Source organism: Monodelphis domestica, chromosome 3 (genome assembly GCF_027887165.1).
Source record: "Monodelphis domestica isolate mMonDom1 chromosome 3, mMonDom1.pri, whole genome shotgun sequence".
NCBI lineage: Eukaryota > Metazoa > Chordata > Mammalia > Didelphimorphia > Didelphidae > Monodelphis > Monodelphis domestica.
The window spans coordinates 100,472,536-100,595,762 of NC_077229.1; the positions used below are offsets into that span (position 1 = coordinate 100,472,536).

A 123,227-nucleotide genomic window follows, 5' to 3' on the forward strand; every position below is an offset into this window, starting at 1 on the left:
AACTATATTACAAAGCAGCAGTCATCAAAACAATTTGGTACTGGCTCAGAGACAGAAAGAAGGATCAGTGGAATAGACTTGGGGCAAGTGACCTCAGCAAGACAGTATATGATAAACCTAATGATCCCAGCTTTGGGGACAAAAATCCACTCTTCGATAAAAACTGCTGGGAAAATTTGAAGACAGTATGGGAGAGATTAGGAATTGATCAACACCTCACACCCTACACCAAGATAAATTCAAAATGGGTGAATGACTTAAACATAAAGAAGGAAACCACAAGTAAATTGGGTAAACACAGAATAGTATACATGTCAGACCTTTGGGAAGGGAAAGACTTTAAAACCAAGCAAGGCATAGAAAGAATCACAAAATGTAAAATAAATAATTTTGACTACATCAAATTAAAAAGCTTTTGTACAAACAAAACCAATGTAACTAAAATCAGAAGGGAAACAACAAATTGGGAAAAAATCTTCATAGAGACCTCTGACAAAGGTTTAATTACTCAAATTTCTAAAGAGCTAAATCAATTGTACAAAAAATCAAGCCATTCTCCAATTGATGAATGGGCAAGGGGCATGAATAGACAGTTCTCAGATAAAGAAATCAAAAGTATTAATAAGCACATGAAGAAGTGTTCTAAATCTCTTATGATTAGAGAGATGCAAATCAAAACAACTCTGAGGTATCACCTCACACCAAGCAGATTGGCTAACATGATAGCAAAGGAAAGTAATGAATGCTGGAGGAGATGTGGCAAAGTAGGGACTTTAATTTATTTCTGGTGGAGTTGTGAACTGATCCAACCATTCTGGAGGGCAATTTGGAACTATGCCCAAAGGGTGACAAAAGAATGTCTACCCTTTGATCCAGCCATAGCACTGCTGGGTTTGTACCCCAAAGAGATAATGGAGAAAAAGACTCATAAAAGAATATTCATAGCTGCGCTCTTTGTGGTAGCCAAAAATTGGAAAATGAGGGGATGCCCATCAATTGGGGAATGGCTGAACAAATTGTGGTATATGTTGGTGATGGAATAATATTGTGCCAATAGGAATAATAAAGTGGATGAATTCCATGGAGACTGGAACTACCTCCAGGAAGTGATGCAGAGCGAAAGGAGCAGAACCAGGAGAGCATTGTACACAGAGACTGAGACACTGTGGTATAATCGAAAGTAATGGACTTCTCCATTAGTGGAGGTGAAATGTCCCTGAACAAACTGCAGGGATCTAGGAGAAAAAACACTATTCATAAGCAGAGGACAAACTGTGGGAATAGAAACACTGAGGAAAAGCAACTGCCTTAACACAGCGTTTGAGGGGACATGAAAGAGGAGAGACTCTAAACGCACACTCTAGTGCAAATACTAACAACAAGGCAATGGGTTCGAATCAAGAACATATGTGATACCCAGTGGATTCACACGTTGGCTTAGGTGGGTGAGAGTCAGGAAAAGAAAATGATCTATGTCTTTAATGAATAATGCTTGGAAATGATCAAATAAAGTAGTATATTAAAAAAAGAAAAAAAAGAAATTCAACAGGCCATCAAAGAACTCTCTAAGAAAAAAATCCCCAGGGCCTGATGGATTCACAAGTGAATTCTATCAAACATTCATAGAACAGCTAATCCCAATACTATACAAACTATTTGACATAATAAGCAAAGAGGGAGTTCTACCAAACTCCTTTTGTGACACAAACATGGTACTGATTCCAAAACCACGCAGGTCAAAAACTGAGAAAGAAAACTATAGACCAATATCCCTAATGAATATAGATGCAAAAATCTTAAATAGGATATTAGCAAAAAGACTCCAGCAAGTTATCAGAAGGGTCATCCACCATGATCAAGTAGGATTTATACCAGGGATGTAGGGCTGGTTCAATATTAGGAAAACCATCCACATAATTGACCATATCAACAAGCAAACCAACAAAAATCACATGATTATCTCAATAGACGCAGAAAAAGTCTTTGATAAAATACAACACCCATTCCTATTAAAAACACTAGAAAGCATAGGAATAGAAGGGTCATTCCTAAAAGTAATAAACAGTATATATCTAAAACCATCAGCTAATATCATCTGCAATGGGGATAAACTAGATGCATGCCCAATAAGATCAGGAGTGAAACAAGGATGCCCATTATTATCTCTATTATTTGACATTGTACTAGAAACACTAGAAGAAGCAATTAGAGAAGATAAAGGAATTGAAGGCATTAAAATAGGCAAGGAGGAGACCAAGTTATCGCTCTTTGTGGATGATATGATGGTCTACTTAAGGAATCCTAGAGATTCAACCAAAAAGCTAATTGAAATAATCAACAACTTTAGCAAAGTTGCAGGATACAAAATAAACCCGCATAAGTCATAAGCATTTCTATATATTTCCAACACAGCTCAGCAGCAAAAATTAGAAAGAGAAATCCCATTGAAAATTACCTTAGACAAAATAAAATACCTAGAAATTTATCTCCAGATACAAAAACAGGAACTATATGAACACAACTACAAAACACTCTCCATACAACTAAAACTAGACTTGAGCAAATGGAAAAACATTAACTACTCATGGGTAGGATGAGCCAATATAATAAAAATGACCATCCTACCCAAACTTATTTATCTATTTAGTGTCATACCCATTGAATTTCCAAAAAATGTCTTTACTGATTTAGAAAAAAAAAACATAACAAAGTTCATTTGGAAGAACAAAGGATCAAGGTTATCCAGGGAAATAATGAAAAAAAAAAATACAAAGTAAAGTGTCCTTGCAGTCCCAGATCTCAAATTATATTACAAAGCAGCAGTCATCAAAACAATTTGGTACTGGCTAAGAGACAGAAAAGAGGATGAGTAGAATAGACTTGGGGCAAGTGACCTCAGCAAGACAGTATATGATAAACCCAAAGTTCCCAGCTTTTGGGACAAAAATCCACTCTTCGATAAAAACTGCTGGGAAAATTGGAAGACAGTATGGGAGAGATTAGGAATTGATCAATACCTCACACCCTACACCAAGATAAATTCAAAATGGGTGAATGACTTAAATATAAAAAGGAAACCACAAGTAAATTGGGTAAACACAGAATAGTATACATGTCAGACCTTTGGGAAGGGAAAGACTTTAAAACCAAGCAAGACATAGAAAGAATCACAAAATGTAAAATAAATAATTTTGACTACATCAAATTAAAAAGCTTTTGTACAAACAAAACCAATGTAACTAAAATCAGAAGGGAAACAACAAATTGGGAAAAAATCTTCATAGAAACCTCTGACAAAGGTTTAATTACTCAAATTTACAAATAGCTAAATCAATTGTACAAAAAATCAAGCCATTCTCCAATTGATAAATAGACAAGGGACATGAATAGGCAGTTTTCAGATAAAGAAATCAAGACTATTAATAAGCACATGAAAAATCGTTCTAAATCTCTTTTAATCAGAGAGATGCAAATCAAAACAACTCTGAGGTATCACCTCACACCTAGGAGATTGGCTAACATGACAGCAGAGGAAAGTAGTGAATGCTAGAGGGGATGTGGCAAAGAAGGGACATTAATTCATTGCTGGTGAAGTTGTGAATTGGTCCATCCATTCTGGAGGGCAATTTGGAACTAGGCCCAAAGGGCGATAAAAGACTGTCTGCATTTTGATCCAGCCATAGCATTGCTGGGTTTGTACCCCAAAGAGATAATAAGGAAAAAAGCCTTGTACAAGAATATTCATATCTGCGCTCTTTGTGGTGGCCAAAAATTGGAAAACGAGGGGATGCCCATCAATTGGGGAACGGCTGAAAAAATTTTGGTATATGTTGGTGATGGAATACTATTGTGCTAAAAGGAATAATAAAGTGGAGGAATTCCATGGAGACTGGAACAACCTTCAGGAAGTGATGCAGAGCGAGAGGAGCAGAACCAGGAGAACATTGTACACAGAGACTAATACACTGTGGTATAATTGAACGTAATGGACTTCTCCATTAGTGGCAGTGCAATCAACGTCCCTGAACAATCTGCAGGAATCTAGGAGAAAAACACTATCCACAAGCAGAGGACAAACTGTAGGAATAAAAACACTGAGGAAAAGCAACTACTTGGCTACAGGGTTTGAGGAGACATGTCTGAGGAGAGACTCTAAATGAACACTCTAATGCAAATACCAACAACATGGAAATGGGTTCGAATCAAGAACACATGTGATACCCAGTGGATTCGCACGTCGGCTATGGGAGAGGGGGTGGGGGAGGAAAAGAAAATGATTTTTGTCTCTAATGAATAATGTTTGGAAATGATCAAATAAAATATTGTTAAAAAAAAAAACAGTCAGATAATCTCAATCAGCCACAAGCAGCTAAAACTTAGTCCACAACAGAAACTCCAGCTGCTTCTTCACCACTCTGTCCGAAGTCCCCCAAGTCTCTCTTCCTAGGACAGAAGTGAAAAGGGTCTCTCTTCAGAAACTTCTCCCCCATTCAGCCTGGCTTGAGTCCAACTGTCTTTCCTGGGAACATTCCAAAAAGAATGTTCCTTGTGATTGACAGCTCTTCTGTCCTCAGCTTTCTGTTGCATGCTTGCCTTGCAAATTTCCTCTTACACAGAAGCAAATAACCCAAGGTAAGAATCTTGCCCTTGGAATGTAATCATATGGAGCATAGCCCTCATAATTGGAGTATTTGGAGGGAAAGGAAAGCGTGCGAAGAAGAGAAGGAAGGATGGTAGAGAGAAATAAAAAAGACTGAAGGAAGTCATAGAAAAAGAGGTAGAGAGAGAAATAATCAGCTAAGTGCCATAGTGCTTAGAACACTGAACCTGAAGTCAGGTAGACTAGAGTTCAAATCTTGACTCAAACACTTGCTAGTTACAACGCACATGCACCCACATACATGTTTTTATATGACCATAAATGATTTATTTAACTTTTCTGTCTCAATTTTCTCATCTGAAAAATGGAGATAATAGCACATACTACCTCATAGAGTCAGTGAGAGGTCAAATGAAGTAACATTTAACACACTTTGCAAACTTTAGTTAAATAGATGCTAGCTATCATTTTTATTATCGTTGTTTTAGTCCTTAATCACCTTCCTCCTCAGCTCATCCCTTCTCCCTGACTTCCTACTGACTTCAGTCTCATGAAACTGTTGATCCTCAATTCTCTCCCCAGGACAGCCTGTTGATTCTCTTATGAATCAGTCATTTTACTCCTAGATAAGCTTCAATTTCCAGAGTCAATCCAGTTGGAAGCCAAGAGTTAGGAAACAAAGATCCTCAGTATTAGAAGCAAAAAAATAAACAGTGAACATATTCATTGAAATATTGAAAATTCTCATATAATAAAAAAGTTGTGAAAATGCCTGGGTAGATCCTTTCCAGCCACCATAATTAATATCAAGACAAAGATCAAAACGAGGCCTGAAATAAGTCATAAGAATAATCCCTGTAGAGTAGATCAAAACCTATCACTGTCACATTTTAGAGATTGGCCCAAAGCAGACTATGGACTCCAAGATGGTTGGGATAATTTGTTTCTTCCTCCATGATGGCCCTACTCATCCACCCTCCACTCATAGCCATAGCTGGCCTTCTTTATTATCTCTGGCATTTCCTGACATACTTCATTATATTCATTTATCCCAACAAGTGCTTTTCTTCAGCATCCCTTGTGGGAGCTCTCCATTGCACAAGTAGAGAAGAGAGATCCACATGTTCTTATAGGGACAAAGAAGAAGTCACAATTTTTATAGGAAAAGGGTGATAGAAAAAGTTAGGCCATTCCAAAGGCTGAGGGACCATTGAAGTCAGAGTAGAATGGGGACAATGGATAGATACTCAGGGAATCAGAATTTAATGGGGACTTCCCTTTAACTTTATCCATTTACCCTTTCCCTACAATTCCATGCTCCCAGATCCCCATCATCTGGGCAATGGTGTCACATCCACAATTAAAAAATAGCAACTTCAGTTTCCATTGTAAAAAGCATTGTCAGGATCCTACTCAGCTCTCTAAACTGGGCATATTCCTAAAGATAATCTGAAAGAGTTCCCTAGTGCCAGGGGCTCACTATAAACACTCAGACTTCTCTTCTCCTATCCATGTTAGAATTGATACAGTAACGGAAGTACTAAAGTAGAGAGATGTGAATCTCTTGCAATCCCTAAAAATACTCTATTAGCACCTTTGTGTGCCCATAGTTTTCCCATCTTTGGAACATTGCAAAAGAAAATATGGACACACAAAGGTGCTAATAGATAAGATATAGCAATAAGAATAGAATAAGTTAAGCATAATGTTAAGACTATTTGGGGAAGAATATAATAATAATAAGGTTAGGTATAACTTTAGAATCGTATAAAATAGTGAGCATATGGTAGAGATTTTTTCTCTCTCCATATGCTCAAAGGGGAGATTATAATGATAATATTAGAAATTAGGTCTTGTTATATTAATTTAGATTTAAGAAGTAGAGAATCTGGCTTGAGAAAGAATTGGAATTTCAAACATAGCTAAGACAGAATGTCAGTTACAAGTCTAACGGTTTTTTAGTGTGGCAGTTGGTCTCTGGCAATTGGCAGAGTCAGACACTCTCTCTCCTATCTGAGGTAGAAAGAAAGGAAATTTGAAGGAGTTAAATATTTTATTTTTCCAACTTTGGAAACACTATTGACTGTTTATTTTTGTCTTTATAAATTGGTTTATATCTGAGAATACCAAAGAAAGATCTGGTCTTTCTTTTGGGACTCTGTGTCTGCTAAGGCTCAGAGTCCTAACTTGATTCTTGTTGAGATTCAACCAGATAGCCTTTGTTATTTTTATAACTTGAAGGTGAAGTTAAGAATTATAAGGATAATAGTGATAGTTTATTTAGAATAGTAAAAATTTGGGTTAGTCAGATCAGGAAGGATTAGTGTAGCCTGAGAAAACAGGAGAAGAGATTCCTTGCATAACCAGGGAGTTTTATTTGGGTGGAGTTAGAATCCCTTTCATCCTTATGTTTTCAATAAGTAGTTTATTTTTCTATAACAAGTCTCTATAGCATCCTTGCACCTGGCCCTGAAGAGAAGTTCATTTATGAGCTTCATTTCACTGATATAAACTGAAGATATCAGAACAGTTTTGAACCTTTATTTGCATAATTTTCATCATTTATTTTTACAGTCACTTTTTATTTTTACAGTTACCATGCCCTTTTCAAATGGAGTGCTAAATTTTTTTTTCAGCTAGGAAAATGACCTTTAGTTTATGATTGGCAAAAACTTATTTCCTTTGACTGATTCAAAACCTCAGCTCTGAAGTTCTTTGTTATGTCCTGTCTTTCCTATTCTTTCTCCAGGCTAAAACACCACTTCCCTCCAGAAGCTATTCAGTATTACCTTAGGATAATTAGTTTAACTTCAATCACTTTCACTCCCCAAACTCCTTTGGGATTCTTATGTAGATGAAAAGGGTAAAATTATGGTTGTACTTAATTTATCAGTGTGGTCACCAGGAACTAATCTATTCCAAATTATTTTTTAGCAATTTATTTATAAAATAGAAGGAAAGAGTGAAAGAAGCAAGAAGCCCCAGCCAGAGAGCCTAAGGGTCAATTAACAAAGTTTTTAGGCACAAGGCCTCCTTTCAGACAAGGGGCCCCTCGAGAGGCTAGTACCTCCAGGAAAACCAGGGAAGGTAGTCAGTCTTTTTCATTCACCCATGTGATAGTTCTAAGGGAAAATAGAAGCAGTCCAACGTCCTCAGCCAGCTCCTACAGAGTCAAGTTCAAGACAAAAGACCTCCCTCACAGGAAGTTCTTGGCATTTTTAAAGACCATTCCTTTTCGTCACTTCCTGTGACTTTCTTCCATTTTACATGTACCAATTACAGCTAAAGCTTTGCTTAGGACTGCCCAGGGGGCAATCAGTCAATTCTGATTCGTCACCCACTCATCACACATGGGTCACAGACCTCCCCATTCTTAAGGATAAGTGGGGTTTAGATTTAATCAAGTGATTAAATCTAAAAATGGGCAGGGGAGAGTTAATACCATCTTCACAGAGATGATAGCTGGGGCAAAAGTATGAGTATAGTCTCCTTATCTTGGTAGTACTTTACTGTCTTGAGGCCTCTCCTTACATAATTGGGGGAAGTTAGGTAGCATAATACAAAGAAACCAGGCCTGGAGTCAGGAGGATCTGACAATGGCTGGTTTCTTTCCAGCGTGAATTTTATGAAGTTGAACAAAAGATGAGTGTGTACTGAAGGGCTTCTCACAATCCCTGCATTCAAATGGTTTCTTTCCTGTGTGAATTCTCTGATGACAAATAAGGATAGAGCTATAACTGAAAAATTGTCCATATTCACTGTACTCATAAGGTCTTTCTATAGTATGAATCCTTTTGATGTTTAATGATGTTAGAAATTTTTTAAATTTCCCCCATTGGTTACATTCATAGGGTTTTTCTCCAGTGTTAATTCTTTGAAAATCGATAAGATTATAGTTCTGACTGAGGCTTTCTCACACTCATTACATTGATAGATTTTCACACAAGGGTGAAGTATTTTGATAGTTAATGAGAATTAATTTTTGTCCATGTTTGAGGTCACATGAATCATAACAATGCAGTTTTTTTTCTTGCAGAAATTCCCTTGTCTTAAATAGATATCAAAATGAAGCTTCTCCTAAAGTTATTATATTCCTGGCCAAACTCATCTGCAGTTTTTCTTGTGTTCCATTGCCAGTAATTTGAAATTTTTCTTCTAGGAAAAAGACTTCCTTAGTCTTTCTATTAGGATGTTGTCTTGAAACCTCTCTAACTTGCTCTTATAGTCCCAGATTTCTTTAAGCCTTGGTCTCTGGGCATAATCTTCTTGAAGTTTTGCTTCTATATCTAGTATTCTAATTAAATCATCAGTATTGGTTTCACTGTCAGCTAAATTCAACCTTTATTCTCTTTTCATCCTCCTTGGTTTCTTTGCAGTTTTTTCACCAGCCATTCCTGCCAGGATCTTTCTTTTCCTTTGGTTTTGGAGACAGTATTCATGATTTTCCTCATACCACTCCAACAGCTTCTTCCCAGGATGCTCATCTTCCCAATCCCTGAACATGAATTTGCCCCTTATTTCTCTGTTCAGTCCATTTTTCTTCTCTCTGTTATTATCTCACTTAGAACCTGACTTGTCCCCAAAGCTTTAGCTACTGCCTCCAGCTATGCTTATGACTTCTGAATCTACATAGCCAAACCTGAGTCCCGAAGGGTATCTTTCTTCTGAACTTGACTCATTTTCCCAAAAGTCTTTAGGATATGAGGGTGTTGCTGCAGCTCAAGAAACTCAAGATGTCCAAGCCAGAGCATATTATCTTTCCCCCAAATTTATTCCTTTTGATTTTACTATTTCTATCTACAGCCTAACTAATCATCTATTATCTTATGTTTGGAAACTTAGTTATTGCTTCCTTTTCCTTCAATTTCTGCATATAGTTACCAAGCTCTACTAATTTTACCTCTGTTAAGTAGTGGAATTTCACAGCTGACCCCATCTTACTATTCTTACTGCCACTACCACACTCACTGTATAGACCTCCAATACTGTCTGGACTAATTATTAATGGTCAAGGAATCCTAGGAAATCCCCAAGATCCTTTCAAGGGATCCACAAGTCCAAAACTATTCTCAAAATAATACTAAGACATTTTCATTTCTAATACAGTGAATGTTGATAGGTATAACTGACATTAAAAAAAAAAAACTCTTTAGGGTCCTCAATAATTTTTAAAAATGTAAATTTGTCCTAAGACTAAAAGGTTTGAGAACAACTATCCTACACTATTGTGACAGACTCTAAACAGGCTCAATCTAGCTCTTCTCTGCCTCCAATTCCATCTTTAACACTGCAGCTAGATTGATATACTTTATATAAGCATCTTCTGGTATTACTACTCTGTTCATAAAACTGCATTGTCCCCAAACTATCCAAAAAATGAAGTTGAAATTTCTTTGGCTAGCATTCAAGACCTTCTACAATATGGCAATTGCTCTGCTTTTTTCAAGCTTAGCTCATACTATTTTTGTTCCTGTATCTTAGTTAGTTAGTGGTAGTCTCTTGGTGTCCTAGAATGACTATTGTCTTTGTGCATTATCATCTATTGATGTACCCTCATGTGGCTTTGAAGTCCAAAGACTGAGGCACAGAGTTTGTGGCACATGGGGCATGGGACACCAGTTGTTACGGGAGGTGCGGTTGTGGCCTGGTGTCGGCGTTCACGCGCAGTGGCAAGACATCGACGTCGTTCATCTTCAAAAGTGGTGGTTGCATGGTTAATGTGGGTTCACCAGCTGCTTCTGTCAGAGGCAGCGAGTTCTAGTTGCTTTGGTGTAATGCCAGTCCACTTCAAGTTTGACTTTAGCTGATCCTTGAATCTTTTCTTTGGTCGACCTTGTTTCCCGAGTCCAGCTGACAGTTCACCATAGAATACTGTATCTTACTGTTTAGTAAAAGAAGTGTAAAAATGGCTATAGTCGATGTTATAATGAAGGGATCACTTCACTGATAATGGTGGTGTATCAGTGAGCAAGGAGAGGCTTTCAAGGACAGGAACAGTATAAGGGGGAAAGAGCCTAAACTTGAGTGGGGATATTGGCTCTCTCTCTCTCTCCCTTTCCCCAGTGATAACAGATTGTCAGTTACCACACTGTATTCCCAGAAGGAATAGCTAAAGGGAATTTGAAGGCAAGCTGGCCCCTGTCAGATACACTTAGGGGTGACTTCTCCCACAGAAAGAATGGTCCCAGACAGGGGCCCTGCCTCAGAGGGAATGATCTCAGGTTCTCTTCTGAGATCTGTTCCTAGTGTCTTGAAGCAATCTTTTGTTGTATTGAGGGGCTGGAACTAATATCTAACTCCTTTGAAGGATTTAATAAAGATTTACAGATAGACTGGATAAAGGGATTAGCCTTTTATATAAATCTATATGGTTGTTAATCTGTAAGGCAAGTAATATTGCTCAAACAGACGTCTCCACCCCTTCCCAACTATAATAGTCCCTCTAATAACTTAATTAACTATATGGTCTAAGGGAATTGTGAAGGAATCAGTTGGGGAGAGACAGGGAAAGACCAAGGGAGCTGTGCTCTCCTCCTAAGAGTCCAACAGCCCCTCTTAGGGATCTGAGATGTCTTTCTTCAGGTTGAAGGAGATAGAAGATGTAAGTTTGCAGGGGGATCAGTTATAAGATTTTAGGAAAAAGCAGGATCTTCTCTGGTGGCTTTGGTGATTCCTCAGTCCCCCCAAAACTGGTCCCAACCAGTCCAAGTCCAGGTCAGAACTCTAGAGGCTCCCCAGAACTCTCCTCAGGTAAGTTTTTCTCCCAGAAGTCTCTTCTCTTCCAACTGCCACTGGTCCTCTTTCAGTCCTCATCTCAAGGTTCCAAATTTTCCCTGCCCTCCCATTCTTACAGAAGTCTACTCTTTGCCCTTTAAACAGGTACTGCACCTTTGCTCATGATGTTCCCTCTGTCTGGGATATTCTTCCTCTCCCTCTTTTGCCTGCTGAGAGATGAGGTAAGGGACTAGATTTCTTGACATCCACACAGCTCAGAGGAAAGTCTAGTCCCTTACTTCATCATCCTTTCTCAGCCCTTGTTACTCAAACTAGGATGAGCCTAAATTCAGTCTTTTAAAAAAAGAAGGAAAGAAAGGAAGGCGAAGGGAGGGGAAATTCAGTGCTTTACACAAAGTAGGCCTTTATTAAAGGTTTGAGGCAGCTGATAGGGAATAGGAGCTAGGAAAGGGAAAAAATCTGTTTACCAAAGGTCAGTCCTAGTGATGGTAGGGAAGTCAGATATAGAGAAAGTAGGATACTTCATTTCCTGCCTTAATTCTTGGGCTGCATTATGAGCTTTTAACATTCTTCTTATTTTAAAAAACCCTTACCTTCTGTCTTAAAATTGATACTAAATATTGGTTCTAAAGCAAAAGATCAGTAAGGGCTGGGCAGTTAGGGTTAAGTGACTGGTCTAGGTTCACACAGCTAGGATGTGTCTCCTAGGTCCTCCCAATTCCAAGCCCAGCTCTCTATCCACTGAGCCATCTAGTTGTCCCTTAAAAATATTATTAATTCTTCTTGAAGTTGGGAGGAATAGCAATGAATTTTATGTAAAGCATAGTATATGACAGGTCTTTGTTATTGAATTTACTCTATCAAACATCTCCAGAAAGATAAGCGCTTGCTCAGCTGTATCAAGTATAAATAGGTTAGAAAGCTGGACTATATCATTGGCTCTTGAAGGGTGACAATCCATCTAACATATAAAGTTACATTTGACTAAACTGCATGTGCATGTTGTTGAGATAGTGATTTGCTCAATTAATCAAGTAGAGCTAGCATTTGAATAAAATCTAGTGTTGTTCTATTATATTTCACTGCCTTTGAATAGGTCCTGAAAGTTGAGTAAGATTTCTGAGTGGATCCTGGGGAATGAATTTTTTAAACATTTATTAAGTACCTACTATGTACCAGGCAGGGAAACTTGGTGGCACAGTGGACGGAGTGCCAAGCCTGGAGTCAGGAAGATTTATATTCCTGAGTTCAAATCTAGCTTCAAGCACTTACCTAAATCACTTAACCTTGTTTGCCTCAGTTTCTTCATCTGTGAGATGGAAAAGAAAATGGCAAGCCACTCCAGTAGTTTTGCCAAGAAAACTCTAAATAGGGTCAAGAGTCATCAGACACAATTGAAAAATAAACTGAACAACATGTGCCAGTCACTGAGCTAAGGAAGAATGACATACACAAAGACATAGGAGTTAGAAAGCCTGTGTTTGTTCAGTGAGCACTGACATTTGGTTGAAATAAAGGGTTCAAAAGGATTATCAAGCTGGTTTAAGATAACACCGGGGGCAGCTAGGTAGTTCAGTGGATAGAGCACTAGGCCTGGAATTAGAAGGACCTATATTCAAATCAGATCTCAGATATGTCCTAGCTGTGTGACCCTGGCCAAGTTACTTAACTCCATTTCCCTAACCCTTGTCATTCTATCTTAGCTGTTATTAAGACAGAAAGTAAGGGTTAAAAAAAAAGGAAGAAAGAGAGAAAAAGATAAGTGCTACCAATTAACTGAGAGCCCTGGATGCTAGGCTTTAGAATTTGTTTCTGAAAGTACTAGGACGTCATTGAAGACTTTACGCCTGGGGAGAGAGACTAGAAGCCAAGAAACCGCTAAAGTTCCTAGTCACTTGGGGTTAATCTCAGGTTTCCACCACTGCCTTGGCTGTTCCAGAGGCCCTCCTGTCTCGGCAAACCGACCAGAGGCTTCCGATCCAGTCGGTCCAGAAAAACGTACCCAAGGGAAGCCTGGGGAGGTGAATGATCGGTTAAGTTAGACCCCAAGGTGGCGGGCCCCTTGTAACGGAGGTCCGGAGGGAGCAATTCTGCCGCCCAGAGAAGATAACAAACCTGGTAAGGGGAGAAGGGAAGAGGAACTCCCACAAATAGACACCGCCCCTGGTAGGAAGGCCGGTGACACAGACAGGAAGTACCGCCCACAAGGCGGCTTCCGCCGCTCCAGGTGGCCTGGATGACTCCAGTCTTGATGATTCGGCTCTGCGTTGCCTCCTTCTCGGAGGGCTGGGCGGCAAGAATAGACCCAGGATTGAGACTTCTATTCTCTCTCACTAGCTGAATAGCCCTGAACTAGCCGCTTCTCTACAGCCCGAGCTTGCTTTTTTTTGTAAAATGGGACCGGTAATAATGGCATAGAAAGACTGAGGGTTCACTTGTCTCCTCCCGGCCTGCGATGCTCAGGGATGACAGTGCTCCCTCCCCCCTCCTATCTTCCCGGTTTCAGAGTGGGAATTCTTTTGATTCGACTGACTATAACTGGTTGTTGCGGGAGTTTTTCTTTTCAGCTGACAAGGCCTAAAGAATAGAGCTAAAAAATAAAATAATAGTAGAAAGGTAAGAAGGAATCACGGACAACTTTGAAAGTTAGCCTAATTTGTTACATTGTTGCTGAGTCTTTTCAAGCGTGTTTGACTTGGTGACCCTATTTGAGGTTTTCTCGGCAGTGATACTAGAATATTTTGCCATTTCTTTTGCCAGCTAATTCTACACACGAGGAAACTGAGCAAGACACAGTTAAGGGACTTATTCGACACAGCTAGGAAGTGTCTGAGTACACATTGGACTCCAGGATTGGCACTGTATCCACTGAACCATCTAGCTGCCCCCCATTTGTTATATATTTAAAAATAAAAAAAATTAGTTCTACATGATATTTCAGTTTCACATAATTCTCTCCTCTTCTGTGATGTATATGTAAATAGTGGCAGTTGTCCTTCATTCTCCAAGAATCCCAAAGCGGTATCACTGCTGATGTTTTTTGACTAGAGCATAAATAGGATTTAATTAAAGCAGAATTGCACAAAGTCAGGCGCCACACCACTTCTTCTGGAGTCTTCAAAGACCAGTGGCTAAGACAAAAATCAAAATGACTTAGTGATAGCTCAGGATGCATTGAATGACCTTGGCTTCTTTGATATCTGACCAAGCTCTAAGCACTCCACAAAGGCTGCTTCATTCACCTCTGTGGTCCTTGGAACAAATTGTTCTCATCCCCCCTCTTCCTCTGAGGGAAGTCTTTGGAATGCTTGGGTAGACATCCCCTAATTCCTGGAAAAGTTTGAGGCTCTATCAGTTACCTTCAACCATGTTTAGCCTGCCTGCCAAAACAGTTTACTAGGGTTTGACCACTATGCATGCTATGAGTTCTTGGAGCCAGAGGTGAGAACTGGTGGACACCAAACACCAAAGCAGCCCTGAAAAGAGCTTGGCAAACCCTCACACCAGAGGTACTAGTCTTCTCTGAACACCTAGTACACCTCAGTTCAAATAAAGAAATACTTATTTGAAGTTTAATAAATTCAGAATACTTGTGTAAATGAAATATGAGAAGTTTCTCTTTTAAAAATAAAGATAAGGGGGACAGCTGGGTGGCTCAGTGGGTTGAGTCAGGCCTAGAGATGGGAGGTCCTAGGTTCAAATCTGGCCTCAGACACTTCCTAGCTGTGTGACCCTGGGCAAGTCTCTTAACTGCCATTGCTTAGCCCTTACCATTCTTCTGTCTTGAAACCTATATGTAGTATTGATTGTAAGGCAGAAGGTAGGGGTTTAAAAAAATAAAGAGAAGGGTGCTATTTATCCTGTGGGATTAGCATGATGTATGTTTGAAGAAACACCACCAAAGAAAAGCAACTGCCTGACTACAGGAGTTGAGGGGACATGACTGAGGAGAGACTCTTAAATGAACACCATAATGCAAATACCAACAACATGAAAATGGGTTCAAATCAAGGACACATGTATTGTGTGTCATCTATGGGGAGGGTGGTGGAAGGGGGGAGGAAAAGAAAATTATCTTTGTTTCCAATGAATAATGTGTAAAAATGACCAAATAAAATAATATTTTAAAAAAAATAAAGTGTTTGGATTGATGGGTTGGATTTAAACCTATTGTTCACACAAACAAGTACCTGGAGATAGTGAGAGGAGGCACGGTGCCTGTCACCATATCAGTTGGGCAGAGGGTGATCATACTTTGTGCTTTAGGAAGTTCTAGGTAAGATTTTTTAATTCTGGAGGAAACCTCATAATATAGAAATTTTTATCTTCCACCTATGGATAGAAATCTATACTTTTTCTTAAGTGTACTTGATACCATTAATGTGAAGACGTCTATAAAGTCACTTGTACTATAAAAGAACATTTTGTGACTTTTTCTGGCTTTAAAATTTTTAAAGGTTTTATAAAAATCTTTTGCTCCAATATAACAGGAAACACTACAAATAGAACTGTAAACCTTAAAATTTCTTAGACTTATAAATGTTGGAAATTTCACCATTGGGAAATTTCATACTTGAAAAATTTCCTATTGATAGTGGGAACTCTATTGGAATGTGAACCCCATTGGCATGGGAGGTTCCTCCTCCTCCCTTCTTAAGATTACTTTAGGACAGAAACCTTTTGCTGAACAATGGAAAGGACTTTGACCTATGCTTAAGCATAGAACAGGAAGTTCTTTGAGTCATGATTGATTTTAGAATTGATACAATAGAGATACTTGGAATGATAGAACCAGGTCTTGGAAAATACAATTTCCACCCCACTCAGTCCTAACAGGATTTAGGAAGGGCTGCAGCAAAGGATCAAGATTTAATTATTTGAGAATATGACCTCCAACAGACATGTGCAAAGCCACAGACCTCTGAGCGGTCCTGGGTTAAGCTAGAGCCACCATTGGCACAGGGAAGACATGGACAGTGATTGGTAGATGTGAGAACTGAGGGGAGGGAACTTGGATGGTTTCCTTAAAGATAGAGGGGTCTGAGGACTGAGGGGTGGTTGGTTGGAGAGGTTTTTGCTCTGAGAGGTGGTGCTTTGAGAAGTTTGCTCTGAAAGAAGCTGGAGGTGGAGGCCCCTGAGACTGTTTCTCCATTTGGTCACGTGAGTGATAGGGACTGATCTCTTTTCTTTGCCTCAGCTATCTAAGGGCTTATGAGAAAGAATGCTATCCACATCCAGAGAAAGAACTGTGGGAGTAGAAACACAGAAGAAAAACAACTGCTTGATCACATGGTTCAAGGGGGATATGATTGGGGATGTAGATTAAACGATCATCGTAGTGCAAATATTAATAATATGGAAATAGGTCTTGATCAATGACACATGTAAAACGCAGTAGATTTACTCGTTGGCTATGGGAGGTGGATAGGAGAAGGGGAGGGAAACAACACAAATCATGTAAATATGGGAAAATAATCTAAATTAATTAATTAAATAAAAATGTCAAATAAAAGATTAAAAAATGAGCCATCATCATAGGTAATAGAGATACACAAGAGGTATTTCCATTAAGATCAACAGAGCAAAGATGTTCATTATTACATACTATTAAACCAAAAATGTACTTAGAAATGCTAATTATAGCAATAAGACAAGAAAATGAAATTAAAGGAATAAACATAGGCAAAGTGGATTGTTTTGTATAGATCATATTAGGTAACCTAAGGAGTCAACTAAAAATTAATTGAAACAACAACTTCAGCAAAATTGAAGGATATAAATCCATACAAATCACCAGAATTTCTGAATATTAACTCCCTACTCTCTCCTACCCCAAGTAGGAAAAGATAGAGACATTCCATTTGAAATAACTATAGAATGCATAAGAATATTTGGGAATCTGTCAAGAGAAAGAATTTTGGTGTCACTGTGAGACATAGGAGATACTGGCACACGACTGTCTAGCATGGTATGCCCATACCAAAGAAGGTGCTGTGCTTTATGGGTAAAGCAGAATTGCAATAGCTCAAAAGAAATGGGAGATGTGCAAATTTAGAGACATCTCCACCCCAAATGTTCACATGGACTTATTTGTGCCTGACTTGTAGTAGAGACTTCTGAGCATAAATAAGTCTCATCAGCCACAGACACCCCAAAATTGACCCCAATGTTGTGACATTTTAGTCCTCTCTGAATCTGAAAGATTACAACCAACTAATCAACTGAAACAGAAACTATATAAATATAATTACAAACCCTCTTTACAGAAATTTATACCCACATAATTGGAGAAAGATTAATTGATCTTGGGCATCCTGTACCAACATAATAAAAATGAAAATAGTACATAAATTAATTTACTTATTCAGTGTTATACCAAACTACCAAACTTTCACTTTAGAGAGCTAGAAAAAATAATGAAATTCATTGGCTCAGGGGGCAGCTGGGTAGCTCAGTGGATTGAGAACCAGGCCTAGAGATGGGAGGTCCTGAGTTCAAATTTGACCTCAGATACTTCCCAGCTGTGTGACCCTGGGTAAATCACTTAATCCCCATTGCCTAGCCCTTACCACTCTTCTGTCTTGGAACCAATACACAGAATAGTGTTCAATAAACTCAGTGACCCCACAGAGTAGGACTCATTTATTTAACAAAAAACTGATAGGAAAACTAGAAAGCAGTCTAACATAACTTTGTATAGATTGATATCTCACCTCACAAACCAAGAAAATATCCAAATAGCTTCATGACTTAGATATTAAAGGAATTAGAACAAACATATTAGAAAAGAAAGGAAGAAATTACCTTCCACTTAAACAGATAAAGTTCAAAACAAGGGATAAAGATGATCAAATAAAATAAAATAATATAGATTACATAAAACTAAAATGGTTTTGGACCAACAAAACTAATCTAATTAAAATTATAAGTTAAACAGTTGGAGGAAAGGTACCTTCCATCTTAGAACCAATATTGTATATTAATTTCAAGGCAGAAGAACAATAAGGCCTAGGTAATAGGATGACATTCCCAAGGTCACACAACTAAGATGTGGCTCAGGGCAGAGTTGAACCCAGGACCTCCATCTCTAGGCCTGGTTCTCAATCCACTGAATCATCTAGCTTCCCTTGGGGGAAATGTCTTACAGGAAGTTTCTTTGAAAAAAAGATCTCATATCCAAAATATATAAATAGTTGATTCAAACAAATAAGAACAGGAGCTATATCACAACTATCAGATAATTTTAGGGTTGTGACTTTAAATCTAGATTTAAATGGTCGCCAAATAAAATTCCCAAGTCATCCTGGACATTTATGGTAATTTAATTAATATAGAGGGAAGGAATTTAAAGAGGAGGAAAGAGGATATAGGATTTCTCCTACCTGGCCTATGTCATAGGATTTCTCCTACCTGGCCTATGTCAGGGGGAGTTTTAAACTCCCCGCCTCTAGGTCTCTGAAGAAGATTAAAGGCTTCTGAGAGGAAAAAGTTGGAAAGTAAAGGAGGAAAATTCAGCCAGAAACTCACCACCAAACTGGACAATAGCTTGTAGCCATGCTAAGATGCCAAAAGGCTCAACATGCAGCTCTCAGCTAATTCTCCACTGCCAGTCAGGGAAAGAGAGAGAGAGTCCTTGAGGGATGAAAAACCTCAAATATATATATAGACCTTGCATCCTTGTGTCTCCTCCTCTAAATTTTCACATCTACCAATCACATTAAAGGCTTTTTTCTAGGACTGCCCATACTTTTAGATTTCACCTTCTTTGATTTGATTATCTCTTTAGAGTTACTTCACACTTCTTTGTTAAGTCCACCTTTTGTGAGTTACTTGACCTTTTTGTGATTAATTTAACCATAATAATTACTTAACACCTTTTTGTATTAGATCTAAAAATACACAGCTTAAAGTTCTAGCTTCATTATAAGTTGAGAACTAAGTACCATCATTGTTCAATCAGATTACAACTTTTTCTTTCCCTAAAGTATAGTCTAAGTAGGGTGGGGTAATTTAGAGTTCCCAAGAGGTCCTGATTTTTGTTAAATTAAGTATCTTAATTGTTACAAACAGGAAATAGCTAGATCCAATCTTCACACCATAGATAAATGGTCAAAGGAAAATGAATTTGTAGTACTCAAGGAAAGAAATCTAAGCTATCAACAAAATCTTTTTTAAAGGCTACAAATCACTAATAATGAGAGAAATACAAATTAAAGTGTTTCTGAGATTCTATTTCATTCCAAACTGGAAAAGGTGACAAAACCTGGAAAAATAACAATTTCTGGAAGGGCTATAAGAAAACAGGCACACTAATGCACTATTGGTAGGGCTTTTAATTGGTCTAGTCATTGGAAAAAAATAAAATTTAAAATTATGCTCCAAAGTCACTAAATTGTGCAAACTCTTTGAATCATCAATATCACAACTAGATATATTCCCTAAAGAAATCAAAGAAATTAGAAAAGGACCCATATATACAAAAATATCTTAGCAGGTCTTTTTGTTATAGCAAAAATCTAGATAGTGAGGATATGCCCATTGATTGGGGAACATCTGAATACATTATGATATATGAATGGAATGAAATACCAGTGTGCCATGAGAAATGATGAAAGGAATGTTTTCTGAGAAACCAGGTAATACAAGTATGAACTAACATAGAATGAAGTGAACAGAACCAGAACAATTTATACAATAACAATGTAAAGAAAAATAACTTTGAAACACTTAAGAACTCTTATAATGTAATAAACAATTATAATCCCAGAAGGCTGATAAGTATGTTCCCACTTCCCAAAAGTGATACAGAACAAGATACACATTTTCAGACATAGTCAATGTAGGGGTTTGTTTATTGACTATGTATATTTGTTACAAGGGTTCTGTGATAGGGGTAGAGCATTAGGGATGGAAGAAAGGAAAGGATGGATAGAGGGAGGCAAGAAAAAATAGAGAAAAAGAAAGAAACAAGGAAGAAGAGGATCACTACAACTAGTTAAAAATATTCTCATGAAAAGATGGAATGCAAGAATCACAGACAAGCTGGAAAGCTGTGAAAGTTATATACCTAATTTATTATTTATTTTTTTAAACTATTACATAACAAATTTGCAATTTCACATACAATCTTTTTAATGTTCTACTATGTATATGGAAATGTCTGTTTTATTTGGTGTTGAAACAAACATATTTTAAAAATACAGTGCTATAAAACTTCAACTACCCTTTCTATGCAGATAACTTCCAAATATCCTGCCTTGAACTCTCTTCTCAACTTGAAACACTTAGCATGGTTTACTGAGTGAAAGAAAATGAAAAACATACTTGATTTGGAATCAGAGGGTCAATTTGAATCCCAGTTCTACAATATACTACTTGTGTGACCTTTACCTTTCTGGGCTTGTTTCCGTATCAGTAAAATTGGAGGGTGGAACTGGATCAGGGGTTCTTAACCTTTTTTTGTACGATGGACCCCTTAGTCTGGTGAAACCTGTGGACTTTTTCTTAGAATAATGTTTTATATGCATAAAATAAAATACATGATTACAAAATAAATTGGTTATATTAAAACACAATGATCAAAATATTAAAAGAAAGCAATAGACTTTTGAAGTCCTCCAATTGCTTCTGCTTGGCTCTTCTGACGTTACTTCTGGTTTCATTAAACCTACTTATCTTTCTGACTTTATTTCTATATGCAACAGCTCTATTGTTTACTCATTCTATCATGTTTGAAATCTTAGTGCTAGTTTTTCTCACCAATTTCTCATATTTAATCTAGTTGTAATTCATGTCCAGTTCAGATCTGCACGTCTTTTGCATCAATCTTGGTAGGAATGGGACTGATGCTGTTATTTCAGGTCCAACATTGGAATGAGGTACTCTTAAGTCATTGAACAATTAACCAAAGGGGCTTACTTAGATATAGTATAGAAACAATATTAGCAATTACAGTAGCACTTTGCTTCAGTTCTTGTGAGCACAGCCTCTGAGTATAGTCCAGTGATGGTGAAACTTTTAGAGACCAGGCCCCACACCACCCCCAGACTGAGCACTGTGCTCGCTCACCCAGACTGAGTGCCATGCCCTTCCTCCCACAAGTGCCCGGCACACCCTTCCCCCCTTTACTCAATGCAAAGGAAGGAAGAAGCACTCCCATTGGGCTGTTAGGCAGAGTGGCAGGTGAAGTGAGGAATGTCCTCAGTGAGTATAGAGAAAGGGAGGGGAGTGGCCTGAGTGCTCCATTCCCCTCCAGCTCTGCTGCTTGTGAGTTGCTCACCTTACCCACTGTGTGCTCCCAATGGGCTGCTGGGCAGAGGGGCAAGGGATGGGAAAAATGTCAGGCACAGCAGAGAGGGAGAGGGGAGCAGCTATGCCTGAGTCTCCTCAAGCCTTTCTAGTAACAAACTTGGGAGGGTGGGGAAGCAGCCATGAGCTCACAGAAAGCACTCTGTGTGCCATCTTTGGCACCTGTCATAAGTTCCCCATCCCTGATCTTAGTCACTAGAGCAAATGACTAGTGTCAGAGGCTACCAAGAAACCATGTCACAAAAGACAGGAACCAATGAGGTCCCAGGGACAGTTTTGTGAGTTTTTAGGGAAAACTAATTCCTTATTAGGGGTTCAGAATAGGCATGGGCCTAACTCATCTTGGGAGGAGAGGGGAGAGAAGAAAAAGCCTGCAGCTATTAGTCCTATAATATAAGCCCTCTTTTCCATTCCCAATGGGTCCTCATTACCAGTTCCCAGGACCATTTTATTGACTTAATAGTCTTCCAGCTTCTAATATCTCTCTCTGCTTTACAGTGAAACCAGAACAATTTTCCTGAGGTACAGGAAAGCATGGCATATGGTTAAATCATTCTCCTCAAAACCTTTCTATGGTTTCCGACTTACACATTCTAACTTTACATTTCTTTGCCTGGCATTTAAAACCCTCCATATTTTTGTGTTACTCCTACTTTCCTGCTTTATCTCATTACTCCTAACCATATTCTCTATTCTCCATATTGGACAACTTGCCTTCTTCCTTAATAGCATCTTTGCTCTCCTGTCAGTACCTCATGAACACTTCATTCCTAGAATGTTCTCCTCTCCCATCCTCATGACTAGCTAAATTCAACCCTCTACCTTTCCCTATCCCCAGACATCACATATGAATACATACTAATTATGCATTTATGTGTAACTATGTGTACCACATTAGACTGAAGAGAATCTTTGAAATAGCAAAGTGGGCATAGCTAAATTTTCTATATTCCCCAGTTTAGCACAGTGTTCTGTGAATACAATAGGAATTTCATAAATGCTTTTTAAATTGAAAACAATTCCCTAGAGTTTCTGAAGGTCACCTGATTGAATTCCTATTAAAGAATAACATAGTAATTATAAGCAGTATTTGCATTTTAAAAGGAGAGCTATTTAACATAAATATTAGTCTACAATTATCTATAGACATTTAAACTCCATCAGTGATTTGCTCCTGGGCACTGCAAGTCAGATCAGGGATTGAAACTTAGGTCTTCTGACTCCAAATCCAGTGCTTTTCCCACTATACCATTCTGTGCAGAAGCAGCAATGGCATATTGGTGGAAAGTTGACCTGGGAGCAAGGAACATCTCAAGTTCTGTCTCTAACATAGTGTCTGTGCCACTACAAGTTACTTGACCAATGAGTTCTAGATAAGACATTAAGTTATAGAAAGGGGACCAACCTGCATTCCTGCCAGCAGTTCCTTCTACCAATGAAATTACAGGTCTAGTACCTGTCTTTCCCATGTGCAGAACTCTATATTGGGCACTGGGAGAGATAATGGATAATTAAGATAAACATCCCAGAACTCTTAGAGCATAAAGCGGCTCAAATTTGCCAAGATCAGTAAATACAAAGAGCTACTGAGTGGGAATCCCCCAACCATAAATTGGGAGGACTCATGAATTATAATAAGCCTTTAGGAGGGAAGGGCTATTCAGCTACACTACAGTGGTCTTAGACTCAGATCCTCCAAACCTCAACACCTAGGGTACTGGAGTTGACTACTGGAGTGTAAACTAAAGAGTACAGAAAGGCATTCCTAAGGCACCTGAGTGGGAAAATAGGACTGACAGGCACCAGCTTTTATGTCATTTTCAAATGACAAGAGCTTCAGTGGGGTCTCTGGACACCAGAGTTGCTTCCTATGAAAGCTAACATTGAAGTCCCTCAGTTGCAATCAGTTATATATGGTGGGGGTATATAAATCAGGCTCTGCCTGTATAATGGTTATAGAAACTTATGGTTAAGTCTATCATGGTTTGCACAGTGATTCAGTCTCTATGTTTCGGGGATGGTACATGATTCAGAAATTGAGTCATGTGATTGATACAGTCCACCCCACATACTTAAAAGATGATATAAATTAGATAGGTTGCTTCTTTAGTTATGGCTAAGTCATGAAGTGATAATTCTTTCACAGGGTCTTTCTCCAATGTGAACTCTCTGATGTTGAATGAGGGATATTCTGTGACAAAAAGATTTCTTACATTCTTTACACTCATAAGGTTTCTCTCCAGTATGAATTCTCTGATGTGTAAGAAGGTGAGAGCTCTGGCGGAAGGCTTTCCCACATTCATTACATTTATAAGGTTTCTCACCAGTGTGAATTCTCTGGTGTCTGATAAAGCAAGAGTGTACACTGAAGGATTTTTCACACTGATTACACACATATGGTTTTTCCCCAGTATGTACCCTCTGATGCCGGATAAATTCTGAGCGTCTACGGAAGGCTTTCTCACATTCATTGCACTCATAGGGCTTTTCTCCAGTATGAATTCTCTGGTGCTGAATAAGGGATGCACGAGCACTGAAATCTTTCCCACATACATTACATTGAAATGGTTTCTCACCATTGTGAGTTCTCTGATGAAACAGAAGCTGAGAGTCCTGACGGAAAGATTTTCCACATTCATTGCATAAATAGGGTTTCTCTCCATTATGTGTTCTCTCATGTTTAATAAGGGTTGACAATTGGCTAAAGGTCTGTCCACATTCATTACATTTAAAAGGTTTCTCCCCAGTGTGAATTCTATGATGCAGGATAAGAGATGAACTCTGACTGAAAGCTTTGCCACATTCATTACACTCATAGGGTTTCTCTCCAGTATGGATTCTGTAATGTAGAATAAGGGATGAGCAGGTAGTAAAGGCTTTCCCACATTCATTACACTCATAGGGTTTCTCACCAGTGTGTATTCTCTGGTGCCGAATAAAAACTGAATGTTGGCGGAAGGCTTTTCCACATTCTGTACACTCATAGGGTTTCTCTCCAGTGTGAATTCTCTGGTGTGTACTAAGGTTAGAAAGCTGGCTAAAGGTTTGCCCACACTCATTGCACTCATAGGGTTTCTCACCAGTATGAATTCTGTGATGAAGATTAAGGGCTGAGCTTTGACGGAAGGTTTTTCCACATTCGTTACACTCGTAGGGTTTCTCTCGATAGTTAATTTGATGACGTCCAGATTGGCTTGAATTTTGCATGAAACCTTTCTGATATACATTAGGTTTACAAATTTTCTTTTCTACTTGGACTTTCATTTGGTCTAAATTCTGCTTGAAGCTTTGGCTCATTTTATCAAATGATTGGATTTTCCTTCCAGAAGAAATTCTTTGATGCCCAATAGGATTTATCTCCTTTCTGAAGCTTTTCCCAAATTTATTACATTCCTGACTTCTCTCCCTTGTGGGAGATTTCTGGTGGATTATTGTCATTGGCTTGAAAACCTTTTTCTGTGAAAGAAGTTTTCTCAGTCCCTCTGTTAGATACTCCTTTGACTTGTCTTTAGGTTCACAACTTTCTTTACATTTGGATTTGTGGGGAAGATGCCCTACAAATCTTTCCAAAGTTTCTGGTTGTAATTCCATCGCTTCAGGAATTTTCTGCTTTTGAGACAACTTCTTATTCTCAGGTCTGGCCTCACAATCTGCAGTAAGAAATTTAAAACATATATATATATATTACCTGCTCTTTATCCTGGCAACAAGGAAATTGCTGGGATGAACAAGACAAACCTAATAAAACAAATACATGTCTTTGGGGACATAGTTTTAAAAGATTTTAAATGTCAGCCTCATAATCTCAGTAGAAGATGAAAAGGAGGAGAAAAATGAAGAAAATGACAATAGATACCAAAGTGGAGGAGTCCAGAAAACAAGAAGAGCCCAAGGAAGAAAGGGGAAAGTGTGAGGAGAGAAACAAAAGAATTGAAAGATGAACAGCAACATTAGAGAGGTGAACTGAAAATCAAGGAAAAGCAGCTCTTAGGAACCATGGGCAAAAAGACTGAGGAGGAAATGAACTAAAGGTATAAAAAACAAGTATTACAAGAGAGTTGCCTTACTAGTGCATTGTTGCAAAGCTATGAACCAGTATAAACATTTTGGAATGCCATTTGGAATCATACAAATAAAGTGACAAATAAATCATACAAAAAAAATGCCATAACCTTAGATCCAGTTTCCATTACGAGGCTTATATCTTAAGTAGACCATTAATAAGGAAGTTCTTATACACATGAAAATATTTACAGAAGCATATTTTTGACAACAAGGAATAAGAAACAAAAGTAGATGTCTATTGACTAGGGAATGGACAAATAAGTATCTCTATGAATATAATGGAATATTACATGCTATAAGAAATGATGAATGTGATAGATATGGAAAAAACATGGAAAGATCTACATAAACTGAAGCAATGATGGGAGTGGAGACCAAAAAAACCCATGCATAATGACTACAATAATGTAAATGTAAAGAACTACTACCAATAAAGGAAATGAATGTGGCAAAATTATAAAGAACAAACATGGTTTGAAAGGAGAAGTATAAGGAGACACACTTGCCTCATTCCTTTATTGAGATGGGAGGTCCACAACATATTTTCTGACTTTGCCATATATATTTTCAGACTTTAATATATTCACCAGTTATGTTGATTTTTTTCTCTTCTTGTCTTAAAAATATTATTTACTATATGGGGATGACTCTCTGGGATGGATAATTTTATATTTATCTGACATGTATTGGAATAATATTAAGATATGTATTGATAAGTTAGCTAATTTTTACACATGGATAATAATATAGTCAAGAGGGATTATGAAGCATAAGTCAAGAAGCTCCTAGAATTATTGGAAAACTAATGTATGTGAAGGATATTAGAGAAAACTGGAATATTAAAAAAAGACATTAAAATTATTATTTTTAAGTACATAATGTAAAATTATAAAGATTTGTATAAGGGGCAACTAGGTAGCATAGTGGATAGAGAGCCAGGCCTGCAATTGGGGGGATGTGGGTTCAAATCTGGCCTCAGACACTTCCTAGCTGTGTGATCCTGGGCAAGTCGCTTAACCCTAAATGCCTAGCATTTATCATTCTACTGCCTGAGAATCAACATTAATTCTAAGAGGGAAAGTTAAGGGTTTAAAAAAATAGCTTAAAAACAATATGAGAAATCACCTATCCCTCTTCTTTGCAGAAGTGGAAAGATACACAAATATTATACAGTATACATATTTCAGACTTTTTCAATATATTGATCACTTATACTGATTTTTTTTTCTCTTTTTTTGTCTTAAAATATAACTACATTATATGGGGTAGCTCTATATAAGGATGCTGTAGGGAATTATGGTAATGGTAAAAAAAGGCATCATTAAAAATGTACTTAATAGAAAACAAAACAAAAAAGAATGTTGCATATGCCCTTCCTTAAAACCGTGTTTAAATCAGTGTTATGTCTATATATTCTTGAAAAGTATAAGCATAGAGCTATGATTTCAGTAATATAGAGAATTCTTGGATAAGAAAACTCCCTCTGCCAATGTAGATCAGTAGCTTCTCTGAATTACTGTCAGAGGTTGATAACTCAGAGTCTAAGACAAAGATTTGAGTGCCCTCATCAAATGGTCAATAACTCAGAGTCTGTCTGAGAATGGGTCCAAGCGCCCTCTCCTTCACCTTCTTTAGGCTTATCATAACAAGATCCATGAAGATAAAGATATAAGAAGATGAAGATAAAGTTTCATCAATCCTGCCTGTCATGTTTACCCACACTACCTAGTCCATCTCTTATTGCCATTAACCCCAAGGGCCTCCTTCCTAACCATCTATGGCAGTTGGATGTAACCCATTATTCCCCATTTGTACATTTCTCTTTCATTCACATATCCATAGATACTTTTTCTAATCTAATTTTTGCTCCTCTCCATGTAAAACATGTAATTAATTTCTCATTTACTTTCTGCATTTCAGTTTATGGATATTCCCCCAAACTTTCAAAACAGATAATGGCTCAGCATATATGTCCAAAGCTCTCACTAACTTCACTTCACAATTCAAAATACTTCTAAAGACAGGAATTCCATGTAACTCCACCCCCCAAAAATCTCTTTCATTCTTTTTTAACACTTTAAGTTACAATATTTATAAAATTTGCATGTTTTTTAAATCTAAATAATAAATCACTCCCTATGGATATTAATTAAAAACTTCAGAACTTACAAATTGACTTTGATTAAAGTCCCATAACAATGTTTCCTTAATATTCCAATTTTCCTTTCATACCTCTGCTCAAAGCAGAATAAAACCTCTAGTCTTTACTCTTTATAACTCAAAACATTTTCATAACTGATTAAATATTTCTTTCATATTCTGAACTAGCATTCTTTATACCTTTTTCCACTCACTATTTCTCTCACCTCATCTGGCTTCTCCTTTTTACTATAAATAGAGGAGAGGTGACTACCTCTTTAATTACCTATATTTAATAACCTAATACCGAGTCTTGCTTGATTTTTGGACTTCTCAAATTTCCCTTGTCAATTAATTATACATGATTTGCATTAAAATTAATTTTCTTCACAGTACAAATTCATACATATTTTGTATACACCCAATATTATAACAAATTACATTTGAATACATGTTAAATTATAGTATTAGAAAGTTGTTTAGAAGCAATGAAAAGTTCAGTAACTTCTTTAGGGTCACAATGGCCCTACATGCCATAGTCAAGATTTGAACTTGAATGTTCCTGATCTCTCAACGCCAGCTCTCTATATGTTACACTATGTTGATTCAAGCCTTATGTTTAATAAATACTTGGATTTATTAAATACTAAGTATTGGGAGGTCAATAGGGAAAAACCAATGTGGAGGGGACAAAATTTCTCCAAACTAACACACACTATCCAGGGCAACAAGGAAAATAACGTAGATGAATATATAATTTGTTTAACTAATAGAAAACTGGGCAAGTAAGTAGCAGCATTAGATTCATAAAAATATTCTAATGTTAGAATGCTAAAATATAAAATAGGTGAAGCAGAATACTGAAAATTAGTAATGGCCATGTATAGTCAGTACATCTGAGACTTAGTGGAAGAAAATCCAAACCACAGACTTTGTACACAAAATGTATAAAGATGGGTTCTCTATGTGACAGAATATAGAGACAGCAATAGTTCTCAAAACTTGGTCCAGATATTCCTGGGCGTTTCCAAGATCCATTTAAGGGGTCTACAAGGTCAAAACATTTTCATATTTACATTAAGGCATTTTAATTTTAATTCAATAAATATAGATAACCCATATAAACAAAAGCTCATTTTGGGAAGAGGATCCTCAATAATTCTTCAGATTGTTAAAAAATTGTAAAATCAAAAAGTCTGAGAACTGACTGGTTAAAGTACTATATAGGATAAATATCTAGGAAATGCTAGAGGAAGAAATTATACACTTAAACAAAACTGACAGCAAAGCAACCCCAGAGTTCTCTATCATACAGTCTCACTAATCCAGGAAAAGATGAGATGAGTATGTAAAGGAAAGCTAAGTAAACTGCCAAATTCAAACAATTAGGCAAAAGAAGGGCCTTTGGTTATCTAAGAATTTGTTTTTGCCCAGACCTGCAGTCTCAGTGACTTGCTCTACACCAAGAGTGTAGTCTCTGCCTGTCTGTCTCTCTCTCTCTCCACACTTCCTTCCCCCTCAGCATAAGAATAGTAACTCACATTTCTCTGGAGCTTTAAGGTTTGTAGAGCATTTTCCTCCCAAAAAACTGTGAGTTAGGCAGCGCAAGTATTGTAAACCGTAAAATTCCTTAGATTTATAAATGTTGGAAATTTCACCATTGGGAAATTTCATACTTGGAAAATTTCTTACTGATAGTCTATTGGAATGTGAACCCCATTGGCATGGGAGGTTCCTCCTCCTCCCTTCTTAAGATTACTTTAGGACAGAAACCTTTTGCTGAACAATGGAAAGGACTTTGACCTATGCTTAAGCATAGAACAGGAATTTCTTTGAGTCATGATTGATTTTAGAATTGATACAATAGAGATACTTGGAATGACAGAATCAGGTCTTGGAAAATACAATTTCCACCCCACTCAGTCCTAACAGGATTTAGGAAGGGCTGCAGCATAGATCAAAATTTAATTATTCCAATCTCTACCCTACTCAGGGTAACAGGATTTAGGAAGGGCTGTAGCAAAGGATCAAAGATTTAATTATTTGAGAATATGACCTTCAACAGACATGTGCAAAGCCAGAGACCTCTGGGCGGTCCTGGGTTAAGCTAGAGCCTCCATTGGCACAGGGAAATTGATGGACAGTGATTGACAGATGTCAGAACTGAGGGGAGGGAACTTGGATGGTTTCCTTAAAGATAGAGGGGTCTGAAGACTCAGGGTGGTGGTTGAGGAGTTTGTCTGAGTGGTTGGAGTGTGCTCTGAGAAGCTTGCTCTGAAGGAAGCTGAAGGTGGGGGCCTTTGAGACTGTTTCTCCATTTTGGTCATGTGAGTAATAGGGACTGATCTATTTTCTTTGCCCCAGCTATCTAAGGGCTTGGGCCTTTTGGCCCAGCCTAAACAGAGGGGGTATTTAAGCCCTATTCCCTTCTCTCCCCTTTCTCTCTCTCTCTCTCTCTATCTCTAATTCCTTTCTTCCTCCTGTTTGTAATTAAACTCTATAAAAGGCTGACGGCTGACTTGAGTTTTCATTTAGGAATTACATAGCTGAATTCCTTGGCAACCTTAAATTAATATATATCAGTCTTTTAAAGTGATTTCCTTGTCACATTGTGGCTACCACAAAGGGACTCTGGCGACCTTAAATTAATATATATCAGTCTTTTAAAGTGATTTCCTTGTCACATTGTGGCTGACCACACGGGAGTCTAAAGAATCCTCTCAATAAACTTCTGAAATTCCTTGCCTTTTTACTATAATGTCTCACCACTTAGTCCCTTTTTTTTAACAAAAAACTTGGCTTAAAGACACAGCTGCTAGAACATGTGAGTATAAAAAACTTTTTCTCTCTTCTCTTTTCTCCTTAAGTTAAATTGGAACCAGCAGTTTTTCTTTTTCTTCCCTTTAATCTTAAGGGACAGCTGGGTAGCTCAGCGGATTGAGAGCCAGGCCTAGAGACAGAAGGTCCTGGGTTCAAATTGGACCTCGGATACTTCTCAGCTGTGTGACTCTGATAGACAGAAAACAGCTGTTTTAAATCTCAACAACAGGACTCTAAAGTCCTGGCTGGAAGAGCTGATTCCAAATATCCTTTCCCTTAAGGAACAACTTCCTGGATTAAAAAAAAAAACCTGTGGAAAGTTTGTTGCTTTGCCCTGCTCCCCACGTGTTTTGTGAAATTACAAAATATATATATATATAAATGAGTACTACATTCTTTGACAATTATATGGCAGCTGAAGAATTAGGGGCATTGAGGAATGAAGGATACCTCCAAATTTTTATATTAATAGGTACTCTCATTTTTGTACTCCTCAATACTATATTTAGAGATGCTAAAATAAAAAATATTGAGGATAAAATAGAAAATATTGAGGATAAAATAGAAAAAATTGAGGATAAAATGCAAGCCCAATTAGAAGATCTAAAAAGTTTCTTACAGGATCAATTGGCAAACACCCACTCTACCAGAAACAGACCTGTTTCTGAACCTTTGAATGAGGAAATTTCCTTCCCTGAAATAGAGATGGAAAACACCTTCCCTATAGCCCAGTTAACAGACTGCTTCTCTCGTGTAGTGCAAATCTTGTCTGAATTTAATCCCCAAAACCCTTCCCCTGCAATCCCAGTTTCTCATGTTCCTTCTCCTACAGAAAACCAAATTCCAATGCAAGGGAGATCTTGTCCTCCTAGAGAAACCTGTCCTTGTCAAACTGACCCACAGGTACAAAATTCAACTAGAGGCCTGTTTCCTCTAAGAGAAGTACCTGAAATAGGACGGAATAGGGATGTGGTGACTTTAAGACATAGGATACCGTTTACTCCCCAAGAAATAAATGAATTTACACGAAATATCCCCACATATGAACAAGATCCTTTTCTAGTAACAAAAAAGATGGGAGACATATTTTTTCAGTATAATCCATCTTACAAGGACGTTGAGAACTTACTACAGGCTTTTTTAAGTGAACGTGAAAAAAATAAAATAATTGCTCATGTCAACAAAACCCAGGGGCGTAATGCAGCACATTGGCCATCTCAGGATCCCGAATGGGACTATAACAATCCTGAGGATTATCTACAACTATACAGTTGTAGAGAGGCCATCCTCACGGCAATGAAGGAATGTGCAGACAGTACAGATAAGTGGATGGAACTGGAAAAAATTAAGCAAAAGGAAGAAGAAACACCCTCCAGATTTATGGATAGAATTATCGAGTTTGGGGACAGATACTTAGATTGGGACTTAACTAAAGAGAGTAGTTTAAGACAAGTTAGAAGAATCTTTGTAAATAATTCTTGCAAAGCAATTAAGAATTATTTTAGAACACAATGCCCAAGATGGTCAGATATGGACCTTGAAGAATTGCGAAAAACAGCTATATATGTTTTAAAGGGAAACAAGGAAAAGGAGGAAGAAAATAATGATGACATGGAGGAAATGAAGAAAAAAATGAGATATTTAATAGATAGGATGACTAAATTAGAAAGTGGGCATGATAATGAACCAACGACAATTGCCCCTCTCCAGAAATCCAATTATCAATCCATTACTTGCCACTTCTGTGAGAAGAAGGGCCACAAAATGATGGAATGTAGAACCTTTCTTAAGATGATTGGAAGGAATACACAGTTTAATAATAGCTTTAGAAATAATAACTATAGAAATGATGATAATGGTTAGAGAAACCAGAATTCTAGAAATTATAATAATGACTATGGAAATAACTATAATGAATATAGAAATAAGAACTTTAGAAACCAGAATTATAGAAATAGGAATTGGGAAAATAATGACAATTCTCCAAATGAAGAAAATGATAATACTCAACAACAATATATGAGAAATGGCGCTCGTCCAAAACATGCTCGAGGTGCTAATGAACCTCAGAGAGGTGCCCTTCAGGAGGGTGCCTAGGGAACGTCCTAATATAATGAAGATGATTCTTCTTAGATTGTATTGATTTTGTTGATATTAATTAATCTTTTTCACTTTTTTTTTCTCCTCTCCAAATAGTAGGAAAGAATGAATAAAGAATTTAAGACTATGATTGGCAAATTATGCACTGAGACCCATTTAAAATGGCCTGAAATTCTCCCTCTGGCCCTATTTTATCTTAGAAGCAGGCCTAGAGGAGACTTACATATTTCACCATTTGAGATGCTTTTTGGACATCCGCCTATACAGGCTAAGCCTTTCTCCCCGGCTTATACATCGCTATTAGGGGGAGATATTACTATTGCTTCCTATATACAGGAGTTACAGCACAAACTACGTGAACTTCATGAATCCGGAGCTGCAGTACAAGCCGGACCATTAGACTTTTCTCTGCATGACCTGAACCCAGGAGATAAAGTTTATATCAAGAATTTCAAGCGAACTGGAGCAACTCAACCTTCATGGGAAGGACCATTCCAAATATTATTAACTACTCCAACATCTATAAAGATTGGAGAAAGAGACTCTTGGATTCACTGCTCACATGTGAAGAAAGCATCTTCTGCTGAGACTGATTGACTCTATCCTATCATATGAATTGTGACTCTATCTTATCATATGAATTGGAGATAATAATCATAGACAAATGGATGCTCTTTTTTTTTCAAGAATATATTGAATTACTGATTTTTTTCTTATTTTTCTTATTTCTTTTCTGATCAGAATATTTGATTTTTTTCTCATTTTTTGTACTGAAGGTACACATAATTAATATTAATATTATTTTCCCTGCAGTAATACAAGTTAATATATATACTCTTGCTATAATATCAATATATGCCTAAAAGCTTTAAACTATGGGAACCTGCCATTTATTGATAAAATATTATAGGACTGTGATTAATGTTTGTGTCTGATTCCAGGAAAAGGGATAAAAACAAGGAGCACAGACTAAACCTGAATAGTGCCAATAGAGCACACAAGAAATATTAAAGTGAGACTCGAGGTTGCGACGCTTAACTTATGTTTAAGTCGTAGGACTTCCTTGTATCGATACTCTTTGTGAAGTACTCAAACAAGTACAAAGCTTGACTATCATGCTGGCTCCCTATATCCCTGAGGAAAAAAATCAGACAAGGGAATGACATTTCCCCATCAAAATAGAATTCTAATTCTTTCCTTATTATATTATGGCAACTTCCTGTAGTCTTGGCTACAAATGGCTAAGTGAAATATTACTGCATTCTGTCCTACATACTTGTGGGATAGAAATTACTTTAAACTGGACCTATACAAGGTCTATTTTGAATTTTTCTTATGTTTTTGATTATTTTTCTATTCTTTTGATAATTGACACATACACCCCTATAACTGAACATTGCATTCTGAGCTAAACTTGATATTTTTTTTAAATACTTACTTCAGGGGGCATTGTATTTTAATTTAAAATCTAAGAATTTTTGATTTTTTTTTGTCTGAGATTGTATTTTTATAAAAATCCAAGAATTTTGTTTAAGATTTTACTTTTATAAAAAAATTCAAAGATTTTGATTCTGTTTGAGAAAAGATCTTCAAGAAAGAAGCTTGAAACTTTTATATCCAGAGAATGAACTGTTACAGAAAGATGCTGAAAACCTACACTTCATCAAGAAGATCAAGAATGAACTTTGGATGTGATTGATTGAACTGAACTTTTGAATGAACATTTATTGTAACTGTACACATTTATGCCAAAAGGGACTGCCCCTAATTTGGCTTTCTGTTAATGCGCCTAGCAAACATTGGTTTTGCTCTCTTTTCTTTTCTATTTCCTCTCTCACTATTCTAATTTCTCTTAGAAAATTGAATATTGTGTATATCTTTAGTTAGAAGTGAATTTAGAACTACAAAATGATTATGTTAAATGATCAATGGGGAGACTAGTCTCCCAATGATCATCAGGGGGGATTGTAAACCTTAAAATTCCTTAGACTTATAAATGTTGGAAATTTCACCATTGGGAAATTTCATACTTGGAAAATTTCTTACTGATAGTCTATTGGAATGTGAACCCCATTGGCATGTGAGGTTCCTCCTCCTCCCTTCTTAAGATTACTTTAAGACAGAAACCTTTTGCTGAACAATGGAAAGGACTTTGACCTATGCTTAAGTATAGAACAGGAATTTCTTTGAGTCATGATTGATTTTAGAATTGATACAACAGAGATACTTTGAATGACAGAATCAGGTCTTGGAAAATACAATTTCCACCCCACTCAGTCCTAACAGGATTTAGGAAGGGCTGTAGCAAAGGATCAAAGATTTAATTATTTGAGAATATGACCTTCAACAGACATGTGCAAAGCCAGAGACCTCTGGGCAGTCCTGGGTTAAGCTAGAGCCTCCATTGGCACAGGGAAATTGATGGACAGTGATTGGTAGATGTGAGAACTGAGGGGAGGGAACTTGGATGGTTTCCTTAAAAATAGAGGGGTCTGAAGACTCAGGGTGGTGATTGAGGAGTTTGTCTGAGTGGTTGGAGTGTGCTCTGAGAAGCTTGCTCTGAAGGAAGCTGAAGGTGGGGGCCTTTGAGACTGTTTCTCCATTTTGGTCATGTGAGTAATAGGGACTGATCTATTTTCTTTGCCCCAGCTATCTAAGGGCTTGGGCCTTTTGGCCCAGCCTAAACAGAGGGGGTATTTAAGCCCTATTCCCTTCTCTCCCCTTTCTCTCTCTCTCTCTCTCTATCTCTAATTCCTTTCTTCCTCCTGTTTGTAATTAAACTCTATAAAAGGCTGACGGCTGACTTGAGTTTTCATTTAGGAATTACATAGCTGAATTCCTTGGTGACCTTAAATTAATATATATCAGTCTTTTAAAGTGATTTCCTTGTCACAGTATTGTTAGCTCTCTTTTGCAGATGAAGAAATTGAAGCTCTGAGAGATGGAGTAATTTGTCCATGATCACACAGGCAGTAATTTTAAGAGATAAGATTCAAATCTAGGTCTCGTAACTTGATAAACCCCTCATGGAAATAAGACGTGAAAGAAGCCCAACAATCCCAGTGGTCTACAGGCAACAGTGAAGAAAGCCCTGGACAAAGAGTTGAGTCAGAGAGACAAGACCAGGGCCTAAGCCCCTGCTGTGCCCCCTCAATGCTGTGTGGATCTATAACTTCAATTTAAATATTAGTTCTAAGGTTAGGTCAGTTGTAGTAGTGTATGAAACAGGTTAGGCATAATCCAAGGTTGGTTGAAATGCTATCTCCTACATGGTGGTGTACCCTTTATTTTCTCATTTAGTGCTGGTGCCACTCCACCATCCCCTCTCCCTGCCCCTCTGGGGAGCAGATTCACATCTCAGGTTCACTCTGGGGCATATGATTAACTAAGTGTTATTATTTCACCAAGTATGTACAGTTTAAATTGAGCAAAATAAATATGAATATAATTTACTCCATTGTACTCAGTCTTTAGGGAGAAACATAAAGTCAAATGCCAAAAGTGAGGGATAAGAAGATAATTACAGGATCTTGGCTCTAAACCTAGAAGAGACCTAAGGGTACAACTAGTCCAACTTCTTCATTATAAGGATTAGGAAACTGAGATCCAATGAGGTTAAATTACTTGTCTAACAATTCACATAGGTTGTGTTTTTGTGGAGACAAGAATTCAGAGTAAAAAGGCAATAGGTAAGACAGACCAGTGCTATAGGTGTTTTGGGACATCTAAATTTATAGTACAATAAAAACCTTATCAGGTAAGACTTCAGACAAAGTTTTCTGTGAAGATTCTTAAACAAAGGTCTCAAAGGTTCCAGCCTGGTCTTCAGGGTCACTGGGGTTGACTGAGGGCAATGCTGGTTATCTGGAAGATCATTACTTAAAAAGCCACCCACCACTTGGAAGCCAGGGTATGGTCTGACACCACCACCTGATGATGTCTAGTATTCCTATTGGCTCATATATACTGGGCATTTTAAGTTTACATAAAGTTTACATAACCCTTTCCTCTCAAAAACCTCATGAGATAGATTGTAGGGATATTATTAATTATCCCTATTTTACATTATGAGGAAACCAAGGATGAGAAGGGCTCTAGGGATCAGTAAATGACTTAAGGTTTACATATCTGGCAAATCTCAGAGCCTGGACTCAAACACAGTAGGTAGTACCTTCAAGCTCCGTGCACGCGAAGTATCAGATGCCAGAATGCAACAGAGCCATAATATGGCAATCTAACAATGGAAGCAGGCTCTTAAAAGTGTGAAGCCCACAGAGAAAGGCATGGAAGACGCAAATAACATAATTCAGTTTGAGGCAACATTTATTAAACACCTGCCTCTTAGCACCGTATAGGCAAGACTATAAATTGAAGAGAAGGTATCTATCTGCATTGATGGAAGGAGTCACTCATTCAGAAGTTCCATGTATCAGTGAAGCCACAGGTTGAGGCCCTATTCCTATCCTTATGGGTCAGGCCTATGGTTACAAAAATAAAAATTAAACAGTCTCTGCCCGCTAATGAAATTTTATTCTCCTGAGGGACAAGACATATACATAACTGCACTGAACCTCTTACCTAACTTTGATTCCTATACAATGAAGAGGATAGGCAAGATAGCTTCTAAGGTTCCTCCTACTTTAAATCCTATGATCTTTGACTATTTTAATCAATATCACGTCCCTCAATGAGCCTACTGTGCATGAGCCTCCTTTGTCTGACCACTCTAACTCTTCATCTACTCAACACTTATGGACATAGGCAGCCCTTGCATGGCTTCATATACTCGTTGACTTTTACCTGTTCTCTGAAAAGTTCATTTTTCCCTCTTCTGCTTTCCCAAACAGTGACCTCCTTGTAAGGCACAACCTCTATCTCCTAGTTATAGTAAATCTGATTCAAGGCATGTTCAATAACTGAATGAAGGAAAGGTTCTCACACACTCACCTGAACAGTCTCCTTTCAGGGTCACTTTCTCCTGTGTGTGCACAATCCATGGTTCTTCCCCTCGCTCCAGTTGGGAGATCACATCGGGTTTGGACACTGGAAATCCTACTCATAGGGAAGGAAATGGTGTCTGGAATTTTGTCTTATATACACTGAGATGCCCCTAGCTTAGTCCCAGACCTTGGATCTCTAACAGAACAGGTAAGAGAGAATCCATGAATGGCAGGCCCAGGGAAAGTCTGCTAAGACTTTAGTTATATGCTGCATGCCCTCTGAGGGCTATACTTCCAAGTGGAAAGTCTTGGGGAACAAAGGAAGGAAGGGAAGAGAAGTTAGGTCACAGGAGACAAACACTGTGCTTTTTAGGATGAGAAATTCTTACCTCTAGGTACATCAATTCAACAGACATTTATTAAGATATTAAGACATTTATTATAACAGACTATGTTGTCAAGAACTATGCTAGGTGTTGGAGATACAAAGACAAAAACAAGAAGCCCTTGTCCTCAATGGTCTTGCAATTTATCAGGGTGAGGGAATATATACACAGAAAAGTAGACAAATTACACATACAAGGCAGATATGATGTCATAAGGAAAGGTAGAGGGAGGCCTTAGCAACTGGAGAGGATCAGCTTTCTATAGGAAGTAAAACCTGAGCTGAGCCCTGTAGCTAGGGACAAATTCTATAATACTGAAGCTAGAAGGGAATGAATGCATTCTAGCTATGGAGGAAAGACTATGCACAGTTACAGAGATGGAATGTCAGGTATAGGGAATTGACTAATAGGCCACTCTGCCTACAAAGCCATGTACTCTGAAATAAACCTGGAAGGCCAGGCTGAAGCCAGACTATGATGCCAAGAGAGATATTTGTATTTTTTCTTGGATAACAGGAAGTCACTGGAACAGAGAAGTGACAGGATCCACATACCTGTTTTAGAAAGATCAATTTGGAAGCTGTGTAGAGGATAGATTCAAGAGGAGAAAGGATAGAGGGAAAACAATTAGGAAGCCAAGTAATGGAGACCTGGACTAAGTGACTTTGGTATAAAAGGAGAAAGAAGACAAATAGAAATGATTGAGTGAAGGTTAAAACCCATTAGCATTTATTAAGTACCTACTATGTACCAGGTACTGAGGAGACAAAATGAAGCAATCTTTGCCCTCAAGGAGCTTATATTCAGATGGCAGGGTTCTCAGTGGCTTCTAGACATGGGATTTCAGATAGATTTGAAGTACTAGAAGTAAATGGAGGTGTTTTGTATCCCATGATGGCAATTAAGATAGGCAGGCCTCAGAAAAGCTGGGCAAAGGGTAAGGAAGAGGAACAATAATCATATCTGATGCTTTACATAATAATATCTGATGATGTGCTTTAAATTCTTCAAAGCATGGTATATACATTATCTCAGTTGATCATCTTATAAGACAGGTACTACAGACCTTATCTCCATTTCAAGGTTCAGAAGATCTAAAGGATCTCACCATGCTTATACAGCTACTGAGAATTAGAGGCAGGAGTTAAACCTGAGTCTTCTAATTAAACTATGTCCCACAGCCTCTCAGAGCCCCAAAGGTGCTAGGTGAGGTGTGCCCAGGCAGCTTCCAGAGCAGGAAATGTGAAAAGGGATCACAGGACTGAGGGGCACATGGGTCAAAGGAGCCTTCCAGAGACTCAGGGCAGCAAGCCTTGGTACTGATTGGATATAAGGTGAAAGAGAGAGGAAACAGTCAAGGACATCTCTAAGGTTGTAAATCTAAGTAAGTGACTAGATAGATGGTGGTGCCTTCAACATTTTCAATGGATACTAAGAATTAGTGTTTTAATAGTGATTTCTAATTCCAGAACTTTTCAGACAAATAAGTCATCAGATCCCATTGCTATCCACTAAGCAGGAAGTAAAATAACTTAGAACTTGGAACCAGAGGATAGAACTTACCCAAAGAGATCATGTTCTCATAATTCTCCAGCATCACATCTCTGTAGAGGCTCTTCTGAGCAGGGTCCAGACAGTCCCACTCACCTCGGGTGAGGTATACAGCCACATCTTCAAATATCACAGGTGTCTGGAATAACATGTTCCTATTGTAGGCCCAGCATAGTCCCACTGCTCTGCCCTAAGGTGAGAGAAGAGAAAGTATAAAAACTGAACATGTGCATCTATTTAGGTATATCTAAGAATATGAATACTGTCCAATTTATGCATGTTTGTTTTGAGTTAGAAAGAATATCTAAGTCCCTTCCTCAGCAGCGGTCTGGGGATGATGGAGTGAGGATAGTTATACTTTGGGAGGGGCCTTCCAAGGCTTCCAAGAATCTTTTCCAAATTATAACAAAGAATGCTATCCACCTCCAGAGAAAGAACTGTTATAGTTGACAGATCAAAGCATACTGTTTTTTACTTTCGTTTATTTAGGTTTTTATTTTGGGGTTTTGGTTTTATATAATTGTTTATTTTGCATGATGGTATGTGTAGTCCATATCAGATTGCTTGCCAACACTGGAAGCTGAGAGAAAAGGGAGGGAAGGGAAGGAGACAACTGGGACCATATAACTTCAGAAAATTGTTATTACATGTGATTGATAAAATACCTTTATTAAACTCGTTAAAAAAGAATCCTTTCTAACTCCCCAAACAAGCAAAATCTCTTACTCTTAACTACAATGATTCAAAAAAAAGGCCAGAAGACCAGTGATTCCAAACTCTGTAGCTATATGGTGAAATATTATACTGAAATGATAGTCTATTTTAAGATAAGGGGAGGAAGGGAAGGAAATTGGGATGATCTATCTAAATAAACTTCCCACCAAATCTTGTTGGTAATTGTAGAGAGATGGTGGCTACACTGCCAGTTAGCTCTCTACCTAAAAGTCCCAGTTCCTACAATAAACTACACTTCTCTAACCCAAATTCCCCCCCTTGGATGGTGATGGAGGTGGTAGGGTAGGAAGGTAAGCAGGACCAGGGCTCAAAGGGATAGTTTCACTGACAAATAGCAGCTCTGTAGGAATATCTCAAGTCAGTCCACAGGATACACGGGTACAAGTTGGATCAAAAGGAAAGTTACAGGAGAGAGAATATCTAGCTCTCTAGGTCCACTCTAAAAGACTAGACAGAAACTCAACCTCCTGCCTACTCAGCTGTCTCTCTGAGAAAAAGCAACAGCCCTGCCACTTCTCTAGAGTTCTGGAACCTTCCCTGATTCTGCCCTGCAGGATCTCCTGCTCCTTCCTTTCCCTATAAAAATGGGAAAGAGAGCATATACATGTGCACATGTGCGTGTGTGTATATATATATATATATATATATATATATATATATATATATATATATATATATATATATATGTACTGGGCACAGTCTAGGCATCTGGGATATAAGCCCCAATGACAGTACAGTGTCTCTCACACCCAGACCTGAAACAAGTCCCCAAAGGGTATTGATGGCTCAGGTACCTGAAGAGGAAAGATACCAAGCAGATAAATTCCTGGTCAATGAAAGAAACCTAGGCAACATTGAATCTGGAACAATTAGGTAAAAGACTGCTCACCTGGGGCCTGGCTGATAGGCACTCAGCCTCCATCTTCAGTTTTCCTTGTCTTCTTATAGTATGATGGACAGGAACATAGGCAGCTTTAAGGGGAAAAAAGAGCTTTGGAGAGACCAGGACAGTTTCTAAATTTAAATCTCTTACAGAGGTCACCCCCCCTACATGAAAAGTCCTCTCTTCACTGCCTAAACCACTCTCTCAGCTACTTCTAAGCCAATTCTTAAAACATATTTACTCCAGAAAGCCTTCAAAGTTCTGAGCTAGAACATCTTCAAATGTCTCAAAAAATACTGCTCTGGGTCACAGCCCACAAAGAAAGTCATGGTGTCTTGCCAGGGTGGGTGTTCTTGAGGCAGAAAAGGGAAATAGTTGGGAAACCCTATCTCAATCTTATAGCATCTTTAAAGTTATTTTGAGTGCTACATTCTACAGAAAATCTATCCTAATTTCCAGTTGATAATGTTCTCCTTTGCAAATTACATATATTTTGTATTTAGTTTTCTATATATGTAGTATTCTCTTCAATAAAAAATAAGCTCATTGCAAGAAGGACTTTGTTTATACTCCCTGTGTTTAGAATGGTCCCCAGTAGATAGTAGATACTTAATGAATACTTCTTGTATTGAATCCATTAGTAGGAGAGGTCTCCTATGGTAAGCCTGTAAAGACTTACTCCTTAATGCACTGGTCTTTCAAAGCTCACTATAGAAGCTGTATCAAAATCATCCATGTCAAAATCTCTAAAGTCCAATATAACTCTGACACTCTGACAATCTACAGTCACTAGGCCTGCAATTGTTAAGAGCTATCATAATAACCATAGACCTAAAGGTGAAGAAGAAAACTTGATGGGGGGAATCCATTCAACTTAGACCAGAATAAAAATGTCCTCTACAATATGGGAGGCACCATGGTACACAATGGGGTCAGAGCCCAGGACTTGGAGGCAGAATATCTGGACTTGAATCACACCTCTACTAACCAGTACCACTGTGTAAACCTCAAAATTTCTTAGACTTATAAATGTTGGGAATTTCACCATTGGGAAATTCAACTGTGACATTGACCAAATCACTTATCTTCCTAAGCCTCAGTTTTCTCATATGTTGGTGAATTCCATGGCTATAACATACCCCCCAGCTCTAAATCCATCAATAGTCATCAGCCTCTTTCTGATGTTACTGCTATGATCTTGGTCAAATTATTTAGCTTCCAACTTCCTCATCTGTAAAATGAGGGGTTCTAGTTTGAGGTCTCTGATAGCTCTAATGATAGCAAACTGAATCCCTCTGAGGGCAGCCTTCTCCATTTGGGAACAGTTGTAATTGTTAGAAAGTCTTCCTTCTATTAAAATGAAATGTATGCCTCTGCAAGTCTACTGTTCCTATTTCAATACTCTGGGATTAAGGAAAATAGGTCTAATTCTCTACATTACAGTCATTAAAACAATAAATGACAACTCACATTTATATAGTTCTGTATATAGACAAGAATCACATAGGATGAGAAAGCTTGGGTGAGTTGTGATATGACCCAGTAGATGGCAAATCTATTATCAGTGAGATCCATTAAAATGTCACAATATATAGCACTTAAATTTATGATAGTTAAAGTAAGTGACAATGAGGACCAGTATCAGGGGACAGAGCGAAGGCTATGTATACAAGATTTCGTGAAAATAGTTTGGACAGAATCTGACAATTAAATGGATGTGAAGAAGAGAGAGAAGAACCATGGTAGAATAGGTAAAAGAATGGTAAACTCTCAGACAAATAATCAAATCAGAAGAATAATTTAAAGGAGAAAAAATAGGTTTGAATTTGGAAAAGCATGGAAAAGGGTGTCAGCGGAAAGACAGAGACAGCAGGAGCGAAATAGGCTGACATCCAGAGAAGAGTTAGAACTGAAAAGACCCAATTCCTGGTCACTACACAATTCACTGGGGGCCCTTTGAAGTCCTTAGGCTCAGTGGTGCTGCCTGTCCTCTTATATACTATACCCACATGTTCCCTACATGTCTCCTTTCCCCACTGATAGTATATTTGAAAAAATTAGCCACAGATTTGAGGGAAATGTTTCATGGATACTTTTCTAATTATACTATTTCAACAAATGCCTTTGCCTTGAACTAATTATATCTTCTAACTGATGAGTAAATATAAACATTAATATTGGTTCATAAGTTATGATTTTCTGGTGGATATGAACTCAAAGAACCAGGAACTGGGCACAGACAGCCTGGTGTGAAAGGACTTTCTTTTTTTTTTAAACCTTACCTTCCGTCTTGGAATCAATACAGTGTATTAGTTCCAAGGGAGAAGAGTGGTAAGGGCTGGGCAATGGTGGTCAAGTGACTTGCCCAGAATCACACAGCTGGGAAGTGTCAGAGGCCAGATTTGAAAGGACTTTTTAAAGGGTTGGGGGTGCCCCAGGCGGCAATGACAATACTGAGTCATCTTTTCTCTACAATTCGAGCTTAGCACAAATTCACAACCTATTTGCCATTTACCAAGTAAAACTCTGTATTACAATTACTTCTCATTGTCTCTTATCCCCAGGCTAAACCAAGAGTTCTAAGAGAACCTGACAAGTGTGATCTAAGCTTTGTATCTCCTCTGGCACTCAGCAGCTGTCCATTACAAACAGCTGCCATTCCTTCTCTCCCACTCCCTCTTGGAACCCCCAAACTCCTTTCGAAGCACAGCTCAAAAGCCATAGCTAAGAAGCCTCCCTTAGTTCTCCCAGCAGTCAATGACCCAAACAATGATTTTGTGTTTTGTGACAACCCTTTGCTTTTCTTTGTATTTCTAGTCCTAGGCAGGGTGCCAGACGCGTAGTAGACGCTTAATACATTTTAAATGAAAGCGTCTATATGGAGATATATATATATATATATATATATATATATATATATATATATATATATATATATATATATATACACACAAAATATATACATATATAGTATTATTAAATGCTAGCTTGCCAAATTGCTCCGAGCATTACCCAGAAGGGCGGGGCGCGCGTACCCGCGCCCGCGGGAGAGCGGAGGCTGTGCCGGCCTCAGCTCCTCAGAACTTAGAGCCGCTTCCCGACGGGGCCGCCCCGGAGTCCAAAGCCCCACCTCGTGGCCCGCCCCACGCCGGGCACGCCGGGCCAGGTCTGGCCGCTAGGGATGGACCCGCCCTGCTCTCCCAGGGGGCTGGGCGAGGGGCAGGACTGGGGAATCCCAACCGTGTGCGAGCACGCGGAAGCAGTCCTGGGGCGCTCATCTTCTCCCCCTCCCCCCGACTTCCCTGGTTTCGACCACCCCACAACTCACCCGCCGTTCCAGAGACGCCCCCCGAGATACAGAAACCTCTGACCGGAAGCGAGGGTTTGAGTGCTTTCCTAGGCCGGGAGGACCTGCGCGGCCGCTCTAGGCAACTTGGAAGATTCGACATCTCGGTGGCGGGCCTCTGCTCCTCCTACAGTTTCAGAGTCCTATGTGAGGCTTTTCTAGGCATTTTGTAGTCAGGCTCCCGTTATGTACCCCGTTTCTGTCTTCTCGCCTGGCTGTTTAAGAAATTGAGGTTGACTGAGTCTTTCTAGACAGCCCCTCCCCCTTCCTGCTCATCAGAATTGATTCTTTCTCTGTATTTTTAATCTTTTAGGAGTTTATCCCCCCCCCCCCCATAATTTTTCTCTCAACTCACTTTCCCTTCTCCCTTCTCCCTTCTCCATTGATTCTTTCCTGCTGTCTTTAAACATGCCCAGTTTTCTCCAATTCCCCCATCCTTAAAAAAAGTCTTCATTTGCATCCCATTCCATCAAGTTTTTATGCCATAGCTGTCCCCACTCCTCCATCGCCCACCCCCCTTTCATAACCAAATTTATTTAAAGGGATGTCTACTGACAGCCAGGGGAGTCACAGAATCCACTGTCTTACCTGCTACTTCTTACAATCTTATCTCAAGATGTCATTACTCAGGCTTGAACTGGTCTCTCCAAAGCTATCAATGATTTTAAGTACTAACTCATAGGATCATACATTCAGATCTCTAAGATCATCTATTCTGACCCTTTTATTTTATGGATAAGGAAGTCCCACCCAGGGTATGCAGTTTAGTGTCTGAGAAAAGTCTTGAACTCATCTAGGTCTTCCTATGGGACTATGCCTTACTATCTTTTAATCAGACAATACCACCCTCCACCCTCATCCTCCCACCCCAGTTCTCATCTTTCTGGAATTCTCTGCAGCTTTTCACACAACCAGCTTTCCTCCTAGATACTCATTCCTTTTTCCCTTGACTTCTGTGAGCTTACTCTTTCCTGATTTTCCTCCTATCTGACTGCTTCTTTTTAGAGTCTGTTGTTTGTCACAAATAATATCTCCTGTCTTTTAAATGTGGGTGGTATTCTAGGGTGATGATGATAGATTCTTCTCTATCAGTTCTCCCTGGTGATCCCATCAGAACATTTGCCACTGCTATACAGATGACTATTCAATTTGTATATTACATGTGTTCTGAACTCAAAATCCCACATCAGTAACTTTATGCTAGATAGCTCCACCTGGATGCCTCATCAACATCTCAAACTCAACATGTCCAAAATGGAATTCATCATTCACTCTACACTCACCTTTCTTCCAAACTTCTCCATTTTTGTCAAAAGACGGACCATTCTCCCAAACACCCAGGTTTATAACCCCAACACCATCCTTTATTCTTTTTTCCTTCCTCCTTCCCTACCATTCAGTAAGGTACTAAATCTTGCTGATTTGACCACCACATCATCTCTCCAATCTGTCCTGCCTTTGTTTACTCATGTCAGCCTAGTACAAGCCCTTATCATCTCTCAATTAGACTATTCTAGAACACTAATTAAGCTCCCTGTTAACAAGTGCCCTTTCTATTCTCTTTCTGATTTGTCACAGGTTGATAACTGTGGGTTCATCTAAGATTAAGATCTAGATTAAGATCTTAAGAACCTCATCTGAGGTTGAGATCTCACAGTCTGTCTAAGAGCCCTCACCTCCACCTTCTTTTAGTTTCCCATAACAAGATTGCTGACCATTCCATGAACCCTGGATGAATCCCGAGACTATTATCTTACCCCAACCATTATCTTACCAGCTGCCCTATCTACATTCTTGTTACACTTTCCCATGGACTTTTCTCATGGGTGATTGTTTTTAATTCCTGTGGTTTTTACCTTTAAAAGTTGTTACCAACTTACAATACACCTTATTCACTTGCAACCAGCATGGTGGGACCCTTCTGTCCCTAAACTGTGTCTGTTATGTTTTAATTCTTATCTTTTCCTTACCTATAAGTGAGATCCTTCTAATTTCAACCTTTGTATTTCCTGTTATTATTTTCCCTAACCTTACCTGTGGAACTGTGGTCCCAGTTCGGCTCCCCTCCAGGACTTTTACACTAATTCATCCTCTATAGAATAATACAAATAATCTTCCTAATAAAGCATAGGTCTAACCATGCCACTCACCTCTTCAAAAGACTTCAGCAGCTCCCCCCCCCCCCTTTTTAGATTTTGGTCTGGATCTATGACGTCATTGGTGTGAGATACTCCCTCCATAGTCAGTGTTAGAGAATTACCTAGGGACCATTAAAGGATTAAGTGACTTGCCTGTGGTCACTCACATAGTAATGTAGTATCAGAAACAAGACTTAGACCCAGGTTTTCTTTATTCTAAAGTAAACCTTTTAGACTATCTATAAGAAAAATGCAAACTCAGCCTTGCATTTAAGACTTTCCTTAGCCAGGCTCCAGATGCCATTTCTAAGTTTATTTCATATTATCCCTTCATATGCTCTAAAGTTTAGCCAAATGGGCCTACCAGCTTACTAGGTTGGTAGATGACAGTGGATAGAGGGCTAAGGCCTGAAGAACAGAGCTCAAATCTAGTATTAGACATTTACTTGCCATGTGGCCCTGGGCAATTCACTTAATCTGGGTTTGTCTCAGTTTTATCAACTGTAAAATGGGGATTATAATAGCACCTACATCCCCAGGTTGTTTAGAAGATCAAATAAGATAATATTTGTAAAAGTGCTTTAACACAATGCCAAGTATCATATCATCCTTCTTCTCCTTGAATTCCATGTAGGAATGCTTTTTACTTGCCACTTACACATATATTATGGGAAAGAATGTTTCAGCCTTGAGGAAAACAATGGCCTTGACTTTGCCTCCTCATCTGTTTTGTTCTAGAGCCTTTCCCTAACCCCATTCATTTGAATGGGAGACAAAAGAATTTGAGGTTTAGAAAACTGGCGTGGGGAGAAGGAACAGTTTGATCCAGAGAGCCCTCAGCAGTTTGTTGGAAGGACTATCCTCTAAAACTCTTGGTAACTGGGTACAGTTTAGCAAGTGGACATTAAGAAGAAAGTAACTAGTAATTTTTAATGCTAAAGCAGATTAAAGCTTTTGACTTTGTCTTTAGTGACCAGGAAGCTGAGATTTAAGATGGAAAAAAAACAAAAATTTTAAATTTTAATGCACTTAATAATTCATTTCTGCGTTCCAAAGAATTAGCTTCCTAGAGTAAGGAAAGAGTATCATAACCAAGACTGTGACTGAGGGATATTTGCTATGGGAGGAAGAGGAAGAGCACCAGAGGGATTTTTCCTCTAGTGTGAAGTCTCCTGACTTTCTAAGAGACCTAAAGCAAAAAGGACCTGGACTTTAAATTGGAAATGAGAATGACAAAATCTATTCTTCTTCCTTAGCAATGAGATAGCACCTCTGTTGAGAGTTCATTTGAAAACAGAAGCAGAGCAAAGTTGTCCACAACATTATGACCAGTGGAGATGCAGCTGGTAGTGACCAACAGAGCAGTAATTCTGTGAGAATAGCATGGCCTCAGATACTTACTAGCTGGCCAGATACTCAGATACTTACTAGCTGTATAAGTATCCCAAAGTAAGTCATTTAACCCTGTTTGACTCAGTTTCCTCATCTGTAAGTGAGCTGGCAAGGAAAATGGCAAACCACTCTAGTACCTTTGCCAAGAAAACTCCAAATAAGGTCATGAAGTATAGGACACTCCAACAGAACTGAATAACTAGCTCACAGATATGTATGTAAAATGTTAGAATGTGGGCTGTGGATGACCTTGTCTCCTTAGCTAACCTTTTGTTCTTACTCAAATTCATTTATATGGGTCTGGATTCTGGAAGTAACTGACCCTAAATTAAATTATCTAAAACTAAGGATTTAGATATATCTTCTTCACCCCACTCCCCACCTGGGACTTGGGCAAGGACGTGCTTCTGAGAGACCTTCTGAACCATGTATGTGTAAGAAACCTCTTCACTGGCTGTGACAGTAATACTACAAGATTGGGACAGTTTTACTCTTTCTAGTAGTTAAGGTTCAGTACACCCGCAGTTTGGGTGAACTGAGTTGAGTGTCTGTTAGGAAATGTCAGAATAGCCAAGGGGAGTTACACAGTAGAGTGACACTCAACTAAGGCAGAGTTGAGTAACACTGAGCTGAGACTTTCAGGAGTGGAAGAGGAATGTGTCCAAGATGCTACCAGATGATCAGGGCAACATCAGCTGCCTAGTAATAACTATGAGGCCACCAGAGATGAGGGGAGCCCATGAGTTCTATTAGCTCACCTGAGACAAAACACCATCATGCATAGGATCTAGTGAGAGCCGCACAATGACATCATTAGAAGACATCAGTAATGTTGCACCACCAGAGAAATGTTCTCCTTCCATATATATTGTCTGTGTGGGCCCCTTTGTGTGTTCACTCTTGTATTTGTGACAGAGTATACACTGCACTTATGAGGGCAGTGCTTTATTGCAGATCTTACTATTTATTTCCTTAGATGCCTTTGCTTTGAAATAATTGCATTCTCTGGCTAACTAGGCAAACAGTGAACAATTTTGGAAAGGCTTGTGAGCTGTCATTTTAAATGGATGTAGACCTGCAGATTCCCTTGAAACTGTGAGAGCCATTTATGTGAGGATGGTGACCCAGATGTAATATACACCAGTCATCTTCCATGCCTGGAATATATTCCTTTCTCATTCTAGCCTTTCAGAAAAATTCTTTTCCTTCAGGTTAGGTATTACTTCCTCTGAGAAGTGTTATGAGAGTGTCCCAATTATGAGTACTCTCTCCCACTTCCAACTGCCTCTTATTTATAAGTGAATGAAAAATACATTTATTAGTGTAGCAGTCCACCCCTAGCTATGGGCAAGGGAAACAGTTAGCATGTACAGATTGTCTTAGAAGAGAGCATGCTCAGTCTTGAGCCTCTGGCCAAGCTCCATCTTTAATTCCATTCCTTCTCTATCTCTCTCACCTGGGACCTGGCCTTCGGCCAGGCACTTTCCTTTCTCTATCATCTCTCCAACCTGTGTGGTATTAAATTTGGATCACTGGACGGGTACAAGCCTTCTGAGTAGTCCACTGATTGGAGTTTTGCTGAGGCTCATTGATAATTAGTAAGGCCTGCATTTCTGACTCATTCCTGCCACCTCATATCTCTAATTTGGCTCTGCCACCCCCCTTGCGGTATCCAAAACTTCTATCCTTCCTCTATCTTCCTACCTTAAAGCTTATCTCGCCTCGGGAAGCTTTAATTAGGCACTTACTACGTGCCAATCATTGAACTGAGAGAGGTTAAAGAAAAATAGAAAAAAAAATTGCCTATTTCTGCTTTCAAGGAACACACTCTAGAAATGTAGAAGACAACACAAATGGAACAATAATGGAGAATTCTGCCTTGGTGTGGCTGGAAAGGTCCCTCTCTAAACCTAAGGGTATAAAGGAAGGGTGGGTGGCAATGCTCTGGGTAAATTAGGGTATACCATCAAGTTAAATGATAGTGCCCATACATCTGAAGGGAACAATGTCATGAAAAATAAAGCCTGGAGGACTTGAAGCATGGTGAAATTAGTTTAACTCTATACTCAGATCCTTTGGCCCTTTGTTCTATCACCAATTGTGCCTTGGACTCCAACCTTGGACTACTACATATGTTACCTTTGATCTCATTAGAATACTGCTGAATGAAGATGACAAAAGTCATGAAATTCTGATGACCAAGAGCTCTACAAATGTGTCACAGTAAAAAAAAAGAAAATTTAAATAAAAAATAAATGTTAAATTAAATAAACATTAAAATAAAAAAATAAAAGCAGAAAAGGTCTTCATAGGTGGAGTAGCCTGTAAACAAGTTCAAGAAAGAATGCATTAAGATTCTCCATGTAAACCTTAAAATTTCTTAGACTTATAAATGTTGGAAATTTCATCATTGGGAAATTTCATACTTGGAAAATTTCTTACTGATAGTCTATTGCAATGTGAACCCCATTGGCATGGGAGGTTCCTCCTCCTCCCTTCTTAAGATTACTTTAGGACAGAAACCTTTTGCTGAACAATGGAAAGGACTTTGACCTATGCTTAAGCATAGAACAGGAATTTCTTTGAGTCATGATTGATTTTAGAATTGATACAATAGAGATACTTGGAATGACAGAATCAGGTCTTGGAAAATACAATTTCCACCCCACTCAGTCCTAACAGGATTTAGGAAGGGCTGCAGCATAGATCAAAATTTAATTATTCCAATCTCTACCCTACTCAGGGTAACAGGATTTAGGAAGGGCTGTAGCAAAGGATCAAAGATTTAATTATTTGAGAATATGACCTTCAACAGACATGTGCAAAGCCAGAGACCTCTGGGAGGTCCTGGGTTAAGCTAGAGCCTCCATTGGCACAGGGAAATTGATGGACAGTGATTGATAGATGTCAGAACTGAGGGGAGGGAACTTGGATGGTTTCCTTAAAGATAGAGGGGTCTGAAGACTCAGGGTGGTGGTTGAGGAGTTTGTCTGAGTGGTTGGAGTGTGCTCTGAGAAGCTTGCTCTGAAGGAAGCTGAAGGTGGGGGCCTTTGACACTGTTTCGCCATTTTGGTCACGTGACTAATAGGGACTGATCTCCTTTCTTTGCCCCAGCTATCTAAGGGCTTGGGCCTTTTGGCCCAGCCTAAACAGAAGGGGTATTTAAGCCCTATTCCCTTCTCTCCCCTTTCCATCTCTCTCTCTCTCTCTCTCTCTCTCTCTCTCTCTCTCTCTCTCTCTCATCTCTAATTCCTTTCTTCCTCCTGTTTGTAATTAAACTCTATAAAAGACTGACGGCTGACTTGCTGAATTCCTTGGCGACCTTAAATTAATATATATCAGTCTTTTAAGTGATTTCCTTGTCACATTGTGGCTGACCACACGGGAGTCTAAAGAATCCTCTCAATAAACTTCTGAAATTCCTTGCCTTTTTACTATACCGTCTCATCACTTAGTCCCTTTTTTTTAACAAAAAACTTGGCTTAAAGACACAGCTGCTAGAACACGTGAGTATAAAAAACTTTTTCTCTCTTCTCTTTTCTCCTTAAGTTAAATTGGAATCAGCAGTTTTTCTTTTTCTTCCCTTTAATCTTAAGGGACAGCTGGGTAGCTCAGCGGATTGAGAGCCAGGCCTAGAGACAGAAGGTCCTGGGTTCAAATTGGACCTCGGATACTTCTCAGCTGTGTGACTCTGATAGACAGAAAACAGCTGTTTTAAATCTCAGCAACAGGACTCTAAAGTCCTGGCTGGAAGAGCTGTTTCTAAATATCCTTTCCCTTAAGGAACAACTTCCTGGATTAAAAAAAAAAAACCTTGTGGAAAGTTTGTGGCTTTGCCCTGCTCCCCACGTGTTTTGTGAAATTACAAAATATATATAAAAAAATGAGTACTACATTCTTTGACAATTATATGGCAGCTGAAGAAGTAGGGGCATTGAGGAATGCAGGATACCTCCAAATTTTTATATTAATAGGTACTGTCATTTTTGTACTCCTCAATACTATATTTAGAGATGCTAAAATAAAAAAAATTGAGGATAAAATAGGAAATATTGAGGATAAAATAGGAAATATTGAGGATAAAATGGGAAATATGGAAGATCAAATAGGAAAAATTGAGGATAAAATGCAAGCCCAATTAGAAGATCTAAAAAGTTTCTTATAGGATCAATTGGCAAACAACCACTCTACCAGAAATAGACCTGTTTCTGAACCTTTGAATGAGGAAATTTCCTTCCCTGAAATAGAGATGGAAAACACCTTCCCTATAGCCCAGTTAACAGACTGCTTCTCTCGTGCAGTGCAAATCTTGACTGAATTTAATCCCCAAAACCCTTCCCCTGCAATCCCAGTTTCTCATGTTCCCTCTCCTACAGAAAACCAAATTTCAACGCAAAGGAGATCTTGTCCTCCTAGAGAAACCTGTCCTTGTCAAACTGACCCACAGGTACAAAATTCAACTAGAGGCCTGTTTCCCCTAAGAGAAGTACCTGAAATAGGACAGAATGGGGATGTGGTGACTTTAAGACATAGGATACCGTTTACTCCCCAAGAAATAAATGAATTTACATGAAATATCCCCACATATGAACAAGATCCTTTTCTAGTAACAAAAAAGATGGGAGACATATTTTTTCAGTATAATCCGTCTTACAAGGACGTTGAGAGCTTACTCCAGGCTTTTTTAAGTGAACGTGAAAAAAATAAAATAATTGCTCATGTCAACAAAACCCGGGGGCTTAATGCAGCACATTGGCCATCTCAGGATCCCGAATGGGACTATAACAATCCTGAGGATTATCTACAACTATACAGTTGTAGAGAGGCCATCCTCACGGCAATGAAGGAATGTGCAGACAGTACAGATAAGTGGATGGAACTGGAAAAAATTAAGCAAAAGGAAGAAGAATCACCGTCCAAATTTATGGATAGAATTATCGAGTTTGGGGACAGATACTTAGATTGGGACTTAACTAAAGAGAGTAGTTTAAGACAAGTTAGAAGAATCTTTGTAAATAATTCTTGCAAAGCAATTAAGAATTATTTTAGAACACAATGCCCAAGATGGTCAGATATGAACCTTGAAGAATTGCAAAAAACAGCTATATATGTTTTAAAGGGAAACAAGGAAAAGGAGGAAGAAAATAATGATGACATGGAGGAAATGAAGAAAAAAATGAGATATTTAATAGATAGGATGACTAAATTAGAAAGAGGGCATGATAATGAACCAACGACAATTGCCCCTCTCCAGAAATCCAATTATCAATCCATTACTTGCCACTTCTGTGAGAAGAAGGGCCACAAAATGATGGAATGTAGAACCTTTCTTAAGATGATTGGAAGGAATACACAGTTTAATAATAGCTTTAGAAATAATAACTATAGAAATGATGATAACGGTTATAGAAACCAGAATTCTAGAAATTATAATAATGACTATGGAAATAACTATAATGAATATAGAAATAAGAACTTTAGAAACCAGAATTATAGAAATAGGAATTGGGAAAATAATGACAATGTTCCAATTGAAGAAAATTATAATGATAATGAACAACAACAATATATGAGAAATGGAGGTCGTCCAAAAAATACTCGAGGTACTAATGACCCTCAGAGAGGTGCCCTTCAGGAGGGTGCCCAGGGAACTTCCTAATATAATGAAGATGATTCTTCTTAGATTGTATTGATTTTGTTGATATTAATTAACCTTTTTCAGTTTTTTTTTCTCCTCTCCAAATAGTAGGAAAGAATGAATAAAGAACTTAAGACTATGATTGGAAAATTATGCACTGAGACCCATTTAAAATGGCCTGAAATTCTCCCTCTGGCCCTATTTTATCTTAGAAGCAGGCCTAGAGGAGACTTACATATTTCACCATTTGAGATGCTTTTTGGACATCCACCTATACAGGCTAAGCCTTTCTCCCCAGCTTATACATCGCTATTAGGGGGAGATATTACTATTGCTTCCTATATACAGGAGTTACAGCACAAACTACGTGAACTTCATGAATCCGGAGCTGCAGTACAAGCCGAACCATTAGACTTTTCTCTGCATGACCAGAACCCAGGATATAAAGTTTATATCAAGAATTTCAAGCGAACTGGAGCAACTCAACCTTCATGGGAAGGACCATTCCAAATATTATTAACTACTCCAACATCTATAAAGACTGGAGAAAGAGACTCTTGGATTCACTGCTCACATGTGAAGAAAGCATCTTCTGCTGAGACTGATTGACTCTATCCTATCATATGAATTGTGACTCTATCTTATCATATGAATTGGAGATAATAATCATAGACAAATGGATGCTGTTTTTTTTTCAAGAATATATTGAATTACTGAATTTTTTCTTATTTTTTCTTATTTCTTTTCTTTTATTTTTTGATCAGAATATTTGATTTTTTTCTCATTTTTTGTACTGAAGGTACACATAATTAATATTAATATTATTGTTCCCTGCAGTAATATAAGTTAATATATATACTCTTGCTATAATATCAATATATGCCTAAAAGCTTTAAACTATGGGAACCTGCCATTTATTGATAAAATATTATAGGACTGTGATTAATGTTTGTGTCTGATTCCAGGAAAAGGAATAAAAACAAGGAGCACAGACTAAACCTGAATAGTGCCAATAGAACACACAAGAAATATTAAAGTGAGACTCGAGGTTGCGACGCTTAACTTATGTTTAAGTCGTAGGACTTCCTTGTATCTACACTCTTTACGAAGTACTCAAACAAGTACAAAGATTGACTATCATGCTGGCTCCCTATATCCCTGAATGGAAAAAAAAATCAGACAAGGGAATGACATTTCCCCATTAAAATAGAATTCTAATTCTTTTCTTCTTATATTATGGCAACTTCCTGTAGTCTTGGCTACAAATGGCTAAGTGAAGTATTATTGCATCCTGTCCTACATACTTGTGGGATAGAAATTACTTTAAACTGGACCTATACAAGGCGTATTTTGAATTTTTCTTATGTTTTTAAATTATTTTTCTATTCTTTTGATAATTGACACATACACCCCCATAACTGAACATTGCATTCTGAGCTAAACTTGATATTTTTTTTAATACTTACTTCAGGGGGGATTGTATTTTAATTTAAAATCTAAGAATTTTATTTTTGAATTTTTTTTGTCTGAGATTGTATTTTTATAAAAATCCAAGAATTTTGTTTAAGATTTTACTGTTATAAAAAATTCAAAGATTTTGATTCTGTTTGAGAAAAGACCTTCAAGAAAGAAGCTTGAAACTTTTATATCCAGAGAATGAACTGTTGCAGAAAGATGCCAAAAACCTACACTTCATCAAGAAGATCAAGAATGAACTTTGGATGTGATTGATTGGACTGAACTTTTGACTGAACATTTATTGTAACTGTACACATTTATGCCAAAAGGGACTGCCCCTAATTTGGCTTTCTGTCGATGCGCCTAGCAAACATTGGTTTTGCTTTCTTTTCTTTTCTATTTCCTCTCTCACTATTCTAATTTCTCTTAGAAAATTGAATATTGTGTATATCTTTAGTTAGAAGTGAATTTAGAACTACAAAATGATTATGTTAAATGATCAATGGGGAGACTAGTCTCCCAATGATCATCAGGGGGGATTGTAAACCTTAAAATTTCTTAGACTTATAAATGTTGGAAATTTCACCATTGGGAAATTTCATACTTGGAAAATTTCTTACTGATAGTCTATTGCAATGTGAACCCCATTGGCATGGGAGGTTCCTCCTCCTCCCTTCTTAAGATTACTTTAGGACAGAAACCTTTTGCTGAACAATGGAAAGGACTTTGACCTATGCTTAAGCATAGAACAGGAATTTCTTTGAGTCATGATTGATTTTAGAATTGATACAATAGAGATACTTGGAATGACAGAATCAGGTCTTGGAAAATACAATTTCCACCCCACTCAGTCCTAACAGGATTTAGGAAGGGCTGCAGCATAGATCAAAATTTAATTATTCCAATCTCTACCCTACTCAGGGTAACAGGATTTAGGAAGGGCTGTAGCAAAGGATCAAAGATTTAATTATTTGAGAATATGACCTTCAACAGACATGTGCAAAGCCAGAGACCTCTGGGAGGTCCTGGGTTAAGCTAGAGCCTCCATTGGCACAGGGAAATTGATGGACAGTGATTGGTAGATGTGAGAACTGAGGGGAGGGAACTTGGATGGTTTCCTTAAAGATAGAGGGGTCTGAAGACTCAGGGGGGTGGTTGAGGAGTTTGTCTGAGTGGTTGGAGTGTACTCTGAGAAGCTTGCTCTGAAGGAAGCTGAAGGTGGGGGCCTTTGAGACTTTCTCCATTTTGGTCACGTGAGTAATAGGGACTGATCTCTTTTCGTTGCCCCAGCTATCTAAGGTCTTGGGCCTTTTGGCCCAGCCTAAACAGAGGGGGTATTTAAGCCCTATTCCCTTCTCTCCCCTTTCTCTCTCCCTCTCTCTCTCTATCTCTAATTCCTTTCTTCCTCCTGTTTGTAATTAAACTCTATAAAAGGTTGACGGCTGACTTGAGTTTTCATTTAGGAATTACATAGCTGAATTCCTTGGCGACCTTAAATTAATATATATCTGTCTTTTAAAGTGATTTCCTCCCTGAACAACTTGCAGGGACCCAGGAGAAAAAAACACCATTCATAAGCAAAGGATAAACTATGGGAGTGGAAACACCGAGAAAAAGCAACTGCCTGAATACAGAGGTTGAGGGGACATGACAGAGGATAGACTCTAAATGAACACTCTAATGCAAATACTATCAACAAAGCAATGGGTTCAAATCAAGAAAACATCTAATGCCCAGTGGACTTACGCGTCGGCTATGGGGGGTGGGGGGGGGGGAGGAAAAGAAAATGATCTATGTCTTTAACGAATAATGCTTGGAAATGATCAAATAAAATATATTTTAAAAAAAATAAAGTGATTTCCTTGTCACATCCAAATTAAATCAATATATACTTTAATCTCAGTGACTTTAATACAAAGGCAGAAATATGGGAGAACAGCAAAAATACATCAGAAAATGTGGCTCAAAATTATGAAATAAAAGAGGTTTGTGTGGCACACAGAAATTTCATATCTATATTTCATAAATACTTTCTTTGAGAAGTGTGCAGAAGTACTAAACCTGGAAAGCACCAAATATCACCGAGAGAGAGAGAGAGAGAGAGAGAGAGAGAGAGAGAGAGAGAGAGAGAGAGAGAGAGAGAGAGAGAGAGATTGACCAAATCTTAATCATGGATATTACTACCAAAAAAAGACAAGAAAATATCAATAACTTCTGACCCATGTGCCTTCTTTCCCATCTTAAAATCTATGTGAGAATAATTTACATACATATCAAAGGCTTCTTTGATGAAAGTTAAGAAGGCAATATATGGGCAAATGGTACTCTAAATCAGACCACATCTTTATAGTCACATGACTGACTATAAGGAATAGAGAATACAAAATCCTACTATTATGTGTGTTGTCTATACAATATCACTTTATTTCATAGGGCAAAATGCCATCTCAAAGGGTCTCCTTCAGTGAGGTGTCTCCCATGCATATTTCAACAAGTCAAGTCACTTTTCTATTACTGTCCATGGTACCACCATTCTTTTGGTCATTCACGCTCACAACCTCGGTGTTACCCTTCTCTTCACTTGTACTACATGTACAATCTTTTGCCAGTCTTGTCACCCCTATTTTCACATCAGTAATATATGTACCTTCCTCTCTGACACAGCTACCACTCTGGTACAGGTTCTCATCACCTCAGTTTTAGATGATGGCAATAGCCTTCTAGCAAGTCTATGGACCACATCTCTTTCCACTCAAGTCCAACTTCCTCTCTGCTGCCAAAATAATCTTCCTAAAGGTCTCACCATGCCACTGCCCTACCCAGTAAACTCTAGTTACTTCCTAGTACCAACAAATCCTATTTGGTTTTTAATGCCTTTTACACTCTGACATGCTACAGTCAGCACTGGCCTTCCTGTTCTTCACAAAGGCCATTTTATCTACCAATTTTGTGCCTTTAAACTGGTTGACTTTTGTGCCTGGAATGCTCTCCCTTCTTATCACTGTTTCCTAGTTTCCTTCAAATCTCAGCTCAAACCATTTCCTACATGAATACTGATAAATATAACCTACATAAACAAAACTGCTTTGGGAGGATTCCTCAATAATTATTGAGTACAAAGGAGTCCTTAGGTCAAAGAGTTCTCAAACTGCCAAATCCTACTTCTTAATTTAACAGAAGAAAATGAAGTTTAGAGAAATAATTTGTGCGATGCCATACAAAGTAAAAATTACAGAACTGGGATTTGAACCATCCTCCAATTACAAATGAGGTACTCTTTTCACTCAACAATATTGCCCTTTTTCATAGCACACAGAGAAGATTGAGTTGTTTTTTACAAGAAGAGGACTTTTACTTACAAAAAACAAAACTCCTCAATCTTGAAAGAGGACTATGATAAAGCACTATAGGAAGGGAGTTATAGGGGAAACAGCTATTCTGTTCATCTTGTTCCTATTTTGGCAATGTGCATGAGGTTTCAGTAACCTAAGTCATATCACAATGATTTCTAGAACAATTCCTCTAACAACCAATTTGTACTAAAAAAGTGAAATAAAAAACAAGTGGTAATTTGATCTTGATGGCATTTTGATTACTAAGAATTATTCCATCCTTAAATGTTGAAGACGAGACTTGATGGCAGGTGTAGGCAACAGCTGCTTGTCCACTCCCTGCCTGAATTCTGTAACTCCAGGCATGTGACCATCATGACCACTGTGGTGGAGTTAGCAAATAGCTCTAGGAGCCAATAGCAGTGGTAATAAGGCACCACCCAAACCCTTGGACAATTTTCAGGAAACAAAACTGTTTAGAGAACAAATGGGGGGAAAAGGGACATTAGCAGGATTCTGATTCTGAAATAAAGTTTGGGGTTGGATGTTAAAGGAACAGAATTATATGTTGCAGAGCAGGTGGATTGGGGCAGTTGTCTTCCACTGCCAAGGAGCCAATAGAGATCCATGAAAAGTTTCTGGTGACTCCCACTGACTCTCACTCTTTCTCTGATTTTGTGGGGGGTTTTTCACTGTCAAAGAAAAGAAGGTTTTAGGACTACACAGCTATCCTTGATTTCCTAAGCCAATTTAAGGGTATTAAGATGAAAGCAATATTAGAGGCTAATAATCAGATTTGATTTTATATCTCTTGTTAAAACCATTTCATTGGCTGTTTGGGGAATAGCAAGGTCCACAAGGGAATTTAGAGCATCAGGCAAGAGTACAAGCACAAGTGACCAGATTGTTCAGATCACAAGGGATCCAGCTTGATCTGCCTATTAACTGGAGGAAGTGGGGATGGTGGCACAGAACATGGGGGAAAGGGGGTGGTACCACATACTTGGCACTAAACTCTTAGAGCAACAAGATGATCCAGCCCAGGTCACTAGAATGCTTTAGCACACATGCTACAAAAGTCTGGAATTCACATCCTCACATATTTTCCAGGGAAACAAGAGACCCCGTCATTTCAGGGACAGCATCATTAATCCCTTAAGTGATGCTCAACATTTTTACAATTGAAGTCTAGGTAGCTTCTGTCATAGATAACACAAATGTTGCATTATCTTGGGCAGTACAGGGCAGCCAGTATTATCACTGTGCAGCATCAGACAAAGGTGAGGCTACTCCTGGCACAAGTTCAGGCATTTTGAAGACAGTCTGGGCTCGGGAGGTAAGGAAAGTCCTGGAAGGCAGGGACTGAGTGTACTCCAAAACACTATGGAGGGTACTCTATCTATCCCTGGTAACTAGATAGGTCTGATGGATGTGTTTATCCTACTGGACAAGGTCGCAACATTAGAGAAGAGGGCAAGAATGTAACCCAAAGGTCTTGATAAGAACTAATGGATCCAAGGATCAGCAACCTAAATCTCAAGCCCATATACCTGGAAACCACCTGAAACTGGCAATCATCTTTGTGTTGGCAGAATGCACAAGATACATCGTGTACTTTAAGCACATCCTAGAGACCCAGGATAAGAAAGAAGAGTTTGTGGAGATGTAGTAGTGAAAATAACTACTATGGATACTAGTGAACAGTAACTACTGTCTGACTCTGGGTCAGTATCCAAGGTACATAAAATGTGCTACATTTGGGCTGTCTTGGAGCCCATCTTTTCCACCTAGGGCCCAGACATTTGGTTTGTGGATACAAGTAGACCTTCCTTAATGAAAGAGCTAAGTAATTACCCTCCATCAAACTGGACTTGAGGCTAGAATCTACTCCATGTTATCAGAGAAGTTTTGAGTGCTCAGCACAAGGCACGGAACATGAAAAGGGGAGAATATTATACTTTTTCCCTCAAGAAGAGTCCAGGGTGTGTGTGAGAGAGTGGGGCTTTATATACAAGTTTAAGAAAGGAACTATGGGCCTATCTTCTGACTTCAAATCACTCTGAAGAACAGATCTGACAAAGAAGTATAGTCCTCTAGGTTACAGAAAGGATTGGGCTTCTACTCAGCAACACAAGTCCTCAGAAGAAAAGCAGTATTAATCAAGTATTTTATTAAGCACTTTGTGCTAGGCACATAGTAGATGATTGACAGATGCAAGTTGACTGGCTACAGATACAAATACAAAACAAAACATGCCCTGCTCCACAGGCTTACATTCTATCAATATAAGAAATCAAAGGAAGAAGCTAAGTAAAATCTAAGGCCAGTAAATGCTTCAGATTTTATACACCTCTCCCTATGTAACACTGCAGTCTAGTGATAGCTCTCTCTCTCTCTAAAGCCACTGAGGCAGAATTTTGTGGAAGATCTAAGAAGGAGCGAAATTCCCCATGAACTAGAGAATTGTGGTTGGTCATTCTGGATAGAAAACTACGTTGAGTGTGGTAAAGGAAGGATTTTGGACAAAGAACTAGTCTGTGGCTGAACAAGTTTAATGAGAGAATACATTGAGTACTTGGAAGCTTCTGTAGAGCTAGAAAAGTGATTCTCTGACTGGTACAGGGCAAGTACAGAATGGGACAAGCTTGGGTATGTGAGATCTGACCAGAGGGGCTATCAACAGAAACCTGGGATCTACTGGCTAAAGCAAGAAAATACTTAGACCATTCAACTCAATTTGACAAACAATAATTAACCACCTGACACATATTACAAAAGAATTTCAACAGAAAGGCAACTAAAAAATAAAGTCAGAAATCTTATGCAAAAAATTGGCACCTGAATTGTGCTCTAAGAGAGTTAGGTGATTCTGAGGACATGCAGAAAATATCTAAACAAAGATCACAGCGATAGGAGGTGGGAATAGCATTTGTAGGTAAAAGATTAGTTTGCCTTAAGTAAAATACATGGAAAGGAACAAATACAGGATGTCAGGGTCAGATGATATCTTATCTGAGTAGTAATGGGTGGTCCCTGAAATTTAAGAATGGGAGTAGGGTGGTTAGACTTATGTTTTAGGATTATCAACTAGACAGCTATGTCAAAGATGGAGTTGAGTGATTCTAATTGGAAGGCTATTTTAATAGTCTAGAAGAGAAGTAAAAAGAGCCTGAAAGAGAGTAAAGGTTGCCTGAAATGAGAGACAGAATGGAATGAAAAAGGAAGGCAGAATTGACAAAGCTTAACAACTGGTTGAGTCTAGAAGGTGAGAAAAGGATGAGATGTAGATGACTTTATGGTTGTAAAATTTGGAAAGAAGGTTTTTGGGGAAAATATGAGTTCTGTTTTGAACATGTTGAATTTAAAATGGCTATAGGATATTGGAAGAAAAAAGGCAGCAGGTTAGGAAGATTTAAGGAAGACTAAAGATGAGAAGATTTAGGTATCATCTCCTTAGAACTGATGGCTAAAACCATGGGAGCTGTCATAAGTGTAAGTATAAGAGACCACTAGAATGAAGTATTAGCATATGTGCCCAGCTGGCAAGGGGTAGCTGCTCCATTTCCCCTCTTCCCAGCACCCAAGGACATTTTTGCATGCCCCACTCCTCTGTCCAGATGTCCAAAGTGAGCACTTCCTTCCTTCACTCTCTGGGGCTCTCTGGGGTATTTTGGGGGGCTCACAGGCAGCTTGATGTCACAGTTTCAGCACATGAACTTGAAAACCTTTGACAACACTGCTTTAGGGGATGTACACATTTAGTGAGAGGATGACCCAGCTGCAAAGCATCCTGAAGAGAGATCAGGCAGGTAGAAAGACCAAACGAGGGAACAATGTAAGAAGAATCAAGGAAGGATGGTATCCAAAGTGAGTGCTCCAAAGTGTTAAAGCTGCAGAAGGGCCAAATTGAATGAGGACTGAGAAAAGATCATTGGACTTAGAGGAAAGAGATTGTTAATTACCTTGGAAAAGGCAATTATAGTTAGATGATTGAGTAGGAAGCCAGAAAGCAATTAGTTGACACATGAATAGGTGAGGAAATGGAGGTAGCAAGTGTAGATAACTCTTTTGGAGGAATCTGGCTATAAAAAGGAGAAAACAATTCAGAGCATGAGGAGATGAGGCTTTTTTTTGGTCAACATTTTAATGCAATAAAGTTACTGAATTGACATTAGTTAAAACATTCCCCACCCCACAAAAATCACTTCCCCTTCCTATAATGACCAGTCATGAAATTAATGTCTTTTCCACAGTAAAAATATGTTAAGTATGTTTGTAACAGTGTTATCTCAACCAATGAAGGCATAAACATGCCCACATCTCCTATGTCAATAACAATGTCTAATGAGCTATATAGTTTAATTGTGAGATAAAATTTGCCCTCTACAGAGAATAAAACACAAAATCCCCAACATTATTTGGCATTATAGCAACTTAACATTCCCCTAAGGCTTCTATTTACGTGGAAAATGAAGAAAGGATTTCTTACAAAAATCAGACATCCCTCTGGTGAATGCAATCATGTTAGACAGATTTTTCAGCCTGAATATATCCACAAATCAAGTGCAGGATATTTAAGGATGGGGAAAACTCAGGCATGTTTTCAGGCAATGGCAAAGAGAATCAGGAGAGTTTGAAGAGAAAGGGCTTAATGAAGGGAACAATTTCCCAAAAGAAATGAATTGAGATCAAAGGCCAAAAATAAAGAGATCCAATCAGATACTCATTTTACAGAGAGAGAAGTTGAAGCCTCAAAAGCATGAAGGGACAGAACCTAGACCAGAACAGAAGACTTCTTACTTGCAGTCCAAAAAATTAAAGGCTTGTAAGATTTAAATTAATATCCAATAACTCCAAATATTATATTTTATAAGATTTATTAATAATCACTTGAAGTAGAAGAAATAGGACAAAAGTAAAAGCCTGAGTTAAGAAAAGTGGGGTCACACAAACTTTATCTCTAAAATGTAAGGACATAATGTGAAAAGGAAAGTGGGATGCTGGAATTTAGAGTCCTGGGGCGCAGATTCTTATTATACAGGGAAGAAAAGGGATGGGGGTAGGGCACAATCGAGAAACTAAGCTGGAAAACTCACCTAGGTTCAACTTCTCTTGTTCCTCTCTTATGGTCTCATATGAGATTGTTAGTTAAATGATTGGTTGCCTGTCTTACAAACTGAGATTACTTAAACTCTGTATTAATTAAATCCTGCCTCTAGTGGACTGAAAGGGGATTCAATAAGGATTCCTTTAGATTCTTTTGACTGTATGAGTTCCCCTAGATAGTCTATGAGATCCCTATCAATCCTGAGATTCTGTGGGCATTTAAAAAGCCAATTCTGTGTGCATGGTACTGATGAGAGACAACTCTGTCCTCAAATTTACATTAAACTAAGTATACAGGTAACTCAAAACAAGGCAATTTGAAGGGTAGTTCTAATCACTGATAGGATCCGAGAAGGCTTCATGGAGTTGGAACCTGAGCTGAGCCTTGAAGAAATTCTAGATAAGACTTAGAAGTCTATACAAATGCAGAGAGGCAGGAGATTGCACATCAAATTCCTGGTACACCAGTTTGGCTGAAATTAGTGCAACAAGAAGGGTACTATGAAATGACAATAAAGAAATTATGGAAGGTCTTAAAGATCAGAATAAGGAATCTGAATTTTATCCTGAAGGCAATAGGGAGCTACTTAAAATTTTTGAATAGGGGAGTGACATAGCCAGACCTGTTTTAGTAATAGTTTTGGTAGCTGTATATAAGATAAATTGGAAATAGGAAAAAAACAATTAGGAGGCCATTGCAATAGTCCAAGGTTACAGGTGATGAGATCCTAAATTAGAGTAGTGGCAATTAGAGTGAAGGAGATTGATATGAAGGGCATTACAGTGAAGAAGTAAAATAGATTTAACTGGTAGGTGAAAAAAAGGAAGAGTCAAAAGAAGAGGACAAACCTGAGTGATTGGAAGGATGGACAGGTCTTTGAAGAAATGTCGCTTCTGCTTTCAATTTGAGTTTTAGATCACTATGGGACATACATGTAGGATAATATAAAAGGCAGTTAGTTTCAGTACTGCCCAATGCCTCTAAGATAATGTTTCTGGCATTTAATGCACTTTCCAATCTAGCCCCAACCTCTCTGATCTCATATTATTCTTCCTCCTACATTGAACATTCCAGCCCAAAAGGCTATACTATTCCTCCAGCATATCCCAACTCCATCTCTTTGCAGAGATTATGTCCTCTCACCTGGAAGCCCTTTTTCCCCTTATCTCTAATAAAATACCCCTGCAAGCTCAGCTCAAGGGCTACTTCCCACAGGAAACCTTTCCCAATTGAATGCTGGAGTTGCTGGTGCTATTCTTTCCCTTCCATAATCACTTTGTATGTATTGTGCAAAGGCTTATCTGAATATATGTTGTTTTCCACAAATAGAAGAAGAGCTCTTTCAGGACAGAGACCATCTATCTTCAGTGCCCGGAGTACAGTAGACCTTCAAGAAGGGTTTGCTGAATTGGACTGAATGTGGGACAGAAATTCAGGAGTGATTATGATTGTATTTATAAACCTGGAAGCCAATGACACTTAAACTTTCTGAGATCTGATGTGCAGTCACCAAGGCAGAAGAGAGCTGAACCAAGTGACCTTCTTGCTGTTCCTTATACTCAGTCCTGCCTTTGTTCTGGCTATTTCTTCCAAGCCTGAAATGTACTACTGTTCATCTCTGCCTCTTAGAATCCTTCATTTCTTTCAAAGCTCAGTTTAAGCAACGTCTACAAATTAAAGCCTTTCTTTGCTCCCTAGTTACTAGTCCCTTCTCTCAAATCACTTATATCTATTTTATAAATATTTATATATTCATGTAGTCTACCCCAGCTAGATTAGAAGCCTCTTGGGGACAGGGATTGTTTCACTTTTGTCTTTGTGTTTGTAATACCTAACAAAGTGCCTGGTACACAAAAGGTGATTAATAAATGCTTGTTGATTGACTGAAGAACTATGGCAAAGCTATAACGGACATCTACATTTGTGGAAAGAGATGAATGATGATCTAGTAAAGAAGACTAAGAACTTGTTAGACTAGAGAATCTTGGGAGAACAACAAATTGAGCCAAGAGAGTATCTAGAAGGGGATGACCGACAGCAAAGAGGGAAAGCATGAAAAATGAAAAAAAGTCATCACATTGAACAGTTAAAGAGATCATTGTTAACCTTGGAAAGAGCAGTTTGAGTTTCGGAATGAGATCCAAAATCATACTGTTTGGAATTGGGGAGTAGGAGTGAGGAAATATATGCATGTGGCTGCTCATTTCATTTTTCCTCACTAAACCTGACCCATACATTCACTGGTTCTCTCAGCTTCTCACACAGAGACCCTCTTCAGCTCCTCCAGGAGTGGGTCAATTCTAACTGGAGTATGCTGGCCTATTCTCACATTTTCCTCTGTAGTTTAGAAAAGTAAACCCTTAGCCTGTTTTCCACCAGCTTAGAACAAAGCTCAGACATGCTCATACATTTTAACATTATAGATGAGAAAACTAAGGCCCACAAAAGATGTGAGAATCACCCAAAGTTAGATAGTAAACAATAGAGCCAGGATTTTAACCCAGATCTTCTGACTCCAAATCAGTGTTTCGGATATTACGTATACAAATTGTTTTACATGGAGTCACAATTCTATTAGGTATCCCCATAAACAGCATTCTGGAGTTGGAAAAGTAAGAGATAGTCTAGTAGTGTATAGAAGATAATAGGATCAATAATTATAACTGGAAAGATCTTTGTAGGTGATCTTCCCATTTTTTCTAGCTCAAGAGGGGGCTTCCAAGGCCTTCTCATAGATATGAGATCAGATTCACTAGCTACTCCTAAGTCTGGGAGAAAGCTAGGGCCATACCTGGGCTACCTGAATCCTGAAGAAGTATTTAAAAGGCAGGTACAACATAGAGCAGGAGTAAGGAGTGGTAGTGCACTATTTCCTATAACCACTTCTGCTTTTTTTAGGGTACCTGTTCTAGTAGGGTTTAGGGGCCTCTTGCTGGGTAAACCTCAGAGGCACTTCTTAGTTTTAGGTTGATTTCCCAATCACCCCTCTTTCTTTCCTGCCAGCTTCCTTCCTAAGTGCCATTACTGTATCTAGACCTTCAAAAAGCAGAACCCAATTTTCTAGTATTTCCCTGCCCTCTTGTCCCTGAGGCAGGTACATGGGGGTTTCTGAAGGTTTCTGCTGTTTTAACTACAGGAAGATAGATTGGGAGCTTGAGAGGTGAGGAAGGGCAATGAAAAGAACAAATGAGAAAGTTACAAGCATCACAAAACAAGTTTTCTCTGGTATTCACTGGAATGTCGGAGGGCTTTGGTCTCTTGACTCAGCTTCCACAGTATCTTTTTGTTTTAAGAGCCTCATCCAAGCCCTCTTTCCTTTTTGTACTCAAGACAGGTGCTTTTGCATTCTCCCTCTATTCAGTAAGGAAGTCTCCTTCCAGGGCACCCTTGATCTCCAATTTCTCTTTTGCTCTAGGTCTTATAAGTAAGACACTGGTACACAGAGGAACTAACATAGGTCTTTGTTGGGCAGAAAGGCTACAAGTAAGATTAATGTTTCAGGATTATCCCAGATGAATGTCTATTTGATCCAATATAGCCTCTTTCACAAAGGAAGGCTGCTACTCTGGATGGTTGCTCACTGCCTAGAATGACTCCTCTGGTGTTCCACAAGCCCTGAACTCCGCAGAAAGGCTTTCCCACATTCCTCACATTCAAAGGGCTTCTCTCCAGTGTGAATTCTCTGATGTTGAATGAGGGTGGAGATCAGCCTGAAACCTTTCCCACATTCACTACATTCATAGGGTTTCTCCCCAGTATGAATTCTCTGGTGCTTCCTAAGGCCCGAGCTCTGGCTGAAGTTTTTCCCACACTCACTACATTCATAGGGTTTCTCTCCAGTGTGAATTTTCTGGTGTCTGATAAGGACAGAGTTCCGACTAAAGGCTTTCCAACATTCAGTACATACATAGGGTTTCTCTCCTGTGTGAATCTTCTGATGTCTAACAAGGTGTGAACTCTGATTGAAGGCTTTCCCACATTCATTACATTCATAGGGTTTCTCTCCAGTGTGAATTCTCTGATGCTGAATAAGGTGTGAGCTTCGACCAAAGGCCTTTCCACAATCATCACATTTATAAGGTTTCTCTCCAATGTGAATTTTCTCATGTTCAATAAGTTCTGAGGTCTCTTGAAAGATTTCACCACAGGTATCACAATGAGCATCTTCTTCTATAGGAAATCTCTGATCTGTTACATGGTTTGAATTAAGACTGAAGGTTCTCTCAAATTCATCATATTCTTGGCTCTGCTCCCCAATGGTGATTGTCTGGTGGATTGCTGCCACTGGTCTGAAACTCCTTTCTAAGGAAAGAGATCTGTTCAGGCTCTCCTCTCCATGTTTTCCCTGCTGCCTTTCTAACCTGATCTCTTGTTCAAGGGCTTCTCCAAATACTGATCCCTGGGAAACTTCCTCTGTAGGTCTTTCTGAAACCATCCATTGGGATTCCACTTCTTCAGAAATTTCCTGCTTTAGAATTAATTCTTCATTCACAGTCCTGGTTTCATGATCTAAAATAAAGAAAAATGCAAATGTTTCACAATACTTAATTTGACACAGTATAAGCTCAATGAAACAAAGGCCTTTTTTTCTTCTTTAAATTTAATTTATCCTTGCCCAATTTATTTCCCCTGTAGCTGAGGCAATAAAAAACCCCCAATAAAAAGGTAATGACCCATTTTAATACTGATCTTATTGTGGTGAAACAATGAGAAAGAACAAAAGGGGTACAGTGGACCAAAATGGAATGAGAGATGATGGTAAAAGAATCAAGGTATAAGGGTGTCCAGGGCAATAGAAAAAGCAAGAAGTGGGAGTGCAATAGGAACATCAAGAATGAGCAAAGACTGATTCTTTCATACTCAGTCTTTCTCCTGAAGCCTCCAAATTACACTTCCTCCCTTCTCACACTTAAATGATGACCTTAAGCTTTTGAGCAGATTAAGGCCATTTAATAAGAGCTCCACTTGTCTTCTACTCTTCTCAAAACACTTTTTCTTTCCTTTTCCCCAGTCTCATAAATAGAACTCCTCTTTGATCACCTATTTTCCTGGATCCTTAATCCTAATCAATTTCAATAAACATTTTTTCAATGTTGATAAAAAGGAATCAATAAACATTTACTAAGATAACAAGTGACAATTGCTATCCTCAAAGAGCTTAGATTCTACTGTGGGGTGGGGTATACAAGGTTGGATTTGAAGGGAGCATAAGAGAGATCCCAGCAACATGGTCAAGGAAACTTAGGAAAGCAGAGAACATTTTTTCACTGTAGGAATTAGGAAAAGTTTAGGTGGCAACTGAGTTTAGCCTTAGTTGAGGAAAAAGTACACCACAGAGATGGGAGCCAGTCTGCTCAAACACACAGTTGGAGAATAAACATCAGTCATGCTGGAACAAAATGTGTATGAAAGTCATCCTGAATTCCTCATTATCTATCACTACCCCTCACTCTCTCATCCCCCCAAACCCAATCTCTTGTCAAGGCATTTTGATTTCACCTTTGCAACATTTCTCAAATATTTCCCCTTCTTTACTCTGACATTATAACCACTCTAGAGCAGGCCAAGGGTCTGTCTGCCTCTAATCTCTCCCTACTCCATTCCCTCCTCTATTCAGCCACTACAGTGGTTTTCCTAAAACACAGGTCCAACCATGTCACCCCACCCCTCATTCAATAAACTTCAGTGGATTCTTATTGGCTCCAGAAGCAGATACAAAATGCTCTAGTTGGCATTCAAAGCCTTTTACATCACTCCCCAACATGTACTCTTCAAATAAGTGGACATTGACTTCCTGGCTGTTCCACAAATAAGTTCATCTCTTGGCTCCCAGAATTCTCTATGTCCCCTATGCCTGGAACATTCTCCTTCCTTCATTCCAACCACTGACCTCCCTGGTTTCCTATAAGTCCCAACTAAAATCCCACCTTCTACAAGAAGCCTTCTCCAACCTCTCTTAATTCTAGTGCCTCCCCTTCTGTTAATTATATCCTATGTAATCTTGTATATGGGTGCTTGCTTTGTATATATTTATTTATATATTGTCTCCTATTGTAAGGGTATACTAACCCTTACTAGATTATTGGTATAGTGTGTTTTTACCAATAATTTATCCTATATGGATAGACTGTTAAGTTATGACTGTTGAGACAAGATGGTTCTCAGAGCAGTCTCAAGAATTCTGGCTTAGCCAGAAGTATAAAAAAATATAGATTCATGATGATAAAAAAGGACTAAAGAAAAGGGATAAGAAAAGGAAATAAGTGGAGAAGAAATACTTATAACATATTAATCCTAAAACGATAAATCTTATCTAACCATCCTAATAAATCTGACTTGCAAGAGTCTCTTCAGTCCCCAACAAGGTTGGGGCTACACTTTCTTCCTATCTATTTTCTTTATCTATCCTAAACTAGACTCTTATCTTATACACAAAAAAAGTAAGTGGGGATTTTCTTCTTAGCTGTATAGTTGGAAAAAACAGTTCAGAATCTCTAATCTTCCTCCACACTCACAACAAACCAGCTGGGCTTGAAATGATAATTCACTCAGTGATCTCCTTCGCTGATTTTGGTCTGTTAGATGAATTTTTTATGTAGGAAGCAACTGAGATTTTTCCCACACTAGCTGAGCCTCTCTCAGGATCTCCTCTCCACACAGGATCAACCCCAAGAGTGCAAAGACAGTTGGGTAACTGTAACTCAAGGCATTCTGGGAAAAATTCTCTTATCCACAATCCATCTCTGAGATTCCATTTAAAGAAACTTAACTTATATCTTACCTATGCATTTATCTATAAATTATGCTATGTAACTATTTCCTCACATACTCTTACTTAATTAACTCTTAATTAACAAATATCCTACTATACTTCCTTAGTAAATTATAAGCTCCTTGAGGGCAGGGATAGTTTTTTGTCTCTTTTTTGTATCTCTGGCATTTAGCATAATAAATGTTTATTAACTGATTGACTGATGAAAGGGAATAATGTGAAACCAAGCTACAAAGGTAGGTTAAAGCTAGATGTTGACACTAAAGTGTCTACATTTTATACTATCTCTCTCCAGCTTCCTAGCCCTTAACTTACAAGGTATTTTAGTTTACCCTGTCCTATAAAAACTTTCCCTTGATTATGCCATTCTTCAAGTTATCTTCACTTTTATATCTCTACTATCAAACTTTCTGGGTCTATTCCTTCATAATCTATTTAGTGCTTAGATTCCTTCAACTTTCCTGTCCTACTACTTCTCTGAAACACTGATTATCAAGGTCACCTTATTACTAAATGCAGTGACTTCTTTTTTGCCTTCATCCTCTTTAGCCTCTCTCTGGCATATGACATTGTGGACCACCCCCTGCTTGCTGATATTTCTCCTCCTCTGGCTTTTAAGACACACTATCATGATTCTTCTCCCATTGTCTATCTACTTCTTTGTCTCTTACTGTTTACTTTTACACCCACCCCCTGTAAAAAATAGACTCGAATACAGGACTACAATCCCCACAAGCCTTTGCTTAATTTCCCCAAAATGCTTTGTAATCTCATGGGAATTCTAAAGTGGGCCGAGATCGAGGAAGGATTTAAGCTGGTGACAAAGGTTTCTGGGGCTCTCTGGCTCTTTTTGGACTTCTGTTTTAGAGCAGAGGCGTCTCTTCCATGATGTGAGGTTATTTTGTCTAGGCCTCTGGCCTAGACACATGTTTCTTACTTGTATATTCTTTAATCCTTAATCCTTAATAAACCTCTAAAAAATATAATACTCCTTGCAGAGAGAAACTAATTTCTACCTGCGCCAGTCTCCCCTAAATTTTAACTGTTACAGATGGTGACCACTAGATTGGATGAGAACTTCTCAAATTTTTTAGCCTAGATAATGATTTTTTAAAGCCACATTTTTCCAAGATGCTCTTTAGAAAACCATCTTGATCAGCTCCTGCCTGCGGCCCTCTCCTGCTCCTGCTTCTGCAGCCTCTCACCTGGTGCCCGAGCTCCTGGCCCTGCTTGTCTTTTTTTTTTTTTACCCCTGCAAAGCTGTTGATCAGCTCCTGCCTGCCTGCTGCCACCATCAGCTTCAGACAGCCACTTCTCCCGGCCCCACCCAGGCTGCCTGCTCTGCTCAGCCCTGCTTGTCTGCGCTCTGGCTCTGGCCCCCGCCCAGCGGACTTTCTCGCTCACCTGGCCCACCTGATTCAACCAAGATTATAATCACCTGATGACCTGCCTGCCCAATAAACCCAGAAAAAAAGGGGGTGGGGGTGGGGGTGAGGGTGAGGGTGGGGGTGGGGGGGTGTATTGGCTCCACCTGGACTGGGGCAGGAGGAGGTATCAGAGCAGGGGAGAGAGAAAAGGGAGAGGAGAAGAAACAGATTTTTTCAAACAGAAACTTAAAAAGCAATGGGCTGTTTAAAAGGATACCTTTTGACTCTTCTGGTAATTTCATTGATTTTACCTGTCTGTCAGGGAGCAAATTCAGCTCAAAGATTCAACTTTAACTTTGAAGGGGCAAATGGGTGGCTCAACGAACTGGGAGCCAGACCTGAGGACAATCGGTCCTGGGTTAAAATCTGGCCTCAGATACTTCCCAGCTGTGGGGCCCTAAGCAGACCCCTTAGACCCCATTGCTTAGCCCTTACCACTCTGCCTTCTGACAATAGACATTTAAATGGATAAGAACCCAAGGAACTTTGAAGAGACTAAAGGCTATATTCTAAGGCATTTCAGACTCCAGTGGTTTATAAAAATCTCGGTATTCTATTGCATTTTTTGTTATGGTTTAACTTTGTGATTTTAAGTTACAAGGGAATCACTTTAAAAGACTGATATATATTAATTTAAGGTCCCAAAAAAAAAACTCCCCCTCTCCCAGTCTCCAGACCCTCCTATCTTTAAGGACACCATCCAAGTTGCCTCCCCTCAGTCCTCACATCTACCAATCACTCTTCATCAATTTCCCTGTCAATGGAGGCTCTCGCTTAACCCAGGACCGCCCAGAGGTTTCTGGCTTTTGCACATGTCTGTTGAAGGTCATATTTTCAAATGATTAAATCTATACTCCTTTGCTACAGCCCTTTCTAAATCCTATTAACTTGAGTATGGTAGAGATTGGAATAATTAAATTTTGATCTAGGCTGCAGCCCTTACTCAATCCTATTAGGACTGAATAGGGTGGAGATTTATTCCAAGTATCTCCATTGTATCAATTCTAAATCAATCAAGACTCAAAGAAATTCCTGTTCTATGCTTAAGCATAGGTCAAAGTCCTTTCCATTGTTCAGCAAAGGGTTTCTGTCCTAAAGTAATCTTAAGAAGGGAAGAGAAGGAACCTCCCATGCCAATGGAGTTCCCATTCCAATAGACTATCAGTAAGAAATTTTCCAAGTATGAAATATCCCCATGGTGAAATTTTCAACAATTATAAGTCTAAGGAAATTTGAGGTTTACAATCCCCCCTGATGATCATTGGGAGACTAGTCTCCCCATTGATCATTTAACATAATCATTTTGTAGTTCTAAATTCACTTCTAACTAAAGATATACACAATATTCAATTTTCTAGGAGAAATTAGAATAGTGAGAGAGGAAATAGAAAAGAAAAGAAAGCAAAACCAATGTTTGCTAGGCGCATTGACAGAAAGCCAAATTAGGGGCAGTCCCTTTTGGCATAAATGTTACAATAAATGTTCAATCAAAAGTTCAGTCCAATCAATCACATCGAAAGTTCATTCTTAATCTTCTTGATGAAGTGTAGGTTTTTGGCATCTTTCTGCAACAGTTCATTCTCTGGATATAAAAGTTTCAAGCTTCTTTCTTGAAGATCTTTTCTTGAACAAAATCAAAATCTTTGAATTTTTTATAAAAGTAAAATCTTAAACAAAAGTCTTGGATTTTTATAAAAATAAAATCTCAAACAAAAAAAATTCAAAAATTCTTAGATTTTAAATTAAAATACAATCCCCCCTGAAGTAAGTATTAAAAAAAAAAATATCAAGTTAAGCTCAGAATGCAATGTTCAGGTATGGGGTTGTATGTGTCAATTATCAAAAAAATAGAAAAATAATCAAAAACATAAGAAAATTTCAAAATAGACCTTGTATAGGTCCAGTTTAAAGTAATTTCTATCCCACAAGTATGTAGGACAGAATGCAGTAATATTTCACTTAGCCATTTGTAGCCAAGACTACAGGAAGTTGCCATAATATAAGAAGAAAAGAATTAGAATTCTATTTTGATGGGGAAATGTCATTCCCTTGTCTGATTTTTTTCCTTCAGAGATATAGGGAGCCAGCATGATAGTCAAGCTTTGTACTTGTTTGAGTACTTCAAAAGGAGTGTAGATACAAGGAAGTCCTACGACTTAAACATAAGTTAAGCGTCGCAACCTTGAGTCTCACTTTAATATTTCATGTGTGCTCTATTGGCACTATTCAGGTTTAGTCTGTGCTCCTTGTTTTTATCCCTTTTCCTGGAATCAGACACAAACATTAATCACAGTCCTATATTATTTTATCAATAAATGGCAGGTTCCCATAGTTTAAAGCTTTTAGGCATATATTGATATTATAGCAAGAGTATATATATTAACTTGTATTACTGCAGGGAAAAAATATTAATATTAATTATGTGTACCTTCAGTACAAAAAATGAGAAAAAATCAAATATTCTGATAAAAAAATAAAAGAAAAGAAATAAGAAAAAATAAGAAAAAAATCAGTAATTCAATATATTCTTGAGAAAAAAAAAAGCATCCATTTGTCTATGGATTATTATCTCCAATTCATATGATAAGATAGAGTCACAATTCATATGATAGGATAGAGTCAATCAGTCTCAGCAGAAGATGCTTTCTTCACATGTGAGCAGTGAATCCAAGAGTCTCTTTCTCCAATCTTTATAGATGTTGGAGTAGTTAATAATATTTGGAATGGTCCTTCCCATGAAGGTTCAGTTGCTCCAGTTCGCTTGAAATTCTTGATATAAACTTTATCTCCTGGGTTCAGGTCATGCAGAGAAAAGTCTAATGGTCCAGCTTGTACTGCAGCTCCAGATTCATGAAGTTCACGTAGTTTGTGCTGTAACTCCTGTATATAGGAAGCAATAGTAATATCTCCCCCTAATAGCGATGTATAAGCCGGGGAGAAAGGCTTAGCCTGTATAGGCGGATGTCCAAAAAGCATCTCAAATGGTGAAATATGTAAGTCTCCTCTAGGCCTGCTTCTAAGATAAAATAGGGCCAGAGGGAGAATTTCAGGCCATTTTAAATGGGTCTCAGTGCATAATTTGCCAATCATAGTCTTAAGTTCTTTATTCATCCTCTCCACTTGGCCTGAGCTCTGGGGGTGATATGGAACATGGAATTTTGGAGTTATCCCCAAGCAAGAATATATTTGATTTAAGACAGAATCGGTAAAATGACTCCCTCTATCGGAGTCAATACGTGCTGGTAGGCCAAAACGAGGAATAATTTCTTTTAAAAGTATCTTTGCAACAAAATCTGCTGTGGCTCGGGTCGTAGGAAATGCTTCCGGCCATCTGGTTAGTTGATCTACAATTACTAGACAAAATTTATAACGTCCAGCTTTTGGCATTGTAATGAAATCTATCTGTAGATGTTCAAAAGGTGTGTAAGCCAGAGGACGTCCCCCAAAGGCTTTTCCACGATATGCATGTTGGTTATATGCCTGGCAAATAGGGCAGGCTGAACATACTTTAGAGGCTACAGTAGTTATACCAGGGGCTATCCATACTCTCTTGACAGAGTCCACGATGCCCTGGGTGCCAAAATGACCATTTTTATGAATAGATTGGCAAATTTGGTTATAGAAACTTCTAGGGAGCAGGGGTTTTCCTTCAGGTGACACCCATACTCCATTAATTTGTTTTGCTTTAAATTTTTGTTTCCATTTTTCCACTTCCTTTTCATTATAGGAGAGTGATAAATTTAAATTATCAGTGGTTGTTAATGTTAAAATTAATCCAGGTCCTTCTATGGCTGCTAGTTTTGCAGCGGCATCTGCTCGGTCATTTCCTCTAGAGACAGGGTCAGAGCCACCTGTATGGGCAGAGCAATGAACTACAGCTAGGGCTTTAGGCAGTTTGAGAGCAGAAAGAACTTCATTAATAATTTCTGCATTAGCTATGGATTTTCCAGCTGAGGTTAAAAATCCTCTTTGGAGCCATAGCATCCCGACTGAGTGACAAATGCCGAAAGCATATCTAGAATCCGTATAAATTGTTGCCTTTTTATCCTTGGCAATTATACAAGCTTGTTTTAGAGCTATGAGTTCTGCTCCTTGAGCGCTAATGTTAGAAGGTAGTGAAGCTGACCATTCAGTGGCAAATTCTGAGACTACGGCAGCTCCAGTGTAATGTATGCCATCCCTCATAAAAGAGGAACCATCGGTAAATAAAATCAGATCTGCATTGTCTAAGGGAGTGTCCAAGAGATTATCTCGAGGCTTTTCTGCCATGGACACTAATGTTTCACAGTTATGTAGTGGTTCTCCTGAAGTAGGTAAATCTGGAAGCAAGGTGGCAGGGTTAAGAGTTGAACAGCGTTTCAAGGTAATATTTTCACTATTTAATAAGGTTATTTCATACCTTGTAATTCTCTGATCCGAGAATGCCTGTGTTCTATGTTTTACCAATAATGCTTCAATCTCATGTGGGCACATTATTGTTAATGGACATCCCAATACTAAATCAACGGTTTTTGTTACTAGTAAGGCTGTAGCAGCTACTCCTCTAAGGCATGGTGGTGCTCCTGCTGCTACTGGGTCTAGTTGGGCAGAATAATAAGCAATTGGGCGCTGAGAAGGTCCCAAAGTCTGAGTTAACACACCAGAGGCTACTCCTCTTCGCTCATGCACATATAAAGTAAATGGCTTGTTGTAATCTGGGATGCCTAGAGCAGGGGCAGACATGATAGCCTTTTTCAGATCTGTTAGAGCTGACAAGTGTTCAGGCTCTAATTTGAGGGGTTCAGGAACCGAATCCTTTGTTAATGCTATAAGGGGTTTAGTGATTTCCCCATAGCAAGGAATCCATTGTCTACAAAACCCTGTTGCTCCTAAAATTGCTCTCAGCTGTTTCTTAGTGGTAGGAGCACTCAATTTTTGAATGTTCTCAATTCGTTTTGGAGAAATATAACGAGCACCCGCAGTCAAGATGAATCCCAAATATTCTACTTTTTGGAGACACCATTGAACTTTATCCTTAGAGATTTTATGTCCTCTTTTGTGCAATTCCAAAAGAAGGTGTTTGCTATCTTCTTGACATGTTTCTGCATCTGTTGAAGCCAAGAGTAGATCATCTACATATTTGATTAATTTGCTATTTTTAAATGTTATATTGTCTGTGTCTTGGCTCAAAATTTGCTCAAATAAGCTCGGACTTTCGACATAACCCTGTGGCAGCCGACACCAGGTATATTGTGAGCCCTTCCAGGTGAAAGCAAAAATATGCCTGGAGTTTTCATGTATTGGTATGGAAAAGAAAGCTGAACACAAGTCTACTACTGTAAAGTATGTAGCCGTGCTAGGAATAGATGAAATAATAGTATGTATGTTAGAAACTACAGAGTGTCTCTTTATAACGTGATTATTCACTGCCCTTAGATCCTGTACGAATCTATAGATGTGTTTGCCATCGGGTCCTTTTTTTGGTTTTTTAATTGGCAGGATGGGCGTGTTGTATTCAGATTTGCAAGGGATTATTATTCCCTGTTCTATTAATGAGTTAATAACTGGTGTAATACCCTCAATTGCCTCCTTTGAGAGGGGATACTGAGGGATAGAAGGAGGTGGGCTAGATTTAGTTTTTATCTGCACAGGAACAGCAGATTTAAGTAAGCCTACATCAGAAGAAGATGTGGCCCAAAGGGACTCCGGTATATCTTTAGGTATTTCAAAAATGGAAGGTTCTTTTGCCTCCTGGTTTTCCGAGAGAAGTACAGGGAGTAAATTTAAAGATTCCTCTGGTACTTCTAATGATAATGAGCCATCTGGGGAGCAGGTTATTGTGGCTCTGAGTTTGCATAGAAGGTCCCTCCCCAGCAAATTTAAAGGGGAGTCAGGCATCAAAAGGAAGGAGTGTTGTACCTCTAGGGGTCCTACAGACACCATTCTAGGAGGAAGTCTTTTAACTCTTTGGGTTATTCCTGATACTCCCATTACATTCTCTGAGCCAATAGAATAACATTGTAAATCAGGTGTTCTCTTTAATACAGACCAGGAAGCTCCGGTGTCTAATAGACAATCATAATAAGTGTTACCCACTTTTAAGGTAACATGGGGTTCATTAGTATGGGGAGGGCAGTGGATAGGGACAACGGGTAGTAGGACATCAGGGTCTGGGAAATCAAAGGTTGTATCCTCTGATTCCTGTGCCCCAGCCCCCCCCGGGCACCATCATTGTGTTTGGGATATTCCCTGAAGGGCACCTCTCTGAGGGTCATTAGTACCTCGAGTAATTTTTGGACGAGCGCCATTTCTCATATATTGTTGAGTATTATCATTAAAATTTTCTTCAATTTGAGCATTGTCATTAAATTCCCAATTCCTATTTCTATAATTCTGGTTTCTAAAGTTCTTATTTCTATATTCATTATAGTAATTTCCATAGTCATTATTATAATTTCTAGAATTCTGGTTTCTATAACCATTATCATAATTTCTATAGTTATTATTTCTAAAACCATTATTAAACTGTGTATTCCTTCCAAACATCTTAAGAAAGGTTCTACATTCCATCATTTTGTGGCCCTTCTTCTCACAGAAGTGGCAAGTAATGGATTGATAATTGGATTTCTGGAGAGGGGCAATTGTCGTTGGTTCATTATCATGCCCACTTTCTAATTTAGTTATCCTATCTATTACACATCTCATTTTTTTCTTCATTTCCTCCATGTCATCATTATTCTCTTTCTCCTTTTCTTCGTTTCCCTTAAAAACATATATAGCTGTTTTTCGCAATTCTTCAAGGTCCATATCTGACCATCTTGGGCATTGTGTTTTAAAATAATTTTTAATTACTTTGCAAGAATTGTTTACAAATATTCTTCTAACTTGTCTTATACTACTCTCTTTATTTAAGTCCCAATCTAAGTATCTGTCCCCAAACTCGATAATTCTGTCCATAAATCTGGAGGGTGTTTCGTTTTCCTTTTGCTTAATTTTTTCCAGTTCCATCCACTTATCTGTACTGTCCGCACATTCCTTCATGGCCGTGAGGATGGCCTCTCTACAACGGTATAGTTGTAGATAGTCCTCAGGATTATTATAGTCCCATTCGGGATCCTGAGATGGCCAATGTGCTGCATTACGCCCCCGGGTTTTGTTGACATGAGCAATTATTTTATTTTTTTCACGTTCACTTAAAAAAGCCTGTAGTAAGCTCTCAACATCCTTGTAAGACGGATTATATTGAAAAAATATGTCTCCCATCTTTTTTGTTACTAGAAAAGGATCTTGTTCATATGTGGGGATATTTCGTGTAAATTCATTTATTTCTTGGGGAGTAAACGGTATCCTATGTCTTAAAGTCACCACATCCCCATTTCGTCCTATTTCAGGTACTTCTCTTAGAGGAAACAGGCCTCTAGTTGAATTTTGCACCTGTGGGTCAGTTTGACAAGGACAGGTTTCTCTAGGAGGACAAGATCTCCCTTGCATTGGAATTTGGTTTTCTGTAGGAGAAGGAACATGAGAAGCTGGGATTGCAGGGGAAGGGTTTTGGGGATTAAATTCAGACAAGATTTGCACTACACGAGAGAAGCAGTCTGTTAACTGGGCTATAGGGAAGGTGTTTTCCATCTCTATTTCAGGGAAGGAAATTTCCTCAAAGGTTCAGAAACAGGTCTGTTTCTGGTAGAGTGGTTTTTTGCCAATTGATCCTGTAAGAAACTTTTTAGATCTTCTAATTGGGCTTGCATTTTATCCTCAATTTTTCCTATTTTATCTTCCATATTTCCCATTTTATCCTCAATATTTCCTATTTTATTCTCAATATTTCCTATTTTATCCTCAAGTTTTTCTATTTTATTCTCAATATTTCCTATTTTATCCTCAATTTTTTCTATTGTATCCTCAATTTTTTCTATTTTATCCTCAATTTTTTCTATTTTATCCTCAATATTTTCTATTTTATCCTCATTTTTTTCTATTTTATCCTCAACATTTTCTATTTTATCCTCAATATTTTCTATTTTATCCTCATTTTGTTTTATTTTATCCTCATTTTGTTTTATTTTATCCTCATTTTGTTTTATTTTATCCTCAATATTTTTTATTTTTTCATCTCTAAATATAGTATTGAGGAGTACAAAAATGACAGTACCTATTAATATAAAAATTTGGAGGTATCCTTCATTCCTCAATGCCCCTACTTCTTCAGCTGCCATATAATTGTCAAAGAATGTAGTACTCATTTTTATATGTATATTTTGTAATTTCACAAAACACGTGGGGAGCAGGGCAAAGCAACAAACTTTCCACAGGGTTTTTTTTTTTTTCTAATCCAGGAAGTTGTTCCTTAAGGGAAAGGATATTTAGAAACAGTTCTTCCAGCCAGGACTTTAGAGTCCTGTTGCTGAGATTTAAAAACAGCTGTTTTCTGTCTATCAGAGTCACACAGCTGGGAAGTATCTGAGGTCCGATTTGAACCCAGGACCTTCTGCCTCTAGGGCTGGCTCTCAATCCGCTGAGCTACCCAGCTGTCCCTTAAGATTAAAGGGAAGAAAAAGAAAAAACTGCTGATTCCAATTTAACTTAAGGAGAAAAGAGAAAAAGTTTTTTATACTCACGTGTTCTAGCAGCTGTGTCTTTAAGCCAAGTTTTTTTGTTAAAAAAAAAAGAACTAAGTGGTGAAACAGTATAGTAAAAAGGCAAGGAAAAAGTTTTATTGAGAGGATTCTTTAGACTCCCGTGTGGTCAGCCACAATGTTACAAGGGAATCACTTTAAAAGACTGATATATATTAATTTAAGGTCGCCAAGGAATCAGCTATGTAATTCCTAAATGAAAAACTCAAGTCAGCCGTCAGCCTTTTTTGGAGTTTAATTACAATAGCAGCAAGAAAGGAATTAGAGATATATATAGAGAGAGAGAAAGGGGAGAGAAGGGAATAGGGCTTAAATACCCCTTCTGTTTAGGCTGGGCCAAAAGGCCCAAGCCCTTAGATAGCTGGGGCAAAGAAAAGAGATCAGTCCCTATTACTCACGTGACCAAAATGGAGAAACAGTCTAAGAGGCCCCCACCTTCAGCTTCCTTCAGAGCAAGCTTCCTCAGAGCCCAGGAACAACCCCGACCCAAAAAAAAAACTCCCCCTCTCCCAGTCTCCAGACCCTCCTATCTTTAAGGACACCATCCAAGTTGCCTCCCCTCAGTCCTCACATCTACCAATCACTCTTCATCAATTTCCCTGTCAATGGAGGCTCTCGCTTAACCCAGGACCGCCCAGAGGTTTCTGGCTTTTGCACATGTCTGTTGAAGGTCATATTTTCAAATGATTAAATCTATACTCCTTTGCTACAGCCCTTTCTAAATCCTGTTAACTTGAGTATGGTAGAGATTGGAATAATTAAATTTTGATCTAGGCTGCAGCCCTTACTCAATCCTATTAGGACTGAATAGGGTGGAGATTTATTCCAAGTATCTCCATTGTATCAATTCTAAATCAATCAAGACTCAAAGAAATTCCTGTTCTATGCTTAAGCATAGGTCAAAGTCCTTTCCATTGTTCAGCAAAGGGTTTCTGTCCTAAAGTAATCTTAAGAAGGGAAGAGAAGGAACCTCCCATGCCAATGGAGTTCCCATTCCAATAGACTATCAGTAAGAAATTTTCCAAGTATGAAATATCCCCATGGTGAAATTTTCAACAATTATAAGTCTAAGGAAATTTGAGGTTTACATATATTACTGGATTCAATATTCTCTTACACTGAAGGTTGATTGAATTTATTTTGAATGTACTGAGTTTTGAAATTCTGTTGTTTTTCCCCTATAACTGTGCTGAACAAATATTATTGTAATTAAGCCCATATGAAAAAAAAAACAACCTTTCTATTTTGACTTTTTAAATTATCACATAGATGGACTTCAGGACTGGTTATAATTGTATAACAACCTTGGAAAAATTTAATGTGCTAAATACCTCAAATGATTTTAAGGGTTTTTTAAATATGATTTTTGGATTTTTTTTTTTTAACAATCTCTGGTTATTTTGCCTGCCCCTACCACGAGGTAAGGTCCATTCTAGTAGCTGAAGTGAAATGTATTTTATAAACCCCAACCTTCCCACATGTGAATGGAAATTGGGCAGTTAATCTCAGGGCATTTGTACCCCTAAAAAGCCTCCAAGAAAAAGGAGCACCCCTTTATTTATACTCTTCAGCTCTCTACTTTACTTGCACCAGAATGATATCTAGATTTCTTGATTATGTTCTTAACCCAAGATGAGTTTTACTTTGTTTAAAAATATATGTTTAAATACCAAGGTTGAAAGATTGCTACGTTTGTAAAAATTGTGACAAATGTCCATCAATTCATAGGTTTTAAAAATGTCATACAGGAACTTATGTGAAATATGAAAGTGTGTTTGTTTGCTATTGTAATTAATTGGGCTATTGAGAATTTTGGGGATTTTGGTAACTACATATTTGTACTACTGTATTTTTTAAAATGAAAAAATTGTTAACCTTGTTCAATTCATTTGCCTTCTACTCACAGTGATCATGGCCAGATATTATGAGGAAATGGATCTCATTTTTGGTGAGAAAGACTTGTATTTTATATTTTCTTAGCTGACACAGAGTGTCAATGATTATAAGCTACATTTTTGAATTTTTTAAAGCTCTTTTATTATTATATTTTTCTTGCATGTGCAATATACTTTTCCAGTTTTTTTTATTATTTTTTCTCTCCTTTTTATATTTGAAGCACATGTCATCAGCATTAAGATTTTCTTTAACTTTTTGACTTTTCAGTGCTACAAGTTTGAAATACATTTGCTAATGCATGCCCTAAAAAGCTTGTGACTATAAAAACGATGCCACTAATTATTTAAATAAACTATGGGACTTTGCTTAATGATTCTGTCTGATTCCAGGACAAGATATACACACAAGAGCCATTTCATAGGGCCAAAGAAAGGCCAATCCAGGATGGATTGATGCACGTCTAGGCCAATACAAAGGTCTTGAACCAAGTGTGAAGACTCAAGGTTACTATGTTTATCATTGCTCGACATAGGCTTTCCTTGTATCCACACTCACTCTGAAAATACTCACAGATGAGTATCCCTGAAACCTTGGCTCATATAATCTGGTCCCCTTTTCTGCCTTCCATAGTGTGGTACCTTTCTGTAGTCCTGGCTATTGACTGCATAAATGCTTCATTGCTTAGATCATTTTGATTGGGCCCTGATTCAAGGGCCTGTTATAGATTTATTTTTCTTTTTACTTGGAATTTTTACACATAAGACTTTGATAGTCTATATTTTCATCCAGAATTTTTTTTCTTTTCTTTTGGATTTTTCTGATATCTTTTTAATATCTCTTGCCAATTGATTCATATACCTCAGCCATGCATCCCTAAGTGATCCCGGTTTTTTAATCACCTTCTTAATGGGGGGGAATGTAGAAAAATATTATTATTTAAATTGCAAAGTTTAAATTCCTTTTGAGAAGAATTTTAGATAAAGAAGATGCTACCTCTCTATATCCAGAGAATGAACTGTTGCAGAAAGATGCCGGAAAACCTACACTTCATCAAGAAGATCAAAAATGAACTTTGGATATGATTGATTGAACTGAACTTTGATTGAACATTTATTGTAAATGTACACATTTATGTCAAAAGGGACTGCCCCTAATTTGGCTTTCTGTCAATACGCCTAGCAAAACATTGGTTTTGCTTTATTTTCTTTTCTATTTCCTCTCTCACTATTCTAATTTCTCTTAGAAAATTGAATATTGTGTATATCTTTAGTTAGAAGTGCATTTAGGATTACAAATTGATTATGTTAAATGATCAATGGGGAGACTAGTCTCCCAATGATCATCAGGGGGGGTTGTAAACCTTAAAATTTCACAGACTTATGAATGTTAAAAATTTTACTCCACATTGAGGAATCTTCCAATTCCCTACTTGAAATAATTCCCTACCAGATAGTGAGAACTCTACTTGAATGTGAAAACTCCTTGCTATGGGAGGATCTCTACCCCATCCCTACTTGGGACTGCTTTAGGGGAGAAAACTCCTTGCTAAACAATGAAAGTACTTGAAAACCATACTTATAAAGGAAAGGAGTTCTTTGAGCCATGCCTATTTTTGGAATTGATACAATGGGATGCTAAGTGCCTATAAAGGTGGGGCAACTTGTAAACTACTTAGACCTAAAAGGTAAAAACTTACTCAGAGGTTTTCTCTTAATGAAATTAGTCGACACAGCAGCATTTTTTTTCTGACTTACTAAAGAGATTAATCTACTCAGCTGTGAATTCAAAATGGGTTGTCTTTTGGGAAACATCTACAGTGATTGGTAGATGTAAGGACTTAGGGGAGGTGACACAGGAGAAAAACCCCTATATATGAAAAAGCAGAATCTCTTGAGAGAAGAATTCCTTTTGGAGGATCTCTGATGAGGACCACTTGGGAAGAATCTCTTGAGAGAGGCTCTGGAGAAGGGAAGCTCTTGGAGGACAATCTCTAAGGAGGTCTCGCTGGAGCTCCTCTAAGGGGACTCTGTCCCTCTGGAGGCTCTGGAGAGAGGTCCTTTGGAACAGTCTCTGGCTGGAAGGCTCTCTGGTGAAGTCAGCTGAGATGGAGCTGGCCTGGTGTCACTAGAATCCCTTTTTAGGCAGACCTTGTGGTGAGTGTTAAAAGACTGACTGACTGATCTCTCTCTCTTAAGACTCAGGTCTAGGCCATGTTGACTTAAGGCCCTTCATACTTATTTCCTTTTTCTCTCTTCCTCTCTTTTCTTTAATTCCACATTTGTATTAATTAAAATCTCTATAAAACCCAGTTGACTTGGGTATTTGAATAATTGGGAATATTTCCCTGGCAACCACCTTATATTTGATTTAAAAACCAAGACACTGTAGTGAAACATATTTTCTGAGGTCAAATTTACTCACCCTCTCTTATATCTATCACAACTTATATCTTCCACCATTTTAACTCACTACAGTTTAAGACCTCAACCATTTTAAATCTCACACCCCTAAATGTGGGTGGTTCTCTAGGATCTCCTATTCAATCATAGTTTCAATTATTCCCTCTATTCAGAAGATGTCACTCAAACATCTGCTCCAAATTCCAGTGTTGCACTTCCAATCACCTGATGAATATTTCTGCCATTATATTCTGCCAGCAACTCAAATACAACATGCTCCAATCCAAACTTATTATTTTACCTCAAAAACCTGACCCTTCCCCTAAACTCTATTTCTTTTAATTGTACCAATATTCCTCCAGCATCCTAGGCTCATAAGCACCAGAAATCATTTGACTCTTCTTTCTTACAGGAACTTCTAGATCCAAGCAATTACTAAATGCCTATTTACTAAATCTGGTTTAGGCTACCTCCATACAAATACTTAAATTAATTCTCTTCCCTTTGCTCACAGCAACCACCTTAATTTGGGCCCTTAACACTTCTCATCATCAAATCCTGTAACAACCCTCCAATCTAACCCTTATATCCCCTGTTCCCAACAGTTCAAGTCTTTGCTTCTTCTTACTAGCACCTACGGTAACTACTTCCAGGTGTACCTTCTAGACTCTGACCTCCACGATGATGTACCAGTAATCTAAAAGTAAGACCAAGTCCATTCTCTACTAAAAAACCTTCAGGAGAGGCAGCTAGATTGCTCAGTAGATAGGCCTGGAGACAGGAGGTCCTGGGTTCAAATCTGACCTCAGACACTTCTAGCTGTGTGACCCTGGGCAAGTCACTTAACTCCAACTGCCTAGCCCTCACTTACCATTCTGCTTCCTTGAAACTAATATTCAGTACTGATTTTAAACAGAAGATAAGAGTTATTTAAAAACAAATCAAAACAAGCTCCAGACCCTGGCATTCTAAGCCCAATACAAAGTGGCTCCACTAAACCAGTCCAATCTTATCTTCTACTACTCCCTTTTGTGATTTTTAAATCTCCATCTTGCTTGGTCTAGCACCCAAAATTGTGCAAACCCATACTACACAGGCATGTGCTAGTCAATGGCAAATCAGAAATAACTAACTGCCCACCTAGGCTGTCCTGAGCCAAGCTTGAGCCACCATTGGTACATGTGAGGTGCAGGAAGTGAGGTAGAGAACAGCCTCTGGAGTCCGTTCATTTCCTGGGGACAGGGTTAGGCGCCAGTGCGTTCTAGGAGCTCCAGCAGGGAGGAGGCCCACAGGCAGCTTTCCTTCAGATCGGTCACGTGAGTGAAGGACTGATTCCCTTCTCTACCTTGGCCTTCCAGGCCTAAACTCCCTCTGGCTCTGCAGAAGGTTGAGCTAACCTCTTTCCTTTTCTCCCTCTCCTTCTTTCTTACTCCAGTTGTAATTAAACCACCATAAAACTCCATTCTGACCTGAGTGTTTCATTTAGGAATTTCATGAGTGAATTCCTTGGTGACCTTAAATTAATATACACCAGTCTTTAAAAGTGATTTCACTATCACACTTTCAAGTACTTTATATTCCAAACAAACTGGGCTAATCTCAGGCTGGTCTCCAGTTTGTCCTCTCCTTAATCTCCTTGACTTTGCTTGCATTAATCTCCAACCTTGGAAAAGATACTCCCCAACTCCCATTTATTGAAGTATATCCTATTCCTTCCAAGGCCAACTCAAAAGTCATCCACTCTATGAAGACTTCCCTGGCTATCCCTCTCTCCTTTATCCCCATGATAGGTGTAAGTGATCTTTCCCTTTATTTCTCATAACATAATTCTGTACCACTTCTTTGAATTTATGCCCCTCTTCTCTGTATCCCAGTCAATGTATACTTGTCAGAGTTATCAATAGGATTTGTGCCTTATCTATCCTTGGCATTCTTAGAATATGGCAGCATTATTTTTTTGTCAAAAAAGAGGAAAATGAGTTGAAGAATGGAGAGGGATGAAGAGGCCGAAAGGAATACTGGGGGTGCAGCCATGAGGAAGGGCTAGGGTAATTCTATTTCTCCACTAGCCAACTTATTGTTTATATCTTGGCACCTCCTCTCACACTGAATGGTTTAAAGGAAAGATCACTGGACTATGAGAAAAAGTCCTAACTTAGACATGACCGTGGGCTAATCCCTTTTCTGTCTCTAGGTTTTAGTTTAATTCTCTATTAAGTGAAGATATCATTACTTTACTACCTCTCTCATGGGGTTGTGGTGAGACAGAGACCAAGTTATTCCTATGAAAGCTTTTTGAAAGTGAAGGGCTTAATAGATGTCTGCAATACCACTGTGGCATGCTATATCTAATCTCCATTGAAGTCCTATTACTGTGGCATAGAGGTGACTGGGCTTTCAAAGTCTATGGAAGCAGAATACCAGTTCTACCAAGTTAGGAAGGCTTTATGCCCAGTGATGGAATGTATATCTCTTGTCAAAAGACTTGCTTAGCCAAGTTGAACAAAACTCAATCCTAGTTTGGCTGAAAAATGATATTTTGGCTACAGAAACTCATGGAGCACAGAGAGGCTATGACTTGCATTCAATGGCTAGAAACCTTGCACTAAGGAAATCATAGATTTTTTATGTCTTTAAGTCCCATTTGTGGGAAGGAAGGACTACCTTGTTGGGGATCCTGGAGGGACACCAGGTTTCCATGATGAAGAGATTCAGGCTTTGTTCTTGAAGAATCACTGGTCGAAGGCAAAGAAGATGACTCTGGTACTGCTCCCAAGAGTGTCATTTCTGTCACTTTCTCCTCTGACAGCACTTCTGTTTGCTGGGCAAAACTTGGAACCTGGAGAGCAATTAGAAATATGGCAGATGAGAATGGATCTGTGAGGAAAGGGGAAGCTCACTCTTAGCAGTGATAGAAACCATCCCCTGGGTTCAGGGTAGTTTCCAATTCCCAGGGAACCTGGAGCCAAGACTATGTCTAGAGCTTTTGCCTCTAGATCTGCTCCCTAGAGAAAGGGACAGGCATGTACAAAAGACAACAAACACTAGTGAAGCATGAAGGCTTCTGAGGAGGTCCAGCAGGGCTTGTGAAACAATCAGGAGTGTAGGACTGCAGGCAATGGAAAGGTGTGAATGAAAATTATTTGGGCAAAGAAAAAATTGATTTGCAAAGCAAATGAGCTCAGAACTTTTGGAACAGAAATCAATGGAAGAGGGGAGACTATTCCAATGGAACCTTGAAGGAAACAGGAGGCTCCAGCTGCCTGAGACTTCATTCTTCTTGGCTGTTTCTACATGAAAGCGCAAGACAGACCCCTTCCTCTCCTCTCTGGCCATTGCCTTCTACCTATTCAGTGAGCTGAAGAAAGATTTGTTTTGCCCAGAAGAGACATCAGCAGTGTTGTTAATATCTACCCTTAGGGGAAGATAATTTTGTTTTCTGAATTGACTTTATCTCAAAATCTTCAATCAACAAGATGACTTAGAAATTAGGGAGACCCTAATTTCCCTCTTTCCCCCAACCTCTTCTTACCCCCTCTCCCCAAAGAATAAAAGATCTTTATATTAAAGGACTAGTGAAATTTGGTTATCAGTGGGAAAATCTTCAGCTTACCACCTGTGAGAAAATCTTTATCCAGACAGTTGGGAAAAGAAACAGTACGTGATGTAGAGGAGGGGCTCAAGATTCAGTCTCTTCCTTGGCTTACTTCCTGGTATAACTGCTCTAAAATATTCCCCCCTCCCCCAACTATAATTCACCAAGTTTCTATATCTACTACAAAGGATCTGAGCTATTAACAGATAAGGTACATGGGATAGGTACAGATCATTGATTCAGAATTAGAAGGGACTTCAGACACTGAGTTCAATTTTCTGATTTTATAGAGAAGGAAAGCAAGGTCCAGGTTATGTGACTTGTCCAGAAAATTATAGCTAGTGTCTGAGGTAGAATTTGAATTCAAAATCTTCCTGACTCTAAATCTACTGCTCTATCCACTGCCCCATGGAAATGGCATAGAATAAGTTCATTGTACTCAAGAGAGTACAACAATTAGAAGAGATTCCAAACACAGGAGATTTAAGTGAACAACTATGGCATTAATATAAATGGCATTTTAAACTTTCTTACAATTTACCATAAAAATGGAGATTTGAACCCAAGGACTTCAACCACTCACATCTTGCCTGCTAGGTAGAGAGCGCTGCATGTGCTCAGAAGCTGAAGTAGGAAGTGGACCCAGTAGGTGGAGAGTTCCTTTAAATAATAATTTGTGATCCCAGCCCAGGTGAGAAATCAGGTGAGGTTACAAAGCATTCTGGGAAGTGGCCAAGGACTTCTGGGGATTGAAGTCCAGGGTTCAAATCTCCATTTTTACATTGCTCTACAAAATTTTGAGGAAAAACTACATTCCTATAAAATCTGCCTGGCCTTAATTAAAACATGCCTTGTATCATTCCTCCTTTGAAAGAGCTTTTGTTGGCAGAGATGAATCTGAAACTTGGCTATACTGCATTTGTTTTATAAGAAAGGGTAAATTGATCCATGAGAACTTATCTATAGGAATTTGTCCCAACCTTTCTATCAGCATTCATATTTTTACCTCTTCTCAGGGCAAGGAGTCCCTGAGCTCATAAGAGAAAACAACTTCTGGTTTGTTGGAAACAACATAAAAAAATTCATCACAGAACCTCAGAGTTGGAAGGTACTAGAGATACTCTTGACCCCTTCATTTTATGAAGAAGTAGAGTTTTGGAGAGGAAAAGTCAGCTTGCTGAAGGTTAGAGACATTCAAGGATTCAAGCTCAGTTTTATTTATTTCAAATCCAGTTTTCTTTCTAAAGTAATAAGAGGCAAGAGAGAGGCTTAGGGAGCTAGAAGCTTGCTTCTAGGCTCCATTCTGTGCTGAGGACAAATCTCGGGAATGGAAATATATTGTATACTACTCCCCCCACCAAAAATTTTCGGTACTCTTGCTCCTATGCCTTTTTACCCTGGTCCTCATGCCTTGGAAGATCTCCTTCCCACTTCTTCATCCCATTGCTTTCCTGAGATACATACCTGTGGTACAGTAGAAAGTCTGAATTTGGAGTCCAACAATGTAGGTTTAAATACTGGCTCAACCCCTTCTTAGCTGACAATTAACTCTACTGTATTGGGGAATCCATCCAACCCCTCTTGGGTTGGTTTCCTTACCTGAAAATGATGACATAGGAGGGCCTTTCCAGCTCAGAATCCATGAACCTTTACAACTCAACTCAAATGCCATTTTGTCCAGAGATTTTTTTTTTTTGTAATCTACTGGTAACAACCAAGATGTAATATCACACTGTGCTTTGTAATTCTGAAATTCATCATGAATTTTTGCATATTAGAACCATCTGTTTATAGCTTATCTCTCTACTAGACTATGAGCTTATCTAAACTGTGTATCTCACAACCTCTTCAGACTTTTTACTCCAAAAATCTAGAATGGTGTTCTGCACTGAGCAAATGCACAAAATGAATCAAACTGTGTAACCTTGGACAAGTACCCTACCTTCTTTGGGTCTCAGTTTCTCTTACCTGTAAAAGGAGGGAGCTGGACTAAATGCTCTCTAATGTCTCTACAGAACAAGGTTTCAATGATTTCCTGTCTTCCCTGAGTACTTCCTCAGTGTGTAACCCTGTACAAGATGCCAGAGGACATTGAAGACAATCTTTGCTCTTAAGGAACTTATAAACTCACTGGGGAGATAAGAGGCACATGCTTCAAAGGATAAATCCTACATTTCCAGCTCTGCTATTAAAGAAGAGCTGTAGTATATGTGGATCTCTTTACTCATCTTGAAATTACTAAGAAATTCACAAGTACTGATTAGACTCTAACATGTGCTAGATAGTATATTGGACAGTAGGAACACAATGATAAAAGGGGAAAAGTCCTTGCCCTTGAGGATTTATCAGGGGATATTATCTACACATAAGTATCTAGAGGTAGACAAAATATCTACAAGGTGATGGGGTGGGGCAAGTGGGAAGAAAGATCAATAAAGACTTCATGTGGGGGTGGCACTGGAGCAGAGCTCCCAAATGAGCTATTTTGAGAAAAGAAAAGGAAAAAGGAGTGCATTCCAGGCCTGAGAGACAGCTAAAACAAGACTTGGCTCTTGATCTCCAAAGAAGTGAAATAAGGAGCCAGATTTAATATGCTGACATTGACCAAGGTAACCTTCCTGGGCTGTGGAACCAATTGTACTGTGCAAAGGTTAGAAGGGATTCAATCACAAAGAGTTTTATTTAATAGTCTCTAAGCATTATGGTTTGCACCTCTGTAATGTATATCTGAATGGTCATACATATAATCTATAACATTACATATTTCTGTTTAAATAGAAAATTTAACAACATGCAGTAGGTGAGTGTTGGTAGCTTAAAATATTTCATATAGGCCTAGACCGTTTGGGGAAAAAAAAAAAGAGTGAATCCAGGAGTGCCAACTTATGAATTCTAAAGTTAACAAAAGGCCATCAAACTTCTGTTTTAGAATATTAACCCTGTAATTCTTTGCTGTTGTTGTTCCATTGTTTTCAGTCATGTCTGACTCTTTGTGACTCCCATTTGGGGCTTTCTTGGCAAAGATACTGAAGTGGTTTTTCATTTCCTTCTCCAGCCCATTTTACAGGAGATGAAGGCAAATGGGGTTAAATGACTTGGCCAGGGTTGTACAGTGTCTGAAGCCAGCTTCAGACTCAGTTAGATGACTCATCCTGGCACCAGACCTGGCACTCTATCCATTGTACCATCTGGCTGCCCCCATATCTTATCATTATTTCTTTTTCTTTTCTTTTTTTTTTTAACTTCTGTTCTGTCTTAGTGTCCATACTAAGTATTCAGACCTGGTGCCTTGCAATGCTAAGTATCAACTCTAATAGAGAAAAGTAGAGAGCAATAAGGGCTAGGCAATTAGGGTTAAGTGAGTTGCCCAGAGTCACACAGTTAGGAAGTGTTTGAGGACAAATTTGAACCCAGGACCTTCCATCTCCAGGCCTGGTGCTCTAGCCATTGAGCTTTCCAGATGGCCCTTATTAATTCCTGGCAGCTGAAATTCCCTTCTGTCCATCAGAGCCAAGATCTCCAGGATCTAACTAGGAAATTACTCCAATGTCTGTGTACACACACATACACACAAGTGTATACACATACAATACATACTTATATGTATATGTGGGTAACGTTGTCCTTGGGCCATGGTACTCTGTGTGTATGTAACATATACACATATGTATATATACACATATTCAAACACACATGCAAATATGTTCAAACACATCCTATAATAGGTGATTGTTGTATTTAATTTGATTTGAAAAATCCACTCCAGGAGTAGTTGAATGAATTTCTTTCCTATCTACTCTGAGCAATCTTTACCAGCCTTTTTCTCATTTTCTTGGCATAGATTACAAATATTTCTGGGTCCAGTGATTTGGCAGACCTTGTGATGACATTAAAAAAAATGTTCTTGTCTTGCTGGTGTTACAAGCCTTGTTTGAAATAAGTATACAGATGACCTCCAAAGAATGTAAAGCCTCCGAGTACCTCTAGCAGAGGATTATTCAAAGGGAAAACACTAACTTTGATGTACCTAAGAACAAGTAGAGTTGTGTGAATTAGTATGACAGTTTCAAGGCCAGCAAATTTTAGGCTCCAACATTTTCACTTGGCCCTGAGAATGCTGATGAAAAAGAACTTTAAAATTTTCAAGTACCTACTTGTATATCTGCATGGCAATCTTGATTATAATGGTAAGATACTGGAAAAATGTAAAATATCTATGTAACTAAAACAATGAAAATGATAGTTATAAGGCTGAAATTTTATTAAAAAATGTCTGAAGTACATTCTCTGAAGTACATTACTACTAACATCTACTGAGTTTAAGGTCTGGATGGATTGTTCTCAATCTATTTGATGATGGTCCCTTCCAAATCCCCTAGTAGTTTCCACTTCTACCTGTGGCAGTAAAGGGACTCAAGTCACAGAGTCTAGATAGAACTTCTTAAATCCTCTGGCCCTGCCATGTTTAATGGCAGTGTCAAAAATTTCTTGTATCTTCTCTGTTGTCAAATACCATTCCAGAAGTATGTACATGTTATTTCCAAAGGCAAAAGCTGTCCCCAGTTCTCAAATTCCTTAAAGAGATATTTGGATTGCCTTTTGGATTTTTCCCTTAGTAATTCAGTGTCTTCTTGGTTTAGTTTGCAGATTATAGGTCCTCCAGGAAAATTCCAAAACAGATTTTTAAGTTGTATACAAGATGTACTTTAAGAAGAAGACATGCACACTATGGAAACTGTAACCCACACTCAAAAAGTGAACAAGAAAACATCAAAGAGATCAAATTTAGGAAGTAAAACTTCAGAAGGAAGCAGGCTCCCTTCATTCTAAGAAGGGCAGGATAAGTATTTGTTAGAGATATTGCAGAAGGGATTCCTGGATTGTGTGACCACAAAGGTCACAATGAGATTCTGTAGGATGCTGAGCCAGGATAAGACTGAAGGGGAGGGGAAATTTTGGAAAGAGAGATGGACCACTTGTTGGAGATGATGCAGAAAGGATTTTTGAGTTAGATGAGATGGTCTTAGAATCTATAAAGACTGGCCTCTACTGAGAAACCTTAAATCCACATCATTTTCAAATTCCTAGAAATTCCACAGTGGAATTTAGAATCTCTTAAGAGAGCCTCAGTACAGGAAAAGTGTCACTTTTCAAGGGGAAACTGGTCATATTTCAGTGTAAAGAAATCATTCATAGGTCTTCAAAGCCTCTCACCTTTCTGGGTACAGACTGAGCAGCACACTGGGGCAAAACACTCAGAAATAAGTTTGCTTTGTCTAGGACAGTTGTCTAGTTGTCCTTCTGTGATAATTTTACAGGGTCACTCACTATTTCATATGCTTCTAGCAACAGCCAGAAGGTTTAGGAAGAGCTACACACAGTTTGAATTCATTTTAAGGCTTGAATCCTGAAAGGCTTGTAGACTATAGCTTGGGGGGGAGGGGAGGGGAAGGGAGGCAGCCAGTTTACGCACCCCCACCCAAGAAAATTTCAGCTCAAATTAAAAGCCTGTGCACCTGTCCACAGGCCAAAGAGATCTATCTTAGGAATGGGAAAACATCTGCTGAACCAAATGCAAGGCTCTAATTTCAGTAATGATTTGTTCTGATTGAAAAAGCACCTGTTCTCATGTGGAGACAAATGGGTAGACCCACATAGTGAGAACCTACTGTTAAAACCAGAGTCCACATACAGGACCCTTCAAAACTTATTAGCATTTAAAAATCTCTACAATATGGCCCACACCAATTCTTAGCTTCTCAAAGTTGGTCATGGTCATAGATGATCAACACTGGAAGAGACCTAAGAAGTCATCTAGTTGAAGACTCACTCAAAATCACACAATTAGTGAGCAGCAGAACAAGCATTCAGTTACCTCCACTGTACGCCCAGTGCTCTTTCCAACATCACCCACTGTTCCATGAACCCTTTATTCCTGGCAAACAAGACTATTCTCTGGCCTCGAAAACACATCCACTCTTCTTTTGCCAAGACCAACCCCTTGACTTGTGTCTCCTTGATTCTATTCTCTCCCAGTAAACACAATTATTCTCCCCTTCCTCTAATCTTCAGTCTCTTCCTCTCTCCTAACTCCTGAGCCCTACAAACATGGTCAGACCTCATTTACCTCTTTTCCCTTTCACAGACTCCTGGGTAGGGATTGTAAAATTTTGTTTCTTTGCACATGGTAGGCCTTTAACAAATGCTTTTTGATTGATTCTCCATTCCGTACTTTTTCTCAGGCAGGCCAGTCCTACTTGGAATGCTCCCTCCCTTCCAAATTCAACCTGACCTTCAAGTTTCTCAATGAAGTGTCCTGGGATCCTCCCCAGTTAGGAATGAGTTTTTCACACAGATCTCTTAGTCTGGTTTATACTTCTCTAAAGTACTTGTGGTACTGAATTGTTTGTTTTCCTGAGATTTCATCAAAGTGGGGAAGCTCTACCAATGCAGACTGACACCTTCTTTACAATTTGTAGCCTCTACAGCTCCCCAGGAAGCATTTTAACTAACTTGCCCAAGGCCACACAGTAGGAGATGGGACAGAATTGGCCAGGTCTCTATCCATGGTCAAAAAGGGTGGCATCGAGGTGGTCAGGGGGAATGAGAAGAGCACAGTTCAAATCCAGCCTCAGACACTTATTAACTGGGTAATCCCATACAAGTCCCTTCATCTCTGCCTGCCTCAGTTGCAGCACCTGTGAAATGTATGTACAAGGCACTTGACATATTTTAACCTCCTTTTATTCTTTCAATAATCCTGAAAAGTTCTTTTCTAACATCTGAAGAAAATGAGGCAGATGGAAGTTAAGTGACATGCCCAGGGACACCTAGCTAGTGTCTGTAGGCTGGATTTGAACTTCAGTCCATCACTCTTATCCACTACCCAAGCTTCCTCATAGTATAAGGTCTGCTATATATGTCATATGATGGAACAGAATAGAATAATATAATGATGTCATTCCATATGATGATAGATGTAACAATGTTTAAGATATGACATATAATGTTATGTAAGATAGGACATATGCCAAGTGTATAATAAAATATATTAGTGCTGACTCTTGGAATTACTGTAAGGAGCCCCAACAAGGAGGCCGTCACGGTGGCGACAAGAAGGGGGTTCCCCATTGGGGGTGGGGACCTGCAGACATTGTCACCTCCCTCCCCGCTCCCCCCTCCCCCTTCCCTCAGCCCGTCCCGTCGGGGCGCTGACCTGCGGCTCGGCCCCCTGCTCCTGCTGCAGCCGCAGCCGCAGCAGCAGCTCTACGCCTGCGGCCGCCTCATCTCCGGAGCGCGGGCTGCGGCCCCGCACCCAGGCCTGCACGTCAGCCGGCAGAATGGTGAGGAACTGCTCCAGCACCAGCAGCTCCAGGATCTGCTCCTTGCTGTGCCGCTCGGGCCGCAGCCACTGGCGGCACAGCTCCCGGAGCCTCCTCAGTGCCTGCCGCGGCCCGGCCGCCTCCTGGTAGCGGTACCAGCGGAAGCGGGGGCCCGACGCCGCCCACGGCTGCGGCTGCACAGGCAGGAGAGACGGCTGCAGGGGCTGGGGAGGAGGTGGTGGCAGAGACTGCAGAGGCTGAGGAAGGGGAGGCGGCTCCACCCGAGCCCCGAAGGCCGCCATGGCCCAGCGCGCGCGCTCGATGCCTCGGTTGCTCCTTCTCTCGCTGCGCCTGGGACGTTCCTGACGCACGGAGCCCGAAGGTCAGGTTTGAGGACCCAACGCACACACCACCCAGAGCCCGCGGGGTGACGTGGGACCAGTGCCTGAGTCTAGCTTGGACTCAGTATTCCCCATGTGTAAAATGGGCGGGTCAGACTCCGGGTCGTCGGGGCCACGCCTGTTCGGCCACCCTAAAACTCCGCCTCTCGGCTTCAGGGGCCGGGGTGGAACCAGAGGAGACCGGAAGTTCCGTTCTCGGCACACTGGGGCCGCTCTACGCTTATAGGAGGACTGGAGATCTTTGTAGTATATCCTACTGTTCTTGCCCCTCCTTTAGAAGCCAGTCGGAGAGGAGAGAATTGTCTTCAGCAGTGATTCGTCCCCGCCTCGATCTGGACCGGACCCAGTCGACAACTCCTCTGTCCCAGAGGCTGTAGCCTCTTGCCCTTCATGCTACTCCTTTGTAGGGGTGCCTTTATAAATGTTTAACAAGAATTTTTTTTTTATAAGTTCACAAGACACACTTTGAAAAGTTTGATCTGTATTATCCCATTTCCCCCATCATTTTCTTCTGTCTAGACAATAAAAAAAAACGATTAATCGAGCTTTGGTTTGTAGTTCGACGATTTCTGAGGTGTAAACGCTCCCATTGAAAATGGAGACAATAAGCTCTTTTGAGCTAGGAGGAGCTGGTCATAACACATTTCTGCTTCTGTCCCCAAGAGCTCTGTACTGCACTCTCCTCTCTGCACCTAACTGCGATCACTTCCTTGCTTTCAGCTAGCTAGGATACTGGTGATTCAAGTCTCTTTCCTGCATTCTGCGGAGGTCCAGCACCACATCTCCAGCCCCCTACAGGAAGGGACGGTATCCTTTAGGCCATTTGGACATCCGAACCTCATTCATGCCCCTCACTAATTAGACAGGTAGTGCAGTAGAAAGAACCTTGGACTTGGAGTCAGGAAGATCTGCCTCAGATACTTATTCAACTTGGTTTAACCTTCCTCAGTCTCAGTTTTCTAATATGTAAACTGGGAATAATAATAATAGCACCTATCTCCAATGGTTGTTATGAGGATAAAATGAGGCAATTGTAAAAGAGCTATATAAATGTTACCTATTATTAATAATTAAATCCATCCTTAGGCACTTAACTGTCTGTGTGACCCTGAGCAAGTGACTTAACTCTGTTTCTGTTTCCTCATTTGTAAAAAAAAAAATGAGCTGGAGTAGGAAATGGCAAACCAATTCAGTATCTTTGCTAAGAAACCCCCAAATGAGGTTGAGGAGCTGGACGCAAAGGAAATACTGAATTACATTATATACTACAGTATTCTACAATATAATTCTAAGTCACAAAACATAGATTTAGAAATTGGAACTTTTTTACTTTTTACAAAAGTCCCAAATTTCCTATAGTAGTTCTAACAAAGTCTTTAGGTTCCCTCTAAATTTGACTTTAGTTTAAAATTATTTCAATTTTAAAGTTCCACTTAGTTTGGAAATATGTGAGGTAGCAATTTATTAAAGCAAATTATTTTGATCTCTGAAATTTCATTATGAATTATTTGCTTCCCCTTTAGGGTATAGTTACTTTTCCCCATAAATATAGAATTCAGGGAGATCATTTAATGAACTTAACATCACTGATGAAGATAGTATTAGAAAACTAGAAATGGGGTGTCAGTCTTCTGTCTAACAAAGTGGCAGACCTAGAATTTAAACACTGGTCCTTTGATTCCAGATCCAGTATACTTTCCACAGTATCTTCCTCAATAGATTTAAAATCAAACTTCATTTCCCTTTAAAACTACCCATTCCCCAGACTTTTCTGTATTGAAGAAATCACCCTATTTTTTGTTGTTTTTTTTTGGGGGGGGGGTAAAATTTATTTTATTTGTTTTTATTTTTTAATTTAGATTATTTTTCCATGGTTACATGATTCATGATCCCCTCACACCCATTTTTTCCTCTCCCTCCCAAATCTGACAAGCAGTTCCACTGGGTTATACATGTTCAAAACCTACTTCCGTGTAATTCATATCTACAGTAAAGCAATCCTTTAACATCAAAACCCCAATCATATCCATATCATATTATGTGATTGATCACATATTTTTCTAATGCATTTCCATTTCCACAGTTCTTTCTCTAGATGTGGATGGTGTTCTTTCTCACAAGTTCCTTTGAATTGTCCTGGGTCATTGAATTGTTTCTAGTAGAGAAGTCTATTACATTCGATTGTCATCATGTATCAGTCTCTGGGTACAACGTTCTTCTGGTTCTGCTCCTTTAACTCTGCATCACTTCTCAGAGGTCATTCCAGTTCACATGGAATTCCTCCAGTTCTTTATTCCTTTCAGCACAATAATATTCCATCACCACAATTTATTGAGCCATTCCCCAGTCGATGGACACTCCCCCATTTTCCAATTTTTTGCTGCCACAAAGAGAACGGCTATAAATATTTTTGTACAAGTTATTTTTCCTTATCTCTTTGGGGTATAAACCCAGCAGTGGTATGGTTGGGTCAAAGGGTAGGCATTCCTTTAAAGCCCTTTGAAATCATTCTCTTTCAAGGCATCCAGGTTCATGTAACAGTTAAAATTTAGGGGAGATGGGGAGACTGAGGCAGGTAGAAATGAGTTTCTCTCTGCAAGGAGTATTATATTTTTTAGAGGTTTATTAAAGGTTAAAGATTAAAGAATATACAAGTAAGAAACATGTGCCTAGGCCAGAGGCCTAGACAAAATAACCTCATATCACGCAAGAGACCTCCTGCTCCAAAACGGAAGTCCAAAAAGAGCCAAGACCCCCTCAAAAGCCTTTGAATCAGTTTAAATCCCTTCTCGATCTCGGCCCAGGTGAGATTACAAGGCATTCTGGGGAAGTGAAGCAAAGGCTCATGGGGATTGTAGTCCTGTATTCGAGTCTATTTTTTACATTCCCCCGTGTGATCATTTTGGAAAAATTAATTTTTCCCCAAAAGGATCATAAAAACATAATAAACTTAAAAGATTGCAATAGTGTGAGGATAAGAGAAAAAAGAATAAAACCAATAATTGCTGAACACATTGACAAAAAGCCATTAGGGGGCAGTCCCCTTTGGCATAAAAGTATACATACAAATAAATGTTCAATCAACCACACCCAAAGTTCAATTTTGTGCAACTTGTGGTCTGGATGCTTCTTCATGGTGGCTTCTCCAACAGTTCAGTTCTGGATTCAGAGAGGTAGCATCTTCTTTACCTAAAATTCTTCTCAAAAGGAATTTAAACTTTGCAATTTAAATAATGATTTTTTTTACATTCCCCCGTGTTGTGGGTGATTGAAAGATTCAGAATCAGTTAGGGATGCATGGCTGAGGTATGAGGTATATGAATCAATTGGCAAGAGATATTAAAAAGACATCAGGAAATCCAAAAGAAAAGAAAAATTTCTGGATGAAAATATAGACTATCAAAGTCTTATGTGTAAAAATTCCAAGTAGAAGAAAAATAAATCTATAACAGGTCCTTCAATCAGGGCCCAATCAAAATGATCTAAGTAATGATGCATTTACCCAGTCAGTGCCAGGACTACAGAAAGGTACCACACTATGAGAGGCAGAAAAGAAAGGGACCAGATTATAGAAGCCAAGTAGGAGCCAAGGTTTTGGGGATACTCATCTGTGAGTATCTTCAGAGTGAGTGTAGATACAAGGAAAGCCTATGTCTTAATACATGTTAAACATAGTAACCTCGAGTCTTCACACTAGGTTCAAGACCTTTGTATTGGCCTAGAAGTGCATCAATCCATCCTAGATTGACCTTTCTTTGGCCCTATGAAATGGCTCTTGTGTGTATCTCTTGTCCTGGAATCAGACAGAATCATTAAGCAAAGTCCCATAATTTATTTAAATAATTAGTGGCATCAGTTTTATAGTCACAAGCTTTTTAGGGCATGCATTAGCAAATGTATCTTAAACTTGTAGCACTGAAAATCTAAAGGTTAAAGAAAATCTTAATACTGGTGGCATGTGCTTCAAATATAAAAAGGAGAGAAAAAATAATAAAAAAACTGAAAAAGTATATTGCACATGCAAGAAAAATATAATAATAAAAGAGCTTTAAGAAATTCAAAAATATAGCTTATAACCATTGACACTCTGTGTCAGCTAAGAAAATATAAAATGCAAGGCTTTCTCACCAAAAAATGAGATCCATTTCCTCTTTGTATCTGGCCATGATCACTGTGAGTAGAAGGCAAATGAATTGAACAAGGTTAACAATTTTTTCATCTTTAAAAATACAGTAGTACAAATATGTAGGTATCAATATCCCCAAAATTCTCAATAGCCCAATTAATTACAATAGCAAACAAACACACTTTCACATTTCACATAAGTTTCTGTATGACATTTTTAAAACCTATGAATTGATGGACATTTGTCACAATTTTTACAAATGTAGCAATCTTTCAACCTTGGTATTTAAACATATTTTTTAAACAAAGTAAAACTCATCTTGGGTTAAGAACATAATCAAGAAATCTAGATATCATTCTGGTGCAAGTAAAGTAGTGAGCTGAAGAGTATAAATAAAGGGGTGCTCCTTTTTCTTGGAGGCTTTTTAGGGGTACAAATGCCCTGAGATTAACTGCCCAATTTCCATTCACATGTGGGAAGGTTGGGGTTTATAAAATACATTTCACTTCAGCTACTAGAATGGACCTTACCTCGTGGTAGGGGCAGGCAAAAATAACTAGATTGTTAAAAAAAAATTCCAAAAATCATATTTAAAAAACCCTTAAAATCAAATCATGTGAGGTATTTAGCACATTAAATTTCCAAAGGTTGTTAGTACAATTATAACCAGTTCTGAAGTCCATCTATCCTCGGCAAAAAAAAATAAAAAAAAGCTGTTTTTTCACATATGGGCTTATTCACAACACTATTTGTTCAACACAGTTATAGGGGAAAAACAACAGAATTTCAAAACTCAGTACATTCAAAATAAATTCAATCAACCTTCAGTTCACAGAATAGTATTCAATCCAGTAATATACGAACTTAAAATCACAAAGTTATATCTTAAACAAAACAATGTAATAGAATACAGAGATTTTTTTATAAACCATTGGAGTTTGAAATGCCTTAGAATATAGCCTTTAGTCTCTTCAAAGTTCCTTGGGGTTTTTTGTTTGTTTGTTTGTTTGTTTTTAATTATCCATTTAAATGTCTATTGTCCGAAGGTAGAGTAGTAAAGGCTAGGCTATGGGGTTCAAGGGATCTGTCCAGGGCCCCATAGCTGGGAAGCATCTGAGGCCAGATTTTAACTAGAGACCTCCCTTCTCTGGGCCTGGCTTTCAGTTCGCTGGGCCACCCATTTTCCCCTTCAAAGTTAGTTGAATCTTCTCCCTGACACACAGGTGAAGTCAATGCTATTACCAGAACAGTAAAAAAGTATCTTTTTACACAGCCCATTGCTTTTTTAACTTTTTGTTTGAAAAAATCTGTTTTTTCTCTCTAGTCTCTCTTTTCTCTCTCGTCTCTTCCCTCCGCCCACATGGCCAATACTGTTACCAGCTGGTCGCAATGAGTCCTCAGCAATCTGCTCCAAGGATCTGGGTGATGAGTCGGCTGGGGTCACACTCCTGGGTCTGGGGCTGGGGTGATGAGCCGTCTGGGTCGGAGGCCAGATGGGTGAGAGACAGACCGCCGGGTGGGTCGGGCCGGGAGCCGGAGTGCAGCTCCGGCATCAGGTGAGAGGCCAGGAGCAGAAGCAGGAGCTGGAGAGGGCTGCAGGCAGGAGCTGATCAAGATGGTTTTCTAAAGAGCATCTCGGAGAACCTTGGCTTTAAAAAAAAAATTCTCTAGGCTAAAAAAATTTTGAGAAGTTCTCATCCAATCTAGTGGTTGCCATCTGTAACAGTTAAAATTTAGGGGAGATGGGGAGACTGAGGCAGGTAGAAATGAGTTTCTCTCTGCAAGGAGTATTATATTTTTTAGAGGTTTATTAAAGGTTAAAGATTAAAGAATATACAAGTAAGAAACATGTGCCTAGGCCAGAGGCCTCATATCACGCAAGAGACCTCCTGCTCCAAAACAGAAGTCCAAAAAGAGCCAAGACCCCCTCAAAAGCCTTTGAATCAGTTTAAATCCCTTCTCGATCTCGGCCCAGGTGAGATTACAAGGCATTCTGGGGAAGTGAAGCAAAGGCTCATGGGGATTGTAGTCCTGTATTCGAGTCTATTTTTTACATTCATGACCTCAAAGACATCTTCTGGACTTATGATTTAGTCACTGTAATGTACCACCATACTTCTAGTCATCTTTAATTCTTTTTTTCTTTGTCTCTCATAGTTAATCAATTGCCAAATCTTCTGGATTCTACCTCCATATAATATCTCTTACATCTGTTCCCTTCCATCTACTCATAGCTAACAACCTAGTTCAAACTCTTTATCATTTTTTCAAATTGACTATCCTCCTTTAAAAACTTTTTTGTTGATTTTTAAAATCTCACATTTTCTTTCAGATCAATATCTATGTCAATATATATATATATATATATATATATATATATATATATGTTCTTCCTTAAACAAAGAAATATCTGTTGTAATAAAGATTTTTAAAGAAAGAAAGAGGGAAAGCAACTCAGAAAAAAACAATAAAAAATCAATCTTATAATATACACAATATCCTGTATTCTTTTTTCTTCTCTGCAAAGAAGGGAGGGAGGGAGATTTTCTTGTCTCTTCTCCAAGGCCAAGTTTGTCCATTATAAATACAAAACATTTAATTTCTTAAAAAAATTTTTTTTATTGTTGTTATATCCATTTACATTGTTGTGGTTATTGTATGTGTTGTCCTGGTTCTACTTCACTCTGTCATTTTATGTCTTCACATGTTTTTTTGTGTTCTTCATATTCCATTACATTCCAGTATTACAATTTTTTTTTCCCTAGCTGTCCCCAGTAAATGGGCTTCTACTTTGTTTTTAGTAAATATTACATGGAAATAGAACTTTGAGTTCTAATTTTCCTCCCTTCCTCCCTCCTTCCCTCCTTTCTTCTCCCTCATTGAGAAGGCAAACAATTTAATATGGGTTAATAGTATCCTTTTAAAGCAAAATTTAGACAATTAAATATATAATTCTCAAACATTCTCAAACAGAACTTTATTCTTTAGGTAAATAAGAACTAAAGTCACCAAAAGGTGTTAGAATAGACCATGCATTTATAATCTTTTAAGAACCCCAAAAGCAATTAATTTGATAATAAAAAAATTGCTAAATTGTAAAGGAAAAATATAATGAAGTGAAAATTAGTTCTTACATAACTTGAGATATGATTTTGAAATAAAGACTAGAAGAATTAATCAAATGGAGAAAGTAAGAGATGCTTTGGATCAGAATATAAAAGAAACAAGACAGTACAATTATGGAGGGATTTAATCAAAGTTCCCAGGAGAGTTATAAAAGAAGGGAAGAGAGAAAGTTTAAGCAATTAGGAATGAAAGGAAATATGTAGAAAGCTAAGAAAGTTGTAGTCAATTTGCAGTGTCAATGTGAATGGAGGGTTTGAAATTAAAGGTTTAATTTTTTTCTTAAATTTGGGATGGAAAACAAAAAAGGGTTTTGATTTCATTTAAATAAAAAGAATATAAGAAACTTTTCTTTGTTATTCTTTATGAAATGGAAAATATTAAGATATATTTGCATCATTGAATTATTTGGGGATAGTATACTAAAATTCTGTCCTCAAAGAGTTATTAGAAGAGTATATTTTTTCTTATGTAAGGAATATACATTCACAATTTAATTAATATATAACAGATGTTTTGTGCAATTTTAGTTTCCATATTTCAGAAAAGCTTCATGGTTCCTAAAAGAAAGGTGATACTACAAGGCTATAACTTTAAAGAGTAATTAGCCTTATAATTTGAAGTATTAGCAGTATAGAACACTTGGGAAAATTGAAGTTCTAAATATTATCACTTAAGGTTGTGAATCCAAACTTGATTTGATCAAAGTTTTGTCCTGAAAATAAATTATGTGGTATTATTTTCAGGGAAATGTGTTCACCTACTAGGATAATTTTGATAAATTGGAACTTAACACAAGATATATTTGATATTTGGCAGTAAGGAGATATATTCAAAAAACTACATGGACCAGCAAATTTGAGTTCAATTCTGGTACCTGAAGTTTATTAGCTATGTGATCTTCAGTAAGCCACTTCACTTGTTTGCCTCAGTTTCCTCATGTGTAAATTCCCAATTTCCACATAATGATGGCACCACCTAATAGTTGTGAGGGTCACATGATTGAAAGTGGTTAGCCCAGTTCTTGACACACAGCAAGTAGTTTATAAATGTTAGTAAATACAAGTATTTTATATTGCCCTTGAATGCAATCAGTATAGAATACCACAATTGATATAAAAAAATGACTTTCTATATAAGATAATTTTAGAAATGTATTCAAATGAATCGATGTCATCTGACTGTTTTATTTCATGTTTGAAATACATTGTGTATGTTTTGCTTCATGTTTTAAACACATGATATTATGTATGTTACTGTGTTTCCAATTTTTTTATATTGTGAAATTTGGAAAACTTATTTGGAAATACTATTAGAAAATTAATTTTCCCCATTTTGGGGATGCTGTTAGATTATTGATTGAGTTGTTAAAAGAATGATACAATGTTTGAGAATTATATATTTAATTGGATAAATTTTGCTTTAAAAGGATACTATTAACCCATATTAAATTGTTTGCCTTCTCAATGAGGGAGAAGAAAGGAGGGAAGGAGGGAGGGAGGGAGGAAAATTAGAACTCAAAGTTGAAAAAAGGTTAAAATTATTTTCACATGTAATTGAAAAATATTTTTAAATGGATCAAACTGATGACTTACTATGGAAGAAAAAGTAGTAGGGACATGTAAATTATCCTCATCTATGAGATTTTGGAACATTCTACTTGGAAAAGTTCATAAATTCTTATCAGTTTCATATCAAAAATATAGGGAAAGCTTTGTCAAATTTATTGGGAATAAGAGATATCTCCCAATTGATAAATGGGCAAAAGAAATGAACAGACAATTTTTGGAAGAACTCAAAGCCTGAAAAAAATGTTCTAAATCACTACTAATTAGGGAAATGCAAACCAAAAATTCTGAAGTATCATCTCACACCCATCAGATTGGATAAAATGGCAAAAGAGGGAAATGGCAAATGTTGGGGGCAATGTGGAAAAGTGGTGACACTAATATACTCTTGGTAGAACTGTGAACTGATCAAATCATTTTGGATGGCAATTCATTACTACACTCAATTGCTATAAAACTGTGTGTATCCTTATACCCAGCAATACTATTGCTGGTTTTATTTCCCAAGGAGATTAGGAAAAATATGTTCCAAAATATTTATGGCAGCTCTCTTTGTGTTGGCAAAGTATAGTACTGGAAATCAGGGGGATGTCCATCAATTAGAAAATGGCTTAACAAAATATGACACATAATTTTGATGGAATTTCTTTGCCATAAGAATCAAAGAGCAATTACAAAAGTTTTTCACACAAAGAAAGTCAGATCTAAGCAATTGGAAAAATATTAATTGCTCATGAGTAGGATGAGCTAATAAAAATGACAATTCTACCTAAATTAATTTACTTATTTAGTGCCATACCAATTAAACTACCAAAAATTATTTTATAGAACTAGAAAAATAATAAAATTCATTTGGAATGACAAAAGATCATGAATATTAAGGGAATCAATGAAAAAAATGTAAAGGTAGATGGCCTAGCAGTACCAGGTCTCAAACTGTACTATAATGCAGTAATCTTCAAAACAATGGTGGAGCAATGGAATAGATTAGATACAAAATACAGAGGGATAAATAACCTTAGCAATATAGTTTTTGATAAACCCAAATATCCTAGCTTTTGGGAGAAAAACTCACTATTTGACAAAAGCTGCTGTGAAAACTAGAAAACAATATGGCAGAAGCTAGGTATAGACCAATATCTCACCAAGATAAGGTCAGAATGGGTATATGATTTTTTTGGTTTGTTTTTCTCCATGATAAACCATTAAATGTTTTATTGTGGTATTGTTTTATTTTTTTAATTAATTTTTATTTTAAAATATTTTCCCATGTTTACATGATTCGTTTTCTTTCCCTCCCCTCTTCCCTCCTCCTTCTCAGAACTGAAAAGCAATTCCACTGAGTTTTACAAATGTTATAATTTGATAACTATTTCCATATTGTTCATTTTTGGTATAGAGAAATCTTTTAAAGCCTAAATCTACATGAGTATGTGATTTAGACATAAAGGGGGATACCATAAGTTAATTAGGTGAACTTAAAATAGTTTACCTGTCAGATCTATGGAGAAGGGAAGAATTTGTGATTAAAAAAGAGAGAGAGAGCATTATAAGATGTAAAATGAATAATGTTGACTATGTTAAATTAAAAAGGTTTTGTACAAACAACATCAATGTAACCAAGATTAGAAGGGAAACAACAAACTAGGGGAAAAAATTTTTATATCAAATTTCTCTGATCTCGTTTCTCAAATATATAGAGAACTAAGTCAAATTTATAAGAATACAAGTCATTCCCCAGTTGACAAATGGTCAAAGGATATGAACAAGCAGTTTTCAGATAAAGAAACCAAAGCTATCAATAATCATATGAAAGAATGTTCTAAATCACTCTTGATTAGAGAAATGCAAATTAAAACATCTCTGAGGTACCACCTCATACCTATCAGATTGGTCAATATGACAGTAAAGGAAAGTGATAATTGTTGGAAGAGGATGCGGCAAAAGTGAAGCACTAAATGCATTGTCGGTGGAACTGTAAATTGATTCAACCATTCTGAAGGGCAATTTGGTATTATGCCCAAAAGGCTATACAACAATAGTATAATCTTTGAACCAGTAATACCTTTACCGGGTCTGTAAAGGGAAACAACATTCTTTGTTAGGTGATGTATGCATCTCTCAATAAACAATGTTATTCTCAGAGAAGTGGCCTCATGTTCTTTATTTTTTAAAATATGGACTTTATAATTCTTAATTTATAAATGAAGGAAATGTGAAATGTCCTTATATTTGCTAATTATTAATGGTTACAATATGAGAATAATAACCAGATTGTGTGCCATGATTGGTGAAAATGTTACTATTAGAGGTAATATTTTATTGGAGTGTATTTGATATTGTTTTAAGTTTTGATATTAAATATGATTATCTGAATTGTCATGATGCCAATAGATCACCATTCAAGAGGAATGCTATGTACTGCCCAAAGGGCATGTGATCTAAAAACCATTACAAGTAGATGTCTGTCCCTGGGAAAAGTTGAGGCAGTGATGGGCAACCTTTTGAGATTGGTGTCTCAAAATTTCCCAAAAAAAAACAAGCATAACTTAGGTGGTGTGTCACTTTGAGGAAAAAAAAAAACATAACTCCACAATATTTATAGTTTAAATAACAAAAACAATATATAACTGTATTTAATAAACTCAAAACTAATTATTTTATTTACCTGCTTAGTGACTTCTTTGTTCATCGGTCAGTTAGTTTCTTTTGTTGGTCTTGATATTTTTTAAGTTGTGTGGGATGCCGTGAACTATGTAAAGGGGGAAAAGGGGTTATTTTTATAAAAAGGTTGGACTGGATTATTTAAGAATAGGGTCACCAGGAATTTAATTTATTCCAAAGAGATTTATTTACAATTTATTTACAAAATATAGAAAGTGAAGTAAGAAAATCAGAGAGAGGATAGGGTAAGATATCTAGCCTACACACTAAGTATTTTGCTCCAACCTGGGCAGAGAGAGTTAGTCCTTAGCCAGAAAGGCTTCAGTAAATCTAAGGACCTGGGGATGTCTCTCTCAAGAGGAAGGGCTCTCCTAAGGCCAGTTTCTTCAGAAAATCCAGGAAAGGAGTCAGCTTCTTCACTCACCATGTGTCAGTCCAAAGGAAGAGATTTAAAAACAGTCTCACCAGGAAAGGTCTCAGGTCCAGTGAGCAGATTCTTCACCAGCTTCCAACTCAAACTCAGAACTCCAGAAGAAGTTGAACTCCACTCCAAAAGTTGTAACTCCCTTTTAAAGACATTTTCTTTTGCAATATTTCCTGTGGCTTCCCCTAATGTTATATCTACCAATCACAGTTGAAACTTTGCTTAGGACGGTGTGAATTTCAAAACTATTCCACCCTAATCAGACCATTCTTTAGAAGATATGATTTAGCTATTTCCTGATCAATAACAATAGAGATACTTGGAATAACAGAATCAGATCTTGGAAACTACTTTTCTCCTCCCTTCTTAGATTAACAAGATTAGGAAGGTCTGCATTAAACTCAAAATTTAATTATCTGAGAAAATGGCCTTCAACAGACATGTGCAAAAAAGGACAGACCTCTGGGCTGTCCTAAGTCAAGCTTGAGCCGCCATTGGCACTTGTGAGATGCAGGAAATGAGGTAGAGAACAGCCTCTGGAGTTCTCGCGACTTCCTGTGGAGAGGGCTAGAGTTCAGTTCAATCCTGGAGCTTGAGCTTGGAGGAGCCCCGCAAACAACTTTCCTTCAGACCAGTCACGTGAGTGATAAGGACTGAACCCTTTCTCTGCCTTAGCTTTCCAAGGCCTTAATGCCCGCTTTGGCTCAGCCTGAGCCAGAGTGGTTCTGAGTTAAACTCCTTTCCTTCTCTCCCTCTTTCCTTCTCTCCCTCTCTCTCTCTCTCCCTCTAATATTTTCTTCCTCCTGTTGTAATTAAATCACCATAAAAATTTGGCAGCTGACGGGTATTTTATTATTTGGGATTTTCCTTGGCAATCACTTAAATTTAGATTTTTTTTCAGTCTCAACTATAATATTCACCCTTTACAATGGCCCATGGGGCAGTCAATTTTGATTCTGATTCGTCACCCACTATTGCACATGTGAGTCATAGACCTCTACCACTCAAGTGTGAATGGGGTGTTTATACCTTTGATGATTAAATCTAAACATGGGCAGATCTTCCCCACTCAACTTTAAATAGGGTGTTTACACTTTTGGGGATTAAATCTAAAAATGGATAGGGGAGTTAATTTAATTTTCACAATCAGGGGAGAGTGAAATTTAATCTTCACAGCTAAGATAAGTGAGAGGGAGGGGAATTCTTTAACTAACCTGCCTATTACTGATTTTTTTTTGTTGTTGTTGCTGAACTTCATTGGCTAAATCTTCAATTGAAGGTTGGTATTTTGTACACTTCACATCCAAGCAAGTGCTACTATCTTCATCTGTCAATATGTTTCTTTTATTAGTTTTGATATTATTTAATGCTTAGAATAAGGTCTCACAAAAGTACATAGAAGGAAAAATTGTGAGTAAAGCCATTGCTACATTTTTCAGGGTGCTAAAAGTGTCTGATAATCGGTTCCAAATTTTATCCAAATTTCCTGTTCATTGTGGCACTCTTCTTGATTCTCCAAGTGGCACCCATAGCACAGGCCCTCACCTCTCCCAGCCTCCCCCTCACTTATCTAATTAATGATGGTCAATTAGTAATCCATGACACCCCAGAAGAGTAGATTGGAAGATGGTTGCTGTGGTTATGTTGTTGCTGGTAATGACGATCACAGGGCCCCCAGAGATGCATCCCCTGTGGCATTCCACTGCTCCCTGCTCTGCTGGCAGGAAGTGTCAATGATCAGATCTCAGCCTAACCAGAAGTCCCAGGACTAGACACTCTGTGCCAGAGTTCTGTTGTTTTGGCCTATAGTCTACACTACACTACAGCAAATGTTTTATCCTTGGCTATTGCTCCTATTGGGATATTGTTAGGGGAAAGAACAAGAAGGAAACATATAAAAATCAGGTTTATTATGGGAAAAGGGAAGAGGGAAAGTGTAAGGAAAATTATTACAATTAATATTAAACCCTAATTTCTATAAACCTATCTGAACCTAACTTTCTAAGCTAAAAAACATTAAGTTTCCCCAACACAAAATCTCACAAATGGAGTCCATTCAATGGGCCAGGATGAAAACTGTCCAAATCAGGTCCAGTGGAGAAGTGAGTCTTTAGTCTTCTATTCTAGCTGCCAGCAGCCAGTACAAGCAGGATTCTTCTCTCTTCAGCTGGTATCACCAAAAGCAGAAACCTGATGTAAAACCTCCAATTCAAGGTCCTTCAGGAGAGAACTGAAGTTTCTGTTGGGACCCTAGAATCTTTACCCAGATCTTGACCCTTAGGCTCCCATGTGACTCTCTGTCACATGTTCCTGTCAATCACTTGAAAGTTTGCATTGCACAGTCTTTTTGCAAACATCCTCTTCCTATTACACTCCTGTCCATACAGGAGCGGAGGATGAAACATCCTTCTCAGCATATGGTCCCATCCTTAAATGGCTATGTGTGTCAGTGCTGATAGATGTGTCATAGGTTCGCCATCAGGGAGTTGAGGGGATGTTCAGGCAAAGGTAGGATTCTCTTAACTCAGTTTCTCATCATGATATTTCCTTTGTGAACAAGAAATTTTTCTACATGGTCGCTATCAAGCCTGGCTATGATATCCTGATTGGTTATTAAATACGATTTCTGCTTAGTATCCAACAGTTAAGGGATATTTTTCCTTTTTATGGCTTATGCCAGATCAATCTGTGCCCTTGGTGGGATAGTTTTGATATTGTCATAACCTTTTCCCTCCTTTTTTCTTTCATAGCAATTTTCTATAACCAGGGCTGGTAAACAGTAGGAATTTGTTGTTATATTTTATTGATAAATTTTATTGATAAAATTGATAAATAAATAAATCCAAGTTGCTATAACAGGGCACAAGTATGACAGATCTTATTTTTATTCATCTTTATTTGTGGCCAACTCCATATCCTGTATAAATGATTTTTATAATTGCCATCTTCTTATTAATAGTTATGTATTTATGTGTAAGATTAGATCCTTAAAATGTTTCATTCCTTCAAGATGATATGAGGATAATATGTATATCCTTTAAAAGGGAGAATATAACATAGATGTGAAAGTAAAAAAAAATTAATGGAGTAGTAAACATTGAGAAAGCAATAAGAATAGATTGTTTTCTCCAAGAACTGGAATATATACATGTATATGTACATTCACACACACATATATAAATAATTGGTTCCAAATATTTCTAATAAGATATACAGGCCTTGGTTATGTTTTGGTAATAAGTTTTTAAAATAAATTGAGGTGTTTTATATATAAAATTGCATTGAGAATTGTAAAGAATTTTAAACCATGTTTTACCTCTTTCTGTTTTTTTTTTATTCCTTCAATAATGTTTTATTCTTTCCCAATTACATGTAAAAACCATTTTTGGCATTCATTTTCTAACATTTGGAGTTCCACATTCTCTTCTATTCTCCCTTCTCTTTTCCTTCCCTAAAACAGCAAGCAATTTGATATTGGTTATGTATGTGCTATCAAAGAAAACATATTTCTTATCTTAATAGTCATATGCCCTTTTAAAAAATAGGTTTCCCCATTACATGTAAAAACAGTTCTTAAACATTCATTTTTTAAGGTTCTGAATTCCAAGTTCTCTTCCTTTTTTGGACCCTCCTTCCCTCTCACTCCCACCCCTTCCTGAAATGGTAAAAAATCTGATATAGATTTTACATGTGTAGCCATATTAAACATTTTCCTATATTAATCATTTTGTGGAAGAGATCTTAAATTAAAAAAAAGAAGGAAATGAATTACAGTATATTTCAGTTTGCATTCAGACTCCATCAGTTCTTCAGAGGGTAGATGGTATTTTTTATCATTAGTCTCTGGAACTGTCTTAGATCACTGTATTACTAAGAATAACTATATCATTTACAATTGTTCAGTCAGAAATATTGCTGTCACTATGAACAAAATTCTTCTGGTTCTTCTCCCTTCATTTTGCATTAGTTCATGTTAAGTCTTTCCAGATTTTTCTGAAATCATCTTGCTTGTCATTTCTTGTAGCATAGAAATATTCTATAACTATCATATACCACAACTTGTTTAACCTTTCCTCAACTGATGGACAACCTTCAATTTCTAATTCTTTGCTATCCGAAAAAGAACTACAATAAATGTTTTTGTACAGATAGGTCCATTCCCCTTTTTACAAAATATATTTCCATATTCATGTTAAAATTAATTGTGGTTGGACTCTGAATATATTATTTGGCGACCATGATTGAATAAAAGGGGATTGAACATTGATTGTAAATCCCTTTTATAGGAACCCTCCCCTCCCCCTTATAGAAAGTTAATATTAATCTGTAACCATTTTTAGCACCCCAACACCACTCTGGATTTTTTTTTTTTAAATTTTAATATTATTTTATTTGGTCGTTTTCATACATTATTCACTGGAAACAAAGATCGTTTTCTTTTCCTCCCCTCCCCCCCCCCCCCCCCCCCCCGCCTTTCCCTCTCCCATAGCCGACGCATGATTCCACTGGTTATCACATGTGTTCTTGACTCGAACCCATTTCCCTGTTGTTGGAGTTTGCATTATAGTGTTCATTTAGAGTCTCTCCTCAGTCTTATCTCCTCCAACCCTGTGGTCAAGCAGTTGCTTTTCAGCGGTGTTTTTACTCCCACAGTTTATCCTCTGCTTGTGGGTAGTATTTTTTTTTAGATCCCTGCAGATTGTTCAGGGAAATTGCATTGATACTTATGGAGAAGTCCATCACCTTCGATTGTACCACAATGTATCAGTCTCTGTGTATAATGTTTTCCTGGTTCTGCTCCTTTCGCTCTGCATCACTTCCTGGAGGTTGTTCCAGTTCACATGGAATTCCTCCACTTTATTATTCCTTTTAGCACAATAGTATTCCATCACCAACATATACCACAATTTGTTCAGCCATTCCCCAATTGAGGGGCATCCCCTCATTTTCCAATTTTTGGCCACCACAAAGAGCGCAGCTATGAATATTTTTGTACAAGTCTTTTTGTCCATTATCTCTTTGGGGTACAAGCCCAGCAGTGCTATGGCTGGATCAAAGGGCAGACAGTCTTTTATCGCCCTTTGGGCATAGTTCCAAATTGCCCTCCAGAATGGTTGGATCAATTCACAACTCTACCAGCAATGAATTAATGTCCCCACTTTGCCACATCCCCTCCAGCATTCATTACTTTGCATAGCTGTCATGTTAGCCAATCTGCTAGGTGTGAGATGATACCTCAGAGTTGTTTTGATTTGCATCTCTCTGATTATAAGAGATGTAGAGCACTTTTTCATGTGCTTATTAATAGTTTTGATTTCTTTGGCTGAGAATTGCCTGTTCATGTCCCTTGCCCATTTGTCAATTGGAGAATGGCTTGATTTTTTGTACAATTGATTTAGTTCTTTATAAATTTTAGTAATTAAACCCTTGTCAGAGGTTTTTATGAAGATTGTTTCCCAATTTGTTGCTACCCTTCTGATTTTGGTTACATTGGTTTTGTTTGTACAAAAACTTTTTAATTTGATGTAATCCAGATTATTTATTTTGCATTTTGTAATTCTTTCTAATTCTTGCTTGGTTTTGAAGTATTTCCCTTCCCAAAGGTCTGACATGTATACTATTCTGTGTTCGCCTAATTTTCTTATAGTTTCCTTCTTTATGTTCAAGTCATTCATCCATTTTGAATTTATCTTGGTGTAGGGTGTGAGGTGTTGATCTAAGCCTAATCTTTCCCACACTGTCCTCCAATTTTCCCAACAGTTTTTATGAAATAGTGGGTTTTTGTCCCAAAAGCTGGGATCTTTGGGTTTGTCATATACTGTCTTGCTGAGGTTGCTTGCCCCCAGTCTATTCCACTGATCCTCCTTTCTGTCTCTTAGCCAGTACCAAATTGTTTTGATGACCGCTGCTTTATAATATAGTCTGAGATCTGGGACTGCAAGACCCCCTTCCTTTGTATTTTTTTTCATTAATTCCCTGGGTATCCTTGATTTTTTGTTCTTCCAAATGAACTTTGTTATGTTTTTTTCTAAATCAGTAAAAAAAATTTTGGGGAGTTCCATGGGTATGGCACTAAATAGATAGATGAGTTTGGGTAGGATGGTCATTTTTATTATATTGGCTCGTCCTACCCATGAGCAGTTAATGTTCTTCCAATTGTTCAAGTCTAGTTTTAGTTGTGTGGAAAGTGTTTTGTAGTTGTGTTCATATAGATCCTGTGTTTGTCTCGGGAGATAGATTCCTAAGTATTTTATTTTGTCTTGGGTAATTTTGAATGGGATTTCTCTTTCTAGTTCTTGCTGCTGAGCTGTGTTGGAATTATATAGAAATGCTGATGACTTATGTGGGTTTATTTTGTATCCTGCAACTTTGCTAAAGTTGTTGATTATTTCAATTAGCTTTTTGGTTGAATCTCTAGGATTCTTTAAGTAGACCATCATGTCATCTGCAAAGAGTGATAATTTGGTCTCCTCCTTGCCTATTTTGATGCCTTCAATTTCTTTTTCTTCTCTAATTGCTACTGCTAGTGTTTCTAATACAATGTCAAATAATAGAGGTGATAGTGGGCATCCTTGTTTCACTCCTGATCTAAATGGGAATGGATTTAGTTTATCCCCATTGCAGATGATATTAGCTGATGGTTTTAGATATATACTGTTTATTATTTTTAGGAATGACCCTTCTATTCCTATGCTTTCTAGTGTTTTTAGTAGGAATGGGTGTTGTATTTTATCAAAGGCTTTTTCTGCATCTATTGAGATAATCATGTGATTCTTGTTGGTTTGCTTGTTGATGTGGTCAATTATGTGGATAGTTTTCCTAATGTTGAACCAGCCCTGCATCCCTGGTATGAATCCTACTTGATCATGTTGGATGACCCTTCTAATCACTTGCTGGAGTCTTTTTGCTAGTATCCTATTTAAGATTTTTGCATCTATATTCATTAGGGAGATTGGCCTATAGTTTTCTTTCTCTGTTTTTGGCCTGCCTGGCTTTGGAATTAGTACCATGCTTGTGTCATAAAAGGAGTTTGGTAGGACTCCCTCTTTGCTTATTATGTCGAATAGTTTGTATAATATTGGGGTTAACTGTTCTCTGAATGTTTGATAGAATTCACTGGTGAATCCATCAGGCCCTGGGGATTTTTTCTTAGGCAGTTCTTTGATGGCTTGATGGATTTCAATTTCTGATATGGGATTATTTAAGAAAACTATTTCTTCTTCTGTTAGTCTAGGCAATTTATATTTTTGTAAATATTCATCCATATCACCTAGATTGGTAAATTTATTGCCATATAGTTGGGCAAAGTAGTTTTTAATGATTGCCTTAATTTCCTCTTCATTTGAGGTGAGATCCCCCTTTTCATCCTTGATGCTATTAATTTGCCTTTCTTCTTTCCTTTTTTTAATTAAATTAACCAGTACTTTGTCTATTTTGTCTGTTTTTTCAAAGTACCAGCTTCTAGTCTTGTTTATTAGCTCAATAGTTCTGTCACTTTCTATTTTATTAATTTCTCCCTTATTTTTTAGGATCTCTAGTATGGTTTTCTTCTGGGGGTTTTTAATTTGTTCATTCTCAAGTTTTTTGATTTGCATTTCCAATTCCTTGGTCTCTGTCCTCCCTAATTTGTTAATATATGCACTCAGGGATATGAATTTTCCTCTAAGTACTGCCTTGGCTGCATCCCATAAGGTTTGAAAGGATGTTTCGCCGTTGTCATTTTCTTCAACGAAATTGTTAATTGTTTCTATGATTTCTTCTCTAACTATCCGATTTTGGAGTATCATGTTATTTAATTTCCAATTAATTTTTGATTTGGGTCTCCATGTACCCTTGCCGATCAATATTTTAATTGCCTTGTGATCTGAAAAGGCTGCAGTTAATATTTCTGCTTTTCTGCATTTAAGTGCCATGTTTCTATGACCTAGTGTATGATCTATTTTTGTGAATGTGCCATGTGGTGCTGAAAAGAAGGTGTATTCTTTTTTGTCCCTATTTATTTTTCTCCATATGTCTATTAATTCTAATTTTTCTAAGATTTCATTCACCTCTTTTACCTCTTTCTTATTTATTTTTTGATTTGATTTATCTAAATTTGATAGTGGTTGGTTCAAGTCTCCCACTAATATGGTTTTACTGTCTAATTCCTCCTTCAATTCTCCTAGTTTCTCTATTAAAAATTTGGATGCTATACCATTTGGTGCATACATGTTGATTAGTGATATTTCCTCATTGTCTATATTTCCTTTTAGCAGAATATATTTACCTTCCCTGTCCCTTTTGATCAGGTCTATTTGTACTTTGGCTTTGTCAGATATCATGATTGCAACTCCTGCCTTCTTTCTATCGGTTGAGGCCCAAAAGGTCTTACTCCAACCTTTAATTCTAACCTTGTGAGTGTCAACCCGTCTCATATGTGTTTCTTGAAGACAACATATGGTAGGGTTTTGTGTTCTAATCCATTCTGCTATTTGTCTACGTTTTATGGGTGAGTTCATCCCATTCACGTTCAAAGTTATGATTGTTATTTGTGGATTCGCTGGCATTTTGATGTCTTCCCCTAGTTCTGACCTTTCTTCTTTAGCTTTCTCCTTTTGAACCAGTGATTTACTTTAGGTCAGTCCCCCTAGTCCCCTCCCTTGAGATGCTTCCCTTTCTAGCCCCTCCCTTTTTATGCTCCCTTCCCCTCCCCCCTCTCCTTCCCTCCCTTTTTGTACTCCCTCCCCCCTCCCCCTCCTTAATTTTCCTTTCTTTCTTGCCCTAATGGATAAGATAGAATTCAGGATCCCACTGGATCTAGATGTTCTTCCCTCTCAGATTTGATTTCACTGAGAGTAAGGTTTAAGTACTTCCACTTCATGCTCTCTTCCTCTCCTTCTCATATGAGAGTTCTTCCCCTCCCCTTCCCATGTGTATCTTTATATGGGAAAGTTTATTCTATTGATTCCCCCCCTATTTCTTGAAGTTAATCTTAGTATTATCACGGTTCCCCCCTCCCTTTTCCTTTTTTTGCCCCAACTTTCCCCAAATCTTCTTGATTCCCCAATCTTTCCCTATGCATGTTTCTTCTAACTACTCTTATGATGATACAATTTATGAGAGTTACACAAAACATTTTCCCCACATATTAATATATATAATTAGATGTAAATGTAGTCCTTATAGAAGAGAGTTTGACTTAAAGAGAAAGATAAGATTTATCTCCTTTTCCCTTTCTTTTATATTTACCTTTTCATGTTTCTCTTGCTTTCTGTGCTTGGATATCGAACTTTCCACAGAGCTCTGGTCTTTTCTTAGCAAATGCTTGGAAATCTTCTATTTTGTTGAATGCCCATACTTTCCCCTGGAAGTATATAGTCAGTTTTGCTGGGTAGTTGATTCTTGGTTGGAGACCCAGCTCTCTTGCCTTTCTAAATATCGTGTTCCATGCTTTGCGGTCTCTTAGTGTGTTAGCCGCTAAGTCATGTGTGATCCTTATGGGAGCCCCCTTATATCTGAAGCTCTTCTTCTTGGCTTCTTGTAGGATTTTCTCCTTTACTTGGAAGCTCTTGAATTTGGCAATTACATTCCTAGGCGTTGTCTTTTGGGGATTTAGTATAGAAGGTGTTCTATGAATCCTTTCTATTTCTATTTTGCCCCCTTGCTCCAGAACGTGGGGGCAATTTTCTTTTATAATCTCCTCTAGAATAAAATCCAATTTGTTGTTTACCTCTGGTTTTTCTGGGAGACCAATGATACGGAGATTTTCTCGTCTTCCTCTGTTCTCCAGGTCCGTGACCTTCTCAGTGAGATATTTTATGTTTTCTTCCAATTCATTAATTGTTTGGGTTTGCTTTATTGATTCTTGCTGTTTTATCATCTCACTTTCTTCTAGGTGCTTGATTCTGGTCATTAGGGACTGGATTTGCTTTTCAGCCTTGTCTGCCCTTGTATTGGATGCTTCGAGTTCTTTTTCCAATTGAGCAGTCTTATCTGTCAGACAGCTGATCTCTTTCTCCCATTTTTCTTTCCAGAAGGTTTCCATCTTTTGGATAAGTTCCAGTTTGAGATCTTCCAGAGCTTGTTGATAGTTTCCATTTTGGGAGGCGTGTTCTGAATTTTTTTGGATTTCCTCCTGATTCTCCTCTTTTCCTTGGGTACTTCCACCATAAAAGTTTTCAATAGTCACTTTTTTCCCTTTCTTCCTGGAGGCTTGATTTTGGGCCATGTGAGCCATCCCTTTGGTGGTTTTATTTCCCTTTCCTTTTTGGTCTGGGGTCTGGGTTATAAGAGTGGTTTTTCTGTGAATTTAGGTTGCTTCAGACTAGTTCTTCCCAGCCTCCGAGCCCAGGTATTCAGCTGAGCCCAGGTATTCAGCTCCGCCCAGATAATCAGCGCGCCTTGTTCAGCGCAGCCCGCCCAAAGTCCGCTGGCTTCTCCAGTGAAAGCGCCCTGAGACGTTTTTTCCTGTCAGTCCCCAGATCCCAAGGACCCTGGAGTGCCCCCCCAGACAGAGACGCTCCCCGCTCACTCGCTGTCCGGGTGAGCGCTCAGGTAGCTCACTCTGGTTTAGTGGGGGAGGTGGGGTGGGGGAAGGGCGGCTCAGTTCACTTTTCTGTGCAAGCTTTTCCTTCTTATTTTAGTGTGGAAATGTTCAAGCTCCACGTACCTTTGCCTCTGTGGGGTACTGGGGAGTCCTTCTGTTCCTCCAAAGGTGATTTTATGCTCCTTTGATGTAGTCTATTTCGTTCGGTGCTGGGGAGAGAAAGCGTGCAGAGTCTAGATTGCAGCCATGATTACCCGGAAGTCTCCACCACTCTGGATTTTAAAGGATAAAAAAGTTTGATTTTAAGATAAGTTACTAACTTCCTTCTCCCACCTTGCCAAAGCAAAGTAGAGACAAGTTCTTTGTTTATCTGTAAAAAAGCCTTTTGAGGGATGGAGCAATTAAATGAGCTAGGCAGAGCCAGGTGGAGATGGTATTCTAGGTCCAGTGTGACCATTCTAAAGGCTGGGTGTTGACTCTTGGTGTCCAGAAAACTCATCTCTTGTCTGAACTAAGGTTGGAGTTGTCCAAATGATGGGGGAGGACTTGGGAAAGGGATGTCATGAAGAGCATTAATTGGAGTAGGGGGAGGAAATGGGGCTCCCTTTTTTTTTAGAATATCAGACAGAGGAGTCTTAAAGTCTGGCTTGAGGCTGAGGCTGCTAGCACCAGGAGAACATGGCTAAGAGAGTGGTTGACCACACATGACTGGTATGTGTTCTTTTTCTGGTTCTTTTAAAAAATTATTTAATAAATAAAATTATGTTAAGATATAGTCTCCAGAGAATTTTAATCATAATACCTTCTACTTCCAGTGGTATCTTTTCCCCTTATTAGAATATAAACTTCTTGAGGATAGGGGATGCTTTATTTCTTGTATTTGCATTCTTAAAACTTGGCCCAGTGCCAGGAACATTGTACATGCCCAATAAGTACTTTATATCTTGTCATATGGATCATATGGAGGGGAGGGAGAAAAGGGACCCCAGGGCTATGAATGCACCATGGGTTTTATATTTTAATATTTCAAGTAATATTCTATTTTATTCCAAGAGATTAATTTTGTACCCAACCAGTTCTGTTGCTGAAGCTTTGGACTTGGCAATGGGAGAAAGCCAAAGAATCTCTGGTAGTCAGTGGCAATATGCTATTCCTTTAGGAAGATAATTGTATGCATGCACCACAGAGACACTGTCAAGAACACTAAGCTGATGATCACTAAGTCAGTAAGTATTTAAGAAGTGCCTACTATGTTCTAGGTCAGTGATGGTGAACCTATGGCATGGGTGCCAAAGATGGCATGCAGAGCAATTTTTGTGGGCACACGACCGTCCCCCTCCCTCCCATGTTTGTTCCTAGAAAGGCAGAGGGACTTGGGCAGAGCTGCTTCCTTCTCCCTTATCAATGCACCTGACAACATTTTTTCATATCACCCACCCCTCCACTCAGCAGCCCAATGGAAGCATTTTCTCCCTCCCCTATGTGGAGTAAGGGAGGGCATGCCTGGCACTTAGTGGAGGGGAGGGGTATGACACTTGGTCTGGGAGGTTGGGTGGGGGCAGAACCCGGCACTCCATCTCTAAAAGGCTTGCCATCACTATTCTAGGTACTGTGCTAAGCAATGGGGATAGAAAAAAAGACAAAAAATAGTCCAGTTCTCAAAAAGCTTAGAGTTGAATGGAGTAGATAATATGCAAATAGCTATGTGCAAATTATATATATATATATATATACACACATACACATATATATACACACACATACACACACACACACACACACACACACATATATATATATATATATATATATATATATATATATGTATGTATGTATGTAAATCTGGGATAATCCCATTGGGAAGGTACTAAGAATAAGGAGAACTGAAGGATGTATGACTTTAACTGAAACTAGCCAGGGAAGTCAGGTGGAAATTGGAGGGGAGAGCATTTCAGGCATGGACAACCAAGGAAAGTTCCTAGATTTGGGAAATAGAGTGTCTTATGTGAGGAGCTGTGATACATACACACACATTTGTCAAACTATTTCTTTAGTGTGGGAAGAGGAGGAGGAAGGGAACTTTAATATAACAAATTAACCAATTACTTAAAAAAAAAAAGACTGGAAAGGGAAAAAGAGCACAGAGGATGGGGGGCTTTAAAAAGCCAAACAGATAACTTTATATTTGATCCTAGAGATAATGTGGAGCCACTAGAATTTATTGAATGGGAGATATGTGACATGATCAGACTTGTGCCTTTTAAGAGTATTATTTTGACAGCTGAGTGAAGGATAGGCTGAAGAAGGCAGAGCCTTGAGACAGGAAGATACAAGAGAAGGCTATTGCAACAATCCAGGGTAAGGTAATGAGGGCTTGAACCAGGGAGGTCGCAATGTCAAGGAAGAAAAGGAGGCATATATTAGAGATGTTGCAAGGTAAAAAACAACGGGATTTAACATCAGATTGGATATGGAGGGACGAGGTGGGTGATGAGAGTCAAGGATGGCAGGTAGATGAGGAGCCTAGAGAGGATTATGATACCTTTGACAGTAATGGGGAGGTTAGGAAGAAGATAGAGCTGGGGACCAGGAGAAAATGAGTCCAGTTCTGGACCTGTTGAGTTTCAGATGTCTGAGTCATCCAGATGGAGATGTCCAATAGGCTGAGGAAGGTAAGAGGTAAGGTCAGAAGAGAGGTTAGAGCACCACCTACTGGGATTCTCAAATACTGCACTCCCTTGCTAGATCAATAAAGAGACACTCTTTCTACAGGCTTAGGATGATAGCATTTGTGCTGTATAGCCAAAGGACCAACAGGAAGGCATCACTTGAATTATGAGCATCACAGACTCATGAAAGTGGAACATACACACCTAGCTTAAAAAAAGGAGAAGCCTTTGTTTCCTGAGGACTCTTGACCAGAAAATAATGACGGCTAGTAAAAAAAAAACAAACAAAAAAATGTGTATGTATCATGTATCAAATATATTATGTATGTGTTAGAATAGAAATATATAGAAGAACAGTTTTGGCCTGTCCACAAGAATGCAAGGCAAAGTTTTCCATCTCTTTCCCATCCACTCTAGTGTTCCTAAATACCTTTTTGAGGCTTGTCAATGAACCAAATTCTATAGTTAGTGCACAAGCACTTGATAGGAATTGAAAGGCACTCCTTGCCCCTGATCTAAATATGGAGAGAGCCTGCTAGAATTCTGGATGACTTGTAGATGTGTTTGTACCACTGGCAAACAAACACATCACCACCTTTCTTAGCCATGGCCTTCTCACAATTGTGAAAGTCTATTAGATCATATATGCATGATATGTTTTCTTGCTTCTCTACTCAAAACTTTTCAGTGGCTTTCCATGGTTTGTTGAAGAAAAATATAAGTTTCTAGCTTAATATTCAAAGCCTTCTACAATCTGGATCTAACTTACCAATTTGAGCTTATTTCATTTTATTTTCTTTCATTTACCCTAGACTCTAGTTGTAATTCACCAGATACTGGCAGAATTTCTTCCTTCTTATGCCTTTGCTAATACCATTCATACTGCTTTCTTCTCTTCTCAAAATACTGAAATCCATCTACCTTTTAATACTTAGCTCAAATGCCACTCTTCCATGAAATCTTCACAAGAACCAAACGTGTCAGTTAAAAAAACACTAAGAAGGACAGCTGTTTTTGTCTCTTGCTTTCTGTCCCTCTCTCTCTTCATGTTTCTGTCTCTGTTTCTCTACATCATATAACTTCTTCTGGACCTCTCTTGTAGCATTTATCACATTGTACTCTATATTATTTATAACACATACAAAATGTCTTACAAAAGAAGCTTAAACAAAGGCAGACACAGTCTTATCCATTTTTGTATTTCTCTTTCCCCAACTGGAACAGTCCATGAATACAGTGCTATAAGGAAAAGTTAAGGAGGAAAGTGTATAAGTTTGAAAAGTGCCATGAGATCAGCAGGAAGATTCTGTAATTTTGAAGGAAGGATTAGACTGGTACTGAGGCTGTTAGCTGTCTCTCTCTCTCTCTCTGGAGATATCTAGCAGTGATAGCTGCATTTCTTTAGTGGCAGATCCTATTCTTATTCCTGTCCTACTTGCTGTATTGGTTCTTGTTCTTCATCGAAGCAGAATCTGGTGGTCCTGACCAACCATCTACAGTGATTGTGAGAACAGACCTGGATCCTTTGTAGATCTAGGACATTCCCTGGGTCCTATCAGGCTTACACGGACCCTTTCCTTAAAACCAGTTAAGGAGAGTTTAGTTGTAGTTTAGCTTAGAAAAGGGACTGGGATTTTAGGCAGTGAGGAGAGGATTAGTATAGGAAAATCACTCTGAAGAAATTTCTATGAAGAGGCATTAGACCCTGGGGTATTAGAAAATTAGCTTTAGGTTATACCATACATACCTTCTACCTTATTCTTTTTTTATTAAACCTACTTTTCCATCGTACTGAGCGATCTATGTGGGGTCTCAGACTAGGCTCTGCCTGGCTGGGTTTTATTGGCCTTCCCAAACCACAGAAAATCTTCTGATACTGGCCCAACATAATTCATCCCTATTACATCCCCAAACCTCCCTCCATGTTTACAACAGTAAGCTTTCAATAATCTGAAGTATTCTCTTTAGTCTTGGGGACACATTTAGGAATGACAATGATAAATTTGAGAGTTTTCAGAGGAGACT

General features: G+C 38.3%; 1 protein-coding gene across 1 annotated transcript; it reads right to left on the reverse strand.

The window, feature by feature from the left end:
* Nucleotides 1-23,764: 23,764 nt before the first annotated feature.
* On the reverse strand, nt 23,765-96,643 carry LOC100016030 (zinc finger protein 135-like). The gene is made up of 9 exons (XM_056821010.1): nt 95,597-96,643; nt 87,450-87,624; nt 67,255-68,182; nt 66,465-66,480; nt 44,591-44,735; nt 41,269-41,351; nt 39,657-39,834; nt 37,715-37,819; nt 23,765-25,293 (listed from the first exon to the last, which is right to left on the reverse strand). Exons 1-9 carry the CDS (start codon nt 96,002-96,004, stop codon nt 23,765-23,767), a joined length of 3,567 nt encoding a protein of 1,188 aa, XP_056676988.1. The 5' UTR covers nt 96,005-96,643.
* Between the last annotated feature and the right edge of the window lie 26,584 nt (nt 96,644-123,227).

Excerpts from the sequence above, each read along its gene's own strand:
- LOC100016030 (XM_056821010.1), bottom strand. The coding sequence starts at position 96,004 with ATGGCGGCCTTCGGGGCTCGGGTGGAGCCGCCTCCCCTTCCTCAGCCT. Across the intron at positions 87,625-95,596 it reads AGCAGGGGGCCGAGCCGCAG|GTTCCAAGTTTTGCCCAGCA; the intron begins GTCAGCGCCCCG and ends ATTGCTCTCCAG. Across the intron at positions 41,352-44,590 it reads GGGCGTCTCTGGAACGGCGG|CTGCCTATGTTCCTGTCCAT; the intron begins GTGAGTTGTGGG and ends TTCCCCTTAAAG.